This window comes from Pleurodeles waltl, chromosome 2_1 (genome assembly GCF_031143425.1).
Source record: "Pleurodeles waltl isolate 20211129_DDA chromosome 2_1, aPleWal1.hap1.20221129, whole genome shotgun sequence".
Taxonomy (NCBI): domain Eukaryota; kingdom Metazoa; phylum Chordata; class Amphibia; order Caudata; family Salamandridae; genus Pleurodeles; species Pleurodeles waltl.
Window position 1 is genome coordinate 266110585 of NC_090438.1, and position 144179 is coordinate 266254763.

The following is a 144179-nucleotide window of genomic DNA, read 5'->3' on the forward strand; positions in this document are numbered from 1 at the left end:
GGAGTACTGGGGAGTGTATAAGTCGCCAGGGGGGTTCCCTAGTCATCTCAACAGACAATGTCGAAGCTGAAGGAAACGCCATGAATAATGCTCAGGAAGATCAAATTCTTCCTTGAGCTCTGCAAACGACTTCCATTTATATCCCGATATGAGCTGATACACTTGTGTGAGACCTCCCAAGCACCACTCTCTCCAAAAGATAGTCTTCCCCTCAATTTGAAAACTTTTATTGCCCCATAATGGGGCTCTATCATGCAAATGGGGGTCCACTTTTAAGGATCGATGCGCTTGCCGCCATGCTTTCCGCATAGCTCCAATCATGGGATTGCTGGTTCGATGATATACTGGACCTGCGTCATAGAGCATCTGGAGGCCTGATGAGGTGCCCTTAAGTGTCCGTTCTACTTCCGCCCAGAGTGGCAGATCCCTTACTCCCGGGAGTAAAAAGATCAATTGTGAGAGATGCAATGCGGAGGCGTTGTGTTCGACTGAGGTAAGACTCAGACCTCCAAACTCACGCCGGGCTAGTAGTGCGGATCTAGGTAGCCGTGGATGTATGGACCCCCAGGTGAAAGCTTGGATGCAGCGGTATATCTCTCGGAGGAGAGGTAAGGGTATTTGCAAGGGGAGCATGCCCAAGACTTATAAAAATCTTGGTAAGGTCACCATTCGTATCGCCTGCACTCTGCATAGAGAGGCCTAAATGATTCCACTTCTCAAAATCCCATTTCATATTGCTGAGCAATGGGTCCAAATTGTCCGAAACCATTTTATCCAAACCTTTGTTAATGTCAATGCCCAGGTAACAAAGACGTGAGTGATTCCATTTGACCAGGAGTCCCTGCACTGAAGTGCTGACTGTTACAGGAGATAATGGTAGTGCTTCACTCTTATCCCAATTTATTCGATAGCCCGAAAGATGTTCAAATTCTGTTAGAATCTCTCTAAGGGCCAGGAGGGAATTGGGCAGGTTGGTGAGAGCAAGTAGAATATCATAGGCATATAGTTAAATGAAGGAACTTCCACCTGGGACCGAAATTCCAGATATAAGGTTGGAGCTGCGAATAACCGCTGCTAAGGGTTCCACGGCCAATAGGAACAATAATGGGGATAGCGGGCAGCCCTGTCGTGTCCATCTGTGGATCGAGAAGGTGTCCGAGAGGAATCCTCCACAGTTTACCTGGGCCGTCGGGGAGTCATATAATAAGCGCACTCTATTGATAAAACTAGTCCCTAGGCCAAAACGTTTTAGGATTTCAAAGAGGTACAACCACTCTATTCGATCAAATGCCATCTTGGCGTCCAGTGAGAGAGCAAGGGCTTCCTCTCGTGAGTCTCACGCTGTCCAAATAGCATGAAAGAGTGTGCAGAGGTGATTTCTTGATGAGCGGCCGGGCACGAAACCCAATTGTGTGTGCTGAACTAGGGAGGGAATGACCTTCTTGAGGCGAGATGCTAATATCTCTGCCAATATCTTTATATCCCCATTGAGGAGCGATATGGGGCGGTAGCTTCCACACAGAAGATGGTCCTTACCTGGCTTGGGTAAGACTGTGATGGAGGCTTTGTTGGAGAGAGGATGTAAGGAATCTGTCTGGTCAGCCCCTCGGAACGCCTCATATAAGACATCTACAGTGTCAGCTCCCGTCCACTTATAAAATTCGGACGTGATCCCATCCTCCCCAGGTGCCTTATGGTATGGTGAATTGGCTATAGAGCGCTCTGCCTTCAGCCGAGAGGCAGGGTATGTTTGCTCTCCCAAGGAAGGCGTCCAAGATGATTAGTGTCCTCGGTCATTTCTGGGGTGTACAGAGTTTGGTAATAACGGCCGAATTCATTCGCAATTGCCTGAGGGTGCGTAATAAATGTGTTGTCATGATTACGTATTGGTGGTATGGCCAGTGCTGCCTCCCTTTGACGGAGCTGCACAGCTAGTAGGTGGCCTGCCTTCTCCCCGTGTTCATAGTGGTGGCCTTTCATCTGTTGTAAAGCATATTCCGCCTGCGAGGTATAAAGGGAGTTGAGCTCCATTTTGGCTCGTTCTAGGTGGCGACGACTGGACGGGGTGGGTGTTTGGGTGTACTCCCGGGTGGCCTGGACAAAACAATCTTCTAGTTTGATCTGTTGGTCTCTCCTTTGGGCATTGGAAATGGCCGCCTCTCTCATGAGCTGTCCTCTAATCGTTGCCTTCGCTTCCGCCCAGAGAAACTGGGGTGAGGAAACTGAGCCCTTATTATCCTGAAGGTATGTGGCCACACGTGATTTAAGTTGTTCCTTTCCCTTCGGGGTTCGGTATCTGGGATTTGAAAGGCACCAGGGCTTACGGCTGGGTGAGACCAACCTGAGCTCTAGGGTTCATAAAACCGGGGAATGACTGCAATACCCAATGATTAATCCAAAAATAGTCTAGCCGTGATTGAGTCCCGTGGACCGAGGAAACAAAAGTGTATTCTCGGTCTGAGGGGTGAGAAAGGCGCCAGTAAACCAGCAGACCATGATCTGATAGGTTGTCATGTAGGAGGGCCCGGTTTGCGTTATTGCCCACATCAAGACCATCAAGAATGGCGTCCTGCACTTTGTTCCAAACCCTTCCTAGTATATATTGGAAGGCGCCAATCTGTGTTAGTAGCCGATTAAGAGAGAGGAAGAAGGAGCATTTGGAGCCTGAGGGAGCATATATGGAACCTATACAAATTGTAGAAGAGCCTCTGGTGAGCTTGGCGAGGACGTAGCGCCCTTCCGAGTCACACCATGTCTTAAGTAGCCAGAACTGTAAGGAACGACAAATAAGTATTGCCACTCTGCACCTCCTCCCTGAGCCCTGCATTCCACTGTGTATGGATGGTGTTCCTCTGAAAAGCACCCTGCCCACTCAATCTCTACGGAGTTTTTCCAACTCCGATGGGGAGAGGTGTGTTTCCTGTAGTAGGGCAATGTCAGTGTGTTTGGAGTGGAGATAAGATAGGACCTTCTGACGCTTGATGTAGTGGGTCATGCCGTGTACATTCCAAGAAATAACTGTGACTTGGGTCGTTGACCCCATCAGTGGACGTAGTGGGAGCCTAGTCAAAGGAAAGCAAAGGGTTCAGTGTTCGGTGATAGTGAAAAGGAAAAAAAGGTGTTAGTCATAAGAGCTGGGGTAAAACAAATAAAGACAATCTAATAAGCTCAGAAGGGAGGAAAGGAGTGTAAAGAGCTATGAAAAAGGAAAAGAAGTAAGTGAGTATAGGGAAAGAGGAGAGGGATGAAGACAGTAGCGGGTGTATGTTGCTACCGAGAGTCCTACTAAACTGGGGGCCAGAACCCGTAAGGCCCACGCGCCGGGAGGATGCCGATGGGGGGAGATGAGAGGAACTGATAGTTCACTTAGAATCCGGTAAGTCCGCTATGGAACCTCATTGTTAGGCAATTTTGAGTGGCAGGGGGCAGGGCGCGAAAGGCTAGGAGTATGAAGGATGAAGTTTGGGAAGGCGGGACATGATGAATCATGAGATGTGAAGTATTAATTAGGAGATAGGAAATGTGAAATATGGAGTGCAAAAGGATGTTGTACGAAGGGATGCGGCGGGAGGGGCTGTAATCAGATCGGTCACCCAAGTGGGTATTCGTAAGTTGGTGCCCCGCTGCAGACTAAGAAATGGTGAGGGCTGTGCAGCCTTCATCTCCATCTGGGGCTAACATCACCAAGGAAGCCTGCTTCAAAGGTTGGCAAATGTACCCCCGCTATTATCAGGGGCTAGGAGCAGGGGAGTAACCGTGTAACTCTGTCTAGGGGACATCTAGGGAGGGCGGGAAATCCCCCGGATAGCTCGATGTGAGTGCCAAAGTCCCGCTACGCATGTGCACTGAACATCCTCTAGTTTGGCAAGTGTGAGTAAGTAAGTTACTGGGGTAGGGTTAGCCTTTCCCTTAGCTGGGATTTGAAGAATGCTAAGGGGACATGGGGGAGACCCATCATGGGGGAAGGAGGGGACGTCCTATGACCACAGTTCTACAGGTAGCTAGATTAGAAAACTCAGATGGGGGAGTGCAGGAGAGAGGGAACTAATGATCTTTGTCAGCAGCGTTACAACTCACAACCAAAGATCAACCACTTGATTCACATAGGATGATCAATGCCATACATAATACAATAACATTAAATAAATGCCTTTTATAGCAACTGTATCAGAGAAAATATGCAACCGTGATTTAACAGGACGTTTGCCACCACTGTGGCTTCCACATGACCAATCGTAATTCTAACCCCAAAACAGCAAAGTGTTGGCACTAAAGCAGACGAAGGTCACCTCAAATCTATCACTGACGGTAAGACTGTGCATCGGGCCAAATCCCTCCCAAATCCCCTCCCACCAGAGAGGAAGGTATCGATTAGAACAGTTGAATTTGCCACTTAGCTGTCTGAAGGTGGGAGAACCTGGTGCCGGGTTCAAATCAAGAAGTCTTCCGGGCACTCAGAGGGTCGGTGTCATGGATGTTCGTCGATTGTTGGTTTCAAGGGAGAACGGGACTTGTCTGGTGTGGTCAATCACTGCTTGAAGGACATGGTCACGACTATTCTGAGATTTAGGTGATCTTTCGTACCTTCTGCCTCTCTTTTTCAAGGTTGGGCACTGAAGTTGAGACAACAGGGATGGGGCAGGGAAGGTGTCCCCGGTAGAGAGGGAGTCAGATTCCAGATGCGCGGAGGCAGTGTCCATGGGGTGTGAGTCAAGACTGTTCAGGAAGGAGTCGAGGTCTTCAGGTTCGGCAAAGTCTCTGGATTTGCCGTTATATATAATTCACATTCGGGCTGGTTCAAAAAGGCCATATCTTATATCCAGGTTCCTAAGTTGATGGCAGAAAGCTAAGAATGCCTTCCGTTTTTAATTTGTTTGTCTGGATAATTCCACCGCCACCCTTATCTAGTGACCCTCTAGGGAGAATGGGCCTTGTGTTTTGGCAGCTGAAATGATCTGGCGTGCCAGCTCATGGCGCAAAAAACATGCGATGATTGGACGTGGCTTGTCGGAGGTCGCTTTGTGTAAAGGGCCAATCCTGTGATCTCTTTGAAAATCCAATGGTGGCGAGAACTCCATACCGGTAATGCCGGACAGGAGGGTTTTGAGAAAAGTTTTGATATCAGATCCCTCCTTGTGTTCCGGGATACCAAAAAAGCGTACATTGTCCCTGCAACTCCTATCCTCCAAATTGGTAACCTTTGCCTGGAAGGACCGCAACTCCGCCTCCTGGTCGGGCAATGCTGCCACCTGGCCCTCCACAGCCGTGAGACGTTGGTCCAAGTCATTTGCTGTCTCCCGGAAGCCAGGGATGTCATCCCGAATGGAGGAGGAGGTCACTGTTAGGTCTGCTATTTTTTAATCCATCGCCTCCAGGCGGCGTCCCACCGTGGCAATCTCTTGCAATATGCGATCTGTCTCCTCCAAGGCAGGCAGGTCAGCTGGCGAGGGCATGGGGCAGGGAGGGGCCGTCTGCACCGCCATGGTTTTTGGCTGTGCAATGGCCTCGGAGAAGAGCAGATGGCGGAAGTTTTTACCTGAAGACTTCCCGTTTGGCATTTCCCCAAAGGTACGAAGGCCCCAGAAATAAAGTACCTGGCAGGAACGTGTGTGTTCTCGCAGCCCGTACCGTAGTCGGTCAGGCTACCCGAACTGCAGCCGTTGTAGAGGGTCAATCCAGCAGGTTGGGTCTGGAGGAGGGGTTTCACATAGGGTGAGTAGGCCGTTTAACTGCGCTTCCATTGGGTGGCATTCCCTCCTTTTTGTTTAGAAGGTCTGGGTGTTCATTAACCGTATCTCCAGGGCTGCTGGGAACAGCTCGTGCCAGGTCTAGGTCCACCTCAGACTGCCCACCTGATGCGGAAGTGGTGGGATAGGAGGTTGTAGTGAGGGATCCAGGGGGTGGCAGGTTAACTATGACATCAGTTGTAGAGCCACTGTAGACAGGCAAGAGACCCCTCCTTTTGTACTACTCTGTTGAAATAATCAGCCTCGTCGCCCTTACGAGGATCTCCGTGGCAGGTCTTCTGGAGATGGTGCCAGTTTCTGCCAAGAAGAAGACTCTGAATATAACTTTGCTGCCCTCTCCTGCTTACATGCCAGAGGTGTTCCCAGTGAGCCTCACGTTACACAGACAGAGTTGGGGTGCCAGGGTCAATGTTCCTTTGAGGAGGCCCACCATTCCTCATCAGATCAAGGGCCTTGTGTTGCAGGGCTCCATTTTGGCTCTGTTATCGAGCTGCGGTATTTGGCTGGGCGGGCTATGGATATGCTCCACGCGGGGGAGGGCAGACCCCCCCTACTCCTTACTTGCGTGCCCCGTATGTGGAGCGCGTCACGGGGCACTGGCAGGATTGTTCGCCCTTGGGAGATGCTCCCAGCCGCCGTTGCTGCTACGCACGCCCTCTGTCCTCTTCCAAACTCGAGGGCGCGGCGCACCTCGTCAGGACTCTCCCAGTCAGGTGTCGGAAACAGCAATTACAGCCGTTCCGAGTTGCGGGTCTTCGCGGTTCCTGGACTCGATGCCTCCTGCTGGTCCGTGAAGCTGCGGGGAAGGTCAAAGCGGAGAATGGCACCCCAGCCGAGGCCCCAATCCAGCCCAGCGCGCGGAGTCTCTCCGTCAGGCGGCCATTCACTCCGGTGGTCAGACCACGCCCCAAGTCAGACTTTTAATGGATCTAGACCGTTGATGGATCTTAGTCCACTTGCAGCGTTTCCAGATGCAGTAAATGGCCCGAATGTGAGTCAAGGTTTGAAACTTTTGACTCCACAAACTCCAGGTGCAGCAATGCAGGAGGTACCAGTGCCAAATGCAAGTAACATCTCATTACAGGGATTGACGGCTTAGCAATTGAGTGAATGGTTGGACAGTCTAAATACACCTCAAAATACATCCAAAGGTGAAGAGCAGATAAATCTTGTAAGGTTAGCTACAGAAGCAGCAGAGCTAATTGTGGGAACGATGGGAGTAAACAGGTTAGAATCCTACACTGAAGAAGAGCTGAGTTACTTGTGCCCAAGAATTACAAGGGAAGTGAGTAAGATACATCAGAAATTGGCAGAGCTGGCAGAAAAACATGATATTGAGAAAACAAAACACTTGAAACAAAGTTACAGGTTAGATTTCGAGGCAAAAGATTTTGAGCATATGAGGTCGGCAGGGATGAAGGCTCATTTAAAAGAAATATTGCAGAGTGCTCAGATTTGGGGAGCATTGGAGAAGTGGGAAGGTCGATGGGCAAAGAAGAAGGATAAGTGAAAATGAGATTCACAAGAAGGGTCAGAAGATGTTCAGAAAGAAACAGAATCAGTAAAGATGCTTCCGATGAGGGAAATTCCAGGAGGGCAGTTTGTTCATGTCCCATGGAACAGAAGTGATATATTGTCATTCACAAATGATTACCCAAAACTAAGAGAGAAACCAGTTGAATGGTATCAGTAGACAGACAGGTTTGTGAAACTTTCTAAATGTCTGTGGGAAGACTTAAACACATTGATGGAGAAAGTGGTTCCGGCTGATTTATGGGTCGAGTGTAAGAGAGCAGTGGATTGGCTGACAAGTGAACCGGAAAGGGATAGAGTTAGGGGTGCACCCTCATCGGAGGTGATGAAATATTATTACAAAGTGATTGAGTTCCTGAAAACGAGAACTTCACCTAAAAATATTGACTGGCAGAGAATTGACAGAACAGTGCAAGAGACTAAGGAGTCGATGCATACCTACTATGAGAGATTTCTGAAAGCATTTAAAGAGTACATTGGTAAGGAAGCAATTGAGCCAAAAGACATGTTGCATTTTGAAGTTCAATTCATCGAAGGGTTAAGACCAGAAGTAGGACAGATGATTAAGAGTCATTTGATTTGCTGCCAGGCAAAGCCGATTGATGAGGTGTTGCAGTATGCAAAATACTGTAGTGATGAGATTGAATTGAAGCAGAAAAAGTTGAAGGAAAAAGCAATGGTGATGCAAATAAAGGCAGCTCAGACAGGAGTGCAAGGAGCTTTAGAGCAACAGATGTTGCAGCAGCAGTGAACTGTCATGTTCCAGACTCAGATGAGAGGTAGAGGTCGTGGAGTCAACATAACTCGCGGTCTGGACTTGGGTACTGTGGTTGTTCAGAATGACATGCAGGGAATTAAAAAGATGTTACCGTGTCATTTGTGTGGAAATGTGGGACACTGGAAGCGGGAGTGCCCATTGGTGGTGCAGGACGGTGTTGTTCAGCAAGATGGTGAGGTCAGTACATTTCAAACTGTGAAAGTCCCAAGAATGAAAGGATTTATTCCAAATGTTCAGAACCGAGTGCAAAATTTCCAACCCATGCAGCAGATGCAAGTGCCTCGTGCACAACTAACACAGTTGCAACCGATACAGCAGCAGGTTGCTATGGTACCTAGAGAGTAAATGCAGATACCTTATGCCCCGATGGAGCAGCAACTGTTGATGCTTACTCAGCAGGTCTCAGGTCAGAAACAGGATAGAAGTAATGACACAGTACACCAATTCCCATTTTATAGTGAGGATGAAAGAAATGAAGAATGGATGAGTGACAGTTCGGATGAAGGACTGTGTAAGCTTGCAGCATCCCTAGAAGTAGATCAGAGACGACCTTTTGTGAAAGGAAAGGTGATGGGTTACAAGGTCTCATTCCTGGTGGACACAGGAGCTACACGCCCTACAGTGAGAAGTGCAGAAGTTCCAAATTTACCTCTTTCAGGCAGAACAGTTCAGGTCGTGGGAGTGGAGAACAGATTGATGACAAATCCAATCACAGATACAGTGTATGTTGAGATTGGTAACTTTCAGGGATTGCACAGGTTTGTGGTCTGTGACTCAAGTCCAGTATCTCTACTTGTGTGTAAGACAAAATGCTCCATTAATTGCTCAGATACTGGGATAGAAGTACAAACTAAAAGTGATGATGAAGAGGAAAAGGTGTCTGGGACAGTGGTTAATGATATTAATGAGGAATATCCATTGATCAAATGTTTTCCATTGTTTACTGTGAGAGAACTGCATGCAGATCTACAAGGAACAGCGGAGGAAGATGTGTGGGACCTGACAGGAAAGGAATTGGGTCTAATTAAAGGAGTGGAACCAATTAAGATCACTTTGAAGCCAAACTTAGTATTCCCGCAACTTCCACAAAAAACATGCCACAGAATGTCATGATGAAAGTGGCACAAATAATTTGAGATTTTCTAAAACAAGGGGTTTTGAAAGAAGTGTTGAGCAGTCCATGTAATTCACCGATGATGGGTTTGAAAAAGCTGTGTGGGAAAGTGCGCATTGTGCAAGATTTGTGAAAGGTGAATGACATGGTAGTCAAGTGTTGTCAAGTGGTGCCAAATCCAGCAGTGATACTGTTTCAGATTCCTTGCGATGCAGAGTGGTTCACAGTGGCTTACTTGTCACAAGCTTTCCTTTCTGTGCCTGTTCATGAGGATAGTCAGTTTCTTTTTAGTTTCAAATTCCTAGACAGAGTCTACATCTGGTGCCGACTTCCACAAGGGTATACAGAGTCACCATCACTGTTTAATCAGATCCTGAAAAAGAATTTGGAGTCATTGGAACTACCGTACCAATCAACTCTGGTGCAGTACATTGACGATTTACTGATCGCATCCAGGACAAGGGACGAGTGTAAGTATGACTTGATTAGCCTGTTGAATCACTTGGGAAAGTTGGGACATAAGGTGTCACCTGTAAAACTGCAGTAATGTCAGAAATCAGTGAAATATCTGGGTCACCAGATAGAGAAAGGGTTAAGGAGAATCTCCAGGGAGATAATTGCCATGATCTTGCAGAGAAGTCCCCTGACTTCACAGAGAGATGTCAGAATGTTTTCTGGGAATGGTAGGTTATTGTCGACAGTGGATCCTGAATTTTGCTGAGATTGCCAAACCATTGCAGCAGCTGACACACAAGGATGCCTCGGTCCTCCATTACCTCAGATGAGGATCAGATGAAAGCATTCACTGAACCGAGAGAGAGTTTGTGCAGAGCTCCAGTGTTGGGAATGCCTGATTACACAAAGCCATTCATATTGTTTGGTCATGAACGTGATGCTTGTCCTTGGACCCAGTCGCAGCAGCTTTACCAGGTTGTCTGCATGCAGTGGCCGCAGTTGGTCAAAGCCTTTCTCAATGTGTGGGGATACCCTTTGACGGGAATGGTACCACATTCTGTTGAAATCTTACTGACAAGGATGAAAACACAACATTTGACTGGTGCACGACTTACAAGGTATGAGACGAGCATATTAGGTGCTCCAAATGTCACATTGAAAAGATGCACAGTGTTAAATCCAGCTACATTGCATCCTAGTGATACTGTTGAAATTGAAAAAGAAGAAGATATTGAGCATGATTGTCTTGAGGTAACTGAACTGTGTACAAAACCAAGGCCTGATATTAGGGACACACGATTGGAAGAAAATGACCAAATTGTTTTTGTTGATGGTTCATGTCTCAGAGATGGGACAGGGACATTGAGAGCAGGATATGCAGTATGTACAATTACAGGCACATTAGAAGCTTCTTGGCTTCGAGGTGTATATTCTGCACAAGTGGCAGAATTGATGGCTCTTACTAGAGCATGCCATGTATCTGTGAGACTGAGAGTCACAATCTATACGGACAGTCAGTATGGATTTGGAATCGTTCATGATTTTGGTCATTTGTGGTCGCAAAGGGGTTTCCTGACCTCAACTGATGCACCAGTGAGAAATGGTGCCAAGATAAAAGAATGGTTGTGCGCAATACAGTTACCTGAAGAGATTGCAGTGGTAAATGCAGTGCACATCAAAAGACACAAGATTACATTTCATTGGGAAATGGATATGCGGATCAAGTCGCAAGGTTTTGCCCATTGAACTGTATATCATTCAAAGATAGGAATTGATGCCTGAAGAAGACGTTACGTGTACAAGTTTTGCACTAAAAGTGATTGATTCTCTAGAAGAATTGAAAACATTGCAGGAAAATGCAGACAAGGAGAAAAAGTGACTTTGGGTGAAATCAAAATGCATCCAAAGACCTGATGAAATATGGGTTTTTAAGGAAGGTCAAATGGTATTGCCTAATAGCTTATTGTCTCAAATGGCCCGTTATTATCATGGGCAGGCACATATTGGAAGGGATGCCATGGTCAGATTGTTTAACATTGATTAGTTCAATCCTAAATTCAGGCAAGCAGCAGAAAAGGTGTGTCATCGATTCATAGTTTGTCAGCAACAAAACTTGGGAAAAGGGACTGTGGTGAATTTGAGTCACATTGGAAGAGCAGGAGGTCCATTCATCAGAATGCCATTGGATTTCATTGAAATTCCTCCATGTGGTGGTCTGAAGTATGTGTTGGTGATTGTGTGTGTCTTTAGTCATTGGATTGAAACATACCCCACATGAAGGAATGACAGTAGCAAAGCTATTGCTCAGAGAGTTAATACCATGTTTCGGATTTCCGATCTCTTTAGAATCAGATAGGGGAACTCACTTCAATAATGAGGTGATTAAACTCTCATGTGCAGCACTAAACGTTGAGCAGAAGTTGAATTGTAGCTATCGACCAGAAGCATTAGGACTAGTGGAACAAATGAATGGTACTCTGAAATCAAGAATTGCCAAGATGTGTGCTGCAACCAATCTGAAATGGCCAGATGCATTACCTCTGGTGTTAATGTCAATGAGAAACATACCTGACAGAAAGAAGGGGCTGTCGCCCCATGAAATCCTCATGGGCAGAGCAATGAGAGTGCCATCAGTCCCAGCAAATGCACTTGTCAATATTGCAGATGATATGGTGTTGGGCTATTGCAAGGGTCTGGCTGACGTGGTTTGCTCTTTCTCTCAGCAGGTGCAGGCCACTACCCTGCCACCCATCCATGATCATGGGTCACAATCTGAGAGCCGGACACTGGGTCGTCATCAAAAAGCATGTTCGTAAGACCTGTTTGGAACCACGTTGGAAAGGTCCTTACCAGGTGGTACTAAAGACAACAACGGCTGTAAAGTGTGCGTGACTCCCTAACTGGATACACGAAAGTCATACAAAGAGAGTAGTGTGTCCGCAAGAACATGAAGAAGTGTTGTTGAGAGTACCAACAACAGCGAAACAGGTAGCTTCACCTGAACCAGAACAAGAGCCAATAGAACCTGAAGTTGAGTCTGAAATTGTGGAAGATGGGTCTATCACCCCTGTAAGAGACGAAGGTGAAGAATTACAGGCTAATGGGCAAGAACCTATCTCAACAGATACAGCAGGAGAACCGAGCACAGCAGAGGTTATCCCAGAAGCAGACAGTGCTGGAAAGCAAACAGAACGAGTGCCAGATCAAGAGCGTGAAAGAGTTGAGACGGATCAAAGCCAAAGTGATTCGACTCCCCCTGAACCCGTTGCAAATCCATCAAGAGAAAACAACATGAAGAAGGAAAAAGAAAAGAGTCCAATCTTGAGAAGAATACTGACAGAAGGAACAAGAAATGGAGATAATTGGCCTGAGTCACAGATTGGAAAGAAGAAAGAATTGGTCATAAATGAAACAATAGAAGAAGAAGTGGATACTACGAGAAAAGAAGAACTGAGTGAGGAAGAATTAGGTGGTGAACATAGGTTGAAGAGAAAGAGGATAGCAAGTCGAAGATACGCAGGTTCTGAGTGGGCATATGCAGCAACCAATGAATGGCAACACTAGTTTATGTCCTTTTGTTTTGATAGAGAAAGTCCGAGCCAGTACTTTAATGTAACCTGAAGGCGATCATAAGACTGAGTTGTTGAGCTGATCTAAAGAAAACATAGGAAAGACTGTTGAAATAAAACCTGGAAGAGACATTGATAACCTGATGTGACAAGCTGCTGATCGATTTTTGACAAAGAAAGAAGAGTCCTTAGTTGTGAAAATGGACAGTGAGAAAGTATTTTATTCATTTTTGATTTTGTGCTGTTATTTTCTAAGAGTTACTTCTGCTTTTTGATTCTTTACAGATTATGGCTGAGTTAAATAACCAAGTTAGTCATGTTAGGTTTTGTAGATATTTGAGTGTTGGAGTAGCAGTCATGTGTGGAATAATGTTCATAATAATGATTGTGGTAATGTCTGTTCATGATATGAAAGAGGCTACTATTGCTTCTGTTCCTGAAACTACTACACTAACAGCTTTAGAGAGGTTTAAGTTAGATGAGAAATATTTGCATTAGTATACTAATGCTCAAGGAGAGCTTTCTTCTAACGTATTCTATCACTTGTTCAGTGAGTATATCGAGGCGATCGATGCAAGGAATTGTCTTATGTGTACGCAATTTCCTTCCTCAGTGGAAGAAGGGGTTATGTATCATAGTCTGCTATTAACATATGGCATAAGCTGTAGTTTGCTACTAACATGATTCTATAATCAAGAGTATATAGAATACTTGTATTCCAATTATGATTTTGGGGGTGATTCTAACATTGGCGGGCGGCGGAGGCCGCCCGCCAATGTTCCCCCGACAAAATACCGCTCCGCGGTCACAAGACCGCTGAGGGTATTTTGAGATTTGCCCTGGGCTGGCGGGCGGCCGCCAAAAGGCCGCCCGCCAGCCCAGGGCAAATCTACCTTCCCACGAGGACGCCGGCTCCGAATGGAGCCGGCGTAGTGGGAAGGTGCGACGGGTGCAGTTGCACCCGTCGCGTATTTCAGTGTCTGCTTTGCAGACACTGAAATACTTTGCGGGGCCCTCTTACGGGGGCCCCTGCAGTGCCCATGCCATTGGCATGGGCACTGCAGGGGCCCCCAGGGGCCCCGCGGCACCCCCTACCGCCATCCTGTTCCTGGCGGGTCAGCTGGCGGTAGGGGGTGTCACAATCCCCATGGCGGCGGAGCGCGCTCCGCCGCCATGGAGGATTCCCCCGAGCAGCGGAAAGTCGGCAGGAGACCGCCGACTTTCCGTTTCTGACCACGGCTGAACCGCCACGGTCAGAATGCTCGAGGGAGCACCGCCAGCCTGTTGGCGGTGCTCCCGTGGTCGGTGACTCTGGCGGTCACCGGCCGCCAGGGTCAGAATGACCCCCTTAGTGTTTTCATGTGTTCCTATTATTAGATATTTGAGTAAAATAGCTAAAGAACATGATAGAGTATTAGTTAGAGGCTTCTTTTAACCAACATTAGCGTTTGGCACTGCGTACGCGCACAGGAGTAACTTAACATGCTTGCTTACACCTCTAGAGAAATGCTTTATAGAACATACTACGACAGGAGAAAAGCATTGAAAGAGAAGTTAGAAAAGGGACTACAGAAAAGAACTTATAAGAATGATTTTGCTTATACTGCTATAAAAAAAGGGAAGTTAGCTCTAGATGCATTACATATAGGGAAGCTTTGTATATATAGGCCAAAATCATGCACAGACACTTTATTTGTGGGAACAAGTGACTGTAGGCATGTGTTTTTGTTTCAGATTAAATGGACTTTTATGCTAAATGGTCAGGGCCCTGCGATTCCTGGGATTTACTATATTTGTGGACTTAATGCTTATTACCTTCTTCCTAGAGGATGGTATGGGACATGTTATTTGGGGATAGTTTCCCCTAAAATTTATCAGATAGATTATCTAATGAAATTTCTGAAAGTGACTGAATTACATCATAAACGACAGAGGATAGAAACTTCTTCTGCAATTTTGGGAGATATTTTTGGTGCAGTAATTCTTTCTCTAGGAGTTATTTTGAATGCAATTAAGATACGAAAGCTGTCTACTATTGTGGATAACATGCTGACAAATTTCACAGGGGCAATACTCCTGTTAGTTACTGAATTAGATGCGGATAGAGCTATCACGCTTCAAAATAGGCTTGCTTTAGACATATTATTAGCGAAAGACGGCAGAGTCTGTAGGATGATTAATTTTAGGCATTGTTGTTCATATATTCCCATTAATGATAAGAAGATAAGAGACTTACTAACTAACTTAACTAATTCAAGTAAGGATTTGAAAGAATTGAAGGAACCAAGGGTTTGGGAAAAGGTTGGAAAAGGATTTGCTTCAGTAGGTAATTGGTTTAGTCAAATTCGGAATGGGGTATTATTAAAAATTGTACAGGGAATGTTAATTGTGATTGCTTGTATATTAGGATTATGGGGCATATGAAAATTATGGCAAAAGATAAAATAAAAAATGTCCAAAAACAATGAGGGGTAGGAAGAACAACCCAGGGGAAGAATATATAGGGAAAATTTGAGATGAAGGCAGAATTGTAAAATGATGGTAAAGAAAGGTGTGATGACATATTTAGTCATCAGAGGAGAGACTGTTGACGCAGATATGCTAATTAAGAAATTATTAATGATGTTTATGTGTTTTATATAATGAAAAGCTGTAGAGAAATTAATTGTAGAAAAATAATGTGCACGTTTGAAAATGTTGTACTAAACTAACTGAAATAGTGTGGAATAACGAAAATATGTATGAATAATGTAGTAATATGTCATAATGAGATATATAACCTATGTTTTACATTAACTTGCAGTGCTAACTTAGCTGAAATAAAGGCCTAGTCCTCCTAGGCCTCGCAAACGAAGAGCTGAAATACTGAATGCTTTGCAAGAAACCGGATGCGTAACCTGTCCTTGACTCACCCGATGTTAAAGTTGCTTAGCTAGAATTTTCTCCAATGTACCGGCGAACAGGAGATGATGAAGGCAATTTGATACATTTATGTGCAGAGTAGGTTAAATGTACTTTCCCAGGACTTGAACATTAGAGGCACTCACTGAAGAGGAACATGCAACAATTTTGATACCTGAAGAGCCGGATGATGAGGACATCATATGGTGAACCAATCCATATCTTGTGAAAAAGACTAATATTGAAATTTGTAGATTTGGTAAACAAATACTATAGGTTAAAGTCATATCTGCTGACTGACTGACCAATTAGGAATTAGGAAGAAGGACTGGGAGACCCTAATAAAAAGTCATGACAAGGGGCTAAACCTTCAGATGCGAGAGATGCAAGAGGAGAACTGATGACGTCAGAAGACACTGTTCGAGATTCTGTCGTTGGGCTCATACTCTGAGAGCCTGATGCGTGGCTGACTAGTTGATGACCTGAAAACGAAGACTGACTTTGTTGCTAAACCATTCTGTGGATAGGTAGCTATGAAAATGTGACTGACCAACTTGTGCCTTTTCTTCTAGTTACCAACTGCGCTGTTTTATAGACTTTTACTTAGAAAGATGTTTTCTAAATTTATATTTTTCTCTAAATTGTTTTGCATGAAGCCCCACATGCTGATGCTAATCTTGGTTAGGTAGGCTTCCTAGGCGAGTCGTTGGCAGTGTCAAATGACTGACAAACTATTTGCTGAACTCTGCTATTAATGCTGGACTCTTTATTGGCTTTTATTCAGCATATGTTTTTCTTCAAAGTTCTTCAGTCGTGTTTCAATTAATAGATTGATAATTGAGTTGATTGAATAAAAATTAAGCTAACAGATGAATTAGTATTGTAATCAATAGGGAAATAAAACTTGATTAACTCCATTACCGAGTTGTGGTTCTTCATGAGTAGATGAACTAGAGTTGTTTTTCCATAGAATGTTTCTTGATTATTGATGTTGATTATTGATCCAGTATTCGCTGCATGGCTAGGATACTCTGTGCGATTCAAAAGGTTCATCGACCTATACGCGTCCCCTTGTAAGTTTCTTACTAAGAACCGGGCGTGCTAGCTTCTGTACTCAATTAAAACCTATTGTACTGTGCAGCTCAGTTGTTTGCTCTGGATACTTTAGGTTCTTTGAGAACCTACAAACCCTATATATACCCGGATTAAATGGTGTATTGCTTTTGTCAATCTGTCATCATGACAACAAGTTACAAATGAAAATGTTGCCACAAATGCCAGTTTTTTCTAATCCAATAGTTTTTTTTATTAGGAAAACTTTGAAGGATCTACACATATGACTCCTTGCTGAATTTTGAATGTTGCCTCATTTTCAGAAATGTATATCTTTTTGGAATCACCCATGGGTTTCACTCTGGTTTCCACCACAAACTAGAAATAGGTAGAGAGCACAACAAAAAAGGAAAATAGGCTACCTCTTAGAGAAATGCCACAACTGTGGTACAAAATTAGATTTTTTGATTCAGCTTTGCATATTCCTGAAAGCTGGAAGATGGTGACTTAGGTACAGTAAACGGTTCATGGATGCCATTTTTAGGAAAAGAACAGACACCTTTATCTGGAGCACTTTTTCCCTAAAAATTGTGCTATATATTAACTATTTTCTCTGTCGCCTCCAGGGGACTTTACTTAACCTGGGTATCTTTAAAATAGCCAATATGTTGGAAAAAAGAATGCAAATTTAGTGTGGCTACATTATCTAGAAAAAAAGTTATGGAGCCCTAAGTACGAACTACCACAAATAGCCAAAAAAAAAGGCTCAACATTGGGTGGGAGCTCAGAGGGAGGCCTAGCAGTGAAGGAGTTAAGAACATAGGCATGAGATGAATAGTATCTGTGCCACGACCAATGTTTGTCACAAATGCTTTCCACAATAAATGTGCCTCTTGTAGAATAGCCATCCCCACTCTGTATCTGTTTAGGTATGCTGATATATATCTTCATGGCTTTTTTCAAGTAGCTCAATACAGGTCAGCATTTTAATAAACAGCTCCTTCATACTTATAATCCCTTAACGCTAACTATAAGTAACAAAAATGACTACTTTCCCTCTCCATTTCTCAATCATTTATTTGTGTGCTGAAACAAAATGGCCTGCTGCTTTTTCTAATCTCGAGATGAATAATATCTCTGGAGAACAGTCTTTACAAGGTCATCTTCCCATAGGCATTGTGACTGATGAGCCCTGTGACCAAGAGCCCTAACAGTGAAGCTCACTGTAGTCTCTCCAATCAACTCACGATTGCCTGCCACATTCCACCGAAAGCCATCCATGTGATATGCTGGTGCTGGCAAGGCCAATAAAAGCCTTGAGAACCCCGATGCAGGAGCTGATCAGTGAAAGCCCAGAGGTATGAATGCCAGTAGTGTGCTGTTAAGGCAGGTGTAAAACAGAAGTCAGCGCCTGGTAGTGTCCATCTGCACAGGGCTCCAGCAACCATCCTGAATCTGTTGAGTGCAAGTTGATTATGATCTGCAAAGATGTGGGGCATCCTTCTTTCATCCAGCTTCGGTGACTGGAGATGTGCCACTTTGTTAGCATCACATTCTCAATCTACCCACATATTAAATGAAAGTAATGCTCATTGTATCCTCCTACACAAGACTCAAAGAGATTCCAAGAACCATTGAACTGGTGGTTTGTCCTGACACGGATAATAATCCTACATTGCAATGAGGGTTGCTTTTATTGTAATAGATAGTCATACTGTTAACCAGACCTATCCTGCGGAAACATTGATTATCACCTAGCACAGTTTTAGCCATCACATCCCAAGTGATCCAACTGCTCTCTATCATTCAACTGCCTTTACTAAGTCTATCTGAGGAACTATAGAATTAACTTGAACAAGACATTTCCAAAACTGAAATTGCAAAAGCCATTAAACGAATGTCTAAAAGGAAAACACCGAGAGAAAGCGACTCTCTGCTAAACTTCTATAAGATCAATGCAAACATGATTAGCCTGCTATAACTGATTTTCTGAGAAGCTGTAGAAACTTGAAGTCTATGTTCCGAGTTGGGAAATAGAGAAAGATCGTTTGTTATGTTCTAATTACAGACCTTTTTCCGTATTCAAATATGATGTTAAAATAGGAACCAAAAATATCAGCCACTTAGAAAGACATTAGGTCCAAAATATTCCCTTCCTGTTGAATGCCCGATTTATAGAAGAGAATTTGAGTGGGTACTCAAAAATCAAGGGATATGGTCCATATCCCCTTTTGTGAAATAGTTCAACACAAGTAGGAAAATGAGAACCCACATTCATCAACCACGCAGAAATTATACAACGTCTTTCTATCAGAGGATATGATACTCGAAATCTGAATAAAACCAAAAAACTTTACGCCAATTTTGATCGCAACATGATGCTCTACAAACCTAAGACTGATCAAAAGAATTCTGTAATTCGATTCATCATGAACTATCATAATGGCCATCATCGGATCTGTAAAATACTTCACAAACATTGGTTTCTCCTTCAAAGTAATCCTTCCATCAATCAGCATCTTTCTCCGTATCCTCAAATGGGCTTCAGAAGAGCCTCGAACCTTAAAGACAAAATTTGATCCCCTTTTTATTTGGACTGTCCTCGAACACAAAATATTTTACCAAAACCCAAGGGGTTCTATTGTTGTACGAAATGCTCCATCTGTAAAGATGGGCTCTCGAAATCCAAAACTGTCCTGATTAATTATCAAACTTTCGAGATCAGAGACTTTATTAACTGTGAAAGTAACAATATCGTCTATATCATTATTTGTTCCGGTAAAAAAGCTTATATTGGAAGCACGATTAGAGCACTTAAGATCAGGATTCAGGAACATTTATGCAACATACAAAAAAATGATACAAAACAGCCATTGGTGGAACACTATTTGCAATATCATCCTAATGATCGGACCTTTTCTTTTAGTGGCCTTAAACAGTTGAAATCTCATTGCAGAGGGGGTAATCTACAACTTCAATTATGTTAGTACGAAAGTTGCCTCATAATCCGCTACAATACCGTACAGGGAGGCCTTAACAAGGATCCAGAATGGCATTATTGGCTCTAACCATTATAAACTCTTAGGTATAAAGAAATGCAAATGTTTTGTTAACCTAGACCCGAACCTTTTCATTGTGCTAGCATAGTATCATCTTTACTTCCATGTTGAACTCAACTTTATATACTTCCTCTTTTTATTTCCTCTCATCTCTTTCTTATCTAATAATCTATTACTTATATTCCTCTTCTGTTCTCTTAATGTATATGCTACTAGTCATTTTGTCTCATTTCTCATCTCTCCTTCTTTTTCTCCTTTTCTATGTTTAGTGTATTAACTATTGTTGTTCCATTATGATTTCTATTATAGTCTCAATGTGTGTGGTTAGCTCGCATAAACATGCTTTGTTGTAAAGCTTGGGCATTGAAACCTTGCTTTTACCTCTCTCTATTTACTTTTTCTATTTATTTCCTCTAATTTCTTTTTAATCTAATAATCTATTCCTTATATTCCTCTTCTGTTCTCTTAATGTATATGCTACTAGTCATTTTGGCTCATTTTTCATCTTTCCCCCTTTCCCCCTTTAAATGTTTAGTGTATTATTTTTTGTTGTTCCATTATGATCTCTATCATGATTTCAAAGTGTGTGGTCAGCTCGCATAAACACGCTTTGTTGCAAAGTTCGGGCATTGGAACCCGTTTAAATATGGCAGACGTTCTGCTTCTATTCTCACGCTGCCTCTTCAACTATAAACATTGAAAACGGGCTAATTCATCCCAGGCGGACACTTGATGAAAACACGTACGCGCGGCGGCATCTGTATTCCAAAATGGTGCCTAAATAAGATGGGCTCCCGGCAGTGTCATGCCGTTCGATATAAAATTACTTGCTCTACTGGTATTTGGGTAAGCTTTTCAGTTCTTGACTGAAAACATTCTTTACTCTTTTTATTTGGCAATAGACATGTTCAGACTTTTTCCATGAAAACACCATATTGACTAGTGTCACCGGTAATGTCTAATAGAAAGATCTGGATACACTTGGAGTCTCTATGCATGTAACTGTTCTAGAAACTAAACATGTAACAAACGCATACTATTGATAATCGAGATATTTACTATTTCTATTTTGACTTGGGTACATGGTTATTTGTCTATTATATTTCTTTATATTTTACCTTTACATACCTAGATGCTTTTGACAATTATGATAGATCGGCTTTTTATTCACTCTTAAACACACTTATGTTACTGAGAGAGCACAATCTAAACTTTACATACTTCAGATGTGAAAAGCTTATACTTAACAATGCTGCATTAATAGTCATAAAATTTTATTCATTTGAATATATTCTAAACATGCTTATAAGAGTGAACTTATTATTGTACACATATACTAATGTCGACTTTAAGAAATATTTGCTTGCATTATGATTAATTGAATATGCTAACACCTATGAAGATTGCATTGCTAGAATCCATAAGTCTTAAGTTAGCGTGAGCCGAAAACTTAGCTGTGTAGCTCTCATATTAAAGCATATTTTTCTGTTTCTCCAGTGTGCTGATTCGCAAAGGGCCATGACCCAGCATGTGTTCTTTCTTCATTTTATGTTGCAAGTGAGGAATATTCTCACCCGCATGCTAGCTGTTTAGTATAAGTTTTATACGTTTTTTCAACACTTTTTGAAAAATCCAAGGACGATCGACCACGGAAAAGAGAACCTTTGACCTGAAGAACGTGCCAGAAAATGAAGTAACCCCGGATGTGCCACCTATGAAAAACGTCAATTATGAAGACCAATCAAAGTGTTACAAATTATCGTGGGGTGACAAATACATTACTTAATGTATAATTTGATAGGTTAAAGATAATGGGGTGTAGCGACTATCCAATAGAATTTTGGGGGAAGGTATTGCGAAAAAGGGATAAAAACCCATGACACAGAAGGGTGAAAGAATTAGGTAGGGAATGATATCGATTGCATCCAAAAACTTTGTCACTCTGTTTGGTGATTAAAGACTTAGACAAAACCATCTTCATCCATAGACTGCCCCTTTACACTTTTCCTCCCTATGAGGGAAGTGTCCCCTGTCCCTTAGATGAAATAAACTGCTGGCGATCTAACTGATGTCCTGAAGACGAAGACTGATCCTGTATGCTGACTTATTCAGAGGAGGGTAATTATGACAATACTATTGTAATTTGTCTGTTTGCTTTTCCTTTATAGGTACCAACTGCTGTATTTTTTAATAGAGACCTTAGTCAGATGTTTTCCAAATTTGTGTTCCAAATTATTTTGCATGAAGCCCAACATGCTGATGCTAATTAGTGATTAGGCTAGGTAATCACTTTGACTGACGCAAATAGACGTGACTGACATTGTGCTATGCTGAACTCAGATGTATATGATATTTTATGCACTATGACCTATGCAAATCTTACGTTGGCACCTTTATCTTTGAAATCCTTGCATTATTGAAGTCTTATCATAGCTGTTGTGTTATGATTTTGCTCATATGTTTCTTGGTTTTGAGACTGATACTCTTAAATATTAGATTGTAAACAATAGGGAATAAAATTCACAAAACTTCAATAAAGGTGTGGTTATTCATGGCTGAAAGGTCATGGTTGCGCTGATAGTTTAATAAATGTCTTCATCCAAATTAAGGTATATCGTGGTGATATATGTTGATAACATCATTGACATATTGCTTGACATATTGATTAGTTATCTCGTTCTACGGTGTCTCACCACTGGGTCAAAAGATTCATCGGCCTAAAGCGAGTCCTAATGTGTATAAAATAGACATAAAGGGACGCGTCATCAGTTTGGTAGCAGAGGATGGTTTGGCTCTTGGGGGCCCTAGGACGGATATTCATTGTTTAATTTGTTTTTCTGTGATAATGCAATTTGGAGGTATGATTCACAAGTTCAAAATGGCTTTCCCGGGATCTCGGAGCCTGCCTAAATGAGTTGGGAATGTTCTCGGCGCCATAGAGTGTGTGGTTAGGGTCTCTGCGCTTGCCTAAGCTTATGCATTTGCAGGTGATTGCGAAAATTTGTGTGTAATTAGGTCAAATTTAGAGTTGTTTAGCAGGAGTGGGCGTACTCCACAGTATGAGAGTAGGGAAGTCGGCGTACTTCATGTGAATGTAGCGCTTGTGGCTCAAAATTATCCACGTGGTTGGTTGTCGTGTACGGACCTGTCGAGGTCTAAGACTCCGGAGTATGAAGATAAATGTGATTTATGTTGTAATCTGTGCGGTTTAATAGGTCAATCGGGCGTGGTTGACAAGTCGAGTTTGAGTTATAATGTGTGTATGAAACCTTCAATGGAGATTTGACAAATTCTAAAGTGCACTAGAAGGAGTCGTTGACAAGTTGAAAGTAGGATTTGCGGGCCGAATTCTGCTTGCGTATGCGGGAACTGATAAGGAGAGAGTAGCGGCTGAGGCTTCAAGTGAAATCTCTGTAAAGTTCTGAAGCAAATGTGTTACCCTTCCTGTAGTAAACCGACAGATTTGTGTTGTCATTTTAAGGTGCTCGCAATAATTTGCATTAGTTTGTGTGAATTGTAGGGGCTCAGTGAGGAGCGGACAAGCCGCAAGACTTTGTCAGCTGTAGTGTGTGTGAGTGTGACGTCAGTGGTGCCGCGCTGAGATAGGTCAGATGTCGAGAGGGGTCGCGCACGGATTGGCTGCCGTTCGTGAGAGGCAATAGATTGAGAAGGCGGGTGAAGAGTGTCCTGGGAATCAAGCCATTTCTGATTAAAAACGAGATAAGAGAATCGCAAATATGAATTTGGTCAAAGCATTCAAGAGCGCTTTAAAGGGAGATGTATATATTGTTGCAACTGACGGGGAACCTACACCACCTGAGGGCACACCAGCTTATACGGTTATGGAAGAGAAAGGTGTTGCGCCTTGTTTATGGATGAAACAGTGGCGCAAATTAACCGAAAAAGAAGGGTGTCTAGCGTTCCCAGAGCATGGGACGTTTAATCCAAAGGTACTAGAATATCTGAGGTGGATGCTAAGTACTCAGAAACCACCTCCAAGACCGGCACAATATGAGGCTTTGGCGATTTGGGACTTTATGGCTCTTAAACATAGACAAGAAAGGTTTCAGAGAAGACTGAGAAGGGCAGAAAAATCATATGCAGAGGCTAGGTGGGACAATGAGAGCAAAATGTGGAGACGGGGTATTGTAGATGGGTTGAAGTTATTCCCAGTGATAACTCAGGGAGAAGAAATGCAGAGAAAGAAAGCCTCCTGTAAAACCGACAAAGACTCAGGCAAATCTAAAGAGAATAAAAGATCTTGGGAAGAGGAAGATGATTCAGATGATGAGGAATTTATGGAGAGATTGTTACATGATCGTCCGCCACCATATGCGGTGAGCGACAGTGCTCCAAGTACTAGCTTGGATCCTGGGAACCAGACGCAGGAAAAAGGAGTTACTGATACGGGACAGACTAGCGATACAGTTTTGACACAGAATGGTGTCAGTGTACCCACTGCACCAGACATGCCGATACAGTTGCAGCCTCCACCGCAGATAAAAAGAATCTACCCTGATGTCCCAGTGCTTGAGACTACTACGAATTTGATAGTGCCTCCGGATCCGATATACACAAAGCCGAAGCTAATACAGATTGAATCAACTCCGAAATTAATGTCTAAACCACAACCACAGTTGATACCAGGGTATAACCCTGTAGCGGGACCACCATTAGTACCTGTTCCGGGTACATTGGAACAGACCTCTGGTGTTGAGGCTCCAAGAGGTCTGGGTCCGGGTCAGACACCTGCCGCCATATCGTTACCCATTACTGTCGGTCCCCCAGTGCCATTATATGCACAAGGTAAAGCAGGGATGTATGATCAGGGAGTGATGACTCAGGAAGCGATAAGAGGAGGGCCTATGGGAGCTCCACAGATAATGGCTCCTGGAGAACAAGTAAATGTACCACCACAACCCTTAATGGACCTTAGTCCAGTAGGAGCACCTCTTGAAGCAATGCGTCAAGCAGGGTTGGGAGTTTTAACTCCGCAAACCATGAGTACGAATACTTCGCATTCACCAATGATACATCCAGGGAACATTTCACTGCAGGGTTTTACAGTACAGCAGTTAAATGAATAGTTAGAGAAAACTTATACTTCACAAAAGACTGCAGTGGCTACAGTTGAACCTGAGAAAGAGAGACAAGATGAATACCTGAACCTTGTACGACTAGGGGCGGAAGCTGCTGAGTTAGTGGAAGGAACCATGGGAGTAAATAGATTGGAATCATACACAGAGGCAGAACTAAGATACTTGTGCCCCAAGATTACCAAGGAGGTAGGCATAGTAGCGAACCTAGCAGACAAATACAATATCGGAAACACTAAGCATTTAAAAAGAAGTTACAGATTAGACTTTGATTCGAAAGATTTTGAACACATGAGATTTGCAGGCATGAAGGCACATCTGAGAGAACTGCTGCAAAGTGCACAGATTTGGGGTGCATTGGAGAAGTGGGAAGGCCGATGGGCAAAGAAAAGGGATAAGGGAAAGGGTGATAGCCCAGGGTCTATTCAAGTCAGGACATCACCTGATCTGGAATCGGTAAAAATATTGCCTATGAGAGAGACAGCTAGTGGTGTTTTAGTACATGTGCCATGGACTAGAATAGATATTTTATCTTTTACAAATGATTATCCCAGACTGAGAGAGAAGCCGATCGAGTGGTATCAACAAACGGACAGGTTTGTGAAACTTGCAAAGTGCCTCTGGGAGGACTTGAATACTTTGTTTGAGATTATTGATCCGCCTGATTTGTGGCTTGAGTGCAAGAAAGGGGTAGATTGGCCGACGCAGGAGCCGGCGAGAGATAAGGTAACCGGAGCACCTTCAGAAGAGGTGATGAAATATTATCATAAAGTGATTGAGTTTTTTAAACAAAAGGTGTCGCCGAAAGTTACTGACTGGCAGAAAATCGACCGGACTTCTCAAGAGGTTAAAGAGTCAATGCATGCCTATTACGAGAGATTGTTGAAAGCGTTCAAACATTACAGTGGTACTGAGACTATCGAACCGAAAGATATGAATCTCCTTGTGTTTAGATTCGTCGAAGGAATGAGACCGGAGGTCAGTCAAATGATTAAAAATCACTTGGGGCCATATTTATACTCTGGTTGCGCCGAATTTGCGTCGTTTTTTTCGACGCAAATTCGACGCAGAACTAACGCCAACTAACGCCATATTTATACTCTGGCGTTAGACGCTTCGGGCGCCAAAGTGCCCGGAGTGTGCGTCATTTTTTAGCGTGAACCCCTTCCTTGCGTTAATGATATGCAAGGGAGGCGTTCCCGTCTTAAAAAATGACTCCCAGGCCTTTACGTGGTATTTATACTCCCGGGCAAAAGAGACGCCCGGGAGTGGGCGTGGCCAAAAACGGCGCATTTGCGCCGCTTTTTAACGCCTGGGTCAGGGATGGCGTTAAGGGACAAGTGGGCTCAAAATGAGCCCAGAGTGCCCTCCCCTGCCCCCAGGGACCCCCCCTGCCACCCTTGCCCACTCCAGGAGGACACCCAAGGACGGAGGGACCCATCCCATGGACATTAAGGTAAGTTCAGGTAAGTATTTTTTTAAAAAAATTTTGTGGCATAGGGGGGCCTGATTTGTGCCCCCCTACATGCCACTATGCCCAATGACCATGCCCAGGGGACATAAGTCCCCTGGGCATGGCCATTGGGCAAGGGGGCATGACTCCTATCTTTACAATGATAGGAGTCATGTTGATGGGGGATGGGCGTCGAAAAAAAATGACGCAAGTCGGGTTAAGACGATTTTTTCGCGTCAACCGGACTTGCGCCATTTTAAGACTCCCTAACGTCATTTTTTCCCAACGCCGGCGCTGCCTGGTCTACGTGGTTTTTTTCCACGCACACCAGGCAGCGCCGGTCTGATTGCGCCGTCTAACGCCATTCCATAAATACGGCGCCCGCATGGCGCTTCAGAATGGCGTTAGACGGCGCAAAATATTTTGACGCTAAACTGCGTTAGCGCAGTTTAGCGTCAAAAAGTATAAATATGGGCCTTGATTTGTTGGCAAGCTAAACCGATTGATGAAGTGTTGCAGTATGCAAAGTACTCTAGTGATGAGATCGAGTTGAAGCAGAAAAAGCTGAAGGAAAAGGTGATGGTGATGGTGATGCAGATAAGGGCTGCACCGGCTGAAATACAGGGAAATGGAGTTCAGCAGATGATACAACAACAACCGAAAATGAATGGTGTGTTTCAGGCACAACCAAGAGGCAGAGGTCGAGGGTTTGTAAACCGCGATTTGGATATGAATAACGTTGTTGTCCAAAATGATGTTCAAGGAGCGAAAAGGATGTCACCATGTCACGCGTGCGGGGCGTGGGGCACTGGAAACGGGAATGCTCGAATATGGTGCAGGATGGTGTAGTTCAGCAGAGCACTAATGTTGGTACACTACAAAATTCACGAGGTCCGAAGGTGAGACATCAAAACCCGAATTTTCAGAATAATTTGGTACAAATGCAGGGGGTACAGCCCATGCAGCAGATGCAAATGCCGCGTTTACAGTCAATACAAATGCAACCAGTGCAACAGAAGATTCCTATGGTGCCTAGACAGCAAATGCAATTACCAATGGCTCCGATGGGACAGCAACAGGTGATGCTCCCTCAGCAGGTCACAGGCCAGGTAACAAATCAAAACAATACTGTGCAACAATTCCCATTACGAGGTGAAAATGGCATGAATGAGGAGTGGTCAGATGATAGCTCAGACAGTGAGGAGTGCATCCCTAGAGGTGGATCAGAGAGGCCCATATGTAGAGGGAAAGGTGATGGGCTATAAGGTTTCATTTTTGGTTGACACAGGAGCTACATGCTCCACAGTTAGAAGTGCAGAAGTTCCAAGATTACCTCTCTCAGGGCGTACTATACGAGTGGTTGGAGTAGCAAATCAGTACCTGACTATCCCGATTACAGATCCAGTACAAGTTGAAATTGACAACTTCCAAGGGCTACATAGATTTGCAGTATGTGATTCACGTCCAGTATCCCTTTTGGGGAGGGACTTACTCTGTAAGACAAAATGTTCAATTACCTGTTCCAACGATGGAATTGAGGTACAGACAAATAGTGATGATGAGGGAGATGAAAGTCAATTTATAGAGGAAGAAACAGGGACAAATGAAGACTACCCTTTAATTACTCTATTTCCGATGCATACTTTGATTGATCTACCTGTCGAATTGCAAGGAACAGTGACAGAAAAAGTGTGGGATTTGACCGGGAAAGAAGTAGGATTAATAAAGGGAGTGGAACCAGTCAAAGTACAGATAAAACCAAATGCAGTGTTCCCACAAGTGCCACAGTATCACATGACCCAAGACGTCCTAATTGAAGTGTCACAAATAATTGCAGACTTCCTCAGACAGGGAGTTCTGAAAGAGGTCTAGAGCAGTCCATGTAACTCTCCCATAATGGGTTTAAAGAAGCCCTGTGGAAAAGTTCGAATTTGTGCAAGACTTGACTTGAGAGAAAAATAAATGAAATTGTGATAAAATGTTGCCCTGTGGTACCTAACCCAGCAGTAATAATGTTCCAGGTTCCCTGTGACGCTGAGTGGTTTACCGTAGTAGACCTATCACAAGCCTTCTTTTCGATACCTCTTCATGAGGACAGCCAATTTTTGTTCAGTTTCAAATTCCTGGATAAGGTGTACAGTTGGTGCAGAATTCCTCAAGGATTCTCAGAGTCACCATCCATCTTCAATCAGATATTGAAAAAGGATTTGGAACCTCTTGTGCTGCCTTTCAATTCAACTCTTGTGCAGTACATCGATGATTTGCTAATTGCATCCAAAACAAGAGACAGTTGTAAATATGATACCGTTGCATTATTAAATCATCTGGGAAAGAACGGACATAAGGTGTCCCCCAGAAAGCTACAATATTGTCAGAAAGAAGTAAAATACTTGGGACATTTGATTGAGAAAGGGTCCAGAAGAATATCAAAAGAAAGAATAACAGCTGTTTTACAAATGAATCCCCCAATAACAAAAAGAGATGTCAGGATGTTTTTGGGAATGGTGGGCTACTGTCGCCAGTGGATACCCAACTTCTCAATCATCTCAAAGCCGTTAATAAAACTGACAGGAAAGGAAGTCAAGGATGAACCATATACTGTAACCCTATCAAAAGAGGAACTTGAATCATTTGTAGAATTAAAAGAATGCATACGCAGGGCACCAGCATTGGGGATGCCAGACTACGAGAGACCTTTTCTGTTGTTTTGTCATGAACGTGATGCTTGTTCTTTGTCTGTCTTAACACAGGTCCACGGAGATGCAAATCGCCCCGTAGCATATTTTTCAGCTACCTTGGACCCTGTCGCAGCAGCCTTACCGGGTTGTTTGCGTGCAGTTGCAGCAGTTGGTCAGAGCCTTTTACAATGTGAAGGCATAGTCATGGGATACCCTCTGACAGTAATGGTTCCACATTCAGTTGAAATTCTGTTGACACGAACTAAGACGCAACACATGACAAATGCACGTCTCACCAAGTACGAGACGATCATACTGGGGTCGCCTAATGTCACTCTTAAAAGATGCACTGTACTGAACCCGGCAACTTTGCCTTCAAATGAAAATATTGAAATCAAAGATGGGGAAGAATTTGAACATGATTGTCTTGAAGTGACTGAATTGTGTACCAAACCTCGCCCAGACATACAGGATACCCAGTTAAAAGAAAAGGATTGCATTATGTTTGTCGACGGATCCTGTCTAAGAGATTCTGCAGGAACATTGAGAGCTGGTTACGCGGTATGTACCATAACTGGCATCGTCGAAGCCTCCTGGCTCGAGAGAGTGTTTTCTGCACAAGTGGCAGAATTAATCGCCCTTACTAAAGCATGCCACGCAGCTGTAAATTTGAAAGTCACTATCTATACTGACAGCAGATATGGATTCGGAATTGTGCATGATTTTGCCCAACTCTGGTCACAGAGGGGGTTTATGACCTCCTCTGGTTCCCTTGTGAAAAACGTGAACAAATAAGAGATTTGTTGCACGCAATTCAGTTACCTCTTGAAATTGCCGTGGTAAAGTGCAGTGCTCACATCAGATCACAAGATTTTGTGTCCATGGGAAACGGCTATGCAGATCAAGATGCAAGATTTTGTGCATTGAACTGCATATTGTTTAAAGAGCAATGGGAATTGTTTCCACAAACTGAAAATGACACATGTTTAAATCTAGCATTACGGGTGGTTGACACTTTAGATGAACTAAAGACATTACAAAGTCGTGCGAGCAAGGAGGAAAAACGCTCCTGGCAAATAATGCAATGTGTACAAAGAGCTGATGATCTATGGGTTTCTGAAGAGGGAAAATTAGTATTGCCAAATAGCCTTTTGTCACAATTTGCCCGGCTCTATCATGGGCAGGCTCATCTGGGAAGAGATGCCATGATCAGATCTTTTAAGATGGATTGGTTCAATCCAAAATTTAGACATGCTGCAGAAATCACTTGCCACAGGTGCGTCATCTGTCAACAGATGAACGCTGGGAAAGGAACTGTAGTAACTTTGAGCCACATTGGGAGAGCTGGATGTCCATTCAACAAAATGCAAATGGATTTTATCGAAATGCCTGTTTGTGGAGGATTGAAGTACGTGTTGGTGATTGTGTGTGTTTTCAGTCATTGGATTGAGGCATATCCCACACGTAGAAATGACAGTCTTACAGTTGCTTAACTACTACTCAGGGAACTGATACCAAGATTCGGGTTTCCGGTTTCTATAGAATCAGATAGGGGTAGACACTTTGACAATGAAGTGATTAAACTTCTGTGTGCCGCACTCAACATTGAACAAAAGCTGCATTGTAGCTATCATTCTGAAGCATCAGGATTAGTAGAACAGATGAATGGTACTTTGAAATCAAGGATAGCAAAAATGTGCGCAGCAACAAATATAAAGTGGCCAGATGCCTTACCTCTAGTGCTGATGTCAATGAGAAACACCCCAGACAAGAAAACGGGACTGTCCCCCCATGAAATCCTCATGGGCAGAGCTATGAGATTACCAGCAGTACCTGCAAATGCACTAGTGAATATTACAGATGATACGGTGTTGGATTACTGCAAAGGTTTGGCTGACGTGATTCGCTCTTTTTCTCACCAGGTGGAAGCTAACACGTTGCCGCTGATTGGCGATCCAGGCCACTCTCTACAAGCCGGTGATTGGGTGGTTATCAAGAAGCACGTGAGAAAATCGTGTCTAGAACCACGTTGGAAAGGGCCATATCAAGTAATATTGACGACTACTACTGACGTAAAGTGTGCCGGAGTTCCCAACTGGATACATGCCAGTCACAAGAAAAAGGTAACGTGTCCTGTTGAAGAGGAACTTGAAGTTTCTGGCACAACAACTTTAGAAGAAGAGGTCTCAGGGGCAGAGAACAGTCAAGAAGGAATTGAGACTACCGGAGGGCTCACTGAGAACGGCCTTGTCCTTCGAACAACCAATGAGCTCGAAACGGGTGACAGAGTGCCTATCTCAGTAGAGGCAGCAGGAGAACTAAGTCAAGGAGAAGTTCTCCCAGAAGTTGACGGGTACGGGTTAGAGCATGAACCCAACATAGAACCAAAAGAAGAAGAAGGAGAAATTGCAGAGAGGAGTCAAAACTTATCAGAACCTCCTGAACCAGTTGCAGGTCCGTCAAGAGAAAACACCATATCACAAGAGGAGGGTGCTGTCCAACGTCCTGAAGGAAAACGCAGAGAAAAGACACATAGGGGCGATAATTGGCCAGACAAGCAACTCCTTAAAATAAGGGAAGTATCAAACGACACAATAATCGAAGAGAGTGATACTTCTCAAGCAGACGATTTGAGTGAAGGAGAACAACAAGGTGAATGAAGGTTAAAAAGAAAAAGAATCGCAAATAGAAGATATACAGGTCCTGAATGGGCATACGCTACAACCTCTGAATGGCAACAAGAATTCCTAGCATTCTGTTTTGATCGAGAAGTACCAGGCCAATATTACGGTACCTGAAAGAGTTCAAAGGAAAAATTGGCTAAAATTTGAACCTTTGAAAACTGAAAAGAGAGAGACTTTAGAAATTACTGTAAGTGACACTAAAACCGGATTGACTTTTGGAGAACCTGATTACGACAAGCTGCTAACCTGATTTGACAAAAGAGGTCCTGGAGTGAGTGAAGACGCTGTAATATACAGGGGGAAAAAAAAAGAGTTTTAACCTCAAATTGATTGTTGATCTGCTATACTGATTGTATACAAACATGGCTTACAATAGAAATAGTAGCAAAGGGGGTATGGTGTGTGGTTGGTTAGGTCTTATAATAGGTGTTGTATGTGCAGTGATGATTGTTGGAGTAATTGTGGGAATGCCATGGAGGGAGAAAGAAACTATTAACGCAACTTCAAAACCTGAAACTACTACTACACTAACACTGTGGGAGAGATTTGAGCAGGATGCAAGACATATGCATGAAGGGACTAATGCAAAAGGAGAACTATCTACTAATGTCTTTTATCGCTTACTAAACGAGTATGTGGAAACAATGGATACGAAAGATTGTTATGTATGTACTAAAATTCCTTTGTCTGTGCAGGGGGGAGTTACTTATCATAGTCTCCCTCTTACTTATGGAATTAGTTGCAGCTTGCTACTAACAAGATTCTATAATCAAGAGCATGTGCAATACTTTTATTCAAACCTGGATGTTGTGTTTTCATTTGTGCCTGTGATTGAATTCTTAAATAAATTAGCTAAAGAGCACAATATAAAAATAGATAGGGGGCTCTTTGAGCCAACACTTACATTTGGAACTGCTTATGCACATCGCAATAATTTGACTTGCTTATTGTCACCTGTAGAGAAAAGCTTTTTAGATCATACAGACGATAGACACAAAGCACTGAAAGAAAAGTTAGAAAAAGGATTAGAGAAACGTACATATGCAAATAATTATGCTTATACTGCAATCAAAACGCAAGGCAAATTAGCTATAGATGCAATACACGTAGGTAGGCTCTGTGTATATAGGCCAAAGTCTGATCAAGACAATTTGTTTGTGGGTACGAGTGAATGTAGACATGTGTTCTTGTTTCAGAGTAATTGGACCTTTATGTTGAATGGACAAGATCCAGCGATCCCTGGAATCTATTACATCTGTGGGCTAAATGCTTATTACCGTCTCCCTTAGGGATGGTATGGGACATGTTATTTGGGGATAGTATTCCCAAAGATATACCAGATTGATGACTTAAAGCAAATACCTAAAACGTCTGAATTACAACATCCTAGACAAAAACGAGAATCAGTGGCGGCTGTCATTGGTGATATATTTGGAGCAATAATCCCATCAGTAGGGGTTATCTTGAATTCCATGAAAATTCAAAAGTTGTCTACTATAGTGGATAACATGCTAACAAATTTTACAGGAGCCATACTCCTGATGGATACTGAACTTGCTGCAGAAAGAGCTATGACTCTTCGAAATCGGCTTGCTTTAGACATTCTTTTAGCAAAAAGTGGGGGGGTCTGCAAAATGCTTAAGGAGCGTCATTGTTGCTCATTTATCCCGGATAACAGTAAGAAAATTAGAAGCATGCTTAGTAACCTTACTAGAGATAGTACAGATTTGAAGGATCTGAAAGAACTTGGTGTTTGGGAGAAATTTGGAAAGGGAATTGCCCGAGTTGGAAGCTGGTTTACCAACATTTGGAATGTAAAATTAATGACAAAGTAAAAGGAAATTGGACCAAAAGAACCAGAAGAAATGAAGAAAGTGAAAGAGAGAAAATGTTCAATGAAATATGGGAAAGCTCACATAAAGGGCAAGATGTTGAAATGCGTATTATGCGCAAGGTGAAAAAAAAAAAAATGTAAAGATCAAAGAAAGATTTGTGTGATGACGAGCGTCATCAGAGGAGGGACTGAGAGAGCGCAATCTAAACTTTACATACTTTAGATGTGAAAAGCCTATACTTAACAATGCTGCATTAATAGTCATAAAATGTTATTCATTTGAATATATTGTAAACATGCTTGTAAGAGTGAAGTTATTATTGTAGACATATACTAATGTCGACTTTAAGAAATAATTGCTTGCATTATGATTAATTGAATATGCTAACACCTATGTAGATTGCATTGCTAGAATCCATAAGTCTTAAGTTAGCGTGTTATAAATTATCGTGGGGTGACAAACACATTACTTAATGTATAATTTGATAGGTTAAAGATAATGGGGTGTAGCGACTAGCCAATAGAATTTTGGGGGAAGGTATTGCGAAAAAGGGATAAAAACCCATGACACAGAAGGGTGAAAGAATTAGGTAGGGAATGATATCGATTGCATCCAGAAACTTTGTCACTCTGTTTGGTGATTAAAGACTTCGACAAAACCATCTTCATCCATAGACTGCCCCTTTACACTTTTCCTCCCTATGAGGGAAGTGTCCCCTGTCCCTTAGATGAAATAAACTGCTGGCGATCTAACTGATGTCCTGAAGACGAAGACTGAACCAGTATGCTGACTTATTCCGAGGAGGGTAATTATGACAATACTATTGTAATTTGTCTGTTTGCTTTTCCTTTCTAGGTACCAACTGCTGTATTTTTGAATAGAGACCTTAGTCAGAAGTTTTCCAAATTTCTGTTCCAAATTATTTTGCATGAAGCCCAACATACTGATGCTAATTAGTGATTAGGCTAGGTAATCACTTTGACTGACGCAAATAGACGTGACTGACATTGTGCTATGCTGAAATGAGATGTATATGATATTCTATGTACTATGACCTATGCAAATCTTACGTTGGCACCTTTATGTTTGAAATCCTTGCATTATTGAAGTCTTATCATAGCTGTTGTGTTATGATTTTGCTCATATGCTTCTTGGTTTTGAGATTGATACTCTTAAATATTAGATTGTAAACAATAGGGAATAAAATTCACAAAACTTCAATAAAGGTGTGGTTATTCATGGCTGAAAGGTCATGGTTGCGCTGATAGTTTAATAAATGTCTTCATCCAAATTAAGGTATATCGTGGTGATATATGTTGATAACATCATTGACATATTGCTTGACATATTGATTAGTTATCTCGTTCTACGGTGTCTCACCACTGGGTCAAAAGATTCATCGGCCTAAAGCGAGTCCTAATGTGTATAAAATAGACATAAAGGGACGCGTCATCAGTTTGGTAGCAGAGGATGGTTTGGCCCTTGGGGGCCCTAGGACGGATGTTCATTGTTTAATTTGTTTTTCTGTGATAATGCAATTTGGAGGTATGATTCACAAGTTCACAATGGCTTTCCCGGGATCTCGGAGCCTGCCTAAATGAGTTGGGAATGTTCTCGGTGCCATAGAGTGTGTGGTTAGGGTCTCTGCGCTTTCCTAAGCTTATGCATTTGCAGGTGATTGCGAAATTTTGTGTGTAATTAGGTCAAATTTAGAGTTGTTTAGCAGGAGTGGGCGTACTCCACAGTATGAGAGTAGGGAAGTCGGCGTACTTCATGTGAATGTAGCGCTTGTGGCTCAAAATTATCCACGTGGTTGGTTGTCATGTACGGACCTGTCGAGGTCTAAGACTCCGGAGTGTGAAGATAAATGTGATTTATGTTGTAATCTGTGCGGTTTAATAGGTCAATCGGGCGTGGTTGACAAGTCGAGTTTGAGTTATAATGTGTGTATGAAAACTTCAATGGAGATTTGACAAATTCTAAAGTGCACTAGAAGGAGTCGTTGACAAGTCGAAAGTAGGATTTGCGGGCCGAATTCTGCTTGCGTATGCGGGAACTGATAAGGAGAGAGTAGCGGCTGAGGCTACAAGTAAAATCTCTGTAAAGTTCTGAAGTGAATGTGTTACCCTTCCTGTAGTAAACCGACAAATTTGTGTTGTCATTTTAAGGTGCTCCCAATAATTTGCATTAGTTTGTGTGAATTGTAGGGGTTCAGTGAGGAGCGGACAAACCGCAAGACTTTGTCAGCTGTAGTGTGTGTGAGTGTGACATCAGTGGTGCCGCGCTGAGATAGGTCAGATGTCGAGAGGGGTCGCGCACGGATTGGCTGCCGTTCGTGAGAGGCAATAGATTGAGAAGGCGGGTGAAGAGTGTCCTGGGAATCAAGCCATTTCTGATTAAAAACGAGATAAGAGAATCGCGAATATGAATTTGGTCAAAGCATTCAAGAGCGCTTTAAAGGGAGATGTATATATTGTTGCAACTGACGGGGAACCTACACCACCTAAGGGCACACCAGCTTATACGGTTATGGAAGAGAAAGGTGTTGCACCTTGTTTATGGATGAAACAGTGGCGCAAATTAACAGAAAAAGAAGGGTGTCTAGCGTTCCCAGAGCATGGGACGTTTAATCCAAAGGTACTAGAAAATCTGAGGTGGATGCTAAGTACTCAGAAACCACCTCCAAGACCGGCACAATATGAGGCTTTGGCGATTTGGGACTTGATGGCTCTTAAACATAGACAAGAAAGGTTTCAGAGAAGACTGAGAAGGGCAGAAAAATCATATGCAGAGGCTAGGTGGGACAATGAGAGCAAAATGTGGAGACGGGGTATTGTAGATGGGTTGAAATTATTCCCAGCGATAACTCAGGGAGAAGAAATGCAGAGAAAGAAAGCCTCCTGTAAAACCGACAAAGACTCAGGCAAATCTAAAGAGAATAAAAGATCTTGGGAAGAGGAAGATGATTCAGATGATGAGGAATTTATAGAGAGATTGTTACATGATCGTCCGCCACCATATGCGGTGAGCGACAGTGCTCTAAGTACTAGCTTGGATCCTGGGAACCAGACGCAGGAAAAAGGAGTTACTGATACGGGACAGACTAGCGGTACAGTTTTGACACAGAATGGTGTCAGTGTACCCACTGCACCAGACATGCCGATACAGTTGCAGTCTCCACCGCAGATAAAAAGAATCTACCCTGATGTCCCAGTGCTTGAGACTACTACGAATTTGATAGGGAATAAAATTTGCAAAACTTCAATAAAGGTGTGGTTATTCATGGCTGAAAGGTCATGGTTGCGCCGATAGTTTAATAAATGTCTTCATCCAAATTAAGGTATATCGTGGTGATATATGTTGATAACATCATTGACATATTGCTTGACATATTGATTAGTTATCTCGTTCTATGGTGTCTCACCACTGGGTCAAAAGATTAATCGGCCTAAAGCGAGCCCTAATGTGTATAAAATAGACATAAAGGGACGCGTCATCATTACTTTCTGTTTGGATTGTTCAGAGATTTATTTAGGAGTAATTTCTAAAACAGGGTAATTTCTCCAATAGCTTCCTTAATCAGCCAATGGCTCTCTCTTTAGCTACAGACCAATGACTTTCTATTGAAGTGATGAATGAACAAGAATACAATATTGGTATGATCAATCTATATCTTCCTCTTTGGTGGTCTTCACGATAGAAACACTTACTAATCTTCAGTTTTATTGATAGTTTATTTAGTACAAAAATAATGGTACCTACTATCTGCCTGAATTTGGCACTTATTATCTGGTAGTCTTCATTTGCATCATTTCTCTCACTGGTGCTCTTTTGGATCAGCTACGTCATTTGAGAGATTTAACAACAAGAATCATTATGGACTGGCCTGGTATTGTCTTTCATCTCGTCTTACTCTTTGCAATGTATTCTCTTCTCTTTCTCTAGATTTTGGGGTAATGGAACCTTTTGTACTTTCTAACTCCTTTCCTGTAATTTCCCTCCTTTATCGGGAAATACAGGAATGATCACAGACTTGCATGATCCTTTTGCATGTTCACCAATCTAAACATTTTATGAGAGTCGATAGGTCTATTAGTGACCTCTATGTATTTTCTCTAAATTTTGTTTTCAGCCTTGAAAAAGCCCCAGGTGAAACTATCATAGGGGGGGAAACACGTGTCGGCTGTTGTTGTCTACCTAATGTTCTTTGGATTGATTGGATTTGTTTTTATCACATCTCTTGCCATTCGACGCATTTTATGTTTGTTTTCAACTGGACTTATGAAGCTCTAATTAAAGACGATCTTTGACACAGTTGATGAATGTGGGTTCTCTTTTACCTCCTTGTGTTGGACTTAGAAAGACATGTTTGCAGATAATACACTGAAACATGGTAAGCTTTGTACAAGGAATATCATAAATAAATCACAGACAAGACCAAACTGGAAATGGAAAAAAACTACAATTGTCTCATTACAAATAATTATCTAACTAGACTTGTGTTGGACCTTATGCATAAATGTGTTTTAGGAGTATTTGCTATCACGTTCCCCAGTTACTGAATATCAACCAAATCATCACGACCTATATGTGGGAAGTGAGAACTCAAAGATTCAAATTGTCCAAATTATTTGCCTCTACTACTACCTCATGCAGTTGATGCCTTTCTCACAGTGAAATTTACCATAAAGTTCAACAAATTTCACAGACGTATCACTTTGCCCCTAAGAGGGAACTAACGGATTGGGTGCTTCTTGAAAGACATATACAGAGCTCAACTTCAGCAATGACTTCCTACATCTAGTGCCACGCTGTAGAATAACGGGTATTAGACCTGACATTCTTGACCTAGTATTTCCCCAGAATTTTTGCCTTAATTGCCCTATTTTGCTAAACTCACTTTTAGTTGCGCATGGACTCTGTGCACTTTATCTCTGTTAACCAATGGTCAAGTGTTCATGCTCTTTCCCGTAAGCGTGGTAAAATTGGCCCTCCCCTAATTAGTACTTTGAATTTACTTATAAGGGTTGTGGGTTGTGTATTCTTCACAGACATTGGGATAAAAGAGACCTAAGTGTAAGGGGGGGGTCCTTGTAGGATGGCTAGGAAGGAGCTGTACCCTGCCCTGATTATGGGCAGGGTATGATCATGACATGCAATACAATATTATGACATATGATATTACAAAATAAGGGCCTGCCTACAGCCTACAGAAAGGAACATGACACCAGGCCTGCCCTTGCCTTTGTCACTTTGGTTGGTTTGGACCCAAACCCTGGGCCAAAAAATTATTAGAACCAGTTTTGGAGATGGGCCAGGGAGTTTCCCACACAAAGGTTGGTAACAGGTATAAAAGTAGCACCTTCAAAACGTCTGATCGGAACACTCCTGGACTGGTGGGAGATTCAGAAGAAGGACTGGCCTGCTGTCTTAAGAAGGAAGATCGGACCTGCTTCCCTTGAACCCAGGTTCCCAGAAATGACTTAAGGGTCATTTAGCGGACCCACTGTTTGAGCTACAGGGACACAACAAGCTTTCAAAGGATGCCCTACAAGTGCTCAGCTGACCAGCAGCGACTGGGCCTGCCTGAACCTGCCTAAGTCCTGCTGCTGGCCTCTGCTGGAGTGAGTCCTGATCCACAAGAAGAGATCCCAAGTCCTCGGCCCTTGACTAACATTAGAATGTACTCCTTCTCACTTCAAGGTGACAATACAGAAGTTTTGGACTTCTTGTGACCACAAAGTGACCTCTTTGTGGTAAGAAACAACCGCCCATGAAGAAAGCCAATGTGAAGTACCATTGCACTTTGTACTTTGAGCTCACAGCAACCGTTAGCAACAACTGCCAATGCAAGGCTCCAGCGAGATCTGCTCTTCGCACCATCAGGGACAGCCAGTGTTGACTTCCAACGTAAAGCTCCAGCGGCTATCTGGATTATGCAATACAACAGCGATTGTTTGCAATGCCCGACCTACTCCTTGTGCCCACAACAACTTCCTTGTGCCACCCACCTACATGCACAGCAGCTGCTCAAGAGGACTTGAGAAGATAAATCGTCAGCAAGAAAAACCTGGTCCTTCTAACTGGCCCATTCACCATTGCGGCCGGCCTGAACTTGTGATTTTACCCCAGAGTAACAGCGAGTGGCACTTTGTGCAGCCTGGTGCTTTTTTCAACTAAAAATATAAAAATGCATATTTCCAGCTCTATTTATTGGATTCTTTTGTTTGGTGTTGTTTTATTTATTACATGTTACTCTATTTAAATTAGTTTAAAAATGTTCTTGCATTGTGATTTCACTTTATCACTGTATGAGTGCTGCACTTTACACATTACCTCTAAGATAAACCTGACTGCTTTAGTGCCAAGTTACCGAAGGGTTAAGCACAGGTTCCTTTAGTGACTTTTGTGGATCTCCCTGACAAGAACTATGGTTCCAGGTTGAGTAGGGTTTTCATTCCTCTCACACAATAACCCAACTTCTTACAAAACCATCGCCAACTCATTCCACTTATGGAAAAGCTCAGAAAATCACAGATGGGCAGACATAAATCCCTTTCAGTGTAGGAATGGGAATCAAACACCCCCAAAGTGGTGGGGATTTAGAGGGAAGGAGAAGAAAAAAGTTGACAAATCAGTTTGCACTTTCTCTGTAGATATTGATGTGCAGAAATGCATGCTTAAATTATCTCTTATGAACATGATAATCATAGGAGCTTTCCAGGACCTTGCATGCATACTTTTTGTAACCTTTTGCGAATTCTTGAAAGTGGTTAATCTACACACATGCAAAGATAGTAGTCCATTGGATGCGATTGTAATATATATATTTTTTCAAATAGTCCCTACGAGCTGAGGGGCATATTTATAATGCCCTAGCACCACCTTGCACCACATTTACGTCATTATTTCTCACGTTAATGTAGCCCAACAAGGCTGAAATCCAAGCACAGTATTTACAGGGTGGAGCAATGCATGCATCGCGCCACTCTGTAACGCTTTGTGCTACATTATGCATGCGCCAGGCATAATGTATGCAAAGGGGACGTTTCCCCCTTAATCTATGAGATTTCCTTGTGCCATTTTTTACGGCACTTTTAAAGCCTGCTTAAGAGCAGGAGATAAAAGGGGGCTTCCGTTCTTTAGAATGGAGCCCTTTCTGCTCTGCGGGAGTAGCACCAATATTTTGGCGCTACTCCTGACGAGTACATTAATAGCGTCATGAGAAATTATGCCTGTTGCCCCCTACCCTGCGCCATGGTGTGCCATATTTTAAATCCAGTACACACATGGTGGCGGTAGGGGGGTGCTAAGGGGCGCAGGAAAAGTGGCGCTGCACTTGGTACAGCACCACTTTCCATAGATCTGCCCCTGAGTGTCACCCTCTATACTGTTGGTGCACATGGAAGTCTGGATCAACAATGTGTGTGCCAAGAAGTCATTGCTCCAAGCCTCATTAGGATTCCAACACTGCCACTGAAAAATAAAGCAAGCATGGCATCTGACGAATCCCTCAACGGGCGATATCCTTTCAGAATGAGTTGAGAAATTAAAATCCTTAGTTCAATGTGCAATATAAAAGGTACATAGGCAGCCCGACGAAGCAATGGATACATCAGGAGTGGCCTCTACAAATCCACAGTGTAATAACCTAAGTCAAAATGTAACGGAGTGTGCTGTATCATAACGCCATAAGTCCAGCAGGCAGGTATTGCATGTGTTTTTTTTGTCAATTAAAATGTCATAAAGCCTTCTCTTTAAACATGTTCACACCTTTCAATAAACCGATACAGCTACATTTCTAACTAATTGGTGAATTCAGATGTGTGGAACCCTGTTTTCACGAATACCGTCTGCCTCAGATTATATTTATGATGAACTATGGGCAGCATATATTAGTCAAATCAAAACTTCCATTATTTCAGCTTTTATGCATTGCTAAAGTGAGATGTTTTCAATAAAAATATTTGAACAGAAAATTTTACGTTAGAGCTCTTTCTTTCCAAACACAACTCGATGTTTTCAATGCGAAAGTTAACATGTTTTACGTTAGCTAAAGATTAATACAGTCAGCACAGCAATCAAAATTGCCTACAGAGGCAATCTTGTAGGAAAAGGGCGCATTCAAAGTGCAGATGATGGTGCAGATGCTCACAAATGCGCCCATTGACATCACCCACTCAAGCACTGTAAAATGCTCCAAATTCAATAAAGAAAGTTCTTGGGAAATCGCCGAATCATAGGACTATCCACATAGAAAAACATCTTCTGACATAAATGAGAAGACAATATTGTAATTAAATAAAGCTAAAAGGGTCTTCGAAGTCGTAGGATTCTACAAAGAGCTGCATGGAAAATTTGATTTTCAATATGAAAGAGCATGCAGGTTCCCGAAGAATAGTAAAGTAGTCGCTCAAATTGAACGAAAAAACGTAGATTTAATTTATGTAGTGTTTAACATGCTATTGAGACCAACTGTAAAAGCATTTTGTGCTTTTGGGTCAGCAGAGGCAGTTCCTTCACAATGGCAAAGGAACGTCGCCCCCTGCTAAGAGCCAGTAGCTGAAAAATAAAACGTTGTTTAACTATCCTTTTATGTTTCAGCTGCTGCCTCAGCCAGCAGGTGCAGGGAGGGGTGGTACTGGGCCATGGGATGGGGGAGGAGGGAGAGTGGAGGCAGTGCACCAAGGCCCATATTTAAGAGGACCTAGTGGCAACTATCGCCACATTAGCGTCATTATTTTTTATGCTTAAAAATGGCAAAAATGCAACACTATATTTACTAAAAGCAATGCATGCATTGCACCACTTTGTAAACCCTTGCGCTACATTATTCCTGCGCCAGGCATATTGTATGTAAGGGAGGCATTCCCCGATTAGATGGCCCGCAAAAATGGGACAGAGGAATCTATGAGAATCCACTGCGTCATTTTTAACAAAATTTTTAAACCATACACTGAGCAGACATTAAAAGGAGGCATATAATTATTTATAATGGGTCTCTATGTACTTTGTAGGATTAGCAGCAAAAGTTTTGGCGCCAATCCTGCAAAGTACAACCATAGCGTCAAAAATTATGACGCTATTGTACCTAATCTGCGCCATGGTGTGCCATATGTGAAATACGGCGCTAAGGGGGGGCACTAAGGGGTGCAAGAAAAGTAATTCTGCATATAATACAGTGCCACTTTTCTTAACTTTGGTCCTAAGTGTGCATGTCAGTTTGACTGATGGTCTCAGGTCAGCCAAACTGACATGTGCACCTAGGTCTTTCCAAACTGGCTCTGTTGCACAGCTGGCTTGAAGAAACTGCACAGACTCCAGTACACTGTCTGAGCAGCAGACCAAGCCACTCAGACCAATCCTGATGCTGTTTTTATGCTAGCTATAACATGAGAGCAGCACCAGAATTGTGTAGGGAGCCTGGCTGGTGTCCCAGGGACTGCTGCGACACCAACACTATAAGAAGAGGAGTGAGGCAGACGGCGGTGGCGGGAAAAGGTGATTTTTTTTTTTTTTTTTTAATATATTTGTTTATTTCCCCATCTCCCGAACACCCAACCCACCACCCCTCACTGTAGATTTGCAGCAGCCGCCAAGGTTCAATTGCCGAAATGATCATCTGCATCACTGCCAACCTGTCCTTTAATGAGCAAGGGCTTTACAATATGTATTTTAATGTTTTATTATTTAAATATATTTCTTATATGAGGAGAGCATGCGGTGGTCGGTGTGAGGAGGTGTGGTGGTCGGCTGTCGTTATTATGGGTGCGATTATCTCGGTTTCTGATCATGCATCTGCGTGAAAAGGTAACTGTTCAATCCTTTTGGGTAATGCCTTGGCTACATTCGGAGTTTCTAAGGGAGCTTAATATAGAGGACCCCTGTGCACATTTGGACATGGTTCACAAAGCCATTTCCAGCAATAAACATATACTTATAACCGAAAGTGGCTTGGTTGATACGTACTTGACATCCACAATAGGATACTGTCTGTGCATGTGTATCAGCACATACTCTTGTGTAATGGACTAACACGTATGCAAAAGGTGGGCTGATCAAGAGGGGCTTGGCCGAGTGATTTTGAGAAAGCCCATAAATCCCTGAGTTTGTAACCATTCATTAACTCGTTTCAGACCCTTTTTAGGGTCGAGTCTGCGTTGCATGCGCTCGCGCATGCGTATCGCAACGAGACGCTTTTGTATTTAGAAAAGGGCTTGGAGCCCTGTCAACTTCACGGCAGTGTTTTTTATTGGTTTGTGGGCTCGCCTAATAAAATTTGCTTGCTTTCATTAGTCGAAGGCACACATAAGTCATGCCGTTTCCAGTGGCTAGCCCTCCTCAAGCGCAGCGACCAAGTACAGAAAACATGCGAGGTTCGCTGTTTTCCATCGGGCTTGTGGACTTTTTCTCTAATTTATGAGCGCGATCTCGCTTGGCAGAAGTCGAGCGCTTTTCATAGCTGATTTCACTTTTTCGGGTTATGTACATAAATGCACTTTTGCCCGATAGGTGAAAAGTCGGGTTAGGAGTTTACAACGCGATCAGCTCTAACATGAGCAAACGCGAGACCCGTTCAATTGTAAATGCTTGTTTAACTTGGTTCTAGTTATAGATTTGCTTTTTCAGAGACCTGGAATGCATTTCATGAAAGGTGGGACGAGAAATAGAACACTCAAAAAGATTATAAAAGTTTCAGTTAATGCATTTTTCCAGCAGGTAAAATGCGTTTTTCTTCAAGAAAAATAGCAAAATAAAGTTCAGCTACATATAGACGTTGGCGTCCCTCAATGCAAGTTTGCACTATCTGTATTGTGGAATAACTTTTTTCAAAGAAATATATGACATTCCCTGAAGAATACCTTTAAAGCTGCGTCCTGCACAGCTCTGCATAGCACACTATGGAGAATGTGTATAAACTGGAAAAGGTAGCCAATCCATAGCTGTTTATATGAATACTAAAATGGGTTTTTCACAAAATCATGTAAAGGTATATAAAGTAGAACTCTGTGGTACTCTTTTATCTACTTTTACCTGCTTTTGTGAATTGACCGCAAAATATATTCTCATAAATGTATTCTCATACAATTACTACAAATAAGAGGGTGGTGCCCTCTTTGCACTTTTATTAATATGGAATTGGAAATGTCAGTGTTGATGCACAGAGGCATGTTAGAGTATACAAAGTAGTGCTTGTAGTACTCAAAAGCAGTTTGTGACTAGGCACCTTTCTGTGTGGAGTGACTACTTTTCTGTGAATATGGTTAAGCCATTTTTCTGGTATCAAACAATGTGGTAATAACTTCTTCCAGGACCCAAAAAGAAAGTAAACAGAGGTACTGTTTAAAGCATGAACCACATTTGTTCTAGGCCTTTATTTGGCTATTTGGTGCAGTTCGTGCTTAGGCCATCATAACGTTTTGTCCACACTTGCTACCCACCCCAAATGTGTGTCTTTTTTTTGCCAACATCCTAGGGATTCTAGAGGTACCAAGAATTTGTGGGTTCTCCTGATGGAGACCAAGAAATTAGCCAAAATACAGCAAACATTTTGTGTTTTTTTATAGGAAAAAAGGGCTGCAGAAGTGGCTTGCAGTTTTTTCCCTGAAAAAGTCATTAACAAAGGTTTATGGAGTTAAAATCACCATCTTCCCAGCTTTCAGGAACAGGCACACTTGAATCTTAAAACCACATTTTTCAACACAATTGTGGCATTTTACTGGGACATACCCCATTTTTACTATTTTTGTGCTTTTAGCCTCCTTCCATTAGTGACAGACATGAGTGTGAAACCAGTGCTGGATCCTGGACAGCTAAACATTTCTTAAAAGTAGACAAAATTCTGAATCTAGCAAGGGGTCATTTGTGTAGATACTACAAGGTTTTCCAATGGAAAATTACAGCTGATATAAAAAAATATTGAAATTGAGGTAAACAAAAGCAATTTTTCTACACATTTTACTCTGTAACTTTTTCTGCGATGTCAGATTTTCAAAAGTAATATACTGTTATGTCTGCTGGACTCTTCTGGTTGCAAGATATATAGGGCTTGTAGGTTAATCAGGAACCATAGGTACCCAGAGCCAGTAAATGAGCTCCACCGTGCAATGGGTTTTCATTGTATACCGGGTATACAGCAATTAATTTGGTGAAATATAAAGAGTTAAAAATAGGTATCAAGGAAACCTTTGTATTTCCAAAATGAGCATCATTTAAAGTATTGAGAAGCAGTGGTTATTTACACATTTCTGAATTCCGGGGTGCGCATACTAGCATGTAAATTACAGGGCATATCTCGAATAGAATTGTTTTTTATACACTGTCCTACATTTGGAAGGAAAAAATGTAGAGAACGGCAAGGGGCAATAACACTTATTATGCTATTCTGTGCTCCCCCAAGTATCCCGATAAAAATGGTAACTCACTTGCGAGGGTAGGCCTATTGCCCACGACAGGAAATGCAACATGGACACATTACATTTTTACATTGAAATCTGACGTGTTTTTGGGAAAGTGCCTAGCTGTGATTTTGGCCTCTAGGTCAGCCGGCACCTAGGGAAATGTTATACTTTTCATCCTTGGCTTGGTCTCCCTTAACTTTTGTTTCCCAGGTTGTTGATGTGTGCTGGACTCTGATTTTGCTGTTTTTGTTACTCTGGACACGTGTACCACGGCTAACCAGTGCTAAAGTGCAAGCGCTCCTTTACAAAATGGGTATGTAATTGGCTTATCCATGATTGGCATATTTGATTTATTAGTAAGTCCCTAGTACAGTGCACTAGAGGTGCCCAGGGCCTGTAAATCAAATGCTGCCAGCGGGCCTGCAGCACTGGTTGTGCCACCCACATAAGTAGCTCTGTAATCATGTCTCAGACCTGCCATTGCAGTGTCTGTGTGTGCAGTTTTAACAATAAATTCGACTTGGCAAGTGTAACCACTTGCCAGGCCTAAGCCTGTCCTTTTCTTACATGTCAGACACCCCTAAGGTAGGCCCTAGGTAGCCCCAAGGGCAGGGTGCAGTGTATTGTTATGGTAGGACATATAGGGGGTTATTCTAACTTTGGAGGAATGTTAATCCGTCCCAAAAGTGACGGTAAAGTGACGGATATACCACCAGCCGTATTACGAGTTCCATAGGATATAATGGACTCGTAATACGGCTGGTGGTAAATCCGTCACTTTTCCGTCACTTTTGGGACGGATTAACACTTCCTCCAAAGTTAGAATAACCCCCATAGTAATGTGTTTTATATGTCATGACAGTGAAATGTTGCTAAATTCGTTTTTCACTGTTGCAAGGCCTGTCCCTCTCATAGGTTAACATAGGGGCTACCTTTAAATATGATTAAAGTGTAGATTCCCTTTGGGAGCGGATGGACACATGGAGTTTGGGGTCTCTGAGCTCACAATTTTAAAATACATTTTTTAGTAAAGTTAATTTTGAGATTGTGTGTTTGAAAATGCCACTTTTAGAAAGTGAGCATTTTCTTGCTTATACTATTTCTATGACTCTGCCTGTTTGTGGATTCTCTGTCTGAGTCAGTTTGACAGTTGGGTTGGTTGCACCTCACACGAGACAGTGACACAAAGGGAGCTGGGGCGTAGCCTGCATTTCTTGATGAGCCATCTGTGCTAGGAGGGTGGGGAGAAGTGGTCATTCACACCTGAACGGGCTGTGCCTGCCCTCACACAATGCAGTCTCCACCCCCCTGGTGAGTGTCTGAGGCATGGCCTGGGCAAGGCAGGATTTCACATTCAAGAGAGACTTTGCTTTGAAGTAGGCCTACTTGAAAGGAGAAATTGAGTATAAGAAGGGCACCCAAAACCACAGACTTTAGATCACTTTTGGAAACCCAGAGGAACCTCTGCCTGGAGAAGACCTGAAGAGTTGAGGAAGAAGAGCTGCCCTGCCTGTGACTGCGCTTTATGGAGCTATCCTGCAGTTGCTGCTTCTGCCAGAGTAAGAGGGCAAAGACTGTACTTTGTGTGCCTTCCATCTTGTGAAGAACTCAGAGGGCTTGATTTAGAGCTTGCCTCCTATTGTTTGAAGTCTCAGGGACAGCAAATACCTCTCTCTGCCAGCACCTGGAGTCTCTGGAGAGACTCCTACTCTGTCTTGAGGTGCCCATCCAGTTCCTGGGACCCTGAAAAGAGAAGTTGGCAGTCTCAGAGGAAGAAATCCACGCACAGAATGCCGTAAGGGGAAATGATCGACGCAACTGTGATCTGTGGCTGAAAAATCGATGCGCTGCCAGCTTCGTGGCTGAAAATTGACCCTCGCCTGCAACGTGACCAAAGAATTGATGCACAGAGCTGGAGAAATGAGGCGCAGCATCGCTGATGGAGGCTGGTGAGATCTCAACCCGCGCTGCGTGGTTTTCGGATCATCATGCGGCTGGATTTCCGACGCAAGCATTTCTGGTCTTGTAAAAACAACGCAAGGCCTGCCTGGACCCGAGAGTGCTGACCGGCTCAACGCATCGCTCTCCTGCGGAGAGAAGAAATGAAGCGAACCAAGCGGACGAAAGGAGAAACAACGCAAGGTCTCGCTCGTGAGGGAAATTGACGCATCGCAAGCCCTTTTTGATGCACACTAGCCCGTGTGGGGTTATTTTTGACGCACCCAAGGTACGTTTTCACGCTAACAGTGTTAGTGTGTGTTTAAAACTACACGAAGACTCTTTTTGCTTTTTAATTGATAACTTGACTTGTGTATTGTGGATTTTTGGCATTTTGGTCTTGTTTTGTTTAGAGAAATATATCCTATTTTTCTAACATATGTTGTGTCATTTTGTAGTGTTTTCATTAAGTTACTGTGTGTGTTGGTACAGATACTTTACACCTAGCACTCTGAAGATAAGCCTACTGCTCCTGCCAAGCTACCAAGGGGGTAAGCAGGTGTTAGCTGAGGGTGATTCTCTTATACCCTGACTAGAGTGAGGGTCCTTGCTTGGACAGGGGTTAACCTGACTACCAACCAAAGACCCCTTTTCTAACAGGAATCCTACCAAACTGTACATTGTTTAAAGCTAGACACCTAGGGGAATCCAGGATGGGGTGACTTGTTGGGCTCTCACCAGGTTATGTTCCCCAGAATCCTTTGCAAACCATCAAATTTGGCAAAAAAACACTTTGTTCCCCATATTCCGGTGACAGAACGTCCTGGATTCTGAGAGGAGCCACAAATTTCCTTCCACCCAGTGTTCCCCCAAGTATTCCAATAAAAATGGTACCTCACTTGTGCGGGTAGGCCTAGTTCCCACGAAAGGAAATGCCCCAAAACACAATGTGGACACATCACTTTTTCCAAAGGAAAACAGCTGTTTTTTACAAAGTGCCTAGCATAGCCTCCAGCTCAGCCGGCACCTAAGGAAACCTACCAAACCTGTGCATTTTTGAAAACTAGACACCTTTTTGGAATCCAAGATGGGGTGACTTGTGGGGCTCTCACCAGGTTCTGTTACATACAATAGTTTGCAAACCTCAAAATTTGGCAAAAAAACACTTTTTCCACAGATTTCAGTGACAGAAAGTTCTGGAATCTAAGAGAAGCCACGAATTTCCTTCCACCCAGCAATCCCCCAAGTCTCCCAATAAAAATGGTACCTCACTTGTGTGGGTAGACCTAGTGCCTGCAAAAGGAAATGCCCCAAAACACAACAAGGACATATCACATTTTCCCAAAGAAAACAGACATGTTTTTTGCAAAGTGCCCAGCTGTGGATTTTGGCCTATAGCTCAGCCAGCACCTGAGGAGACCTACCAAACCTGTGCAGTTATGAAAACTAGATACCTTGGGAATCCAATATGGGGTGGCTTGTGGGGCTCTCACCAGGTTCTGTTACCCAGAATCCTTTGCAAACCTCAAAATCTGGGCAAAAAACACCTTTTCCTCACATTTTGGTGACAGAAAGTTCTAGAATCTGAGAGGAGCCACACATTTCCTTCCACTCAGCATTCCTCTGAGTCTCCCGTTAAAAATGGTACCTCATTTGTATGGGATACCTACGGCCCGCAAAAGGAAATGCCCCAAAATACAACGTGGACACATAAAAATGATCAAATACAAAACTACCAATTGTTGCGGGGGGCACCTGCGTTTTTGGTCGTGGGCTCAGAAGCCATATAAGGAAACCTACCAAACCCAAACATTTCTTAAAACTAGACACCCAAGGGAGTCTAGAGAGGTGTGACTTGTGTGTATCTCCCAGTGTTTTCTAACCCAGAATCCTCAGCAAACCACAAATTTAGCTAAAAAAAATCAAATTTTTCCCACATTTCTGTGTTAGATCACTGCACCAGCACAACTTTCTGACCACCCAACATTCCCCTCAGTCTCCCGGTAAAATGATACCTCACTTGTGTAGGTGGGCCAAGCGCCTGTGACAGTGAAGAGCCAAAAACATTTCAAAATATAGGGGTAATCAAAGCAGGTCCAAAAGGGCAGTTTAAAAAAAAAAATGTTTTTAGGCTGACAAGTGGGGCAGAAGTTTTATCGGAATAGATGCAACAATGTTAGGTGGCAGGAATTTTGTGGATTCCTGCAGATTCCAGAAGGTTCCATCACAAAAATGTCGGAAAATGTGTGATTTCCAGCAAAGTTGGAGGTTTGCAGAGCATTATGGGTAAGAAAATGGTGTGGGGTGCATGTGAAGCACACAACCCTGGACTCACCCAGCTGTTTAGTTTTCAGATGTGTCTAGGTTTCGTCGATTTTTCTATATGGCAGTGTCCCAATGTCCAAAAAGTGCAGCCCTCACCATTCCAAGTGGGACGATTTTGAGAGCTAGACATGTTCTTATGGCCCAAATGTAACACCAAAACCCAAAATAATCAAATGTCTTCTTGCTTACCATGGGATAAGATGTTTTAGTGTGTAGGGGGAGAGTTGAAAGACTGTTACCCCCTGCAGTTGGGGTGGGGGCATATCCATGCCCATACTGGTTGGTAGCCACTACCCTACTATTTTTTTATTTTATTTCCTGGCATCTAGTAGGCTTTCTGACCCCCCTCCCCCGGGAGTGGATTGGGGGTAACTGCCCATCTGCCCACCGGTGGGCAGAACAACTTTGTCATCATTTATTTGGGGTGGGGGTATGGCTATACCCCACTCTCTTTAAAAAAAAACAAATTCTTCCCTGGTCTCTGGTGGGCTTTCTGCCCCCCTGGGGGCATATGGGCCTTACAAAAATCAAATGCTACTAGTGGGCCTGCATCATTGATTGTGCCACCCATATGAGTAGTACTGCAAATATGGCTCAGGCCTTCCATCGCAGTGTCTGTGTGTGCAGCTTCAAACTGCCATATCGACCTGGCAAGTGCACCCACTTGCCAGGCCCAAACCATCGCTTTTATAACCTGTAAGTCACCCCTAAGGTAGGCATGTACTGGTGTGTTTTACATTTCCTGATAGTGAAATACTACTAATTCTGTTTTTCACTATTGCAAGACCTATCTCTCCCATTGGATAACTTTGGGATAACATTGAAATATCTTTTAATTGTAATTGCCCGTTCGGAGCAGATAGAGATCTGGAGTTTGGGGTCTCTGAACTCACAAGTTAAAACTACTGGAATATTTACAAGGAGCCTGTGCTGCCATTGCACCATTTTCCTTGGCGCAACTTTATCGATAACCCAGCGTCATATTCACAAAGTAGCACTAGCTATGTCTCGCGCCATTTTTCCTAGCTTTTTCAGCTGTGCCACCTCACCTACCATCGTTCACCTACAATGATATGCAAGGTAGCCATTCCCTCCTAAACAATTATGCTAGCCCACAAGCACCATATTCACAAGCGTGTTGAAAAAAGATGCACTAAGGAAAAATGACGCTAGCTCTCATTTGCGTCAAAATTTGAAATCCTGGTAAGACCAGGCGTTAAAATGCTGCATACGTATATAAGGCAAACTCACACAAAGCACTCTGGCAACCCACAGGATAACATGGACCTTCTACTTCTCCAACTAGGTACCTGCAGACAACACCAGCAACCACACAAAGCACCACCAGCACTAGCAGCACCACTGCATCAACCACCATCACCACAACAGCAACCACAAAGGCAGTGCCGGAGGAAGGAGTTCATCTATCACCAAAGAATATCAATTATTGGCATCAGAGAAGATGACATCATATGATATTATTGTTTGAAGTGGGAATCCATCAACCAACAACTTCGCACCAGTATCATGGCAAGAGCAGACAGGCAAGCCAACATACCACCCCTGACAAAGCTCCTGGCTGTGCTGCACATGCTGGCCTCTGGCTCTTTCCAAACAACTGCAGCATGAGTGGGTTGACTATCACATACCTCCTTCTCTGCATTTCTGCCACCTGTACTGGATGCTATCATCCCTCTAACTCCTCGGCACATCTTCTTCCTCAACACCCACAACTCCAGCAGGTTTCTACGCCATTGCTGAGTTTCGACACTTGATAGGTGCAATGGATTTCATGTAAGTGCAAATTGACCCTCTTGCTGCAACTGTACCCCTGTACCACAATAGGAAGCACACACATTCAATCAAGGTGCAGGTCATTGTGGACCATAAGGGGCCATTTACAAATGTCCTTGCCAAATATCCTGGCAGCATTCATGATGCCTTCATCTTCAGGCACTCAATCACCAATCAGTGTTTCTAGTATAGACAGTATGGAAATGGTCATAGTTAAGCTAGCAGACACTACATTACATATACAACAAATAAGACATAGGTGCCAAACAATGCACACACCACACTCTGCACACATGGATAATGACTCATGGTTGACTTCTCATCAACACATATGCAGCATGCATCACTCCACATTTCCAACGCACACCACCCTCACATAGGGTCGTATGTACAAGACCCTTGCACTACTAGAGCATCACTTTTACTGATGCTCTGTTGGAGCAATGCCCACTCCTCATTTACAAGGTGGCTTCATGCCACTTTCTGTGTCTCAATGTCATCTTGTAAATGCTGCACCTTCACACACATCACTAAGGGGCATATTTTCATGCCACATGGTGAAACCCGGAGAAATACTTGATGTCACCAAAGTAGTTTCCATTTTTCTATATGTGATGCGTTCTGCAGCGCACATTGAAATAGTAAATCACCATAATTGGGTTGTTTTGTGCAGCGGGAGACATCTTCCTGAACACTATGAATCAAAACAACAACACAGGCATCTGTACACCATGGTGCAACGGTTCCCATGTTGGAGCTTGGCAGTTGCCTCAGTGCCAGTGCAGGGACTTAGGACAGAAAGGAACTGTATCTAGTGTATATGACACATTGCTGGCCTTTCACGCAGGAACAGGGTGGCACAGCAACACATTTTCTGCCCTGTTGTGTGCCACAGGGGCTTGCAAATCAGCCACAGACAAGCCAATAGCTCTCAAGACATTATGCCACAATTTACATGATGTCTATACATATAGATGCATGCCTGCCAGGAAATATTGATAACAGGTCTGTGTGCAAGGGAGACGTACCATGTCCAGAGAGGGGCACATGCAACACACAAGACACAACACCCATTTTATGCCAACACACAACACAAACCAGAAGAAATCGCACACAAGATGTCTCTTTGGCAGGCCCCGTATTACTGGGCATGTGCAATAATCTGCAATATTACACACTTCCTGCATGGCTGAACTGTCATGCCAAACTAATCACACATTCACCGAGTCCCTAAGCCTGTACCTTTGACTGGAAGGTGCACCATCATACACAGCTACAATCATGCATGCAAACAGGAAACCACATGTCAGATGCTAGTCTGAATCTCTACTTCATAGATAAATACTATTCAAGGCCAGTTGGTAAGAAACACAATGGCAAGTATGGCACTGTCTTCCCTCTTCCATTGCAGCTTACAAGGATATGGCATCCAGCTGTGGGTGATGACACCCTACGTTAATCCACAGAGCAATGCTCAGAAGGTCTACAATGTGGCTCACATCTACACACAGAACGTAGTTGAGTGGGCAATTGTCATCCTGAAGTTACGATTCGGATACCTAGATCTATCAGAGGTAGACTGCTGTACTCACCTCCACTTGTATGTAAGATGATCATTAGGGGCCAGATGTAGCAAAATAGCAAATTGCGACTTGCAATTTGCGAGTCCGTGCGACTCGCAAATTGCAAGTCGCAATTTGCTATGCAGAAAGGTGTCTCAGACACCTTCTGCAACTCACAATGAGGTCGCAAAGACCCACCTCATTAATATTAATGAGGTGGGTCGCAGTTTGTGACCCCATTGCGAGTATGGGCACTCACGGGGATGGTGGCCTGCTGGAGTCAGCAGACCACCATGTCCGTGACTGCTTTTTAATAGAGCAGTTTTTTTTTTCATCTGCAGCCCGTTTTACTTAAAGGAAAACGAGCTGCACTTGGAGAAAAAAAAACGAAACCTTTACTTTTTTTTTTTCATGGCAGGCAGTGGTCCATTGGACCACTACCTGCTCTGAAAAAATATATTTTTTTCCATTCACAAAGGGGAAGGGGTCCCATGGGGACCCCTTCCCCTTTGCGACTGGGTTACCATCCACTTCAAGTGGATGGTAACTGCAATTTCATTTGCGACCGCTTTCGCGGTCTCAAATGAAATTGCATTGCATTGCATTGCGAGTCCCAAATAGGAAGGGGACACCCCTTCCTATTTGTGAGTCGGAAATGCATTTTGCGAGTCGGATCCAATTCGCAAAATGCATTTCTGCATAGCAGAGAGGCTTTTGCGCCTCGGAAACGGCGTTTTTCGCCGTTTGCGAGGCGCAAACCCTTTGCTACATCTGGCCCTAGGTGTGTACTTTTGCACAACATCTGTGTGCGTAACAATGTCCCCTGGGATGAACAGGTAGAGGACCCCAGTGAGGAGGACAAGCACTATGATGCCCCACCTCGGGATGTGGAAGGTCAAAATACCACTGCTCGGGCAGCAGATGTGCATGCATTGTTGACAATTACTTCATTTGAATATTGCGCTTAATATGTCACTCAGAATAAACTTGTAAATGAATCACTGAATCATACAAGTGTCTTTGAGTATCTGTCACATGCAAATGCAACAGCAACTCATGCCCATCTAGGAAAGCAAGACTAGGCCAAATCAGTGGTAAAACAAGTAGGAACATACTAAGGAACACCAAACAACTACACACAAAGGAATTAGAATTGAATGTGCAGGTGTAATGTTTGCATTTCCAGTTCAACATAAATGTTACATAGCAACACATATATCACACAGGTCTGTTGGGTTGAAATTTGACAGCAGACACACTGTTACTCCATGTGAAGAACATTATCCAGATGTAACCCCTTATTAGCACAAGAACAGTCAGTACCCACAACAGTAGGTCAGTGTCAACTATGTGACAAAGCGCTGTCTTCATGTCTGAATCACAGGTGAAAAAGTATAATATATCCCCCAGTGACACCCACTTGTATAACAAATATTGTGTGACATACAGAGGACACTGCACCAGTATGTCTAGGCCTGTCCCACTCAAATAAGTACTCATCTCCCAAGTATGTCAAACACATACAATCCATCCACACTCATTGTGTATCTGACAAAGGATGCTGGCAGCAGATGTGTGTGAGTGCCCACGTTAAACACATACATTATGATGGACAGCTGAGACACTCCTGTACTGAACTGGCACAGCCGCTTTGTAGAGGTGACTTACAGACTATACAAGTGCTGTGGCTGGAGTCCGGAAATGTATGGATGTCAGTCACTCATCCTGCATACAATGGATAGGTTATGGTAAATATTGTTTGCCCTGTAGCAAACTCAAGGTTCATTGGCATTTATCACATCGACAAAATACAGTGCTGTGCATAAAGGACTGGACAGTGATGATGATGAAGATGAGGAGCAAGTAACAATTGTCCAAACAGTGCCAGCAAGGTGGCAATTGAGGTCTACAGTATACTATCTGGCTTCTACAATTGGGACTGTCTGCATAATCTCAATGTATCAATCCACAGTACAACATTGTACATATGTAAGACCACACACATAAACACATACATTGTATAAGCTACTTAGCATCCTAGTCACATTGTCAGCAAGTCCACCTGTGTGTTTGCCCTGCACAAACACGTCTTACTGATGCATTTTAAAACTGACAATATCTGTACATGGTCTACAGACATGTCCATGTACCACTATCTACCATTGGAGTACCAATGCAATGAAGGATCATATACCTTTTCAAATTACAGACTCATAATTCTCAGTAAATGGCAGTCCAAGACTGACAGAAATCTCCTGTCCTGTAAGTCCCTAGTAGATAATAGGGGAAGGCTGACATCAACAACCTGTAAGTTCCAAGTAGAAAGATGGACAAGGCTGACATCAACAACCTGTAGGTCCCTAGTAGATAATAGGGCATGGCTGACATCAACAACCTGTAAGTCAATAGTAGATAATAGGGCAAGGCTGACATCAACAACCTGTAAATCTCTAATAGATATAGGGCAACACCGACATCAATAACCTGTTAGTCCCTAGAAGATAATAGGGCAACGCTGACATCAACAACCTGGACGTCCCTAAGAAATAATAAGACATGGCTAACACCAACAAGTTGTAATAGGGTGAGGGAGTGTAGACATACATTTGGAAACCTGCATTTTAGTGTGTACCTATGTGTAGAATGCTGTTTGATTGCAGCTCTGCCATGCACAGTGTGTGCTAGATGGGAATTCTGTGCAAAATTATGTGTTGAGGACTTGTACTGTCAAAGTCTTCCTTGCGAAAACATTGCCAAAACATGCAACCTTCATCTCTCCCCTAGGTGCTCCAGCCTCTGTGTGGCCCAACATTGTGAGCATGGACTAATGGTAAGACTCTTCATAGCCAATTGTTTTGTGGTAAAACACCTCCTAACACTTACAAACAGTTGTGATGTGAACATGTCAGCCACTGGCATGAACAAAGATATGACACTGAAAGTGTATTATGAGCCATGATTGGATCATGTACATTTTTGCACTGATATCCCAGACATACCACTGCAGTAGGCAGAAGGAACCACATACGAAATAAACAAACCAACCACATGCATGCCAACACTTGCCTGCATGGGGAATCACATGTTTTCCATGTTGCATAACAGCCTGAAGTCTGCTCCTTTGGACACACATTAGATTGTTACACAAATGCACTGTCATAGGGGTTGGTTAGCTGGCCACAATCTAGGGAAATTCAGAAGCATCCCAGTATATACTCCTAGCAAGGGTATCATCTGAATGAACATGTCAAGCACATTGGTCATCTATCTTAAGCTGTGTGGCTACAAAAACAGTGGAAATGTGCAATCTGTGTAGTCAGATCCCAATAATGCATGTACCCCCGCATTTGTAAACTTATAGTAAATATAGTTTACACATGGGAAGACAGGAAGGTAGTAAATAGTGAGATCACCACACTTTCTGGCACCATACATTTTAAACACCAGCACCCCTTGCATGATGGCCTGCTGTCTGTAGTTTGGGACATAGCACATATTGTCTGACATTTGCAGTCCAACATGTGGGTGTATGGGCAACATTCAATGGCTGATCAATTTACTGAGGTGACCACACATAGTGGACTAATCACAAGAAACCGATGCTTCATCTATGATGCACTAATTTCCTTGGATTGCCCTGCACCCCTAATGACACCATGGTAGTGTAGTATTCAGAATACAGTGCACCATGGCACTTGTTAGCATGACTGTGACAAAAATGTGGCTGCAGTTGTGATGCTTTGCTGGACTGGTGCCAAAAACTGTTGTGCTAGGCCAATAAAGCTTAGGAAGGCCCATAGGACATAGCACTAGCATCTAACGTCTAACTAACGCCTGCTGTGGGCAGCCATTGAAAAGATGATGCTAGAATGGTGCAATTATATCTCATAACTTCCCCAGTACAATTGCTCTTGGGCCTCCCTGCGGGCTAATGCCCACCTTGCACACATCATGCCCTGCACAGGTATGATGGGTTTCAATGGGTTTAGATGTTGGTGCAATGCTAGCATTGTGCTACTTTGTATATATGGCCCGTGGTGAGGGCTTGTTTAGTACCACGTAGTGTAAAAATGAATTAGGCCACGGAGGCGCAAAGTTGTGCAAGGGGCTTGTAAATGTGTCTCATTGTTGTCACATAAGGCCACCCTATGAACTTGCCATTGACATGACTCATGGGAAATGTGGCCTGTGCATTGACTGTTCCTACTAAGTCACGTACCATCACACATGTACCATCACACATGTAGACTTACACAACATACCTCGAACACATGGAAAGAGAGGGGTATGTTGATCTGAAATATCCACAAGAAACACAACACTACACATGACTGAATACATGTAAAAGTGTATTTTCCTCAGGACACCATATATTTTTTGACATATTACATGCGTTGTGTCCAAAAAATAGATACATTGCGTCTATGCCTGTTTTAGGAGAACATTGCACCTGCCAAAAAATGACGCATATTATGAAAAGCGTCAGAACTGGCTAATGTTGTGCTGCCAAAATCACACACAGGTGTGTAGCATTAAAAAAAAAACTATGCTTTGTCAAAAACGTGACACACCATCACAGTATTTGAGGTATGGGATTGTCCGTGCTGACCCCAGGAACTACTTAATTACTTTCTCTTACTGTCTCAGTCTTTATGTCTGTCTTGGTGAGAGGAGGTGTATTTGTCAGCTGTGTACATGAGTGGTGTTTGAGTTGTCTTTTGTAGTGTCTTCTGTCCAATTATTGTCCCTGACATCTGTATCGTCCTGTCCATTTTTCATTTGTTTTGTGTTTTAATTGTATTGACAGGTGTCTGTCTCTGGAGCAGTATTGAAGGTTGGGTCAGTTGAGGGTTGTTTGGGTGTATTTATTTTTTGCTTAAGGGTACGGGTGGTGTGTGTGATGTTATGTCAGGGAGGGGAAGGGCATGTCACCTCAGCGCTGAGGAATTAAGTGGATTCCTGTGGCTGGTACTCCATTACCTGCCCAACATGGTGTCCATGAGTGTCTGAGAAATTCAGAGGTACTGAACAGAGGCAAGGAAGATGTGGTGGGGGAAGGTCCTCTCCCAAATTACAAAGGATCTTTAAGATAGAATGGGCTGCCTGTCAATTCAAGCATTGTTGGACAGACATTGTGAGCAGAGAGCAGGACCTTCTAGACCACATTGGGATTGAGGTAGGGGAAACTGTGGGTGAGTGCACAAATCATGTGGTTGACTCCTGTTTAACAACTGCAGGTACAGGTTGGCTGGCCATAGGGCCTTGCTTACCAATTTGAGGCAAAGGGCAAGGTTGTGAGTATTGTGTTGGCGCAAAAAAAGCATCGATGATAATGGCAGCACTGCAACATTAAGGAGACAAAAGGCTTATTCCTGTCCTTGTCCACTGGGTTTGCAGCCAAATTCTGATGTACATCAATGCCAGCATAACTGAGTCATCATGGAAGGGTACATGGTTACCAGGACCACGTGTCCATGTCCACTTAGTGCCTAACTATTGTTGTATGTCCCATAGTCATTTACAATTGACTTACAAAATTACACCTGAGTAAAGGGAGTCATGGCTGAGTGTGTCCTATGAGTCATGTATGTGCAGAGTGACATTACATTTAGCAATGCTTGGAAAATGTTGCAGTAGTAAGACATCTGCAATAACGTAACAATGTAGGGGTGACATGTATGTCAGGTTCTAGCACATATGTGTACATGTCAGCATGGCCTACCTATGTACGTCACTAAGACATGTATAATGGCCTAATTGGGTATTCATCAACATAGGTATGCTAGGGTCTTTGGCAAATGATGTCTGATGTGCAATAGTTATCCATAGGGATCATTGCGCAACATTCACAGTGCCATGTCTCATGTTCCCTCTTACAGGTGGGCCCCAACCATGCACTATTGGAGAGATGGCAAGCTTCAACGACACCAATGCAACCAGTGAGTCGCAATCTGTATGAATAATGTGTTGTGCAAGTGTTGTGTGTGCTGTTGTACGTTGTATGCAATGCCATGTAGCAAGTGCATGTGTTCTATTACATACAAAGTAGGCGAAACATGGATGATTGTAGTTGTGTGTAGGGTGTGCATCCCATGAAATGAATGCACTTGTGGCAACATGGGTAGCAAGGGCCATGTAAATGTTGGACATGGTACATGGTACATGAGTCCAATTACAGTGATGACAGTATGGACATGTGGCCGAAGTTAAGGGTCCAACACATGTGTGCAGGATTGCAAGATGTTGTTCACTATATATGTCACTGATCTGTGTGCCAGGCATGGCACTAAGTAACTGGTGCAATGGTGTGATGCATAACCATGTGAATAGTTACCTAATATTAGCAGGATAGTGGTCGATATACCACACTTGATATGCCATACTTTGGACCTTCATTGTGGTGTGATGCCCCATTATCTGAGATATAGTTTGCAACATTTCTCACATATGTCATCCTCACATATCTTGTTATGTATTTTTAGCCAGTGTGATGTCCATACTACATTGACATTCAACGTGCCATAACCCACAGCATCATCTACTTGTGGTGATACAGATGATGTCCATGATGTAGTATAAAAAAAATACAAATAAACACAATATACAGCATTAGACAGTGCTTTTCAAAGATCAGTGTGTAGGTGAAGTGCAGGACATGCATGCACACACATATGAGATGGTGGTACTGACTGCTGTTATGCAACACACTGAGCATAGTTTAGGACACATATACAACCAATGGGCAGCCTAGTTTGAGGAAACACATTACTCTGTGACTATGCATCAAGTCAAGGCACAGCTCAACAGGGCCTGTCCTGTGTCAATATGAGAGTAGTGTCATCATCCTCTGTGTGACATGAGTGAGTGCACCACCCTACAGTTCCAGATATGGTACCTGTCACATCCAGATTTGCATACAGCAATGTGTCCTGACATATGTCCTTGCCATATGTGGCTCTGTAGTGAAACCACATTTTAATTGCAACCCTTGCTCTGATGAGTTTGTTAAATGCCAATGGATCTGGGGTCACTTGCGCAAGGATGAGGGACATTGATGAGCAATCCAGCATGATGACTATGACGTTGCATGCTCACATGGCTGATGTGTATGACAATTTTAGTCATTAGTGACATGGTCCTTTGATGATTTTCCAAGATGGTTCAATGGTATTGTGCAACATTAGCTAGTCTCACATGGGCGTTGTGAAGATGACATTTGGTGTGCAGATGTGTTTCCCCCCGCCATTCAGGATGCTGCGGTGATTAGTGCTGGCCTACATGTTAAAACTGCAAGTGGTGTATTCATTGCATGCTTGTTGTTCATTATCCACAAATACAAGTGCCTGACATGTCCAATTCATGTTGCAGCTGCGAACATGACTGCAACCCAGAGGTACCAATTGGAGAAGAGGGCAGAAAGGTACCTCCGCATTCTCCAGGTTGACGAGGGGTACCATAAGATGGAGTGCTGATATGACAGGGAGCATGCATCAGGGGCATGGAAAGTCTTCCCCCAAGGGTTCCAGCCAAAGAGCCCTCCACCAACACCACTCACGCAGCAGCAAGGCCCATGGCTACAGGCAGTGCCACTTCCTGTGGAGCAGGACCTTTTACCTCTTCACCTGCTAGAAGTACACAGACCGCTACTATGGCTGCACCATCTTACGTTGAACCCTGCATACATTCAGGAATTCCGAACAGAACTGGACAACCAAAAATATAGGATTGCCAGGTTCGAGCACCAAAATGGACAGATATTGTCATTGCTCAAAGAACTTAAGGAACACATTATCAAGCTCTGAGGGAATGCTTTTGTATTGACACTGCACGTTCATTCCCTTTGTAAATCTGAATGTATATGGTTGGGCTATTTAGTTAGTTAGGGTTTGTTAAGATAGCATAGTGTAGATTAGTAATACGACTTAGAAGTAACTTTTTCTTAGGGGTAAAGGTTTTAGGGTATCTGTTTTATTATTTTGATTGTGGGGAAGGGGATAATATTTAGTGTATGTGTTTATAGAATATATGTAATCCCCCCAAAAAAATTATATTACATATATATATATAAAACAGGGGTTGTCCTGAATGAAAGCTCAAGCGCAACAAGTTATGTATTAGGGAATATGGCAAAGCCAGAAACTTACAGTGAATTCTTTTGACATTTTCATTATTCCTGGCGTTATATTTTCATTCATATCTGGACACAATTGTTTCTGGGTTCATCTCTTCATCAGCAGAGAAATGTAGTCTGTAGTGTTTCACCTCAAAAGGTGCAGCCAGTGCTGAAAGCGTTCTCCTCCCTTGTTCAAAGACGAAGTGCATGGCTACTCAGCTGGTTTTCATTGCAGGTACCTGATTACTCTGTTAAATACCAGTTTGGCCCTGTTAGAAGTGGGGTTTCTGGTTGGTTAGGGTATGAACCTAAGCCAGGCAGAATCCATCCTCTCTCTACTGGTGTCCCTGGCCAGTCATCTTCTCCCTCAGTGTCTAACTCTCTGGGATCACTATCCCCCTGGGGTGTGAACTGGGGACCCTCTTTCACAGAGTCCTCACTACTCTCCCTCAGAACCATCCCCCCCGGGGCCTCCTTTACTCTTGGTATCCACTGTGCCTCCTCAAAATTAAAAAGGGCTCTCTTGAGGATCATCATATTGGTTTTTCCACACATAACTGGTATACCTCTCTCCCTGCGGAATCCCTTTGACTCTTCTAGATTGTAATACCACAACTCATCCATGTAAAAGGTAGACTCCATCTTGATGAGAGAACAACACTGGCTTAAAACAACAAGAGTCCAAAGTGCAAGTATACAACACAGGAGTGAATTAAAAATGACTAATTTGAGAGAACAGGTGAATAATTAAAAAAAGAGAATTAGAACATGAATGGTCTAAGTGCAATTTGTGGTGCAAAAATGAGTCACAATGGCATTGTGCAAGCGCAAGTCCTATCCTCACCGCTGACAACCAATGTTAGAAATGGGCTTTCTGGTTGGCTAGGGTATGCACCTAAGTCAGCCAGAACCTACTCACTCTAGTCAGGGCAAGGGAGTTACACGTCCAAGATAACCCCTGCTCACCACCTTGGTGGCTTGGCTCGAGCAGTCAGGCCTAACCCGGAGGCAATGTGTAAAGCATTAGCACAACACACGGGATGCAATCTGTACACCACAAAGTAAACATGACACTGAGTTATGTAAAAATAAACTGTATTGCGCAAAAGATAATTAGACAAAACATTACATGTCAAAATATCCGGCTACCTTAGCAGTTGTCAGAATGTTACATAGGTTACTAATATTCTGCAAGAATATGCAGTAGTCACATTAGAACACATAAGTACTCAGGATTCTGCGACATAAGCAGTAGTCAGGAATCACAGTAAAGAAATATATGTAATTGTCATAAACACATCATAAATATCCATAAAAGGAACATGAGAGAACATATGGCAAATCATAAACCACATATGTCTGTCGTGCGCTGGCTCTGGGGCCAATTCGCTGATTTGGGGGAGGAGGGGGGAGACCTGCACCCCCTCCGCCTTTATATCAGGCCCCTCCTGTGGCCCATGATCTCTGGAGGCCCCCCCCGGCCTTCACTGGCCCTTCCACAAAGGTGGGGGGCCCACAACAATGCCCAAAAAACAAAAATGGGACCAACAGCGCATGGAGTCTCCGATGAGGCTTCCACCCTGCACGTCCTAAGAGGTACTGGTATCAGGCCCCTCCTGGGGTCTGCGATTGCACATGGGCCAGAAGGAAAGGGTCCTAAGGGCAGGGAGAGCCTTCGATAAGGCTTCCGATCACCCCTTGCCTGTTCAACAGTACAGCAAGGGTGCAAGAGGGGCGAGGAACCTCAGATGATTTCCTTTCCTCGCCCGGCTTCCAGACAGGCCTATCCGGCCCACGGTGGTGTGCAGGCACCAAGGTAGGTGCCTGCTTGTGCCCCGGAGGGCACCTCTTCGAGTGCACTTCACCCCGGGGCATGATAGGAGCGTGCTCGTTCCTTTCCTTTCTCCTTGTGGCACTGACGATAGTGTGACTCTTGTGCTTTGCTGACGGAAGCCTGGGTCTCTGCGCTGATTATTTAAAGGTAACAACAACGAGCTTATGAGCGCAGGGGATTCCTAAACATCCCTAGTCATGGTGGTGATTCCAGACAGTGGTCACTGCTTACGAAGCGTGGTAGCATCAAGCAAGGTGCTTTCCAAGCGCTGGGTCAACCCTAGGCAGAACAACGTGCTTTCAGACCTCCAGATAACTCATCAGAAGAGAAGCGCGTTCCAGGCGTTTTTGAGTAGATGATGGCAGCAGTCAGAGGCCACAGCAGCCAGCCCCTGCGGGACACCAGCAGGATGGAGCACAGGGTGGCAGGGCCCAGCAGCAGGTCAGCACAAGGTGCATGCAGGCATTTTCCCTAAGTGACCAGGCAGGTCACAGGTCAGCAGCAGCAGTCCAAGGTGGTTCCTGGGGAATCCCTCCAGCATTCAGTGTTCAGTTACAGGTAAGTCCCAAAGTGTCTGCAACTTGTGGGGAAAATTCCACTGTACTTATACTCAGTTTACAGTGGGTTTGCAATGAGGAGGAGAGGGGGTTTCAACCAGCTACAACTGGTTCTAGGAGTTTTCCCTCCCTCCTCCAGCATAGGCTCCAAATATCAGTGGGGGGTAAATGACCCTATTGTGTGAGGCCAGCTCACAACCTTTACAAATGCAGGTGTGCCCCACCTCTCCCTTCTCTCAGCCCAGGAAGACTATTCATTATGTAGATGCACCTCTGTGACACCTCTACACTCCCTGTGTACAGGCTGTTTGAAAAGTATACACAAAGCCCAACTGTCACTCTGCCCAGACGTGGATTGGAGTCAAGCTGCAAAACACCAAAATCTTAAGCACAGAGAAATGCTCATTTTCTAGAAGTGGCATTTCTGTAATGATAATAAAAAATCCACCCACATCAGTAAGCAGCATTTCTCACTACCATTACAACCATACCAAACATGCCTTTGCTACCCATCATAAATAAGACAATACCCCTTAAACATAAGGTAGGGCATTTCTAATGTAATCCTATGAGAAGTCAGCACTCACAGCAGTGATACACCAAGTTAGGCTGTTTGTCACTACCAGGACAGGCCATGCTACCTGGCACATGTCCTGCCTTCTAAATACATAGCACCCTGCCATAGAGCTAGCTAGGGTGTACCTTAGGGGAGACTTACATGTAGTAAAAGGTGAGTTCTGGTCCTGGCAAGTAAATTTAGATGGCAGGTCCCTGTGGCAGAAAACTGCGCACACAGGCTCTTTGCTAGCAGGCATGAGACAGGTTTGAAAGGCTACTTCAGTGGGTGGCACAAGCAGCGATGCAGGTCCATTAGTAGAATTTAATTTACAGGCCCTGGGAATATGGATACTACTTTACAAGAAACTTATAGGTAAATTAAACATGCCAATTAGGTATAAGCCAATCATACCAAGTTTACAAGGGAGAGCACGTGCACTTTAGCACTGATTAGCAGTGAAAGAATGCTCAGAGTCATAACGTCAGCCAACATGGGTCAGAAAAATGAGGAGGAAAAGGGCAAAATGTTTGGGAAATGACCCTGTAGAAGGGCCAGGTCCAACAGGCCCCAGTGGGCCTCAAAGTGAGTTGAAAAGTGCATTCTGGTAAATATAGTTCTGCACATTTTTTTATATTTTCCCAAGTGGTTGCTGGAGTCAAGCGAAATAATAAAAACAAAGTTCAGTACCTAAATTAGGCAGATTTAGTGTAAAATCACCAGGTTTGCTGAAAGTGTCTGAACCTGCTGCTCAAAATGTGACAATCCATTAAGTCACACAGACCTGCTCCTATATGCAGAGGTGCTGCCTTCCCAGCTGAACAGGCAGGTAATTCAATTGTGGTTCTAAAAATTCTGGACCCATGTATCAAAAGACCGATAATGACTAGTACACTAAGCATGAGCATTTTCGCTCAATTCCAGCAGCGTTTTCACCTCGAAATCGCCATTTTCGTCCTGCACTCGTGGCTCCCATTTTATACACAGCAGCCATTTTTAAAAGTTGCCCTCACATAGGCTTATAATACAGTCAGATTTGATTCCAAGGACACGTACACCTTGATTGACTTCTCTCTGGCCTGGGCAAGCTGGAACCATTGCCTCAGGCCAAACCTGTTTGGTCAGTCCCTCTCCCAGTGGCCGAATCAGATAGCATCAAGGCACACCATGCCATAAAACCCTTATTATCGCTCACACACCCTGCCTAATCTTGCTCACACCTGCACCTGCTCTTTTCTTCTTCTTACTTTACGAGGGGGAGGTGCCCGTTTTTATTGGGGGTCCACACTTATCTGATGTAAAATACTAGGCCTTGCCGGGTATTTTATTATGGGTTGGATGACAGGAAATATAAGGTTTCATCATGACACTGTTTTTTCCTTTGTAGTAAAAACATGTGAATGACCAACCAAAATGTCAAGAATGTTTGCCTGAAGCTTAAAAAACTGTATATAAGGAAACCTGACTTTCTCTCCTGAGAACATACAAATCGTGCTGTTGTACTTCTAGGACACTTGTCAATTGGTTGCAGCCAATAAATTCGATCTTTGACTTCACCTAGAAGACTCTGAGTTTCTGTAGTCTGAATCAGGAAAGTACCCGAGGTCTTTGGGTGTACCCTGGCACTGCTGGGTTACCGGATCAGTACCGGTTCTGAAAAACCCAGTACCTCACAATGCAAACAAGGGGTGTGCTCTATGAAAGCGTACTCCCAACAGGTTATGTATTAGGGAATATGACAAAGCCAGCAACTTACAGTGAATTCTTTTGATATTTTCATTATTTCTGGACTTCTATTTTTATTCGTCTCCTGACACGTGTTTCTGGGTTCATCCCTTCATCAGCAGAGAAATGTAGGCCTATATTTCCATATTTATACTTTTTTAGCGCTGCATTTGCATAATTTTTTGACGCAAATGCGGTGCAAACTTACAAAATATAATTGTATTTTGTAAGTTTGCATTGCTTTTGCATCAAAAAATTACACAAATGTGGCGCTGAAAAAGTATAAATATGGGCCATAGTCTGTATTGTTTCACCTCAGTAGGTGCAGCCAGTGCTGAAAGCGTTCCAGACATCTCCTCCCTTGTTCAAAGACCAAGTGCATGCATGCTCAGAGACTATGGCCCTATTTACAACACTGGTGGTCATTGATAAAGTGGCGGTAATACCGCCAACAGGACGGCGGTAACAAAAATGGAATTATGACCACGGCAGAAACCGCTCAGACCGACAGCCACTTTAACACACCGACAGCCGCGGCAGTATCAACAAGCACCACGGCGGTAACCGCCAACTGCCAGGAGGAAGACAATGTACCACCCACTGTATTATAACATGTCTATCCACCACCTTTTCTGGGGCAGTACCAACTACATCAAAAGCATGGCGGAAACAGAACACAGAAGTCAAAGGACTGACCTCTGGAGACTCAGGGAACAACCACGACGCCATGGAAACTGAGTTGCACATATTTCCGATGCTCGTCTACTTTTTCCTGCATTTTGAGCAGCAACACCGGCGAAGACTACCACAGTGAGTACTGCTCCTAGCACACAAGGGAGGGGAGAGGAAAAAGAGAGTGAAACACACAGGCAACACACAACACCCCCAACACCATACACACAATCAGATGCACAAACATTACATATCCACCCCGTACTCCTCAGGAATAATACAAGGACAAAATGATTGGAAGAAAGTGAGTGTAATATGATAAAATAACGTGAATAAGTGTATCAAAATACAAACGTATATACATATTTACAAATGGAGGGACACTGCCCAGTCTTCAATGTCCGTGGGCCACAGGGCCACATTACATAGGCCAATGCCGCACCTCACTCCTGCAACAACACGGAGAGAACACTGCTGGGGCATTAGGTTGAAAAAACACAGGTACCTCAGGGTGCCAGGGAATGGGGGGGCATCTCAGCCGGAAGATGGTACAAGGCCACTGGTCCTGGATGGGGCTACATGCCCACTGCTTGGTCCTGGGGAGTGCAAGGCCAAAGTCTCTCAAGTGGGTGGTTTGCCCACTGCTTGGTCCTGGGGAGTGCAAGGCCACAGTCTCTCTAGTGGATGTCTTCTCCACTGCTTGGTCCTGGAGAGTGCAAGGACACAGTCTCTCTCGTGGATGGCTTCTCCACTGGTTCTGGAGGGGGCATTGTGCCCAGTGTGCTTCATCCTGGGAAGGATGGGATGAGTGGATGGCTTCTTCTATTGGTTCTGGAGGGGGCATTGTGCCCAGTGTGTTACATCCTGGGAAGGATGGGGTGAGTGGATGGCTTCTTCCACTGGTTCTGGAGGGGGCATTGTGCCCAGTATGCTTCATCCTGGGAAGGATGGGGTGAGTGGATGGCTTCTTCCACTGGTTCCTGAGGGGGTATTGTGCCCAGTGTGCTTCATCCTGGAAAGGATGGTGTGAGTGGATGGCTTCTCCACTGGTTCTGGAGGGGGCATTGTGCCTTGTGATGCAGATCTTGGGGAGTGGAAGGTCACAGTCTCTCAGTAGGGTGTCAGACCCACAGGATTTGCATGGGCCAGTACACACTGTCCACCAGCGATGATGGCTGCTCAGTGGTGGCAGTGGCGGTGCTGGTGTCGGGGCTGGCAGTGGTGGGGGAGGCTCCAGCCAATCCCCTGCAGCCTCGGATGGCTGCCCACTGGGGCTGCTGGCAGTAGTGCTGGTGGCAGTGCTGGCAGTAGTGCTGGTGGCGGTGCTGGAAGTTGTGCTGGTGGCGGTGCTGGCAGTGGTGGGGGAGGCTCCAGCCCTTCCCCTGCAGCCTCGGATGGCTGCCCACTGGGGCTGCTGCTGCTGGCACTGGTGCTGGTGGTGGTGCTGGCTGAACCACCATGGTTGGTGGTGGGGGCTCCGAATGAGTCCCAGCACAGGCCACCTGTCCTTCCTGCCTGCTGGTGCAGGCCCCTTGCCCTTCCTATCAGCAGCCGGGGATTGCCCCTTGCCCTTCCCTCCTGCAGCTGGTGGTGCCTCCTTGTCCTTCCTGATGCTTTTGGTGGGGCCTCCTTGCCCTTCCCTGTCGCAGCTGGTGGTGCCTCTTTGGCCTTTCTTGATGCACCTGGTGCAGGCACCCTGTCAGTGTTGCTGCCTGGTGCCCGAGATCCTCTCCCACCTGCAGTAGCTGTCAACACTACTGTGGCCATGGACTGGGTGGCTGAGGTGCTCGCCTGGGTTCTGACCAATCTGGACCGACGTGAAGGAGGGGGGTAGTGGTAGGGAAAAGGTAAAGGGTGGAGAAGAAAAGCTTCTCAGGGACATTGGGGTGGGAAAAGGGTGAATGTTTGGGAGTGAAGGAAGAGGAAGTGGTTGTAGGAGGTTCTGTCTGCTGTGTATGGGCGCAGGTGCATGGGCTGGATGCTGTTGTGAGGTGGATGGCTGTTGGGTGTCTGAGTGCTTGCATTTGTGTACTTTGGGAGGAGGGTGGAGAGACAGTGGAAGAGAGGACACAGGGGACGTGTGCATAGATATGGGGGTGGTGACTGCTAGTGAGGGGCGTGTAGTGATAGGCGTGATGGTGGTAGTGGATGAGCATGTAGTGCATGCAGGTGTGAGTGTAGACACTACTGGGAGGGAGGTGGACAATGAGGAGGAGGGGGACACAGTGGAGGCAGTGGATGTTGATATGTCTGCATCTGGATGGTGTTTGTGTGAGTGCCTGTGGAATGATGTGTGGTGCTTGTGTTTGTCTGTGCCACTCTTGTGTGTTGTCCTGGGTGCATGCTGGTCTGCCTGTGTGCTTGGGATAAGTTGGGGTTGAGGGAAATGGGACTGGGCAGAGGAAGTTGGAGGGGGGAGGCTAGAAACAGGGACAATGGTTGCCATCAGGGAGGATGCCAGAGCCTGGATTGATCTCTGTTGGGCCGCCATGCCAGAGTGAATGCTCTCCAGGAATGCATTTGTTTGTTGCAAATGGGCTGCCAGCCCCTGGATGGCATTCACAATGGTTGACTGCCCAACAGAGATGGATCTCAGGAGGTCAATAGCCTCCTCATTCAGGGCAGCAGGCCTAACTGCGCTTGGCCTGAGGTACCTGGGGCAAAGGAAATGCCAACCCTCACATTCATCCTGGACCCGCTCCTCACCATGACCAAACAAGTCAACGCCGTATCATCTTCCTGCTTCCTCACCCTCCGCATGCTCCGAAAGATCTTCCGCTGGATCCGTGCCGACACCAGAAAGACTGTGACCCACGCCCTCGTCACAAGCCGCCTGGACTACGGAAACACCCTATACGCAGGAACCACCGCTAAACTCCAGAAACGTCTGCAGTGAATACAAAACGCCTCCGCCCGCCTCTTCCTCGACATACCCCGCAACAGCCACATCTCCATCCACCTGAGACACCTGCACTGGCTTCCCGTCAACAAAAGGATCACCTTCCGGCTCCTCACCCACGCACACAAAGCCCTCCACAACAAGGGACCCGAATACCTCAACCGTCGCCTCAGTTTCTTCACGCCCACCCGTCAACTTCGCTACGCCAACCTCGCACTCGCTGCCGTCCCTCGCATCCGCCGCACCACGGCAGGTGGGAAATCCTTCTCCTACCTGGCGGCTAAGACATGGAATTCCCTCCCCACCAACCTCAGGACCACCCAGGACCACCGGAGGCAGCTCAAGACCTGGCTCTTCAAGCAGCAGTAACCCCCTCCCCCTAGCGCCTTGAGACCCTCACAGGTGAGTAGCGCGCTTTATAAATGTTTTTTGATGTTGATGATAATGCCAATTGCAGCATACCTGAGACCCACGGACACTTGCCCCGTAGTGGATGCCTACAAGCTTGGTTGGAGGAGGTGTACATCAGTCCCTGCCCAACATGAGCCCTAACCTGCAATGTCCGGCCTCGCCTAGGGGCACCCACAGGCCCACATCCCCAACCCGGATGCCACCCCACCACGTGCAAGTAGTATATTGGACGCACTGTACTAAGCCCCTTGTGGCTGCTGTGATGCCCCCAAACGCCCATCCAGCTCCAGATAGGCCACCACCAGTATGCGGGCCATCAGGTGGGTTAGGGTTCGACGGCCACCCCTTCCTCGTTGGAAGGCAATCTCCAGCTGGGCCTCCGCTGTCTTCTGTGCCCAGCGTCTCAGGTCCTTCCACCATTAGCGACAGTGGGTACTCCAACTGCCGTAGACCCCGAGGGTCCGCAAGTCCTTGGCAATGGCACGCAATATACCTTTTTTTGATGGGCGCTGACCTGCAGAGAAATACACAAAGGAAAAAGAATCAGTCAGACTGTCCTGCCTGTTCGTGGCCCACCATAGCCCTCACATCCCCTTACGCACAGACATTGCCCACCATACATGCAGCACGCTGCCTAGGGCCCTTCCACCAACCCCCCTACACGAGGCCCTCACACACAGTACTCCATGCATTCATGCCCCATGCATCGTGCTTACAGTGTACTCACCTGTTGGTCTGGAGGCCCATACAGCATTCGGTACTGGAGTAGGACCCCATCCACCAACTCTGCAGCGGTAAAGGCAGTGGGCCTTTCCCCCGTGACACGAGCCATGGTGTAGGAGGCTGGCCTGGTTTGTAGTGGGTACCTTGGGTACTTACACCTTATACCAGGTCCAGTTATCCCTTATTAGTGAGCAGCTTAGGCTAGCCTAGGAGACATGCAAAGCTCATGCAATGCCACTTATAATTACACAGTACTTATACACAATTAAAGCCAATACTCAGTGTTACCAAAAATAAAGGTAGTTTATTTGGGGGACACAATACCAAAAATATCTTAGAGACAATACTCCTTCTGGAGGTAAGTATTATACACAAAATATACACTAGACACCAACATTGGATGAGTAATTAGTCATAGGATAGTGCAAACAATAGGAAATGCTATAGAATGCAAGGGGAGAAAATAGGTCTAGGCAAAACAAAAACCATTTACTAAGAAAGTGGAAAGTAAATCATGAATTCCCCTCAGACAAGTGCAGTGTGTGCAGAATCACTGGGAGAGTAAGAATACAGTAAAGGTAAGTAAATTACCCCATCCCAGAGCCCAGAAAAAGACGAGTAAAGTAATGCAAGTTTCCTTAGGACACACTACACCTCGTGATATGGATTATTCCAGTACCCAACCAAGTCTGCAAACAACAACTACTGGATTCCCGGACCTGAAGACCTGCAAAAGAAGGGGACCAAGTCCAGAAGTCTAAAGAAGTTCCAGGAAGGACAGGCGCCCCTACCAACCCAGAAGAGGGTGCAAAAGAAGAGTCCCCAGTTAGTCGAAGACTGCAGAAATGCAACCTAGGAAGATGCCTGCGGGTTCCTGCATAATGCAAAAGATGTTCCACAACATGAAGATGGATGCAGATGTGATTTTGTGTTGGAATTTGCCAGGAAGCCTTGGTTATGACAAATATGTGATTTGCATCAAAATGGCACTGGCTGGACCCAGGAGGGACCTGGGGACCTCAACTCTATGTGAGGAGGAAGGGGGAGCTCTTAGCACTTTAGAGAGCCCTCATGATGCCAGACAGCAGCCATGGGAGTCCCAGGACATGGGGACAAAGGAGGTGCAAAATGTGGTTGGTGCAGCACAACAAACGAAGGTCCCACGCTGCCGGAGAACAACTCAGCGAGTTGAGCATTACAGGATGGAGTACTAGGGACCTGGGCCAGCCTGTGCATGAAGCAATTTTGCAAATAGCGCACAGAGGCCTCAGGAGGTGAAGAAGACGCAGAACACAGGGTACTGTTGCTCTCAGGGAAGGCAAGGTCTTACCTCCTCCAAATTGCGTCAGCAGGACCTCAAGACAGTCTATGTCTATGGGGTCCACTCTCTGTGTCCTTAGCAGCACACTCGTTGCTGTGAGAGAAGTCCAAGGATACCGGTCATCATCTTAGAAGGTGCCTGCGTGAGCAGGGGAGTGACTTTGTCACCCCACAGGAGATTTCTGCGGTCCTTCTGGTGCAGGATGAAGAAAGGGAGTCCTCAGAGTGTGCACACCATGGAAACTGTTGATGGCAGGAGCTGAAGTTGCAGAGGAAAAGTATCCCTATCCCTTTTAGATACTTTGTTGTTGTTACAGCGGTTCCTGGAGCAGCCTGCGGTTGATCCGAGGTCAGAGGATGAAGTAGTAGTTGCAGAGGATTCCTGAAGGAAACTTGCAAGCTGAATCTGAAGAGAACCCCAGGCGAGACCCTAAATAGCCCTGAGAGGGGGATTGCCTACCATATCAGTTAGGGGTCTCTGACGTCACCTGCATGCACTGGCCACTCAGAGCCCTCCAGAGTGCCCCCACACTTTGCAAAGCAAGATGGCTGAAGTCTGGGACACACTGGAGGAGCTGTGGGCACCACCCCTAGGGTGGTGATGGACAGTGTAGTGGTCACTCCACTTTCCTTGGTCCAGTTTCATGCCAGAGCAGGGGACAAGGTGTCTCTGAACTGGTGTAGGCTGGCTTATGCAAGGAGGGCACCATCTGTGCCCTTCAAAGCATTTCCAGAGGCTGGGAAAGGCTACCCATCTCCAGCTTATAACTCCTATTTCCAAAGGGAGGATGTAACACTCTGCTCTCAGATTAAATGCTTTGTTCTTCCCTCCTGTGACTGAGCTATTCAGACCCCAGGAGGGCAGAACCCTGTCTGTGAGTTGGCAGCAGCTGTAGCTGCAGTGCAAGCCTCAGAGAGCTGGTTTGGCAGTACTGGGGGTCTATGGTGGAGCCCCCAGGAGGCAAATAACTGGCTCCCCAATACCAGATTTGGAATGGGGGGACAATTCCATGATCTTAGACATGTTGCATGGCCATATTCGGAGTTACCATTGTGAAGCTACATATAGGTATTGACCTATATGTAGTGTAGACGTGTAATGGCATGCCCGCACTCACAAAGTCCTGGGAAATGGCCCTGAACTATGTTGAGGCACCTTTGCTAGTACAAGGGTGTCCTCACACTTAGTAACTTTGCACCTAACCTTCAGCAAGTGAAGGTAAGACATATAGGTGACTTATAAGTTACTTAAGTGCAGTGCAAGGGTTTGTCTGAGCTTCCTATGGGTGGCAAAAGAAATGCTGCAGCTGATATGGATCTCCTAGAACCCCAATGCCCTGGGTACCTAGGTACCATATACTAGGGACTTATAAGGGGGGTCCAGTGTGCCAATTGAAATTGTTAAATTAAGTCACTAGCCTACAGTGACAAATTTCAAAGCAGAGAGAGCATAAACACTGAGGTTCTGATTAGCGGAGCCTCAGTCACACAATCAAGCACTATACACACACACACACATTAGGCCATAAACTATGAGCATTGGGGTCCCAGTGAGACAGGCAAAAACATCCTGACATTCAGGTAAAAAATGGGGATAACATGCCAAGGAAGATGATACTTTACTACATATGATCAGTTCCAGACACAGGTCACAACAGCACTTGCAGTGTAGGTCCTCTCATGTTTAAGGTGAGTGAACAGATTGAAAATGGCAGTCACGTCTGCGGAGGTGCGTACCGTCACCGCCAGCGTACATAACCATTTGCCACTGTAACCCATAGGGCCCAATGGTATCCAATGAGGAGTTGCACAGCAGTTCTCGACCGCCTCCCGCAAAAGCGCACAACGTCAATGTAATTACCTCATTTCCTCATGTCCCTCCATACAGGACAGACGGACGCCATTTCGGGGGGAGGGGAGTGGCAGGCGATGGCACCTAACTGTGTCACAGTACCTGTAGGCACCATTCGGGCCTATCCAACGATATACTGTTACAGTCACAACATGCAATGCAGTGTAGTGTTTGGAAATTTAGAATACTGACCAGCTGCTCAACGTTTGCCCCCTAGATTGCAACCACTGCGGATGAATAGGAGGTGGAGGCAGCCCCCTGTGTACAGGACCCTGGTGGACTTAGCAAAAATGGAGGACAGGCACAATATCCTCACCTATAGACTGGACAGGGCCACAATCACAGAGCTGTGTGCCCAATTGGAACCTGGCCTGATATCTGCTATCCATCACCCCACCGGATCCCCCCTCTTCTGCAGTTGGTATCAGTGCTCTATTTTCTGGTGACTGGCTCCTTCCAAGTGACAGTGGGCTTGACAGCAGGAATGTCTCAACCAATGTTCTCAATAGTGCTGACCAGAGAGTTGTCTGCCCTGATTAAACACATGCGCAGCTACATTTTTTTCCCCCAGGTGGAGGATTTGTCCACAGTGAAAGCTGATTTCTATGCAATGGGACATATCCCCAACATATTTGGGGCAGTAGATGGAACACATATAGCCTTTGTCCTGAAATGAATAGGTGTTCAGATATCGAAAGAGCTTTCACTCTATGAATGTGCATATATTGTGCTTGGCGGACTAGTACATCTCCCATGTCAAAGCAAAGTATTCTCGGTCGGTGCATAATGCCTTTATCCTGAGTTATAGCATCACATCATATGTGATGGCTCAACTCCAGAGGCACCTGGTTCCCATCCAGTAGGTGTTGGTGTATGGGTATGGTGTGGGCACTAAGGGTTAGTGTGTCTAACAGTTGTCCCTTGATATTTGCAGGTGACTCTGGATACCCCAACCTCTCACGGCTAATGACCCCTGTGAGGAATCCCAGGACAAGGGCAGAGGAAAGTTACAATGAGGCACATGGGTGAACAAGAAGAATAATTGAAAGGACATTTGGCTGCCTGAAGGCCAGGTTTCGTTGCCTCCACCTAACAGGAGGATCCCTGTACTACTCACTCAAGAAGGTGTGTCAGATCATCGTGGCATGCTGTATGTTGCACAACCTTGCCTTATGTCACTAGGTGCCTTGCCTGCCGGAGGATGAGACTGGAGATGGGCCTGTGGCAGCAGTGGACCCTGTGAACAATGAAGATGAGGAGGCAGAGGATGAAGATGAGGACAACAGAAGTGTTTTAATACAACAATCCTTCCAGTGACACAGAGGTAAGACTCTGTAATTTCACTTTACGTTGACAGATTTGTGTTTGACATTGTCACTGGCAGGCTGATTTTCCCACTTCTAGGGCCACTTACTGTACCCTTTGGCATCTCTATTTGCAGATATTTGTGCCTCACTATCGCTCCTGGTGTGATGACTGCAGCCCACTACAGGTCATTCCTATGTATACATTATTGTACAGTTGAATTGCAGTGTTTAAAGCTTGTTAAATGAATACATATTTCAATCATTTTACAGACTCCATACTTGTATTTATTCAAATGGTGTTTTATCAAGTGCTAATAAGTACAGAGGGATGTGAAATGGGCTGGGGTGATGGTGGGGGAATGTCAAGGAAAGAGTCCAGTCTATTTGTATCACAGCTCCATTGTCCAAGGGGGCATAGGAAGTGGAGCAGTGGCAGTTCAGGGTGCACAGGGTGACAGAGTGGGACACAAGGGTGACAATCAGGAGAGTCTTATTTCCAGGCAGGGGTCTTGGCAATAGTCTCTTGATTCTGCCTGGATCACAGGGACCGTTTGCTTGGTGGTTCTCCTTCTGCAGGGGGTGGGGTGCTGGTGGCCTGTTGTTCCTGTGGAGGGGCCTCCTGTCCACTAGCGGCAGCGGAGGTAGAAGGCTGTTCATCGGTTTGGCTAGTGTCAGGGGCCCAGTGGTGTGCCACTGCCTCCCTCATGGTGTTTGCCATGTCTGCCAACACCCCTGCAATGGTGACCAGGGTGGTGTTGATGTCCTTCAAGTCCTCCCTGATCCCCAGGTACTGTCCTTCCTGCAGCCGCTGGGTCTCCTGCAGCTTGTCCAGTATCTGGCCCATCATCTCCTCTAAATGGTGGTATGCTCCCAGGATGTTGGTGAGTGCCTCCTGGAGAGTGGGTTTCCTGGGCCTCTCCTCCCCCGTCGCACAGCAGTCCTCCCAGCTTCCCTAATGTCCTGTGCCTCTATCCCATGAACCGTGTGCCCACTGACACTGACCCCAGGTCCCTGATCGTCCTGTGTTTGTGGGGTGGCCTGGGGCCCCTTTAGTGATGAACACACTGCTGATTGACTTGTCGTGGGGACAGAGGTATGGGCCTGGTGGGTAGGTACTGTGCTGGTGTTTCCTGACGGGGGAGGCTCTGTGGTGGTATGGGACTGTGCCTGGGATACCGGCTGTCCGGAGATCCCTGATGGGCCAGGTTGGTCATCCAGATCCAGGTGTCCAGAGCTGCTGTCATCACTGTGGGCCTCTTCTGGGGTGGACTGGATGTTGCTGGCACCTCCTCTCCGGTGACATTGGATGGGGGACCTGTGGGGATTTAAATGCAATGTTATTGGTTCAGTGTGTGTCATCTTGTGCATGGGTGTGTTGCCCTCTATGGTTGTTATTGCCCTGTCAGCTTTGCCTTGTGTGAGTAGTTATTTTGTGGGCTAGGTGATTCTCTATAGTGTAAATGCTTTAGTGATGGGTGTCCATGCAGGTCTGTAATGGGGGTCCATGCATTGGTGTTACATGCAGGGACATCATTGGGTTGTGATGGTGGGGTGTGTGTGAGGTGGTGGAGTGATAGTAGTGAGGGTACGGGTAGGGATTTGTGATGGCATGCAGGTGGGGGGGGGGTTTGATAGTAATAGACAGTTGACTTACCAGAGTCCATTCCTCCTCCTACTCCTGACAGGCCCTCAGGATGCATGATTTTCAAGACTTGCTCCTCCCATGTTGTTAGTTGTGGGGGAGGAGGTGGGGGTCCACCGCCAGTCCTCTGTATAGCTATTTGGTGTCTTGCTGCTGTGGAACGCACCTTCCCCTGTAGGTTGTTCCACCTCTTCCTGATGTCATCCCTTGTTCTGGGGTGTTGTCTCACGTCGTTGACCATGTCCACTATTCTCCACCATAGCTCCATCTACCTTGCAATGGATGTCTGTTGCACCTGTGATCCAAATAACTGTGGCTCTATCTGGATGATTTTCTCCACCATGACCATCAGCTCCTCCTCTAAGAACCTGGGTGTCACTGTGGTGCCATGGGTGTAGTGTGAGTGGTGTGGGTGAGGGTGTGTGGGGTGATGTGTTGTTGTGTGTGAGGTAAGGTGTGTGGATGGTGCATAGGTAATGGTGTTGTGTGGCTGTGGTCTTGTCTGTGTTCTTGCTATCTTCTTTGTGGCAATAGATTTTAGTTGTAAAGGGTTGCGGGTAATGTGGGTGTGTATTTTATAGTGGTGTGGGTGTGGTGTGTGTATGGGTGAGCTTTGGGCTGGCGGACTTGTGTGGTGGCTGTGTAGTGACGGATTGCTATGTGTGGGTCATAATATGGGTGGCGGTAATCCGCTGCGGCGGCGGTATGTTGGCGGCAGTCAGCATGGCGGTAAGCAGTACTTACCGCCTATGTCATAATGAGGGCCTATGTTTCTCTGCTATGGTAGGTTAGCTGCATTCTATAAATCTATGATTGATTGATTGAGCAATGTATATGCTATACACAATGAATAAAGTTCACACTGTCTCAGACACAGTTCAAGACAATTCATGTTCATGTTCATGTTCATGTTTGGAGAGGAGCGCATCAGTGAGGAAGTGATCACATTGACAATAGGTAGGTATTGGCCCTAATAACAGTTCACAGGTGCGAGTATTCAACAATGGGAGAGTGAAGAGGGGACATTGATAGTTTTTGTAACACTGGCATGATCTTAAGCACAGAGCAATAGAGAAACTGTCCATGTGCCAAAGACTGTTGCTACTAGAAGGTTTTTCAGGTGAATGATGATTACTACCACATCCTCATCCTCTGACGTGTGCAGCATCTCCTGTGCCATGGGTGGTGCTGGTGTTGAAGTTGAGGGACACACACACATCAGGGGCTGGAGATATGGATTCAAAGGTCCCGGCAGCTGTCATCTGTGGAAAGATGAAAGGCATGACTACAGCAAGGAGGTACTCATGGTTTCGCAACACAGCAGCAACATCACGGTGGTAGGCAGCTAGTTTGTCACTGAGGGAGCCCAGCATTGGCTGTATGGATTTCATGACATTTTGGATAGCCCCCAGCCTGTTGTCAATCACGCTGGTGCTACTTTGGGGGAGGATTTGTTAGAATCTCTGCTTGAGGATACCAGTGATGTCGGCCAAGGACTGCTGGGGTCCACGTAGCAGAGAGTGGGTGCTTTGCAGCTGGTCATCAGTGAAGTCTAGGACAGGCAGCTGGACATGAGGTATGGCATCATCCTCTGCAAGGTGATTGAGATATGTTAATGGTAAACTGTCCTAGCTGTTTATATGAGTTATTAGGTTGTCAATCATGGTGCCTAACTTACATGGAGCAGAGCCATGCATCAGGACCCTCATTTATGGGCCCCTAGCTGCACATTGTGCCATTTTTTCAATGCACTATTGGCATATTATGCCAGTCCACATTTCCAAGTCCAGTCTAAACCATTCTGTGCGCTTTAGTTGGGGCTACTGCATGTAGACCTTTTTCATGGATTATACTGCTTGGCATATGCATGGCATGGATGTTGCTTGGGGTGTTCCCAGGCAACACCCTGGAAACCTACAGAATCTATTGCATTGCCAGATCTGTACGCTTTGGTATGTATCACATTCTTTTGCCCCCCCCCATGTGTGTTGTAAGAGTGATGTAAGGGGAAAACTGCCCTAAAGTTCCCCCCTTGCATCACTGTTACCACACATGTAGGAGACGACACATTGTCAAACGCCAGTATGTGAATGAATCAGGTTGCTACACTGCCTCAGGTGTGACATTGTAGTAGTGCTACATATGACTGACATTATTGTGGGCCCATTTTTGTGCATCTTTCAATGTGTGTTGTAATTGGCAACTGGTATTGGAATTGTCAGACAGCATTCCTGATTGTTGATGTTCCAAGATGTGTCCCTTCCTGTACCTGGGCTAGCGGACCTGCAACACAGGCACCCTTAAACCATGCTCAATGTGTGACAGTGCTGGTGTTAGACAGCAGTTAGTGCCTCATTATTAAGGGTAGTTATGAATGCATAGCATGTTAGTGACAACTACACTTCCCAGCACATTCAAGATGATGCTACACAGCAGGCAGGGCTGCTGTACTGCACTGCAAAGTGTCATCATACACAGTTAACAATGGGCCACATTTCACAGACACTGACTGCACACTGCCATATCACAGCATACATTTTATCTTAAACTCCAGTGGGGCAGAGTGGCAGGCCATATGTCCTAGGCCAAGGAATGCAAATTGTGTATTGTGTGCCTTTTAATGAACTGGTATTATTTGTCTCTTTCAGAACTCTTATTGCCTGTAGGTGTCATTCCATGTGTGTTACAGGGTGTGTTCCAGCAGAACACACATGTAGTCCACCCAACATCTAAGGCCTTCTGTTAGAAATGGGGTCTCTGATTGTCAATCAGTTTGTACTCCGTCCAAGCAGAGACCCTCACTCTTGTCAATGTAAAGGAGATACACACCTGGATATCCCCTGCTCACATCCTTGGTAGGTTGGCACAAGCAGTCAGGCTTATCTCAAAGGCAATGTGTAAAGTATTTGTACCAACACACAGTATTACAGTGAAAACACTACAAAAGGGAACCCACACCAGGTTTGAAAAATAGCCAATATTTATCTAAATCAAACAAGACGAGAACGATAAAAATCCAACATACACAAGTAAAGCTATTAATTAAAAAATAGAGTCTTATTCCATACAAAACAATGGAGATATTGTTGTTACACAAAATACCCGGTTTGCATAAAAAGTAAAGCCGCACAGGCGAGCGTGTGTCATAAAAGTCAACGATGCATCGATTCCTTACTTGCAAGTGAGGTCGTGTGTCTTTTTTTCTCCAGTGGGGTAGGCGATGTGTCGTTTTTCTTCCTCCGCAAGAGAGCGATGCATTGATTTTCGGATCGGCACCTCGGATCTAGCAGCTTCACGCTGATTTTGATGCCCAGTGATGATGCATGCATAATCCAGCTGCACGATGATGAGAATGCGTGCTGTGTGGGGTTTGTGTCGTTTTCAGCAGCCGCAAGCGGGTGTCGTGTCGTTTCTCCAGCCGTGATGCAGGTGATGCATCGATTTTCCAGCCACAATGCAGGTGGTGCATTGATTTTTCAGCCATGATGCAGGTAGTGCATCGTTTTTACAGCCACATTGCAGGTGGTGTGTCAAAATGTTCCCTGCATAGCTCCTATGCCTGGATTTCAATCATGGTTCCACCAGCTTCACCTTTCAAGAGCCCAGGGACTAGATAGGGCACCACTTGGCAGGGTAGGACTCTGAGCAGAGAGTCTAGGTGCTGGCAGAGGAAGTCGTTGATGGCCCTGAGACTTCAAAACAGGAGGCAAGCTCAGACCAAGCCCTTGGAGAACCTTTGGAAGCAGAATGTAGAAAGCAAGTCCAGTCCTTTCACTCCAGGACAGAAGCAGGAAGCATCAGGCCAGCACAAGAAAGCAACAGGCAGAGTGACAGTCCCTCCTACAGCATCCAGCTCTTCTTCCTGGCAAACTTCCTGAGTCCTGAAGGATTCTAACTATGTGGTGTCAGAGGTCCAGTGCTTATACCATTTACTGTCTTTGAAGTAGGCAAACTTCAAAGAGAAGTCTTTGTGGTGTGCAAGACCCTGCCTTTCCCTGCTGTGGCCCATACACACTTCAAGGGGTTGGAGACTGCTTTGAGTGAGAACAGGCACAACCCTATTCAGGTAGAAGTGTCAGCTTCTCTCACCATTCTACTTCAGAAAGACCATGGTGATGGGCCATCAGGATATGCAGGGCACACCTGAACTCCCTTTGTGTGACTGTCTAGAGTGAATGCACAAATAGCCCAACTGTCATCCTGACCCACATATGTATTCAGCATCCATGCAGGGGCACAGAATGGTTAAGGAAGAAAATGTCTGCTTTTCTAAATAAACATACTTGAATATGGCTGCCATATGAGCCATATGGGAGATAGTCACCTCCTTGATGGTTAAGCCCGGAAACCTTTTTTGGATTTTCTCGTGGGCTTTGAAGGGAACTAGTCAGGTGTAAATAATTTTTGTTGATCGGGCCCCTTCACACCGGATTTTCTTATATGGTGGAGTAAGTCGCCCTCAATGTTTACACCCGAAAGTCTGTTTGGATTTTGTCGTGGGCTTTTTATGGAACTGGTAGCGTGCAAATAGCTTTCTGATCAGAGTCATGTAGGAGCAATTTGAAGGCTCTTGCAAGCAAGATTAATTTAGGCAGCACTTCCCTTGATTGCAGAGAAACAGCTAAGAGTAATATGGAGGCTTCCCCAGGCTGGATTTTGTTTCACATTTGAGCTAGCAGTTCAGGTAAGATAATATGAACCCTAACCGCTATAACTTGTATGATCTTGTTTTCTGTAAATATAAAATGTAATATGCATTATATACTGTTAGAAATGAGCTCCTTGGTTGGCAGTCAGGTTACCCCCTGTCCAAGCAAGGACCCTCACTCTAGTCAGTGTAAAGGAGAATCACCCTGAGCAAACCCCCGCTCAACCCCTTGGTAGCTTGGCACGAGCAGGCAGGCTTAACTTCAGAGTCTAGGTGTACAGTATTTGTACACACACAGTAACTTAGTGAAAACACTACAAAATGACACCACACAGGTTTAGAAAAATAGGAAATGTTTATCTAAACAAAACAAGACTGAAATTACAAAAATCCAACATACACAAGTCAAGTTATTAATTTTAAAAGCAAAAGAGTCTTAAATTCTTTTGTAAACAGTAAAAACACTGTTTGCATTGAAAAGTACCTGGGTAACATCACAATAACACCACTACATACATACACATCGTGGACCCTTTCTACTCCCTCCCAAAGGAGCACTGAATCAGGAAATGTGTGTGACATTTACTGGATATTTATGTATTTTATTTATTTATCTAAAAGTGAATGTCAAGGAGGAGCTATGGTTGTGCCATAGCCATTTATTAATTTGATGTCAGACATTCAAAAAGTGTATTCTTCATAAATTTAAAATAATATTTGACTAAGGTATTGAGGTTTAGTGCAAAAGTGTATTTATTGTACACGTGCTTAGTATCCTCACATTTTTATTATGAGAAGTAAGCAGGCTGATGTACTTCTCAGTGGCCACAATGCCAAGTAAACGTGACCACTGAATTGAAACAGTGTAGTAATAAATTGTTGTGATATATCATAGAAAATTAGAAACCTATAGGTGAACCAATCATTATCACTTTCTGCAGGGTACATCAGCAACATCAGACAAATTATAACATGTGCAAGTCCTAGGTGTGCTGGCATATTTCTCTCTTAAGGGAGAGATCTGGACAGGGTCCTCACAAGTGTGATAAAACCCCAGATAGTCAATTAAGTGACTGGTCCAGATGGCACAGATTTGCTGATTTCTGAATTTGCATGCTTCTGAAACGTGGACCATGCACATTCTCTCATGTGTACTGCAATACTTGTTGTGCATTTGCATTTGCATTTACATTTGCTTAGCACCCACCAGTATTGCATGAGGACAGAGTCACAAAAGAATATTCACTAAATGTTTACATCAAAGTGCTCCACTAGCACAAAAAGGCCATACATACCTGTTCTGAACCTATAAACATTCAATAAAAAAGGCTTACCCTATTTGTTTAGTGGTGAATTATAACATTGTGAGAATGGCCACTTTGACGTAAATCTCTGGGGAATTATCATAATTGCCTTGTTGTAACAGAGTCTAGCCTGTGAGTCCATTTCAAAGAATTATATTACTTAACCAGCATTCTAGAGTGCCTTAAAGCAAGAACTTGGTCTAGAAAGCATGCCTTTTGTAATTTGGTGTAATTCCATTCAGTAGTTTGTGAAAAATTCAGGCTCAATAACTTTGTATAGTTCATGCTCCAGAGGATCAGCTGAGCTGACAAATAAGATCTGATTGGTTCCACTGCATCAACAAACATGACCCTGGGTCTCAGATCCCTGTCCAGAAAAAAAGTTTAAAAAAACATATAAGGTGTCAGGGTATGGATACCTTGTTCCCTAGGACTCCCTGGTACCAGGCACATTTTTAAAAACATTTCCCTGGAAATTCATGGTGGATCCGTGCATCTGCAGTAATAAAAAAGCACTACATCCCACAATTAAATCTGTGCCTGGAGGGCACAGATTTTATAACTTTTTTAGGGAGGGGGGAGCCTTTTTCTCATGCCTGATCCTAACTCCTGGGGCCATCTATAAATAAAAGGAGAGTGGAGTGCATGGCCCATTCCTCCAAGCCTCTATAAGGTTGCAGAGAACCCAACCTGGGGCTATTTATTTTAAGAAGAAGAGAGTAGGGCATGCAGCCCTCCTCCCTGAGCATTTATCAGGGCACTGGACTCAACTCCTGGAGACACATTAAATTAAAATGGGAGGGGTCATGCAGAGCCCTTCCTTGAACCTCTATGAGGCTGCCTGGACCCCATCTCCTGGGCCATTTTGTTAATCAGTAGGCCCTTCTCCCTGGGCCATTATCAGCCCCCTCAGAACCCATCAACCATGGTCAGATTTAATTAAAAGGGAGGTGTCTGTGGCTCCCTTCCCTGAGCCATCTTGAGACCTTGGGGACCCCCCCAGGCTGTGTAGTAAATTGAGGGGAGGTGATGTCTAGGCCTCCTCCCCTAGCCGTACTATGGCACAAGGGACCCCATCCAGTAGGACACCTTAGTTTTCATGCCCAATTTCCTGTGGTTCTGTGGGGCCCAGCAGGACCATAAAATGCCCGCCTGCCTGAGCTCCTGGGGCTGCTCGCAGATGGCAGCCAGCCATAGGAGCCCTGTGGCTCCCCTGCTTGCCCCAACTAAATTTAATGAAGTGGGTGTCCTGGGTGGGCACCAGGGTACCCAGAAAAGTTTAAACAGTAATAAAAGAGTAGTAAACAAGCAGCTGGAGCCACGCATTTATTATCTGCTGCTCCAGCATGGAGCACCTCATAATGCCCTGCAACAGCATTTTACTTTTTTATGCAGTCTGGTGATGCTCCAAGAAGGGACAGGGGCAACACCAAGCATTTTTTTAATGTTGTGGGAGGCTGCAGGGAGTGCAGGAGCCCACCAGCTACAATAAAAAAAATGCAAAATGTAAGTCTCCTGGATCATTAAATCCATGACCCCAGAGAATGTACTATATTTTTATAGCACTCCTTGTTGGATATATTCAGCTGGAGTGCAGATTGCCCTTTGTGGTTGGTTCAATAGATGTATGTCATAGCCTGCAAAATGTTAAATAAGACTGAGAGTGCAGTGATGCCATCTTGAAACCGAAGTCGGTACAACATTTTTAGCCTCATTTATTATTTCCTATTTTGCACATTTTGGCAGTGACATTTTACACACTTTGCTTGCATGCTATTGTTCTAGGAGTAAAATGTATTAGTTGCTTCATTTTTGTCTCAAAACAGCACCTGATAGCAGGGATCTAAATGCGTTTTCCGTGCTTGGCTCTCAGCGTCATTTTTGGGAGCTCCCTTTAAGGTATAAGAATAGGGCTAGGTCTAGCACTGTTTGTAGCCCATGTAACATCAAAATTACAAAAAAGATCACATTGTTTTGAAATTTGCTGAACGTGGCTACAAATTCATTTTTAGGAAAACGAAAATTGCTATTATGAGTTTTCAAATGATGGAAAGAGTGTGGCACCACACAACCTAGAGAAGTGTGCCCAATTACAACCACCAAGTACTTTTACAAATCTACAATCCTTTTCGGGGTTTTCAATTTGGGCAGAACATGCATTCTAGATTATGCACAACCCACTGACCTGTCCAGGCTTCTTAAGTAAACATTGTCATATACTGCTGTTATAGTAACACACAGTGTGACAGCTGTCTGCCTAACCCTTCTGGCTAGCTAGCAGCACCTCATCAATATCAAAGGTAGAAGTGATTTGTGGTAGCCTATTGTGTGACACTTAGTGCCTGATTATGACCTTGGCAGAGGGGATTACTCCATCACAAATGTGACGGATATCCCATCTGTCATATAACAAGTGCCACAGGATATTATGGAACTCTGCCTCAGGTCTACAATTTCTCGGTTATCTGGGGCAGTGTCAAAAGCAATGGGTATTAAGTGGAAATGCCCAGAGCGACACTTATTGCAAGCCCCTCTACCCCAGAAAAACGCATCGGGCCATATTTACAAGGCAGTGTTAAGCCAAGCAAAGTGGCTTAGTGCCGCCTTGTAAATGGAAAAGAGCAACAGCGCCACCAGAGCATCGCTGAAAGTGACGCTCCGGTGGCGCTAGAGGCTTGTAAATGACCCCCGTAGTTTCTACATGAGAGCAAATAGCAGTGGTAGCCCTAATCCACCCTTCTAGTCCCCGGAAGGAAGCCCATACCCCTCACCCGTGCTAATTAATGTATAGGTCTGTTAGTTCTCCCACATGGACAAAGAGAAGAATGAGGTTTCAGCAGAAACTGCAAGGATGTGCAGCATGAGATGGCAAGCTGGTAGGAATATCCCCTCTATGTTGGCTGGGGCAGCATGGTGTTTTATAATAAAACATCTTGTTGTTCCGAGAACTGCCCTGATATAACAACACATATTATTCTGTGAAGTTTAGACATTGTACTCTCTGAACTGGCAATACCCGGTAAACTATCATGTGTAGCCTTGGAGTAAGCTCAGGATGAAATGTTGTGCAGAGAAATGAACAACAATTTTGTGCGTAAGGGCAATTGATATATAATTATAAAACATCACCACTAAAATTAAGCCTTACTAAAATAATAGCAGGAGTAAATTGACAAGTGAGTAGGTGGGAGGGCACAGGCATCAGACCCAAACTAAAATAAATGTGCCTACATAAGAGCTAATGACAACATTGGACACCAGAACATGCACAAATTCTCATATCACTAGAGAATGATGTGCTTGCAGCATAACACTTATATATGTGTCAATAAAAAAAAAAGAACTTGGTTAGAGGGATAATACCAGGTGCCATTGGCTTCACATATGTCACATTTAACTGTGTTGATTGCATATAAATCACATTAAATTCTAATGCAGAAATATGTTTTACATTAACTGAAACAGTTCAGATGCAACTGAAACTGCAGTTCAGATGGATGTCATTAAGGAAAGACAATTGCCTCAGGGTAGGGCATAAATGTCATTACTTCCATCCCAGTCTGTTACAAAAGCCAGTGCCCCACATGCAAAAGACTTGTCACATATACCAACAGTTCAGCTCAGCCTGCTATAGGCACCAAGTGCCAATATATAGCAGCTTGTACAGATGTATATGAAGTAATGAGGGATGGAGGGTTCCATCCTCAACAAAATTTCACACAGTCCATAGGGGATTGTACTGCACAATTGGTTCAAGTCAAAGCTTTGTTTCTGGCACTAAAGAACACAAATCCTGATTTCCCCATTGTTATAGTATGTGATTTGCATTACTGTGTCCAGTCTTTTAATAAAAACTCGCATTATTTGTGCCTAAATGGGTTCAGAGACTCAGATGGGAATATTATAAAGAATAAACAGTTTTAAGAAAAGGTGGCAGAACACAAAGACAGAGTGCCACAGGCTCATGTATATCAGAGACTGAGTCACCAATGTGTTTTAATACATGTTGTAGGAAATTCACTGGCTGATGAAGCAGCCGTATCTGCAGTTAAGACTGCTACAGTAGTCATGATTATTCATTCCCATACCAGTGTAGATGAAGAAATCAAGGATGCCATTAATGCTTTGGGCAACAGCTCCCCTTACCAAAAACATATCCAGCAAAATATTGCTACCACTTAAGTGCCCAAACTTCCTTTTGCTTCCATTCCGGGGGTGGGTGATCGAGTGATACCCAACCAAGAATGCAGTCTAGAATTAATTAAAGTAGCACATGAAGGTGTAGCATCTGCCCACTATAGAGTGGTGACCATAGTCTCTTTTTGTTATAAAAAAGCTATTGCTGGCATGGTCTCTACAAGCAGACAAAGAAGTATGTCCTTGGTTGTGACATTTGCCAACAAATTATAAGATCCACAATTGCACACCCACCTTAAATACATCTCTTAGTTTCAAACAGACCACTACAAAGCTTGTACCTAGACCATTGTGGCCCCTTAAGTTCAGATGATGCAATTGGATACATCCTACTTGTAGTAAATGCTTGCTTCAGATTCCTCTGGGTGTGGCCACAGTGATCAGCTGACATTCACACTGTTATTAAAGATTTGCAGATCTTTATCAGGACTATTAGACCTGGCATCCTTGGTGTGGTCTCTCCTGACATGTTTGTAGTCTTCATATTTGGTGGCTTTAAGAAAATCGGCACTTTACCACTGTTAGCCAGTGCTAAAGTGCATGTGGTCTCTATTTAAAACATGATAACATTGGCTTATCCACAATTGGCATATATTTCATTTACTCATTCATTCCTAGTGAAGTGTACTACCAGTGCCCATGGACTATAAATGAAATGCTACTGGTGGACCTGCAGCACTGATTGTGTCACCCACTTTAGTAGCCCTTTAAACATGAGTCAGGCCTGCCATTAGAGAACCTGTCGGTGGAGTTTTAAAATGTATATTAACCAGGCAAGTTAACTCTCTGACCAGGCCTAAACCTTCCTTATAAATACATATAAGTCACCCCTAAGGTCAGCCCTGGACAGCCCCAAGGGCAGGATGCAGGCCATTCAAAACTTTGGACATTTACTTTAGTTTTATATGTCCATGTAGTGAAACACTCTTAACTTAATTTTTCACTACTACAAGGCCCATCTCTCCCATAGGTTGACATTGGGATTACCTTATTGCATTCTGTAAGTCTAATTTCCAATTGGAAAGAGATGGGACCCCCAAGTATGGTGTCTCTAGGATCACAATTTAAAAATCAAAACTTACGGTGAAGTCAGATTTTAAATTGTAATTCTGAAAAAGCCACTTTTAGAAAGTTGGCATTTTCTTACTTTAATCATTCTGTGCCTTTGCGTATATCTGAATACGCAACAGAGGTGGGTGACAGCAGGACCTTGTGCATTCCTTTTAGACAGACACACACAAAGGGAGTTTAGGTGTGCCTGATGGACTATCCACATCCTGATGGGCCATGATCATCCTGACGGGTTATCCTAGATAGGATGGGAGGGAGAAGCTGACACTTGCACATGAACAGGCTGTGCCTGTCGCCACACAAAGAGCTGCATCCCCCCTGTAGTGAGCCTGGAGCCAGGACAGTAAGCACTGGGTCCTTGTCCACTTCAAAGACCTCTCTTTGAAGTCTTTCCCACTTCAAATGCACAACTAGGCATACATACTGGCCCCATGACATAACCAACCCACTATATGTCTAGACCTGAGGACATTCTGCCAGGAAGAAGAACTGCTGTGCAGCTGTAAGAACTGTCACTATGCTGGACCCTGCTGGACCTTGCTGTGCCTGTCCTGCTGCCTGCTACCCTCCTTGCCTGGGAGAGAGAAGGACTGGAGCTGTATCTTCACAACCCCAGAACCATGGCAATTGAAAGGGCTTGCTGGCTTGCTTCTTGTTCTGAGGTCTCAGGGACACCAAAAACTTCACCCCATTCTGCAACAGCACCTGGACTTTACTTGCTACACGTCTTGCCCTGCAAAGTGATGCCATTCCAGTTGTGGGCCCTTAGAAGTGGGTATAAAGTGCTGCAACTGTAAAATGCACATATCGCTGTTGTTGCATCGGTTGGAACCGATGCATCTCCTTCGAAGCCCAGGCATCACATATTCAAGACACATTGCATCACCGGTTGCATGGTTCAATGATGATGCTTTTCCTACACCTAAGGGGTTGGCAGTGACGCATTGCAGATTGCACAGTTCAGAACCGCTGTATCACCTACATCGCCAGAATCGACAATGATGCTTCAACTCAGTTGCTCTTCACATATCACCTCACATCCTCCCTCCACAGCAATGCAACCCCGAACCAATGTACTTATTTCAGCGAGACAAGGCTGGTCACTGTATTCGACCCGCATTCCATCACAGTCGGCCTGACTTCAGATTTTACCCACTCTACCATGATCAAATAGACCCATTGGTGCTTTATTCTTTGAAGCACAGTGGACCAGATCTACAATGCAGTTTGCAGTTACAAACAGTCCAAACCGGACATATGTGACCACAAAGATGCATTTTGGTATGTATGAATTCCAATTTGTGATTTGGTAACATGTTACCGAATCGGAACTTGGAATTGTGACTATATACTGTTTGTTATTAAGAAGGAGCATGTCAAGGGAATCCCTTCTTAATACTGAACCATGGCAGTATGCCACCTTCTTCAAGTAGAGGGTAACCCATCCACAAACAGGAAGGGGTCCCCAGGGGACCCCTTCTTCTTTATGTATGCATATGAAAACCTTTCCTGAGACCCCTGAGAGAAGTACAGACAGACGTTTAGGGACAGTCAGAATCTATCCCAACAGACCTGTGGTGTGTTGATTTCCTTTGAAAGGCACTGGATGGTTGGGTTAAGGGCAGTGAGGTAAAGTATTATCAGGGGTTTTATAATTTGGTTGCAAAAGAGCACATGTTCAGTCTTAGATTTCAAGATCTGTGCCAATACCTTGTTGACAGTAAGCTGTCTGACCCCAGGGAGATTGCTAAGGAGGCAGATCTCTGAGTCAGCACCAGGGTCTACAAGAATGTATCTGGGGGGGTCAGTTCAAGGGCAGGGTCCTCACCAGAAGAAAAGGGGAGAGCAATAAAAAGTAAGGAGTTCTCTAAGGTCCCTCAAATTAGTTCTGTAGATCAGGGCTCCCATCTCCGTACTGATAAGAAGAAGAAATGGCTCTGTGATAGTAGGGCTGCAGGGAAAGCACCCCTGAAATGCTTTGATTGTCAGTAGGAAGGGTACTTCAAGGAAGATACCAAGTGTCCCAAGAGGGCACAGCCCCCCACTGGTTGCAGTCATAGGGGTTAGCTAGTGTAGTTCTTGGGCACGAATAGTGTCCCACATAGTTTGTGAACAGCATGGATGTTACCCTAGTGTCCCCAGGTGACCGAGAGATATTGCAGCGAACCCACTTGCCTGACAATATTTGGAAGTACAGTCAGTGGGTCTCTCCACCCCTGTTCTCTTGTGACCTTTGTGTATATCAGCATCATCTGTTGAGGGAGCAGTGGCAAAGGCAAATAGTGATGCAGCAGCCCACAGTTCCAAGGAAGCAGAGTCAGCAGACGCCAAGGGGACCAGTGGGTTGGAGGGCAAGGAGAGTACCACGGGGGAGGCAACTACCACTGATGGTAGTGACTCTGATACCTCCTCTGATGAAGGCTCCCTGGTGGAGGCAGACCCTACTGGGCACACCCATTCTATGTCATCTTCTGCTACCTCAATGCCATCACTGCCCTCCCAGTTTCTCCCCACCCAGTTGCCTGTGCCTGCTCACCCAGGAGAGTGGGCGTCTCCTTCGCCCCAGGCACCTCATCCCCTGCCCCAGTCAGCCCTGCTGCCCTCACGGAGAAGGATATTGACTACCTGAGAACCATCTCTGTGGGGCAGACAACCATTGTGAATGTCATCCCAGATGCAGCAATGCAATGCATACCTGGAAGGCATTCGGGTGCCTTGTCTGGCCTACAGAGATCTTTTCAGGCTCTGGCCTCCTCTTTGATGGCAGCCAGTGTTTCTAGTTTTTCTGTCCCCCATCCCACCACAATTACCACCTGCAAGCACCCCACTTCCTTCACCCATCCCAAGCACATGTACAGACAGCCATGCACACACGTCAACGCACAAGAAGCACACAGAAAAAAACAAGCATCACACTTCTCACCACAGGCATGCACACACGCAACATACAAAAGCACACACAACAACATCTACTTCCCCCAGTGTGTCATCCTCCCCCTCCACCCTGTCTGTCATCTCACCATGCACACCCACATGCACTGCGCCCTCGTCACTGCTGCTGCCACCATTCATGCTGTCACCACGACATCTGACATCTGACATACAGACATGCACCCCAAACATCACACCTGCACTCACCACAACTACATTGACAGACACTTGCAGTACACTCACCAGACCTGCAGATACCCGGACAACTTCCATGTACACTGGCAGCCTGTCTTGTCCCTCTGTGTCCACCCCCTCCTCCCAAGACACTCAAACATTTACAGACATGCACACCACACTCATCCACTACACATCAGCATACTTTACAGGAACCTACATTCATGTCCGGCACATCTACACCTGGTACAAGCACTCCCTCAACCTCCACTTCCAGACCTGCCTCCAAATCCCCCCCCCAACAGCCCCTAAGAAGCATTTCCTTTCCCTCATTGACCTGTTCAAACCCACTTGGCCACCCATCTCATCCCTAAACCTGCCCATCTATTTGCCAAGTCCACTCCTTCCATGTCCAAGTCCTCCCAAGTCCGCCCTTTCCACTCCTGTGTCCTATGTTGGCCCAGGTCCCTTTGCCAACCCCCGGTCCAAGCCCACTCACCCTCCTTCCAAGGACATGCCCAAACCCCCTCCACCTCCCAAACCTAAGCCCAAGCCCCTCTCTTCCAGATGTAAGTCTCCACCCCCACCACTCTTTGCCCCTGTTCCCTGAGGTGCATGGCTGCCCCATTGATTCTCCTTTCAAGTGGAGTATCCTTTGCACATGCCAAGTTTGGCCTATGTTGGCCCTTCAAGGTTTTTAGAATGGACTAAATAATGGCCTTATTTGGACAATGCTATTTTTTGGTTCAAATAAGATTTGAGTGCCCAGTAGTGCTTTTGGCACAACATAGTGACGTTGTTCAGTGTTTCACTATGGGGGTGTGGTGTGCACATGTGTGTACATTGGTGAAGGTCTTTGTTGCCTTGTGTCTGCTAAGTACAACTTGTTATGGTATGTATGGCTTGGGATGGTGGAAGGGGTTGGGTTGTGGGTGGGGTGGGTGTGTAACGGTGCCCTTTCTTTCTTGTGTACTAGGTTGCTGTACTTACCGTCGTCGTCTTCGTCAGTGGTCACGGTCGTGGAGGTATGTGGCAAGGAGCAGCACTGGCATTATTTCCAACTCTCTCTCCATGTCTGCGTCGGCGTGTTATGTGTGCTTCCGGTGAGTGTTTCCTTTTACATTGTTAGTTTCTGCCACGCTTTTCCATGGCGTTGGTTCCCACCCGCGAACTGGCTGTCTTGTGTTTCATTATTTGGTGGGTGGGTAGGTCCTTTCTGCCATCCTGTGGGGGGCCCCCTCCATCCTTGTCTGAACTAGAAAGATGGCGGTTTGTGGACGGACCGCTACTTGTTTCTCATGTGCATCAATATTTGGCAGTCAGGACTGCCAGCATGGTGGCAGTAGTTACCGGCACCCTTGGCTGGGTGGTGTTTACCAAGATGTTCATAATGACGACCTCAGTCTTAAAGCAATTTTTAACAGCTAGAGTATTAGCTTCAGGTATTAGTTGGTTACATCAACTATGATGAGCACAAAAAATTCTGCCTATATTATCTTTGACTGTTCAGATCCCATGTGAAGTCCTTGCAGCATCCCTATGTATGTCCCAGATATTGACAGACCCGGTGTAGTGGACAACTTTTGACATAAATTAACATTTCTCTGTCTTACAGAACTTCCAAGATGCCTGAAATATGCGTTTGAACACATCTTCTACCACTGAAGGAGTGCAGAAGCATCCATCAACTTCTGGCTGGATTCCAAAGGTTGGGGACCTGCTTTGTGAAAAGCTTGCAGTGAAGAAAGCTTTTGGACCATTGTACTGCACACCAGTACCAGTCCTTGGCCTTCAAGGTACCTGAACTGTGATTTTACCCCCACCTGCTGGTTGCAAAGACAAATGCTTTGTCTCCATTGATCAAGTAAATTGAATTATGTGGCTGATCCTTCACAATATGCCATGAGGACTCCTGGGTAATTCCCTAAACCCTCTCACTATCCTACAGGCAATACATCTTCAAGTGTTAAATAACATCAACATTGTTTCCCCCAGGTTAGGGAGGGCAGAAAATGAACTTTTGTTCATTACTGTTTCTGCTGCAATTGAAAGAAATGCATCTGTCGTATGTCTACAGTTTTCTGTTACCATTCAAAGCAACAGAGTTGTTTATGATGAATCATCTTTGAAGGTGTCTACACTTCTGTTTCACCTGTTGAAGCTCCTGTCTTCATGCAGATAGCTCCTGATTTCTTTGTCAACATTGATGACTTCTCTTTGGATTCTTCTCACACTTCACTTCATGGTGTTTGTGATTTTCTTCTCTGATTGAAACACACTTATTTGATCCTTCTATGGTCCTATTTGTGGATTACACTTGCATCACTTGCTGTACTATAATGGATTGGATTTGTGACTGTTTTCTTTGTGCTTATAAATGGTCATTATCTCCCACAACGGTCTGCTGTAGAACTAATATGAATCTTTATCCATCTTCTCACAAAGTGTGAAAAGATCTGGCCCTTATGAACATTTCTGCCATTCCAGTTCCTGATGGAATTGCCTGGGATAAGGTCCCCTATATATTTTGGTCTTATAGAGACTATACAAATTCCTTATATTTTAAAAATTTCTGTGGATGATATGATAACCCCAGATGCAATGTCCGATTAATGGGTTGTTAAAACAGTTTCTTCAATGGTAAGCCTTAATATTATATTATATTTGAAAGTGAGGATATGTTTAAGGTTTTTTCACTGGCCTCCACCTTTGGCTTTGGTTGACGAATCTTCACAAAAATGTCCCCAAAACGTTTTATGTGCACTTCAGCTGCTGTCTAGAAAGTTAGGCAAGCGGGCCAAGAAAAAATGGGGCCCCAAAACACATTTTCCCCATTCATTTTTCTATAAGGATTTTGAACAGTGATGGCACCAAAACCACTGGACAGAATAACATCAGATTTGGCAGACAGGTAGCTCTTGGTTGAGAAAGAGGCCTTTTTGCTATTTGGTGTAAATCCATTCAGTAGTTTTAGAGAATAAACAGAAATACTAATTTCTACATATAGGGATGCAGAGGATTAATAACCCCTTCCAATCTCATGCTGAGATCTGTTTTGCTGCCAACACTTCAACAAGGAAGGTTTGGCAGCCATGTTGGGACTCAGCTTCATCCAAGTCCCAGAAAAAAGTGTAAAAAAAAAAAACAAAGGAAAAAGGGCCAGGGTAGAGTCATCTCCTTACCTCTGCCCCCACCCCCAGAGCAAAAAAGCATTTTAATTTTTTTTTTACACTATTCACGGTGGACCCGGCAAATCTTTTTTTATTGTCATTCACAAGCCCTGGGGTGGGCCAAGTCCCAGGAGGATTTTTCATTTTAATGCAGGGGCTGATTGCCCCCCACAATCCCGGATAACACCACCTCCCCGGGGCTAAAAACATTATGGTGCTCATTACAACTCTGGCGGTCGGTGTTAAAGCGGCGCTAAAACCGCCAAAACAGGCCGGCGGTAAAAAAAATGGAATCACGACCGTGGCGGAAACCACCAACGTAGACAGCCACTTTATCACTCAGACCACCACGGCGGTACAAACACCGCAGTGGTAACCGCCAACAGACAGGAGGAGAACAATGTACCGCCCACCCTATTACAACCCACCAATCCGCCACCTTTTCCGGGGCGGATTCACCCCAAACAAAAACACGGCGGAAACAGGCCTTAGAAGGGAAAACGCTCACCTCTACACACCCCATGAGGAACCAAGACGCCATGGAGCCGGAACTCCAAATTCTACCTGCCATTCTCTTCCTGTTCCTCTACCAGGAGCACGAACGCCAGCGGCAAAGACCACTGTGAGTACTGCACCTACAACACAGGGTAGGGAAAAAACAGTGGCACACACACGCAACACGCAACCCCCCACCCGCATCCTCACCCACTACAACACATACACTAATACATGTTGATACATTACAGTTACACCCCCAAGACCCCCCTGGAAAAATGCAAAGACAAAAGGAAATGAGTCGAATAATTGTTTTATATTCAATTACATAAATCTAAAATATTTACAAATATATACATTTATACTATATACAATTATATACACCAAGAACACAAGTCCAAGGGATTCCACCATCAAAGTCTGTGGATCACTGGGCCCAAAAGGCATGGGCGAGGCCCACACTCAACACCCGAACAAGATGGAGAGAACACTGCAGGGGCATCAGATAGAAATAAACAGGCACCTCAGGGGGAAGGGAAGGGGGGGCACCTCAGCCGGTTGAGTGCACGATGCCAGATCCACGAGGGGGCTCCATGCCCATTGATGTATCCTGGGGAGTGCAAAGCCACAGTCTCTCAAATCTCTACAGTGGGTGGTTTGCCCACTGTTCAATCCTGGGAAGTGCAAAGCCACAGTCTCACAAGTCTCTACAGTGGATGGTTTGCCCAGTGTTCAATCCTGGGGAGTGCAAAGCCACAGTCTCTCAAGTCTCTACAGTGGGTGGTTTGCCCACTGTTCAATCCTGGGGAGTGGAAAGCCACAGTCACTCAAGTGAATGCCTTTCTCCACTGGTTCTGGAGGGGGATTGGTGCCCAGAGTGCTTCATCCTGCCAAGGACAGAGGTAGTGTATGTAAATCTCCACTGGTTCTGGAGGGGGCTTGGTGCCTAGAGTGCTTCATCCTCCCAAGGACTGAGGTAGTGGATGTGAATCTCCACTGGTTCTGGAGGGGGCTTGGTGCCCAGATTGCTTCATCCTGCCAAGGACTGAGGTAGTGGATGTGAATCTCCACTGGTTCTGGAGGAGGCTTGGTGCCCAGAGTGCTTTATCCTGACCGTGGTGGCCTCAGTAGCATGGGAATCATTGGCACCCACTGGCCTGAGGTGCTGCTGGCGGCGGTGTCCTGGGTAGCGGTTCTGCTGGTGGCGGTCTTGTCCTGGCCTGCGGTGCTGTTGGCGGCGGTGTCCTGGGCAGCTGTTCTGCTGGTGGCGGTCTTGTCCTGGCCTGCGGTGCTGCTGGCGGCGGTGTCCTCAGCAGCGGTTCTGCTGAAGGCGGTCTTGTCCTGGCCTGCGGTGCTGCTGGTAGTGGTGCCCTGGGCAGCGGTTCAGCTGGTGGCGGTCTTTTCCTGGGCAGTAGGGCTGCTGGCGATTCTGTCTTGGGCAGCGGGGCTGCTGCTAGCGGTTCTGTCTTGGGCAGCGGGGCTGCTGCTGGCGGTCTTCTCCTGGGCAGCCGGGCTGCTGGCGGCCTTGTCCGCCGTGCTGATCTTCCCAGACCTGCAGGTTTTAATGTGCCCCTTCCCCACCTTGGATGGTGTCGCAGCTGTCTCCACACTCCCAACTGTACCCCTGGGAGCGGCTTTGGTGGCTGATTTCTTTCCCCTCTCCTGCCGGGCACTGTCGAACTTTTTATGCTTGACAGGTGGGGGACTGTCCGTGCTCTGGCTCCTTGCCACACTGGCTGCTCTGCTGCCTGGTACACTCCATAATCTGATGACTACTGGCACCACTGGTCCTGCCGATGTTGTGGCTGAGGTGCTAGGTTGGGACCTGGAGAGTCAGACCCTAGGAGACTGAAGGGGTGGGGGAGGTGTGGGAAAGAGGTCAAGGCTGGCCAGGAAAAGTTTCTTAGGAACACTGGGATGGGTAGCTGGAGGGGGTTTGGGAGTGGAGGAAGAGGTAGTGGTTGTAGGAGGTCTACGTTTGGTGACTTTAGGTGAAGGTACATGGGCTGGAGTCTGTCGTGAGGTGTATGGCTGTTGGGTAGGTGCGTGGCTGCGTTTGTGTACCTTGGGAGGTGGCCTCACAGACACACTGGGAGAGGACACAGGGGATGTGTGAATGGTAGTGGGGTTGGTGACTGCACGTGAGCGGGGTGTGGTGGTGGGTGTGCTAGTGATGGAGGTAGTGGCTGATGATGTAGTGCATGCAGGTGTGAGTGGAGACGAGACTGGGATGGAGGAGGGAGACAAGGATGAGGGGGACACAGTGGAGGCAGTGAATGTTGGTGTGTCTGCATGTGTGTGATGCTTGCGTGAGTGCCTGTGGGATGTGTGGTGCTTATGTTTGCCAGAGCTTCCCTTGTTTTTTGAGGTGTGTGCATGCTGATCTTATGGTGTGCTTGGGATAGGCTGAGGTACAGGGGTGTGGGTCTGGGTGGAAGAAGTTGGAGGGGGGAGGCTAGAGACAGGGACAATGGCTGCCATCAGTGCTGAGGCCAGAGTCTGAAAAGCTCGCTGAAGGGCTGCCTGACTAGAGTGAATGCCCTCCAGGTATGCATTGGTCTGTTGCAACTGCCTCTCTACACCCTGGATGGCATTCAAAATGGTAGACTGCCCAACAGTGAGGGACCTGAGGAGGTCAATGGCCTCCTCACTGAGGGCAGCAGGGGTGACTGGGGCAGGGGCTGAGGTGCCTGGGGCGGAGGTGATGCACACCCTCCTGGGTGAGCGGGCACAGGGCAAACGCTGAGGGGCTGCTGGGAGGATGGTGCTGGTAGGGGGGTTGGCGGCTGTACCTGTAGATGCAGGGGGCACAGATGGGTCCGCCACTGCAAGGGAGCTCCCATCAGAGGAGGAGTCCGTATCGCTGGTGTCAGCTCCTGTCCCTGCCGTGGAGCTCCCCTCGCCCTCCGTCCCACTGGTGACCTCAGACTCCATAGTGTCGCCCTCCAGGGCCATGTGGGATGCAGCTACCTCCTGCTCCGGTGCCACTGCTCCTCCGCCTGATGATGCTAATGCACTCAAGAACAGAGAGACCACAAAAAGGGGGGGGGAGACAGAAGAAAGACTTGTTGAGTGCATGCAATACCGCTACCATTGGCGGACACAACAGACACAGACGCCCCCTGCACTACGCCGCGCACTTGGAGTCCACTATTCAATCCCTGGGACATGGCTTACAAGGCTATGGCTGATCTCTGCACACATGGATGTCACAGGAGCCTGACTAGGTGTAGTTGGCACTGTACACAGGTGGGGTGGGGTGCCACAGGGCCTGCCTGAAGAAGGGACCTTAACTACTAAACTCGCCCTGGCCTAGTGGAACCCACAGCCCACCTGCCCAACCCAGACACCTCCAATGTGTGCAGAATCAGCAGAATGAGAGTGTACTCACCCCCTTGTTGCTGCTGTGATGCCCTCAAGCGCCCATCCAACTCCGGGTACGCCACCGCAGGGATCCTGAACATAAGGGGGGGTCATGGTGTGACGGACACCCCTCCCACGTGCCTTTTCTGGCAGTGGGTGCTTTGTCTGTGGTAGACCCCCAGGGTCCGGACTTCCTTGGCTATGGCACGCCAAATGTCCTTCTTCTGGTGGGCGCTGACCTACAGGAATTGTACAGGGGAAAAAGAGAAGTAATTACCAACTGCACCGTCACAGTCATTGGCCCGCATCCCTACCCTTGCCATGACCCACATGTACTCACCGTTGTTTCATGCACGCATCATTCTCACCCCCCCTATCTTTCATCCACACCACTCCACACAAGCATTGCCCATACAGCATGCTCACAGTGTACTTAACTGTTTGTCTGGAGGACCGTAGACTAGCGTGTACTGGGCGAGGACCCCATCCACAAGTTTCTCCAACTCCTCTGTGCTGAAGGCAGGGGCCTTTTCCACAGACACACGAGCCATTGTCTCTTCCAGACTGAGGTCACAGCGGCACTTGCAGTGTAGGTCCTTTCCTGTCGAAGATCAGGTATTGAGTGATTGAGCAGATAGAAAATGGTAGTAACATCCGCTGCGGTGCATACCGTCACCTCCGTCGTACATCGTCATTGGCTCCTGGGACCCATAGGGTCCAATGTTAACCAATGCAGAATTGCACCGCGGTCTTCGACCGCCTACCTCGGCGGTGTACAATGCCAGCGCAGTTACCTCATATCCCGTTGTCCCACCTTACAGGTCAGGAAGCGGCCATTTCAGGGGCCCACATGGCAGTATTTATGACTACGTCACACATACCTAGGCCTTGCCTAAACACACATACAGGCAAATGTCGAATTGCTAATATTTCCTGAGTAAGCTGTGTTTACGTACCTCGGAGTTGGTTGACTCTCTGCACCATCCGCTGGGGCATGTGAGGAGATGGCGGCATCGTCCGGTGTACAGAGCGGTGGTGGACCTGTCGACAATGGAGGAGTGACATGTGATCATCACCTACAGGCTTGATCGTACCACAATCCTAGAAATGTGTGCCCAGTTGGAGCCAGACCTGATATCAGCTATCCGCCATCCCACAGGAATCCCCCCTCAAGTGCAGGTGCTGTCGGTACTCCATTTCGAAGCAAATGGGTCTTTTCAAACTACAGTGTCCATAGCATCAGGGATGTCCCAGTCTATGTTTTCCAATGTGTTGTCCAGAGTGTCCGGCGCAAACACATGCAGAGCTACATCGTTTTCAATCAGGTTGAGGATTTGCCTACAGTGAAAGGTGATTTCTATGCCCTGGGACATATCCCCAACATCATAGGTGCCATTGATGGGACACATGTGGCCTTGGTACCCCCCGCAGGATTGAACAGGTGTACAGAAACCGGAAGAGTTACCATTTAATGAATGTGCAGATGGTATGTTTGGCTGACCAGTACATCTCCCATGTTAATGCCAAATTCCCTGGCTAAGTGCATGAAGCTTACATCCTGCAGAATAGCAGCATCCTTTATGTGATGGGGCAACTCCAGAGGCAGCGGGTGTGGCTATTAGGTGAGCACATGGACCCAATACAGTGGGAATAGTTGTCTGGGTCTGTGGATGTCCCTATGAGTTAGGGTGTGTCTAAGAGTTGTCCCTAGCCATTTGCAGGTGACTCTGGCTACCCCAACCTGTCATGGCTACTGACCCAGTGAGGAATCCCAGGACAAGGGCAGAGGAACACTACAATGAGGCCCCTGGGCGAACTAGGAGGATTATAGAGCGGACCTTCGGCCTCATGAAGGCCAGGTTCCGGTGCCTGCATATGACTGGTGGTTCCCTATTATACTCACCAAAGAAGGTATGCCAGATCATCGTGGACTGCTTAATGCTTCACAACTTGGCTTTGCGACAACAGGTGCCTTTTCTGCAGGAGGATGGTCCAGATGGAGGTGTTGTGGCAGCTGTGGAGCCTGTGGACAGTGAAGAAGAGGAAGCAGAAAAAGAGGACATTGACAACAGGAACACAGTGATCATGCAATACTTCCAGTGAGGCACAGGTAAGAAGACAACACTGCCTGCTACATCTAATTTAAATCTACTACCTCTCTACAGTCTGTCATGTTCACTCAGTGTATGGTCACTGAGTTGTCCATTTCCCTTACGATTTCACAGATTTGGGTCCCACTGTGTGACATCTGCTTTGTTTCCTCATGAACTTGAGCTGTGTGACATAGGTATGTTGACATTACATTTGAAAGAGCATTTAGCCACTGTAAATGCTAATACACTATTTCGAAATCACAGACAGAATCCTGATTGTTTTGTGCTTTAAGGGTGTTTATTTCAGTGCTCAATATTGAAGTGGGTTGTAAAATTGGTCAGGGGTCATGGTGGAGGAATGTCCATGGCAGAGTCCAGTCTATTAGTCTCACAGGTGCATTGTCCAAAGGGGCATAGGAAGTGGAGCTAGGGCAGTTTAAGGATGGACAGGGTGACAAAATGGGACAAATGGATGACTATCAGGGCGGTCTCATTTCTTGGCAGGGGTCTTGGCATCATTCTCTGTCTTTGTCCTGGATCTCAGGGACCGTTTGTGGGGTGGTTCTCCCTCTGCAGGGGGTGGGGTGCTGGTGTGGTGGTCCTGTGGCGGTGCCTCCTGTCCACTAGCGCCGGCGGAGGTGGTGGGCAGTTCATCATCCAGGCTAGTGTCAGGGGCCCCTTGTTGTGCCACAGTGTCCCTCCTGGTGTTGACGAGTTCCTTCAGCACCCCTACAATGGTGCCCAGAGTGGAATTGATGGATTTGAGTTCCTCCCTGAATCCCAAATACTGTTCCTCTTGCAGCCGCTGGGTCTCCTGAAACTTGGCCAATACCGTAACCATCGTCTCCTGGGAATGGTGGTATGCTCCCATGATGTTGGAGAGGGCCTCGTGGAGAGTGGGTTCCCTGGGCCTGTCCTCCCCCTGTCACACAGCGGCCAGTTCCCCTGTGTTCCTGTGCCTCAGCCCCTGAACCGTGTGCCCACTGCCAGTGCCCCCAGGTCCCTTTTGTTGTTGGGGTGGTGGTTAGCCTGGGATCCCTGTAGTGGTGGACACACTGCTGATTGACGTGTCCTGGGGACAGAGGTATGGGCCCGCGTGGTGGGTGCTGTGCTGGTGTTTCCAGAGGGGGGAGGCTCTGTAGTGGCTTGAGGCAGTGTGAGGGTAACCGACTGTCCAGAGGTCCTAGATGGGCCGGGCTGGTCGTCTAGATCCAGTTGGACAGAGATGCTGTCATCACTGTGGGCCTCTTCTGTGGGTGGAGTGGACATGTCAGGACCCTCCTGTCTGGTAACGTTGGGTAGGGGTCCTGCAGGGGTGTAGAGGCATGATTATTGCATCTGTGTGTGCCATGGTGTGCAATGGGTGGGTGACCCAGTGCTTGCATTCCTGTATAGGACCTTGTGTGATGATGGTTTGGGGGGGTGTATGGGTATGTGCAGTGGCCATGCATTGGTGATGGGTGTCCATGCTTTGGTGTTGCATGCAGGGCTTGGGTTTCGGATGTGTGGTTTGTGATATTGTGACATGTGTGAGGATTTGGAGTGATGGGGGTGAGGGCGAGGATAGTGGGTAAGTGATGGCATGCGGGTAGGGTAGGGGATGTAATAGTTAAGATTTGACTTACCAGAGTCCATTCCTCCAGCTCCTCCTGTGAGTCCCTGAGGATGCAGTATAGCCAAGACCTGCTCCTCCCATGTTGTTAGTTGTGGGTGAGAAGGTGGGGGTCCGCCACCAATCCTCTGTACCGCGATGTGGTGTCTTAAGCCCACAGAATGCACCTTCCCCCGTAGGTCATCCCACCTCTTCCTGATGTCATCCCGTGTTCTTGGGTGCTGTCCCACTGCGTTGACCCTGTCTACGATTCTTCACCATAGCTCCATCTTCCTAGCTGTGGAGGTGTGCTGCACCTGTGATCCGAATAGCTGTGGCTCTACCTGGATGATTTCCTCCACCATTACCCTGTGCTCCACCTCAGAGAACCTGGGTTGTCTTTGCGGGGCCATGGGGTGGTGTGGGTGATGTGTGGGGTGGTGTGTGTTGTGATGTGTGAGGTGATATTTAGAGGTGTGTTGTGTGAGGTGCGTGCATGTTATGTGAGTGATAATGTTGAGTGCCTGTGGATGCTAGTGTTGTTGATGGTGGTGTCTCTCTCTGGCCTTCTTTCTCAATTTTTTCGTAGGGGTTTGTGGGTGATGTGGGTGTGTGCTTTATATTGTATTGAGTGTGTGGGAGTGGTGTGTATATGAGTATCAGGTGTGTGTATTTCGAATTGTCCAATGTGGTAGTGTTTTGTAAATGTGTGTGTATTTTGAGCGTGGCGGTGTGTACCGCCAATGGAATACTGTGGTTGAAAGACCGCCGCGTGGATTCATGGGTCGTGATAGTGTGGGTGTATTCCTGTTGGTGTGACGGTCAAGGTTTTGTTATCGCCAGTTTATCACTGACCTTTGGTGTGGCGGACTTGTGTGGGTGTCTAAATTTTGGCGGATTCCGTCCTCTGGGTCATTATGACCGTAGAGGAATTCTGTGGCCGCGGCGGTGTGTTGGCGGTCTTCTGCACGGCGGTAAGCGGCTTTTACCACCAATGTTGTAATGACCAACCATGTGTGCAGGTGCCCTCCCCCAGCAGCCCCTGGGACTGCCACCTCCCAAGGGTCCCTAGCAGTCCCAGGAACCGCCACCTCCCCAGGGCTAATATTCAATGTAGGAGGGTGCACAGCCCCCCCACAGCCCTGGGGACTACCACCTCCACGGGGGCACTAATTCTAAACAGTGTAGGGCGGCATGGCCCCTGCAGCCCTGGGGACTGTCACCTCCCCAGGGCACTAAAAGCAAACTCTGCTAGGAGACACAGCCCCCTGCAGCTCCTGGGATCACCATCTCCTCAGGGCTACAATAAAAGAGAGAAGGGGTCTGTTACAAGCTCTGGGGACTTCCACCTCTGCAGGACCTTACTCGTAGGAGGGAGTCCACACAGTCCCCTCGAGGAGCCACTGATTGCCCTTTAGACCGACATCTTCCAGGGTGGGCTCCTGCTATATCCTGGCATACTCACCTCTGGAACATAGGTGTTTTCCTTTGCTTGTTGGGAGATGACGACTCCCACTAAGCAAAACCCTTCTTTCTGGAAGAGAAAGCTGTCAAACAACTCTCCCTTGCAGAAAGCAGAGTTTTAAACTGTCTTCCCTGCAAGAAAATATGCATGCAGGCAAGGCAGATAAAAACATTGCTCCTGCAAGCAGGAAGTTGCTATTGAAGTCAGCCCCCTGCTTGGGGGAGCAATACCTGCTCATACAGGAAGTGGGGATCCCACTAGGACCACGGGGGCTTTGAGACTCCCCCCGTGGTCCTGTCACTCTCTCTCTCCCATCCCAAAATAGGAGGGAAGAGAGAGAGAGATTGTTATTGAAAAGCTCTCTCCTTTTATTTATTTGCAATAATTTCAGAAAACAAGGCTTCACCTGTAGCATAATGGTTAAGGTCACACACTTTCACCCTGAAAGTGGACAGTTCTGGTCTAGTTGTGTTTGTGATAATTTTCCTACTTTAATTTGTTTTCAATCTTGAAAAGTTTAAGGTTCATAATGAAAGATGATCTCACTCTTTTTATTTGACAAATACATTTTTGCTTTCAATTTGTCAAGAAATATGTCATTCTAAGTATATCATTCACTAAAACTTAAAAAATTGTCTATCTCTCTCTCAATTTCTCTTTTTCAGTCTCTTTCACCCACTCACATACCCACTCACACTCTTACGCACTCACTCACTTACCCACTCAGAAACTCATGCACCCACTCACAAATCTACTCTGGCCCTTGTGCACTAACTCACAGCCCCACATAAAAGCTGACGCACCCACTAAGACACTGAGGCACTCACTCTCACACCCAGACAGACACTCTCACCGCCACTCTCACCCCCAGAGACACCCTCTCACACCTATTCTCACGCCCAGAGAGACAGGCTGCAGCCAACTTGCACAGCGCACAGCCAAAGGGCCGTGCACAGTGTGGAGATGGGTGGTTTGTGGGGTTGGCCGCTAGGTCTGGGATCAGGCCAGGCCCTCGGGCCCACTGGCGCTGCACACGGCCTTTGGTCATGCTCAGAAGCGGTTGGATTAATGTTTAATAATGAAAATTACAAAAAAAAACTGAAAACATCTCTGAAAAACCAAAGGTTACAGGGATGTCATAGTTAAGAAATAGAATTAAAAAAAACATTGAAAAATTCACCTAATAAAACAAAGGTTGCAGGGATATTATAGTTAGGATCACATTTTAAATGTACCAAACCAAAGAAATTCATCAGTGATAGTTATAGTCAGCTCAAGTAGCTATAACACCTCTGACCTAGTGAGTGCACTGCTGTGCCTCCCATGGCTCTACCTGGTAAGTAGAGCCCTGATCCCTCACTCCTCTGAACTCCTGACCCCTGTCATGAGTTTGAGGCCCTCCTCCACCTGCAGGTTACTGCCTGCGGCTCATCCCTGGTGTCTAGAGAGAGAGCTCTGCTTTCCTACTAGGCTGCCCTCTGCCTCTCTCCTCCTTTTATCTTCTTTGCTCTCTATTCTGCTTTCACTTCTCTGTCTGTCCCTTTTGTGCTCCTTTTGCTTTGTGTTACCCTTTCCTTGTTTGTCTCTCTCCTCACTACACTCTATCTCACTTTCAATTTCCCCCCTTCTCTCCCCTGCCTCTGCTGCACTTGCGGCCCTGCTCCCCTCCTCTCTCTCTTGTGTTGCACTCCCGCCACTGCTGCCCCCTTTTTCACGCCTTTTTTCACCCCCACTCCCGCCTCCCAGCTGTCTTCTCCTCCGCCCACCTCTCTACTTAATGGCAGCTGCTGCGTGGTAGGTCGAACAACACCACTGACCTGGTCAGTGAATTGGTCTGCCTCCTGTGGCTCCTCCTGGTAAGTAGAGCCCTCATCCCTCGCTCCTCTGAACTCCTGATGCCTGTCAGGAGGTCGAGGCCCTCCTCCACCCTCAGGCTTCTGCCTGCGCCTCATCCCTGGTGTCTAGTGGGAAAGCTCTGCTTTCCTACTAGGCTGCCCTCTGCCTCTCTCCTCCCTTTCTCTGCTTTGCTCTCTGTTTTGCTTTCACTTCTGTGTCTGTCCCTATTGTGCTCCTTTAGCTTTGCGTTATACTCTTCCTCGTTTTTCTCTCCCCTCACTCCGCTCTCTCTCTCAGTTACCCTCTCCCCCTTCTCTCTCTCCCACGCCACTGTTGCCCCTGCGGACCTGCCCTTCCTTTCTCTCTCTCTCGTGCTACACTCCTGCCGCTGCTGCCCCCTTGGCTTACCCCCTTTTTCGTGATGTTTTTCACCCCCACTCCTCCCTCCCAACTGTCCTCTCCTACCACATCCCCCTACTTAATGGTGGCTCCTGCGTGAAGGTTCAGCAACACCACTGACCTGGTCAGTGCACTGCTCTGCCTCCCGTGGCTCTACCTAGTAAGTAGAGCCCTCATCCCTTGCTCCTCTGAACTCCTGACCCCTGTCAGGAGTTCAAGGCCCTCCTCCACCCACAGGCTTTGCCAGCGCCTCATCCCTGGTATCTAGTGGGACAGCTCTGCTTTCCTACTAGGCTGCCCTCTGCCTCTCTCTTCCATTTCTCTGCTATGCTCTCTGTTCTGCTTTCACTTCTGTGTCCGTCCCTTTTGTGTTCCTTTTGCTTCATGTTACCCTCTTCCTTGTTTTTCTCTCCCCTCACTCTGCTCTCTCTCTCTCACTTTCGCTTTTCCCCTAGCTCGCTCTCCCACTGCTGCTGCCCCACTCCTCTCTCGTTCTCCCGCTGCACTCCGCCACTGCTGCCCCCTCGGTCCGCCCCCTTTTCGCACCATTTTTCACCCCCGCTCCCGCCTCCCAGCTGTCCTCTCCTCCCCCCTTCTCCCTACTTAATGGTGGCTGCTGCATGGTAGGTAGAGCAACACCACTGACCTGGTCAGTGCTCTGCTCTGCCTCCTGTGGCTCCACCTGGTAAGTAGAGCCCTCATCCCTCGCTCCTCTTAACTCTTGACCCCTGTCAGGAGTTCGAGGCCCTCCTCCACCCACAGGTTTCTGCCTGCACCTCATACCTGGTGTCTAATGGGAGAGCTCTGCTTTCCTACTAGGCTGCCCGCTGCCCTCTGCCTCTCTCCTCCTTTTTTCTGCTTTGCTCTCTGTTCTGCTTTCACTTCTGTGTCTGTCCTTTTTGTGCTCCTTTTGCTTTCCGTTACACTCTTCCTCATTTTTCTCTCTCCTCACTCCGCTCTCTCTCTCACTCTCCGCTGCTGCCCCTGTGGCTCCGCCCCCTCCTCACTCTCTCGCACTGCACTCCCGCCGCTGCTGCCCCCGCGGCCCGCCCCCTTTTTCATGCTGTTTTTCACTCCCAGCTGTCCTCTCCTCCCTCCCACCTCCCTACTCAATGGCGGCCGTAGGCGCGCCATAGGCAAGCCCGTGTGTGCCCATCCCCGCCTGGATTACACCCAGCGCCAGAGCACCTGGATCTCGTCCCTCTGCCACCACCTTGCACATCTTCACTATAACACACCAACCTCTGCGCCCTCAACACCGGCCGCTCTCCCACCTGCCTTCAAGCCTCCCACAGACCTCCCACGGACCCTTATCCTGCTGGAACTGCACCTTCACTAGCCTCCATGTCAACGACCCATCCACCAAGGCACGACACATTTTTCTCAGATGTATCCTTCTCAATACCCGCTCTGTCCACAAACATGCATTAGAGCTATGGAATCTACTCCACTCAGCCTCCCCAGACGTCGCCTTCCTGGCAGAGACCTGGATGAACCCCTCCTCAGAGCCTGACATCACCATAACCATCCCAGACAGCTGCAAGATCACCCGCAGGGACCGCTCCAACAAACCAGGAGGAGGCATCACCATTATCCACAAGAACACCCTCAGGATAACGATCAGCACCAAAGACACCCTCAGCATTGCCAAACACCTGCAATTCCAGATCCACACTGACCCAAAAACCACCCTCTGAGGGACCCTCGTCTACAGGCCCCTTTGCCCCCAACAGCAGTTCAACAACTCCATCACCAACATCATCAGCAAGCATGCTCACGCATCCTCTGACTACATACTCCTCTGGACTTAAACTTCCACCTTAAGAACACCAACGACAACAACACCAACACTCTGCTCGACAACCTCTCCAACCTCTGCCTCAAACAGCTTGTCACGACACTGACCCACTCCACAGGACATACACTTGACCCTATTTTCTCCACCAGCAAACACCACCGAACTCCACTAGACAGAGCACCGCTGCATCCACTTCTCCTTCAAGAAACCCACAACACACCACCAACCACAGCGAAACCCCCACCACAGTTGGAACAAGGTCCCCAAAGACCAACTTATCGCGACCCTCTCCCGGAACCCAACCATCAACACCACTGACACTGATGCAGCTGCCCACAACTTCAGGCTATGGATCGACACCTGTGCTAATAATGTGCCAATACTCTCACCCCAATCAAGAATACCTCCAACAGATGCACCGACAGAAAGGCCTTCTGGTTTACTGCCGACCTCCATGAATCTAAGCAAACCGGACGAAGACTCGAAAGAAAGTGCTGCCAAGATCAGACCCTGGACCACCACACAGCCTTCAAAAACGCCATCTAAAGACACCACCAACTCATCCGAACCACCAAGAGAACCACCTTCAAAGACCGAATCCACAACAACGCACACAGCCACAAGGAGCCACAAGGAACATAGTGAAGGAACTCTCCAAACCCAGCTCCAACGCCGTCCTGCCATCTCAAGACCTCTGTGATTCCCTAGCCTCCTATTTCCACTGCAAAAATACAGACATCCACAACAGCTTCAGCACCCAGACCCTCCGGCAACCACCAACACCACAGATTCACCTCCGACCAACCTCCTGCTCTCTTGGACCCCAGTCAACGACAACAACACCATCAAAATCATAAACACCATCCACTCCAGCTCTCCATCTGACCCCCGCCCTCACCACATCCTCAACAAAGCAAGCTCCGTCATTGCACCCCAACTATGGAAGATCATTAACAGCTCCTTTGAGTCCGCCACCTTCCCAGAGAGGTGGAAACACGCTGAGATCAATGCCCTCCCTCAAAAAACCCAAAGCGGACCCAAAGGACCTTAAGAACTTCTGGCCTATCTCTCTGCTCCTCTTCCCAGCAAAAGTCATCGAGAAAGCTGTCAACAGACAACTAACCTGCTTCCTTGAGGAGAACAGCACCAATCCAGATTCCGCAGCAACCACAGTACCGAAACTGCCCTCATTGTAGGAAAGTACCATCTTGCCTGTCATGTTACCCCCATTTTTTACTTGTATTTTAATTATCTTTTTGCCTGTCTCACTGGGATCCTGCTAGTCAGGACCCCAGTGCTCATAATTGTGGCCTGAATGTGTTCCCTGTGTGGTGCCTAACTGTGTCACTGATGCTCTGATAACCAGAACCTCAGTGCTTATGCTCTCTCTGCCTTTAAAATTGTCACTGCAGGGTAGGGACCATTTTTACCAATACTGGAACACCCTTATAACTTCCTAGTATATGGTACCTAGGTACCCAGGGTAATGGGGTTCCAGGATATCGCTATGGGCTGCAGCATTTATTTTGCCACCCATAGGGAGCTCAGACAATTGAGTGAAATAACGTCCATGTTATTTAACAGCAATTTTACACTGCACTTAAGTAGCTTATAAGTCACCTATATGTCTAACCCTCACTTGGTGAAGGTTAGGTGCAAGGTTACTAAGTGAGATGGCACCCTAGCACTAGCCAAGGTGCCCCCACATAGTTCAGGGCAATTTCCCCGGACTTTGTGAGTGCGGTGACACCATTATACGCGTGAACTACATATAGGTCAATACCTATATGTAGCTCCACAAAGGTAACTCCGAATATGGCCATGTAACATGTCTAAGATCATGGAATTGTCGCCCCATGCCAAATATGGTATTGGGGTGCCAATCCCATGCATCCCTGGGGCTCCAAAATGGTCCCCGGGTACTGCCAAACCAGCTCTCTGGGGTTTTCACTGCAGCTACCGCTGCTGCCAACCCACAGACAGGCTTCTGCTCTCCTGGGGTCTGGGCAGCCCAGTCCCAGGAAGACAGAACAACGGATTTTGTCTGAGAGAGGGTGTTACACACTCTCCCTTTGGAAATAGGTGTTAAGGACCTGAGAGTAGTAGCCTCTCCTGGCCTCTGGAAATGCTTTGAAGGGCACAGATGGTGCTCTCCTTGCATAAACCAGTCTACACCGGTCCAGGGATCCCCCAGCCCCTGCTCTGGTGCGAAACCGGACAAAGGAAAGGGGAGTGACCACTACCCTGTCCATCACCACACCAGGGGTGGTGCCCACAGCTCCTACAGTGTGTCCCAGACCTCTGCCATCTTGAATGCAGAGGTGTGAGGGCACAATGGAGGCCTCTGAGTGGCCAGTGCCAGCAGGTGATGTCAGAGACCCCTCCTGATAGGTGCTTACCCGACTAGGTGGCCAATCCTCCTCTGAGGGCTATTTAGGGTCCCTCCTGTGGGCTTCTCTTCAGATAATGAATGCAAGAGCTCACCAGAGTTCCTCTGCATCTCCCTCTTCGACTTCTGCCAAGCATCGACCACTGACTGCTCCAGGACGCCTGCAAAACTGCAACAAAGTAGCAAGAAGACTACCAGTGACATTGTAGCGCCTAATCCTGCAGGCTTTCTCGACTTTTTCCTGGTGGTGCATGTTCTGGGGGCCTGTCTGCCTTCACCCTCCACTGGAAGCCAAGAAGAAATCTCCAGTGGGTCGATGAAATCTTCCCCTGCTACCGCTGGCACCAAACGTCTGCTTCACCAGTCCTCTGGGTCCCCTCTCATTGTGACAAAAATGGTCCCTGGAACACAGGAGCTGGATCCAAGTGACCCCGACTGTCCAGTGGGCCATCTGTCCAAAATTGGTGGAGGTAAGTCCTTGCCTCCCCACGCCAAACAGTAATCCTGTGTACTGCGTGAACTGCAGCTGCTAGGGCTTCTGTGCACTTTTGCAAGGAATCTTTTGTGCACAGCACAGCCCAGATCCCCAGCACTCTGTCCTGCATTGCTCAACTTGCTGAGTTGACCACCGGCTTTTGTGGAACCCTCCTTTGTAGTGTTGAGACAACCACTGTGCTCAGTTTTCTTGAACCCGTGTTTAAGTTCTACTGCAGATGCTGCCTGCTTCTGCGTGAGCTCTTTGTATTGCTGAACGCTCCCTCTGTCTCCTCCTCCAAGGGGCAACCTTATGGTCCTTCCTGGGCCCGGGCAGCACCCATTTTCATCAAACACGACCTTTGCAGATAGAAAGGCTTGTTTGCAGTCTTTCTGCGTGGAAACAACTCTGCATCCTCCGGCACGCCGTGGGGCATCATCTGTGCAAAGGAGAAGTTCCTGGCATCTTCCGTTGTTGCAGAATCTTCAGCTTCTTCCACCCTGAGCAAGCCATTTTGCACCTTCATCTGGGGTTTCGTGACTCTTGGACTTGCTCTACTTCCTTTACAGGTCCTCAGGACCAGGAATCCGTCTTCAGTGCTTTGCAGTCAGTTGTGGTCTTTGCAGAATATCCTATCACGACTTTAGTCAGTTTCTGGAGAAGTAGGGTAACTTTACTCCTACTTTTGAGGGTCTTGGGTTGGGGTATCTTAGACACCCTTATTGTTTTCTTACACTCCCAGCGACCCTCTACACACTACACTAGTCCTGAGTTCCCTAAGTGGTTCCCATCCCACTTTCTTAGTATATGGTTTGTGTTGCCCCTAGGCCTATTGCATCCTATTGTATTCTACATTGTTTGCACTACTTTTCTAACTGTTTACCTACCTGATTTTGGTGTGTGTGCATATTTTGTGTATTTTACTTACCTCCTAAGTAAGTATATCCTCTGAGATATTTTTGGCACATTGTCACTTTTATTTTTAGTGACTCTGAGTATTGTGATTCTTATGATATAGTGCTATATATGATATAAGTGGTATGGTAGGAGCTGTGCATGTCTCCTAGTTCAGCCTAAGCTGCTCTGCTATAGCTACCTCTATCAGCCTAAGCTGCTAGAACACTACTAATTAATAAGAAGGGATAACTGGACCTGGCACAAGGTGTAAGTACCATCAGGTACCCACTATAAGCCAGGCCAGCCTCCTTCACTCATCGCCGCCACCAACGACATCAGAACCATACTGGACAATGGCGAAACCGCAACCCTCATCCTCCTGGACCTCTCAGCTGTGTTTGACACCATCTGCCACCACACCCTACACTCACGCCTCAGAAATGCAGGATACTGCAACAGAGCCCTTGACTGGGTCACCTCCTTTCTCACCAGCAGAATCCAGAGAGTCCGCCTCCCCCCATTCCGCTCGGGGGCCTCCAAAATTATCTGCAGCGTACCCCAGGGTTTGTCACTCAGCCCGACCCTCTTCAGCATCTGCATGGCCCTGCTCGCTAACATCGCCCGATCCCACAACCTCAACATCATCTCAAATGCTGATCCTCTCCCTCACCAAGGACTCCGCCAAGACCAACCTCCACGATGGAATGAAGGCCATCGCCGAATGGATGAAGAACAGCTGCCGCAAACTAAATTCCAACAAGACGGAAGTCCTCATCTTCGGCTCCACCCCCTCCGCATGGGATGACTCCTAGTGGCCTGCCACTCTCGGAGCCGCTCTGACTCCCACTCACCACACACGCAACCTAGGATTCATCTTGGATTCCTCATTAACCATGACCCAGCAAGTCAATTCCATCTCCTCCTCCTGCTTCAACACCCTCCGCATGCTCTGAAAGATCTACAAATGGATCCCCACCAAAACCAGAAGAACAATCACCCAAGCCCTCGTAAGCAAGAAACAGGACTACGGCAATGCCCTCTATGCAGGAACCATGGCCAATCTCCAGAAGAGGCTGCAACGCTTCCAGAACACCTCTGCTCGCCTCCTCCTGGACATCCCCTGCCACATCACAGGCAACCTGAGAGACTACACTTGCTCCCAGTCAACAAAAGAATCACCTCCAAACTCCTCACCCACAAAGCACTGCACAACACCAGACCAGAATACCTCAGCAGACGGCTCTCCTTCTACACCTTGACCCGGCATCTTCGCTACGCCGACCTCGCCCTCGCAACCATCCTACGCATCCACAGAACTACAACCGGCGACAGATCATTCTCGCCCCTCGCCGCCAAGTCCTGGAACACTCTTCCCACCCGCCTGCATCAGACCAAAGACCTCCTTACCTTCAGAAGACTTCTCAAGACATGGCTGTTCAAGCAGTAGCAGCACCTCCCCCCCTCCCCCCCACCTCAGCACCTTGAGACCCTCATTGGTGAATAGTGCGCTTTACAAATTCCTGATTGATTGATTGATAACTAGTGCCCTAAGGTAACTATTACTTGCACCCTCACCATGCACTGCTAATTCCCGCACAAATTACAGCACTCATTATATCTTTGATAATATTATTGATAATGTCACTGTAACATCTGCAGTAAAATTATTCATCAGAGAACTGTGCATGGTGGGGGTGTGAGTTATAGTTACCTTAGGGCATGAGTCATAGTTACTTGAGGAAGTTCTACCTATAACTGGTGAATTTATATGGTTTGGTACGTTTAAAATGTGAGTCTAACTATAAAGTCCCTGTAAACTACAGATTTTTAAGTGAATTTCTCTGTTTTTTTTATTCTATTTCCTAACTATAATGTCCCTATTACCTTTGTATTTATATGTGTGTGTGTGTGTTTGTGCGCGCGTGTGAGTGTGTGCGTGTGTAAATAAACACAAATATATATATATATTAATTAAAGCTATGATCCTCAAACTGGAGTGCTGGCTTTCTCTGTATTCGAGGAAGAAGTGTTTATGTAAGGGCGAAGGCGGAGCGCCATTCCGAGCACCACCAGCGATTTGGAAGCACACCGGCATCCGCAAGCAGGAGTGTTTGTCTAAAGGTCGGAGTGCCCCCGGGGGCCTGTTACAGACCTTCGGAGCTGGGCATCACGCAGATTTCTGCAACAGTGGTGGAGTGAGAGGAAATATGCTTTTCAAGCAACAAGAGATTTCATTTTGCAGCGCTTAGAAAAGGATGTTAAGTATGCACCAACAAAAGACGAATATCCCACTTGGGAACGATTGAACAATGAAGGTGATTTAATGACTTATTTATTTTAAAGAACTGCAAAACCACTTATGAAATGCCGGTCGAATTCTAATTATAGTTATAGTGCACATGAAATGGAGATCGTACCGATTTAAGGAAAAACAGACGGGAGTATTTCTACCAGTTTGGTTTTATCATCACATGTGCCAACTATTTAAATTGATTGTGCCACGGCGTTTCAAACAGTTGACAAAGGCTAACCACATAGCCGAAACGCGTCGCACATGAAATGGAGATCGTACCTATTTAAGGAAAAACAGACGGGCTGAAGTATTTCTACCATTTTGGTTTTATCATCACATGTGCCAACTATTTAAATTGATTGTGCCACGGCGTTTCAAACAGTTGACAAAGGCTAACCACATAGCCGAAACGCGTCCTGAAGTGAATTAATTGTAATTAATTAAAGCTATGATCCTCAAACTGGAGTGCTGGCTTTCTCTGTATTCGAGGAAGAAGTGTTTATATATAGATATATATATACATATGCATAGAATACATATAAATATATATATGTGTATGTGTATATATATATATATTTATTTATTTATATATATACAAACACACACACACACACACACATATATATATATGTATATATATATATATATATATATATATATAAATATGTATATACATATGTATATTTGTGAATATATATGTATGTATAAGAAAACTGGGCTGATTGCAGAAGCCCCCTAACTTTTTGCCCCTATTTGTTGCCTTTTGCTGGTGTTCTCCTGACTCTGAGGGTGCCCTGGACACTGCTAAACAGTTCCAAGGCCTGTGCTCTGATTAATATGAGTTTGCAAATTAGGCAAATTATAATTGGCAATGTCAACCTACCTATAAGTCCCTAGTATATGGTAGCATACGTTGTGTACCCGTAGGTGCACTGTTGAGGTACCAGTGTCATTTTAAAGGCAGGATTGCCTTGCTGGCTGCTCTTAAATTAAAGCTAACTTCAAATTCGACTTTGGAATTAAAAATACTTCCAAAGCCTTAAACTACCTTATTGTTACATATAACGTACCCCTAAGGTGTGCCCTGTGTGTCCCCAGGGTGGATGCCGTGTAACTGAAAACCGGGACCTTATAAAATATGTTTTATAAGCCCTGGTGAGAAGAAATTGCCAAATTCATTTTTCCCTCATTGTAGTGAATAGACTCCTTAGGCTAAAATTGGGAAACTTTATTTTAACTAATAAAGTCTCAAAAGCAGCTAAATATATCAAGTTGCTGGGGAAGTCATCTGCCGATGACAGAGAAGAAATTCCCTGTCACCGGTAGCCTTTCTTCAAGGGTTTTCATGGCAATGCTACTACCGCGGAAACCCTGGTTGAAAGCCGGCAGTTTTCTGTTGACTGCCTGGTCAGAGATGCTGGTATGAGTGGAGATGTGGTGAGTTGGCAGAAGACCGCCAGGGTCATTTTGAGGACATAAGTTTGAAGGTAAACTTTTAACCAAGGCATTCAGCTTGCTGTAGCCGAGCAGGGCACTATCGTGGTCGGCCCCAAATTTAGAATTTGCCCCAGTCGAGTTTGACCTGATTACTGGAATGGCACTTTTAGTTTCTATGCACAACAAAACAATAAGGCCCTCATTCTGACCTTGGCGGTCTTTTCGCAAGACCGCCGAGTTACCGCCGCGGTGAAGACCGCCGACCGCGGCGGTATGCTGCTGTGCGCATTCTGACCCCTGGGAGCGTTCCGCCGGAAAACCGCCAGCAGCCACACTGGCGGTCGGCGGGAAAGTGGAGACTGGTCAACCTCCACCGCCACGCCAGCAGAACACCGCCCACAGAATTACGACCCACATTTCTGTGTGGCGGTCTTCTGTTGGCGGTCTTCTGTTGGCGGTCACCTCCCCATGGCTCCTGTCACCTCCCGGAGGACCAACGCACAAGGTAAGTTGATCGTCCGTGAGGGGAGGGGGTGGGGGGGTGTTGTGTGATGTGTGCGTGCATGGGGGTGTGCGTGGGAGTGTGTAGAGGGGGTGTGTGAGTGCGTGCATGCGGGCGGGGAGTGCTGCTGTGCCTATGGGCAATGTGTGTAGTTCGGCGGGTGCGCATGTCGGCATGTATGTGTACGGGTATGTGTCCCCGTTGTGTATGTGTGTGTGTAGGGGGTGTGTATATGTGCATGTAGGGGGTGTGTGCATGTCGGGGTGCGTGTATGTGCATGTCGGGGTGGGGGTGGGGAGGGGGTTCGTACCACCTCTGGGGGGTGGCAGGGGGGTGGAGGGTGTGGGGGGAGGACTCGGGGGGGCAGTGGGGGGTGGGGGAGACCCCTATCAGTGCCAGGGAAGGAATTCCCTGGCCCCGATAGTGCCTACCGCCATGGTTCGCATGGCGGTTCCCGACCGCCAGAAACCGCGGCGGTAAGCAGGGTCATGATACCGTTGGCGGTCTTGGGTCGACCGCCGGACCGGAGTGCGCAGACTCCAGCCCGTCGGTCATGACCGCCGTGCCTGTCGGAGTGGGGAAGTGGCGGTCGGTCGCGGCGGTGACCGCTGCGGTCAGAATGCCATTTTTAATACCGCCGGTCTGTTCGCGGTCCGACCGCCGTCTCTCCGCCGACCGCCAAGGTCAGAATGAGGGCCTAAATCTTTAACAATTCATATCTCCGATTCCCGTTATCAATTCTAAGCATTTTGGTGTCATTTTAAAGATAAAAATCTAATATATTTTTCATAAATTGGTCTTGGATTTTTATTGTGCTTTGTGTTTTACTTATTTACTTTTTTTGTGATTTGTAAATGTTTTACTCACCTGTCGCCTAAGTTCAGCCTAACTGCTCGCTGCCAAGCTACGAAGGGTTGAGCTGGCATTACTTTATTGAGACCTAACAGGACCTAGTGGGGGTTAGAGGCCTATTGTTAAGGGTACCAATAATCCACTTTCCAACAGTATGGATGTATGCGTGTGTATATATATGTGTATTCATGTGTGTATGTATATATGTGTGTGTGTGTGTCTGTGTGAGTATATATATATATATATATATATATGTAAGGAAATGCCTCCTTGGCATGGTTACCCCCTGACTTTTTGCCTTTGCTGATGCCAAGTTATGATTTGAAAGTGTGCTGAGGCCTGCTAACCAAGTCAGAACACCAGTGTTCTTTCCCTAAACTGTACCTTTGTCTCCACAATTGGCACAACCCTGGCACCCAGGTAAGTCCCTTGAAACTGGTACCCCTGGTACCAAGGACCCTGATGCCAGGGAAGGTCAATAAGGGCTGCAGCATGTCTTATGCCACCCTGGGGACCCCTCAGTCAGCACATACACACTGCTTGCCAGCTTGTGCGTGCTGGTGGGGAGAAAATGACTAAGACGACATGGCACTCCCCTCAGAGTGCCATGCCAACCTCACACTGCCTATGGCATAGATAAGTCACCCGTCTAGCAGGCCTTACAGCCCTAAGGCAGGGTGCACTATACCACAGGTGAGGGCATAGGTCCATGAGCACTATGCCCCTAGAGTGTCTAAGCAAAACCTTAGACATTGTAAGTGCAGGGTAGCCATAAGAGTATATGGTCTGGGAGTCTGTCAAACACAAACTCCACAGCACCATAATGGCTACACTGAAAACTGTGAAGTTTGGTATCAAACATCTCAGCACAATAAATGTACACTGATGCCAGTGTGCACTTTATTGTACAAATACACCCAGAGGGCATCTTAGAGATGCCCCCTGAAAACATACCCGACTCCAGTGTGGGCTGACTAGTTTTTGCCAGCCTGCCACACACCAGACATGTTGCTGGCCACATGGGGAGAGTGCCATTGTCACTCTGTGGCCAGGAACAAAGCCTGTACTGGGTGGAGGTGTTTCTCACCTTCCCCTGCAGGAACTGTAACACCTGGCGGTGAGCCTCGAAGGCTCAACCCCTTTGTTACAGCGCCACAGGGCATTCCAACTAGTGGAGTTGCCTGCCCCTCTGGCCACTGCCCCCACTTTTGGAAGCAAGGCTGGAGGAGATAATGAGAAAAACAAGGAGGAGTCACTCCCCAGTCAGGACAGCCCCTAAGGTGTCCTGAGCTGAGGTGACTCTTACTTTTAGAAATCCTCCATCTTGCAGATGGAGGATTCCCCCAATAGGATTAGGGATGTGCCCCCGTCCCCACAGGGAGGAGGCACAAAGAGGGAGTAGCCACCCTCAGGGCCAGTAGCCATTGGCTACTGCCCTCCCAGACCTAAACACCCCCCTAAATTGAGTATTTAGGGGATCCCTGAACCGAGGAAGATAGATTCCTGCAGCGTAAAGAAGACAAAGGACTGCTGTCCTGAAGCCCTGCAGTGAAGACGGAGACGACAACTGACTGGGCCCCAGCCCCACCGGCCTGACTCCCTACTTCGAAGAAAACTGCAACAGCGACGCATCCCACAGGGTCTAGTGACCTCTGAAGCCCCAGAGGACTACCCTGCAACTAAAGGACCAAGAAGCTCCCGAGAACAGCGGCCCTGTTCAAGAAACTGCAACTCTTTGCAACAAAGAAGTCAACACTCAGCCCACTCGGTACCTCGAAGACAAGAACATCCTCAACCCCTCCCAGTCTGGCTTCAGACGCAACCACAGCACCAAAACCGCTCTCCTCCCCACCACAGATGACATCAGAAGCCACCTCGACAATGGGGAAACATCAGACCTTATCCTCCTAGACCTATCAGCCGCCTTTGACACCGTCTGTCCCCACACCCTAAAATCCCGCCTCCACGCAGCAGGAATCCAGGACCAGGCCCTCAAATGGACCGCATCCTTCCTCACTGGCAGAACCCAAAGAGTCCGCCTCCCCCGTACCAATCCAAAGCCTTCAACATTATCTGCGGCGTACCTCAGGGCTCATCCCTCAGCCCGACGCTGTTCAACATCTACATAGCACCCCTCGCACAAGTGGCCCATCAGCACAACCTCAACATCATCTCCTACACTGACGACACCCAACTCATCCTTTCCCTCACCAAGGACCCGCACACCGCCAAAACCAACCTCCACGAGGGACTAAAAGCCATCGCCGACTGGATGAGAGACAGTCGGCTAAAACTGAACTCGGACAAAACAGATGTCCTCCTCCTTGGGCGCACCCCCTCCGCCTGGGACAACTCATGGTGGCCGACCATGCTGGGTCCCCCACCGACACCCACCGACAACGCACAAAACCTCGGCTTCACTCTCGACTCCTCACTCTCCATGTCAAAGCAGGTCAGCGCCATCTCCTCCTCCTGCTACAACACCCTCCACATGCTTCACAGAGTTTACAAATGGATCCCAACAGAAACAAGAAAAACAGTAACCCAGGCCCTCGTCAACAGCAGACTCAACTACGGCAACGCCCTCTACACCGGTATCTCATCCAAACTCCTCCACCGCCTCCAACGCATCCAAAATGCCTCTGCCCAACTCATCCTTAACATCCCTCACCACTGCCACATCACCCCCCACCTAAGAGACCTTCACTGGCTCCCCGTCAACAAGTGGATCACCTTCAAGCTTCTCACCCACGCATACAAGGTACTCCACAACACTGGAGCAACATACCTGAACAACAGACTCAACTTCTACACCCCCACCCGGCATCTCCGCTCCTCTAACCTCACCCTCGCCTCCATCCCCCGCATCCGACGCAAATCTTCTGGCAGCAGATCATTCTTGTACCTCGCAGCCAAGACCTGGAACACCCTCCCCCCTTTTTCCATTGAAGCCTATTTGTTTTGGGCACCACTTTGATCTCTGCACCTGACCGGCCCTGAGCTGCTGGTGTGGTAACTTTGGGGTTGGCTTGAACCCCCAACGGTGGGCTACCTTGGACCCAACTTTGAACCCTGTAAGTGTTTTACTTACCTGTGAACTTAACATTTACTTACCTCCCCCAGGAACTGTTGGTTTTTGCACTGTGTCCACTTTTAAAATAGCTTATTGCCATTTTTGCCAAAACTGTACATGCTAATGTGATAATTCAAAGTTCCTAGAATACCTGAGTGAAATAACTTTCATTTAAAGTATTGTTTGTAGATCTTGAACCTGTGGTTCTTAAAATAAACTAAGAAAATATATTTTTCTTTATAAAAACCTATTGGTCTGGAATTGTCTTTGAGTGTGTGTTCCTCATTTATTGCCCGTGTGTGTACAACAAATGATTAACACTACCCTCTGATAAGCCTACTGCTCGACCACACTACCACAAAATAGAGCATTATAATTATCTCTTTTTGCCACTACCTTACCTCTGAGGGGAAGCCCTGGACTCTGTGCACACTATTTCTTACTTTGAAATAGTATATACAGAGCCAACTTCCTATAATGTACATGTAGATATATATATATATATTGTTAGAAATGGGGTCTTTGGTTGGCAGTCAGGGTACCCCCTGTCCAAGCAAGGACCCTCACTCTAGTCGGGTTAAGACACACACAATCCAAATTATCCTGTGCCCACCATCTGGTAGCTTGGCACTGAGCAGTCAGGCTTAACTCAGAAGGCAATGTGTAAAGGATTTGTGCAATAAATCATGCAATAACACAGTATAGCACCACAAAAATTGACCACACATTGTTTAGAAAAATATATAATATTTATCTGTTTAAATGCAAGTCAAAACGATCAGGATTCAGTAAGTACACACTGAAATATCACATAGAAAATTATATAAAGAGTCTTTTAGTTCTTAAAAAGCAACAGATGTCTCTTACAAGCTCAAACTACCTGGTTTGTATTGAAATTCTCCACAAGGGACCGCAGAGGAGGAGATGCGTGGAAAACGGGGAGGTGTGTTTTCGGTGCATACAGACGATGCATCATTGAGTTTTCAGACAGGGCAGGCTTTGCATCGATTTCTGGCAAAATGACTGTGATCTCTTCAGGTTGTGGGGTTTCAGGACTCCCCTGAGATGAAGCATTGAAATCCTAGGACGAAGTCACAGCAGCTGCATCGATCCTGTGGGCGATGAGTCAAAATTTCTACTGCACGGCATGCGCTGCGTCGATTCCTCTCAGGAAGTCAGGCTGCGTCGTTCCGGCTCAGCTTTGCATCAATCTAGTGGGCCGTGCATCGCATTTACGGTCGCTACGCTGGTGCTGCATTGATCTTCTCCTTGTGAAGTTGGGCTGCATCTTTCCGGATCAGCGTGCGGTGATTTTCTCACAGCAATGCAGGCTGTGCGTTGTTTCTTGCAGGCTGTGCGATGATTTTCACCGCACAGGGAGTTCTCTTGCAGGAAGGAAGTCTTTTTGGTCCTGAGACTTTAGGGAACAGGAGACAAGCTCTATCCAAGCCCTTGGAGAGCACTCCTCAGCACAGCCAGAGAGCAGTAAGCCAGCAGGGCAACAGCAAGGCAGCAGTCCTTCTCAGAAAAGCAGTCACGTGAGTCCTTTGGGCAGCCAGGCAGTTCTTCTTGGCAGGTTGCACGTTCTGGTTCAGGTTCTTCTCCAGGAAGTGTATGAGTTTGTAGGGTCAGAGGCCCTGTTTAAATACCCAAATGTGCCTTTGAAGTAGGGGAGACTTCAAAGAGTGGTTTAGAAGTGCACAAAGTCCCCTTTCAGTCCCATCCTCTCTGCCAGGGTCCACGTAGGGGGTGTGGCAGTCCTTTGTTGCAGTCCTTTGCGTGAGGTCAGGCTACTGTCCTTTGACACATAACTGTCAGGCCCTCCACCCTCCCAACCCAGGAAGACCCATTCAATATGCAGATATATGCAAGCTTGGCTGACCATCCTGTGTTTGAGGGTTGTCTGAGTGAATGCACAAGGGAGCTGTCAACTAAACCTAGCCAGGCGTGGATTGTAAGGCACAGAAGCTTTTAAGTGCAGAGAAATGCTCACTTTCTAAAAGTGGCATTTCTAAAATAGTAATATTAAACCCAACTTCACCATTCAGCAGAATTTTGTATTACCATTATGGCCATACTAAATATGGCCTTGTTACTCCTTTCAGATCAGAAGCTACCACTCAAACAGTATAAGAGGGTAGCCCTAATGTTAGTCTATGAAAGTAGCAGGCCTCACAGCAGTGCAAAACTAATTTAGGAGTTTTACACTACCAGGACATGTAAACTACACAGATATAAACTACACAGATACATGTCCTGCCTTTTGTCTACACAGCACCCTGCCCTATGAGTTACCTAACTCCTACCTTAAGGGTGACTTATATGTAGAAAAAGGGGTGTTTTAGGCTTGGCAAGTACGTTTAAATGCCAAGTCGAATTGGCAGTGAAACTGCTCACACAGGCCTTGCAATGGCAGGCCTGAGACATGGTTAAGGGGCTACTTTAGTGGGTGGCACAATCAGTGCTGCAGGCCCACTAGTAGCATTTAATCTACAGGCCCTGCGCACATATAGTGCACTTTACTAGGGACTTATAAGTAAATGAAATAAGCCAATAAGGTATGATCCAATGTCATCATATTTTAAGGGAGAGAGCATATGCACTTTAGCACTGGTTAGCAGTGGTAAAGTGCGAAGAGTCCTACACTCAGCAAAAACAGTGTCCAAAAAGTGGAGGGAGGCAGGTAAAAAGTTGGGGTTGACCACCCTAAGGCTGTCAGCACTAACATATATGTATTGCAAATCTTCACTTTTGCCATTTGTTCAGCCAATAGCACTGAAATTTATACAGTGGCCCTCCACTGTGCCCAATCGATCAGTACCAAGCATGATAAACTCTGGTCTCAGTGGTTGCAAATACTGTTTGAAAGTGCTCCAATGTGCGGCCCAATCGGAATGTATCTAAACCAGTCAAACTCTTCGCTGATAATGTAAATTTCAACCCTTCAATGTTTCCACAGCGATCATGTTGAATTTCAAATTTTTCCTGTCTGCTGTCCTGTTGAATGCCCTACTATCAAGGGCTAAACAGGCCCTCTACATGCAGATTGTGGTAGTAGCCATCACCCTCCATTTCCTCAGGCAATATGTCGCTAACTTTTTAAAGAGGTTGTGCAGTACCAAACGGCTTCAGGCCTAATCGTACTGCATTGCAAATCTTCGCTTTTGCTCTAGAGAAGTAAAGTTGCACTTGACTGCAGACTCCAATATTGCTTTATTGAAGCTAAAACATGAAACGGTGTGTGCCTCCTCAACGTATTTCGGTCTCCTGACCTTAATCAAGGTTCGCAGTCCAATCTTGTTCAACGAATGACAATGAAATTTATACTAGTGGCCCTCAAGTGTGCTTAGCTAAAAAGGACCAAGTGTGATCTACTCTGCTCTCAGTAGTTGCTAATAACATCTCAAATCACTCCAGTGAGCGGCCGAATTAGAATGTATTTAAACTGGTCAAATTATAGAGAAAATGGGTCTTTACTTCTGTAGGGCAAAAGAGAAGTTTTGATATTTATATATATACATATATATATATATATATATATATATATATATATATATATATATATATATATAGGGTCTTTGGTTGCTAGTCAGGTTACCCCCTGTCCAAGCAAGGACCCTCACTCTAATCAGTGTAAAGGAGAATCACCCTCAGCTAACCCCCGCTCACCCCCTTGATAACTTGGCATGAGCAGTGGGCTTAATTTCAGAGTGCTAGGTGTAAGGTATTTGTGCCAACACACACAGTAGCTTAATGAAAACACTACAAAATAACACAACACAGGTTTAGAAAAATAAAAAATATTTATCTAAACAAAACAAGACCAAAACAACAAAAATCCACAATACACAAGTCAAGTTATCATTTAAAAAACAAAAAGAGTCTTCATGTAATTTTAAACACACACACTAACACTGCTAGCGTGAAAATTTAGCTTGGGTATGTCAAAAATCATTCCGCACGGGCGAGTGTACTTTAAAAAGGGCTTGCGATGCATCGATTTCACTCATGTGCAAGACCTTGTGTTGTTTCTCCTCTCGTCAGATCAGGTGCGTTGTTTCTTCTCTCCGCAGGAGAGTGATGCGTCGATCCAGTCAGCACAATCGGGTCCTTGCAGGCCTTGTGTTGTTTTTACATGCCCAGCGGTACTTGTGTCGGAAATTCAGCCGAACGATGATCCAAAAACCATGCAGCGCGGGTTGCGATCTCACCAGCCTTCATCAGTGATGCTGTGCATTGTTTACCCAGCCCAGAGTGTCAATCTTTGGATCGCATTGCAGACGAGCATCGATTTTCAGCTGCAAAACTGGCAGCGCATCGATTTTTCAGCCGCGTCGATCTCTTCATGGCGGTCAGTGCATGGATTTCTTCCTCTTAGGCTGCTAGCTTCTCCTTTCAGGGCCCCAGAAACTGGATGGGCACCACTTGGCAGGGTGGGAGTCTCTCCAGAGACTCAAGGTGCTGGCAGAAAGGTCTTTCCTGTCCCAGAGACCTCAAACAACAGGAGGCAAGCTCTAATTCAAGCTTTTAGAGATCCTCACAAGATGGAAGGCACACAAAGTCCAGTCTTTGCCCTCTTGCTCTGGCAGAAGCAGCAACTGTGGGATAGCTCCACAAAGCACAGTCACAGGCAGGGCAGCTCTTCTTCTTCAGCTCTTCTCCAGGCAGAGGTTCCTCTTGGTTTCCAGAAGTGTTCTAAAGTCTGTGGTTTTGTTTGCCCTTCTTTTACCCATTTTCTCCTTTGAAGTAGGCCTACTTCAAAGCAAAGTCTCTCTTGATTGTGAAATCCTGCCTTGCCCAGGCCAGGTCCCTGACACACACCAGGGGGTTGGAGACTGCATTGTGTGAGGGCAGGCACAGCCCTTTCAGTTGTGAGTGACCACTCCTCCCTTCCCTCCTAGCACAGATGGCTCATCAGGAAATGCAGCCTATACCCCAGCTCCTTTTGTGTCACTGTCTAGTGAGAGGTGCACCCAGCCCAACTGTCAAACTGATCCAGACAGGGAATCTACAAACAGGCAGAGTCACAGAAATGTTTTAAGCAAGAAAATGCTCACTTTCTAAAAGTGGCATTTTCAAACACAATCTTAGAATCAACTTTACTAAAAGATGTATTTTTAAATTGTGAGTTCAGAAACTCCAAACTCCACATGTCCATCCGCTCCCAAGGGGAATCTACACTTTAATCATATTTAATGGCAGCCCCCATGTTAACCTATGAGAGGGACAGGCCTTGCAACAGTGAAAAATATATATATATGTCCTCCATTAACCATACATTGCACTCTGCCCTTGGGGCTACCTTGGGCCTACCTTAGGGGTGTCTTACATGTAAGAAAAGGGAAGGTCTAGGCCTGGCAAGTGGGAACACTTGCCAAGTCGAATTTACAGTTAAAACTGCACACACAGACACTGCAGTGGCAGGTCTGAGACATGATTGCAGAGCTACTTATGTGGGTGGCACAACCTGTGCTGCAGGCCCACTAGTGGTATTTGATTTACAGGCCCCGGGGCACCTCTAGTGCACGTTACTAGGGACATACTAGTAAATCAAATATGACAATCATGGACAAACCAATTACATATATATTTTGTACAGGAGCACTTGCACTTTAACACTGGTTAGCAGTGGTAAAGTGCCCAGAGTAACAAACACAGCAAAAACAGAGTCCAGCACACATCAACAACCTGGGAAACAGAGGAAAAAAGTTAAGGGAGACCATGCCAAGGATGAAAAGCCCAACAATATATGTATGTATATACATATATATATATATATATATATATACATTTATTGGAGGTCACCATGAGGTAGTTACTGTTAGAACCTGTTTCTATGGAACAAGCTATTATTTGCTTACCCATATCCTTGGTGCTGCTTGATGAATATTCACAAAAATTTCAAACCAAATTTTGACAGTCATGTGAGGTGCTGTCTTGAAAATGTTGGAGTAAGCCGAGAAGCAGGGGCAAAGATAATGGGAGGTGGGGGTGAAATTTAACCCCTTCGCTGCCAGTCCTTTTCCCCCTCAGGTGCCAGGCCTTTTTTTGGTTATTTGGGGCAGGGCGCGCTTAGGCCCTCATAACTTTTTGTCCACATAAGCTACCCATGCCAAATTTGCATCCTTTTTTTCCAACATCCTAGGGATTCTAGAGGTACCCACACTTTGTGGGTTCCCCTGAGGGAGACCAAGAAATTAGCCAAAATACAGTGGAAATGTCATTTTCTTAAAAATAATTGGAAAAAAAGGGCTGCAGAAGAAGGCTTGTGTTTTTTTTTTCTTCTGAAATTGGCATCAACAAAGGGTTTGCAGTGCTAAAAGTACCAGCTTCCCAGCTTTCAGGAACAGGCAGAATTGAATCAGAAAACCCAATTTTTCAACACAATTTTGGCATTTTACTGGGACATACCCCATCTTTACGGTTTTTTGTGCTTTCAACCTCCTTCCAGTCAGTGACAGAAATGGGTGTGAAACCAATGCAAAATTCTGAATTCAGCAATGCGTAATTTGTGTAGATTCTACAAGGGTTTCCTGCAGAAAATAACAACTGAACTAAAAAAAATATTGAAATTGAGGTGAAAGAAACAGCTATTGTTCTCTATGTTTTGCTCTGTAACGTTTTCCTGCAATGTCAGATTTTTGAAAGCAATATACTGTTACGTCTGCTGGACTCTTCTGGTTGTGGGAATATATAGAGCTTGTAGGTTCATCAAGAACCCCAGGTACCCAGAGCCAATAAATGAGCTGCACCTTGCAGTGGGTTTTCATTCTATCATGGGTATACAGCAATTCATTTGATGAAATACAAAGAGTCAAAAATAGGTATCAAGAAAACCTTTGTATTTCCAAAATGGGCCCAAGATAAGGTGTTGAGAAGCAGGGGTTATTTGCACATCTCTGAATTCTGGGGTGCCCATACTAGCATGTAAATTACAGGGCATTTCTCAAATAGACGTCTTTTTTACACACTGTCTTATATTTGGAAGGAAAAAATGTAGAGAAGACAATGGGCAATAACACTTGTTTTCGTATTCTATGTTCCCCCAAGTCTCCCGATAAAAATGGTACCTCAGTTGTGTGGGTAAGCCTAGTGCCTGCAACAGGAAATTCTCAAAGAAAACAGAGGTGTTTTTTGCAAAGTGCCTACCTGTGGATTTTTACCTCTAGCTCAGCCACCACCTAGGGAAACCTACCAAACCTCTGCATTTGTGAAAACTAGAGACCTAGGGGAATCCAAGACAGGGTGACTTGTGGGGCTCTCACTAGGTTCTGTTACCCAGAATCCTTTGCAAACCTCAAAATGTGGCTAAGAAACACTTTTTCCTCACATTTCGGTGACAGAAAGTTCTGGAATCTGAGAGAAGCCACGAATGTCCTTCCACTCAGCATTCCCCCAAGTCTCCTGATAAAAAAGGTACCTCACTTTTGTGGTTAGGCCTAGTGCCCACAACAGGAAATGCTCCAAAACACAAAGTGGACACATCACATTTTCTCAAAGAAAACAGATGGTGTTTTTTACAAAGTGCCTACCTGTGGATTTTGGCCTCTATGCTCAGCCGCCACCTAGGGAAACCTACCAAACCTGTGCATTTTTTTAAACTAGACACTTAGGGGAATCCAAGACGGTGTGACTTGTGGGGCTTTCACAAGGTTCTGTTACCTAGAATCCTCCGCAAACCTCAAAATGTGGCTAAAAAAACACTTTTTCCTCAAATTCCGGTGACAGAAAGTTCTGGAATCTGAGAGGAGCCACAAATTTCCTTCCACGCAGCGTTCCCCCAAGTCTCCTGATTAAATTGGTACCTCACTTGTGTGGGTAGGCCTAGTACCCGCAACAGGAAAAGCCCCACAACACAAAGTGGACACATCACATTTTCTCAAAGAAAACAGAGGTGTTTTTTGCAAAGTACCTACTTGTGGATTTTGGCCTCTAGCTCAGCCTCCACCTAGGGAAACCTACCAAACCTGTGCATTTTTGAAAACTAGAGAACTAGGGAAATGCAAGATGGGGTGACTTGTTGGGCTCTCACCAGGTTCTGTTACCCAGAACCCTTTGCAAACCTCAAAATGTGGCTAAAAAAACACTTTTTCCTCACATTTCGGTGACAGAAAGTTCTGGAATCTGAGAAGAGCCACAAATTTCCTTCCACCCAGCGTTCCCCCAAGTCTCCTGATAAAAATGGTACATCACTTGTGTGGGTAGGCCTAGCGCCCGCAAAAGAAAATGCCCCAAAACACAACGTCGACACATCACATTTTTCCACAGAAAATAGAGGTGTTTTTTACAAACTGCCTGCATGTGGATTTTGGCCTCTAGCTCAGCCGGCACCTGGGGCAACCTAGCAAACCAGCACATTTTTGAAAACTAGAGACCTAGGGGAATCCAAGATGGGGTGACTTGTGGGGCTCTGACCAGGTTCTGTTACCCAGAATCCTTTGGAAAACTCAAAATTTGGCCAAAAAAACACTTTTTCCACTCATTTCGGTGACATAAAGTTCTGGAATCTGAGAGGAGCCACAAATTCCCTTCCACCCAGCATTACGCCAAGTATCCCAGTAAAAATGGTACCTCACTTGTGGGGGTAGGCCTAGCGCCCACGACAGGAAAAGCCCCAAAACACAACATGGACACATCACATTTTCACAAACAAAACAGAGGTGTTTTCTGCAAAGTGCCTGTCTGTGGATTTTGGCCTCTAGCTCAGCCGCCACCTATGGAAACCTATCAAACCTGTATATTTTTGAAAACTAGAGACCTAGGGGAATTCAAGACGGGGTGACTTGTGGGGCTCTCACCAGGTTCTGTTACCCAGAATCCTTTGCAAACCTCAAAATGTGGCTAAAAAAACCTTTTTCCTCACATTTTGGTGACAGAAAGTTCTGGGATCTGAGAGGAGCCACAAATTTCCTTCCACCCAGTGTTCCCCCAAGTCTCCCGATAGAAATGGTACCTCACTTGTGTGGGTGAGCCAAGTGTTTGTGACAGGGAAGAGACAAAAACACGTCGAAATTGAGGGGGATCCAAAGTGGGTCCAAAAGGGCAGTTTAAAAAAAGCATTTTTAGGCTGACAAGTGCAGCAGGAATTTTCTCGGTATAGATGAGACAATGCTGGGTGGTAGAAATGTTGTGGATTCCTGCAGATTCCGGAAGGTTCCATCACAAAAATGTGGGGAAAATGTGTGCTTTCCAGCAAAGTTGCAGGTTTGCAGGGCATTGTGGGTAAGGAAATGGTGCGGGTGCATGTTAAGCACACCACCCTGGAATCAACTAGATGTTTAGTTTTAAGATGTGTCTAGGTCTTGTTCTTTTTTTCTACATGGCAGCTTCCCAAAGTAAACAAAAAGTGAAGCCCTCACCATTCCAAGTGGGACGATTTTGAGAGTTACCAAGCTCTCATGGCCCAAATGTAAAACAAAAAACAAAAAACTAAAATAATCAAATGTCTTCTTGCTTGCCATGGGATAAGATGTTTTAGTGTGCGGGGGAGAGCTTAATGACTGTTAGCCCCTTCAGTTCGGGTGGGGGCATAACCAGGCCCATACTGGTTGGTAGCCACCACCCCACTATTTTCTCTTATTGTTTTTATTCCCTGGCATCTAGTAGACTTTCTGACCCCCGGGGTGTGGATCGGGGGTAATTGCCCAATCTGCCCACTGAACAACTTTGGCCCCATTTATTTGGGGTGGGGGTATGGCCATACCCCCAACCTCTTATTTTGAAAAAAAATCTTCCCTGGTCTCTGGTGGGCTTTCTGCCCCCCTTGGGGGCAGATGGGCCTTCCAAAAATAGGCCAACAGTAATGTGCCCTCATGGGGAATGACCCTTGCCCAAGAGGCTGCCCCCCAAAGCAAAACACACACACACCAACCCATGGTGTCTAGAGGTTTCTGCCCCCTTTGGGGGCAGATTGGCCTAACAAAAATAGGCCGATCTACCCCCAGGGGGGGCAGAAATGGCCCCCCCCGGGAGCGACCCTTACTCAAGGGGTCGCTCCCCAAACATAAAAAATAAAAATAAACAAAAAAACAATTATCCCTGGTGTCTGGTGGTTTTCTGTCCCCCCCTGGGGGCAAATCGGCCTAAAAGTAATTTGCCCCCCTGGGGAGTGGCCCTTGCCAAAGAGGACACTCCCCATATGCACAAGTACAAAAAAAAAAAAAAAAACTGGTGTCTAGTGGTTTCTGCCCCCCCTGGGGACAGATCGCAAGGCCAATCAGCCCCCGGGGTGGGACAGAAATGGCCTAATAATAATTTGTCCCCCCGGGAGCTACCCTTGCCGAAGGGGTTGCTCCCCAAACACTAAAAAAAAAAAAAAAAAAATCATCCCTGGTGTCTAGTGGATTTCTGCCCTAATAATATTAGGCCGATCTGCCCCCGGGGGGGTAGGGGGCAGAAATGGCCTAAAAGTCATTTGCCCCCTGGGGAGTGGCCCTTGCCCAAGGGGCCAATCCCCTTATGCGCAAGTAGAAAAAAAAATCCCTGGTGTCTAGTGGTTTCTGCCCCCACTGGGGGCAGAGCGTAAGGCTGATCTGCCCCCGGGGGGGGCAGAAATGGCCTAATAATAATTTGTCCCCCCGGGAGCTACCCTTGCCGAAGGGGTTGCTCCCCAAACATTAAAAAAAATAATAATAAATGATCCCTGGTGTCTAGTGGATTTCTGCTCTAATAATATTAGGCCGATCTGCCCCCAGGGGGTAGGGGGCAGAAATGGCCTAAAAGTCATTTGCCCCCTGGGGAGTGGCCCTTGCCCAAGGGGCCACTCCCCTTATGCACAAGTAGAAAAAAATAATCCCTGGTGTCTAGTGGTTTCTGCCCCCACTGGGGGCAGAGCGTAAGGCTGATCTGCCCCCGGGGGGGCAGAAATGGCCTAATAATTATTTGCCCCCCGCAGCGACCCTTGCCCAAGGTGTCGCTCCCCAAACATAAAAAAAACAAAAAAACAAGAAATAAAGGGGCATATTTATACTCCGTTTGCGCCGAATTAGCGTCGTTTTTTTCGACGCAAATTCGGCGCAAAACTAACGCCATATTTATACTTTGGCGCTAGACGCATCTAGCGCCAAAGTATGAGTAAAGAGCGTAATTTTTTAGCGTGAACGCCTTCCTTGCGTTAATGAGATGCAAGGTAGGCGTTCCCGTCCAAAAAATTGACTGCGACGCAAATGCGTCGTATTTATACTCCCGGGCAAAAATCACGCCCGGGAGTTGGCGGGGCAGAAAACCCCGCATTTGCGCCACTTTTTAACGCCTGGGTCAGGGCAGGCGTTAAGGGACCTGTGGGCTCAAAATGAGCCCACAGCTGCCCTCCCATGCCCCCAGAGACCCCCCCTGCCACCCTTGCCCACCCCAGGAGGACACCCAAGGATGGAGGGACCCACCCCAGGGACATTCAGGTAAGTTCAGGTAAGTATAAATATTTTTTTTTTTTTTTTTTTTGGCATAGGGGGGCCTGATTTGTGCCCCCCTACATGCCTCAATGCCCAATGACCATGCCCAGGGGACATAAGTCCCCTGGGCATGGCCATTGGGCAAGGGGGCATGACTCCTGTCTTTACTGAGACAGGAGTCATGTAAATGGCGTCTGGGCGTCGTTAAAAATGGCGCAAATCGGGTGGAGGCGATTTTTTGCGTCAACCTGACTTGCACCATTTTTAAGACGCCCTAGCGCCATTTTTCCCTACGCCGGCGCTGCCTGGTGTACGTGTTTTTTTTCCACGCACACCAGGCAGCGCCGGTCTGCTTGCGCCGGCTAACACCATTCAATAAATACGGCGCCCGCATGGTGCTTCAGAATGGCGTAAGCCGGCGCAAAATTTTTTGACGCTAAACTGCGTTAGCGCAGTTTAGCGTCAAAAAGTATAAATACGGGCCAAAATTTTCAACGGTATCTAGTGGATTTGGGGCAGAAATAGCCAAGAAACAAATTGCCCCCCAAGGAGAGGCCCTTGTCCAAGGGGCGCTACCCTTATTGGAAATAACAAAAAAAAAATCCCTGGTGTCTAGCAGCAGAAATGCTCAGAGAGACATGAAAGGAGAGGAAAGGAATTTCCTCTCCTTTCATGCCTCTCTGCCCCCTCCAAGTGATCGGAGGAGAAATGGTTTTGCATTTCTCCTTCGATCGGCGCTGGAAGCTGAGCTTCCAGCGCCGGGGGGAAGGCCTCTGATAATGTCAGCGTGCGAAATCATGCTAACGTCATCAGATGCCACGGGGGGTGACAGGGGGCGGGGGTGGAAGGGGAACCAATTCCCCTTCCATTTCTGCCCAGGGGAGGGGGGTGCTCAGCCATCGGGGGGCACTAGGGCTCCCCCCGGGGGCCCATAGCCGGACAAGGTGGTCTCGTCCCGGTGCCGAGGACGAGATCGCCTCGTCCAGGGTACACAAGCGGTTAAAGCCTTTCCAATGTTAATTCCCATAGGAAAAATTTAACATTGATAGCACCAAAACCACTGGACAGAATTACACCAAATTTAGCAGAAAGGTAGCTCTTGATCCAGAAAGAGCTCTTTTGTTGTTTGGTGTAAATCTGTTGAGGTCTTTTGAGAAATTAAATAAAATCCATATTTTTATATGTAGGGACGAGAAGGATTCACTTCCTGTTGGGTTTCGGCTTGACTGAGTCCCAGAAACAAAATGTAAAAAAAAAAGAAAAAGGGCCAGGGTATAGATACCCTTTCTCCTTAGCTTTGGTGGTAGGGTTCTAAATGGACCCCCAGGGCTAAAGAAGCATTTTTTCTTTTAAAAATTATCACCTAGATTCACAGTTGATCCATGAATCTGGCAAAAATGAACTGCGGGCTCCTGTGCTTGGTGTTATTTAAGCCCCTGGATGGGCCAAGTCCCAGGGGCATTCTTAATATGAGTAAGGGAGGCTGTCTGCCCCCCTAAACACCAGGGACCACCACCTCCCCTGGGGCGAATATCCACTTGCTTGCAAGGGGTTGCGAGGCCCCCCTGCACCCGGGGCACCTCCACCTTCCCAGGTTAAAAGTAATTTTTAGTGTGGGAGAAGCTCGTCAGCCTCCCCACACCCCCAGGGTACAACACATACCCAAGGCTTTCATTAATCTCGATGCGGGAGGCCACTATCCCGGGGAATGCCACCTCCCAGGGGTTTTATGCATTAAATGGGGGGCTCCCGATCCCACCCAAGTCCCAGGGACGGCCATCTCCCTGGGGCAAGTAGTAAAAAAAAGATGGGGGTCTGTTTTGGACCCCTGTAGCACCTGGTACCACCACCTCCTCAAGGCTCTATCATGTTGGAGGGGACCACATGGCCACCTCAAGGAGTCTCTGATGGCCCTGGGGATGGCCACCCCCCAGGGCCTTCCCCTGGTATGTCCCAGGGTGCCGACCCCTGAGACATAGATGTTTGCTGGGGCTTGGCTGCAACTTTGAAGCTGCAGCCAAGCCACAGCAAACAAATTCCGGTTTCAGACTGCAGGACCTGTCAAGCAGGTCCTGCTGCCTCAAACCAGAGCTTTCATCTCTGTTCCCTGCATCCATGTAGGGAACAGAGATGAAATGCTTCAACAAGCAGGGAGCTGCTGTTAAAAGCAGCTCCTTACTTGCTGCTCATCTCCTCACTCAAACTGTCACACACCAACTCACAGACCCACTGACACCCTCATGTACCCACTCACAGATCCACCCACACACTGACACATCGACTAAAACACTGATGTACGCACTCTCACACCCAGACAGCCACTGTGACAGCCACTCTGACCCCCAGATACACCCCCAGAGAGGCTGCAGCCAACTTCCACTGTGCACGGCTAAAGGGCTATGCACAGCATGCGGTTGGGTGGTTAGGGGGATAGGCTGCAGGGTCTAGATGCACATCAGGACTAGTGGGCAACCTCTGCGGTGCACGGGTGAAGGCCCTGACAGTGCAAGATAGGGTGCTTATAGGGGGTTGGTCTCAGGACCTGTCTGCAGGTCAACCCCTGTGGCTAACCTTTGCCATGCACGGCCAAAGGCCATGTGTAGCAGTGGTTGGATTAACGTATAGTAATAAACATTATTACACGTTAAAAAAAAACAGAAAATCACTGAAAAAAAACAAAGGTTACAGGGACTTTATAGTTGTGCCCAAGGGTAAGTATAACTTGCGCCCTTGCCATGCATTGCTAGTTACTCCACAAATTGCACTACTCATGACATCTTTGATAACATCATTGATAATATCAATAAAATATTTGCAGTTGAAAAAGCTGTGCATGGTGGGGTTGCGAGTTATAGTTACCTTAGGGCACGAGTTAGAGTTTCTTGAGGTAACTCTAAATATAACTGGTACATTTCTGTGGTTTTGTACATTTAAAATGTGAGCCTAACTATAACGTCCCTGTAACCTTTGTTTCTTGAGTGAAAAAAGAAAAAGAAATAAATATATATATAATATTTTCTTTTTTACATATATACATTTATTTAGTGCACAAAAACCAAACACCATGCAACCTTTTGCTATGCTACCAGATTGATATATTGCAAACACACTCATCACATCCTGCTCTCCTCACGTCTCGCTTATGGGAGAAAATAATGAGAGAATTCAGTTTTAGCAAAGTTAAAAAACCATGACATTCCACACTATCCATGAGATGAAGAAAATATCATGACTGTTCTTCAATGTAGATAAGAAACACTTACCTAAATACATTTATTTAGTACACAAAACCAAACACCATGCAAACTGTTGCTATGCTACCAGATTCATAGAATGTAAACACACTCATCACATCCTGCCCTCTTCACTTCTCACTCATGGGAGAAAATTATGAGAGAATTCAGTTTGGGTAAAGTTGAAAAGCCATGCCACTCCACGCTATCCATGAGAGGCAGAATATATAATTATGACTGTTCTTCAATGAAGTTAAGAAACACTTTCAATTATTACTCCACCACAGCATCTTATTCAGCAGTTAGTTTGAAAAGGCCCTTCCACCAACAGCCCTGAAGAGACCTGCAAACTGCAAGCTGTTTGTGTGTGCCAGGTGTGCCCAGGATCAATACAGAGTGGTCTGCAACTAGCACATGTGGAGTCATAGCCCTGCTCCAGCCTGTACACAGCCCTAGATGAGATAGAAGGCCCTGCCAAGGAGAACATTCACAAATGCCCCCCCAAAACTGCTGAGGGGGTGATCAACAAAGATGTTGCACCATGTATCAAATACAGAAAGATCATTCAAATGAAGTAAGAATTAACAATAACATCAGCAAGATATGAAAGACTGAAAAAGAATTCACCATCAAGGGTGACTGAAGCACATGGTTACACACACTCCACCTGTGACCTCTGCTTGTAAAAGTTGTCAGTGCTACCCTGCACGGCAAAAGCTGTTTTAACAGCATGCGCTCTCATGGCAGCAGAAAGGAGCAAAAAGTATAATGTGACAGTGTTCCTTAAGCCACCACTGCCTTCCGATGCTTCTAAGAAGCATAACATCGGTGCCAAGTGGGCCGAATGAATTGAAACATTTAATGACTTCATTGCTGCTTTAGGAAGAAGACGACAAGAAGGTCATCAAATATTTGAAAAACCTTGCAGGTGATGGAGTGAAAGAAGTACTAAAGAAGATTTCACAGACTGATGCAAAAGTGTACCAAAAGGTAAAAGAAACATTAGAGGACAGGTTCAATCCAATGCTGAATATCGACTATAGAAGGTGTATCTTCAACCAGGCATGTTGGTGAAACAATAGATGAGTTTGTTTAAAGACTTCAGACACTACAAGGTGCATGGTAAGAGAAACACACAGTCTAGACAAATCCTGATGGCTGCTAAGGCAGCAAAGCGAGCAGGTCAACAGGCCGCTGATATGGAAAGGTCGATAACTACCAACAAAGCCATGCTTCCTGTCTGGATTTTCTGTTCCTCATGAAGGTAAATCTGCTTCCATAGGATGGGTTCGCAAAAGTTGTGGAAAAGAGAACCACTTCATAACCCTGTACTGAGACAAAGAAAACTCAAGCAACATCAGCTAGGAAAAGTAAAAACCAGGAAAAAACAATCATCAGCAAGCTCATCCTGCAAAGGTTCTTCAATGTCACTATCAAGTACCAGAGAAGCAGATGAATGTGCACTGATATCCACCAAAAGACAGTATGCACATCTGGGGTAAGCTATCTACATCGAGGGTGATAATTCACTTAAATTCACCAAACAGGGCTACAAAAGTAATTTTGATACTGCCCCAAAATCACGTAAAAAAATAACATTCATCTAATAACATTCACCACAGACGGTGGTGCATCATTTAAAATCTTGTCACTAGAAAAGTGTAACAGCCTATTCCCTGTGCTTCACCTCATTACATCAGGCACAAAGGTGTATACTTGGGCTGCTTCTGAACCATTGGAAGCAAAGGGTTGTTAATGGAGACAATGCAACACAAAAAGACATCAGTACAACCACCATTCATGCTCTACAATGGACTTCACCAAGTGCCTCTTTGCTTTTTTGCCACTGCTGACATGGGACTGGTATGCCTCAGCTACAACCTCTATGTGCAATTGGAGATTACAACCAGATTCCTGTTGTTGGTCCATGGCCTGGGAAAACTCAAGAAAATGGAAGTACAGCTTCATATGAATGAAGACATGTGCCTTGCTGTGCGCCAGACACCGTAGAGTTGCTTCCATCTACAAGAAGTTGCAGAAAAAGAGTTGGAAGCTCTTTTAAAACATGACATTATTAAACGCTCCACAGGCCCCACACTATGGCTTTCACCTATAGAAGTAGTATCTAAAATGGACAGTAGCAGAGCAGTGTGTAATTGCGTTGAAATGAGCCACGCAAACAAAGCGATTGAGAGGGAGAGACATCCTGGTCCACACATAGCAGACATGATCATGTAATTGAAAGGACCCAAAGTGTTTTCCTATTCTGACCATAACAAAGGGTACCGTCAACTCGAGAAAGAGGAGAACTGCAACTTCATTACTAACCTTTTCTGGCATGCTGGTTTCTTTGGATATAAGAGAGTGAGGGCAAGATTTACAAGGAAGTGGTGAATTGGTTCCAATGTGACACTTTTCTTGCATGCCTCTACCGCCCCATAACAACACCATGGTTGCATGGTATTTACAATACGGTGCACCGTGGCATACATTAGAACAATAACATCAACATTTTTTATGCTATTGTGGCGCTTTGCTCCACTTGCATCAAAAAGTTTGACGTCTAGTGCAGCAAAGTGCAAGGAGGCATTAAAAATGATTCTAAAAATGGCACAGGGACATTGTCGCAAAGTGATCTAATGATTGCATTGCACCACTTTGTTATTATGGCATGGCGAAAATTGCCTCCTTGAGCCACATTAGCGTAAAAAAATGACACTAATGAGACACAAGGAGGCGCTAGGGTCTTGTATTTATGGCCCTGAATTTTGAAGTATCGTCAGCTGATGAAATATTTCAGGATGCTGTTTGCCAAGTGATCCAGCCTGTTATACATGCTTTCAATTATAGTGATGACATACTGGTTTTTGGACAATCATAAAATGAAAATGATAAAGCCCTGATCTAAGTGTGTCAGCTACTTGGTAGGTGCATATTCTCTAAAGGGGAATGACTCCAAATCCAGAAAAGGTTCAAGCACTGTCATCCACTTGCCCCCCTCAAGAATTCATAATTCTGTGATCCTTACTAGACATGGCCAGTTTTTGCTCAAGATACATCTGCAATTTTGCTACAGTGAGTGTCCCACTGAGAAACTTGACACAGAGAAATGTACCATTCCAGTGGTCTCCTGAATGGGACGGGACCAGAGTTTCAAGGACATTAACCATGCAATTTAGAATGCAGTAGAAATGGCCTACCTTGACATCAAGTTACATACTGAAATAATGGTTGATATGAGACCGGCAGGGTTAAGGGTAATCCTTTCTCAACACAATAGCCATCCAGATACTCCGAGACACCTCGTGGCCTATGCCAGTCAATGGCTGTTTAATACAGAACATGCTTACGCTCAGCCAGAGAAAGAGAGTCTGGCTCTGGTGGGGGCCTGCAAACACTTTCATGTATTCCTCTACAAAAATGTATTCACCATCATCACAGACCATCAGGCAGTGCATGCAATTGTTGGGAAGCTGAAGGCTAAGATGCCCCCTCACATAGTGAGGTGGGGCTTAAGACTACAAGAATATGACTATGACCATGCACAAACCGGGAGAGGATCATACCCTAGCAGATTACTTTTCAGGAGAGCCAATGCATTGTCACAGTTTGGCATCCAACATAGCTAAAGCATATTTCAACTTTATTGTGAACTTCAGAACACCTGCAGCTCTGTCTGTGGAACAAATTATTAATAGCACTAATGCAGACAAAGGCAAGAACATAATCATAGAACTGATTACCACTCAATCATAGATGAGAATGACCTGGCTCCTTGGTGATGATATTGAATTCCAAAAATTTAAGAATGTACAGCATGAGTTAGCAGTCACCCATGAAAGTGTGATACTACGAGGCTCGAGAATTGTCATACCTGGAAGTCTCAGGGAGCGGATCATCAAGTTGGCCCATGAAGGATACTGTGGTGTTGTAGTCACTAAAAGAGCACTATGAGATTGAGTGTGGCTCCCTCAGCTAGATGAGAGAGTTGAGAAAGAGCTGAGGTATGCCACATTTGCAATTGTCTGTCCCCCAAAGTGACGCAACACCCAGTAACAACGTCTGATCTTCCTGCCCATTCCTCTGAGAATTTTGCAGTTTACGTTTTTTGGGCCTTTAGGAAATGGACACCATCTCATGGTAGTCATAGATAAATATTCATGTTTCCCTTTGGTGGATGACCTATCCTCAACAACCCATGACAAAGTCTTAGAATGGCTTGATGAGATCTTAGCAATGTGGAGCAAGCCGAAATCCGCAAATCTGATAATGGCCCTCCCTTTAACAGCAAAGAGTTCAAAGAGTTCCTCGAATGACTCAATGTCAAACACCAAAAGAGTACGCCTCTCTAGTCCTAAGCCAATGGCGTAATCAAACCATTCATCGGCAACCTCAAGAGGGTCATTCAATGAGCACCCATGGAAGGAACCGAGTTAAACCAAGCCATGTGTCATGCCCACTAGGCCTATTGACTGGCCCCTCACTCCACAATTGGTGAATCCAGCCATCTGGCTATTTGGGAGAGCCATCAGAGCATAACTGCCTCAATGGACTCCAGACCAATTAGTGAATACTGAAGATATTCGAGACACTGACACAGAAAAATAAAATGAAAACACATGCAGATAAGTGCTGCCATGCCCAGGAGACCCTTTATTAACCAAGGAGACATGGCATTATTTAAGCAGAAACACAGGTGGGAAACAGACACTCCTTTTGCTGCTGATCCTTTGCAGGTTGTGACGTGCACAGGACATATAGTGACAACACCTTATCGTAGATAATCCATTACTTGGGACACATCACATTTCAAACACCTACTGAGACACTTGTTGAGTACTAAAACTGTACCAGACTTTACCCAAACAGCCAGTCCGGCTGAAGAACATGAGCCTATGGCATTGCTGTTCCATTAGGTTGTACCTCAATCATTTCGAATCATCGGAGCTGGCAAACAAGTGAGAGCGCTTCGCTGATTTATCAAGGATGTGTTTTTGTTGATGTCTGCCCCTTTTAATTAACAAAGGGGGAGATGTAGCTGTAGCATATTGATGTTATGTGCACTAGAATTCTTATGGTTCTGGGTGAACTCTGAACAGGAAGTACATAATGGATGGGGAAGTGTCAAGGTGTGGTTAACAGAAAGTATGATGTAATGTACAGTATATTAGTCTATGCTGAGGAACAAAGCAATGTTTGATGGCAGCTCCAGTGTGGCATAATTCATATGCACGTCTCAGGGTTGGGAAGATATATATTTAGAAGGTATTACATCAGAGAAGTCACAAAGACCCAAAGGTGTTTCAAAACGGAGAATTTCTTTGATTGGGAGACTAAGTGAAACAAAAACTTAGGCAGCAAGTATGAGCTCTGGATATTACTGGATGCAATAAATGGCACCATTTTCGACATTCACCTTAAAAATGGGGAATTGCATGTGTATGTTGATGCTTTCTGCACCAAAACTCCATGTGTTGTTAATTAATGGCCTTTTTACCATCATTTATAATGTCAAATTTTACTTGCCAAGTTGGATTTGGGGCAAACTTCAGAGACACAGGGCCCTATATATGACCCGGTTTGCATCGCTTTTGCACCACACAACGTGGTGTAAGGGCAATGCAAACCTTAAGTGCGATTTATGTAACCATGCAAGGCCACCTTGCATGGCCTTGTGTGACCTTCTTAAATTTCTAATAATATAACACAGTATTAGTATAGGGAGGTATGAGTCAATTTGAGTAGAGGACACGTGAGTCTCTTAGTTGGCCTGAGTCGAATAATGAAAGGATAGAGAAGTGTTAATTGGAAGATCCTAGTAGTATGATGAGGTCTGGGATGAGTAAACGATTGGTGGAGGATGGAGGATGGAAGAGCCTGTAGAATGTGATTAGGGATATCATAGTAGTAAAATGGGGGGTTGGGGTGAGTCAAAGGAGGGATAAATGTAGGAGTTTTTAGTAGGGTTGTTTGGGAGATTATAGTAGCAAACTGAGGGTTGTGGTGAGCCAGGAGGGGTATAGGAGGAAAACGTCTAGGAGGGATATTTTGGAGATAGCAGTAGTAGAATGGGTTTGGGATAAGTCAGATGGTGGAGATATAGGATAGAATGATAGATGTGTAAGGTGATGGTGAGACAGAGTAGAGCTTTCAAGAAAGTACATTTTCTATTTATTATTTTTATTTTATTTTTTGTAATTAGGTTTTTTCCTGTTGTAGAGCAGGACTAAAGTAGTAAAATTATAGATATATGATTACACAGTAAGTGAATAAATGTGTAATGAATATTGCATATTGATATTTAAAGTTGTATCATATAAACTCAGACTTTCGAGAGTTGCAGTATTTGAAGGTCATAGTAATAGTTAAGATAATATTTACCTATTGAGATAGATAAAATAAAATCAGAGGGCCTGATATAAGAAAAGTGGCGCTGCACACAGTGCAGCACCACTTTTCTAGTGCCCCTTAGCGCCCCTCTAAAGCCACCATCTGTGCGCCGTATCTAAGACATGGTGCACCATGGCGGTAGTTAGGGGAACTAGCGCCAACATTTGTAATGCTTGTTCGGAGCTGTGCAGGATTAGCGTCAAAAACGCTAATACTGCAAAGTTCATTGAGGCCCATTGTAAACAATGGTGTGCCCCCTTTCAACGCCTGCTCTGAGCAGGAATTAAACATGCTGAAAAAAATGATGAAAAGAAATCTCTTAGATTTCTTTGCTTCATTTTTTCAGCTCAACTAATGGGGGGACGCAACCTTTGCAATCATTATGCTTGGCGCAGGCATAATGTAGTGCAAAGGGTTATAAATGGGTGTAATGCATGCGTTGCCCCACTTTATAAATTTGGCATAGCGATTTTGACTTTTTTGGGCCACATAAGCATAAAAAAAATCTTGTTAATGTGGCACAAGGAAGCGCTAGGGGCTCTTAAATCTGCCCCTTCTTTTCATCATTTATTTCAGCATTTTTAACGCCTGCTCAGAGCAGGCGTTAAAGGAGGAATGACATTGTTTTAAATGGGCCTCAGTGGGCTTTGCAGGATTAGCGTCAACATTTTTTATGCTAATCCTGCAGAGGTCCGAACTACTGTAAAAAATGTTGACGATAGTTCCGCAAACTGCCGCCACAGTGAACCATATCTTAGATACAGCACACACATGGTGGCATTAGGGGAGTGATAAGGGGTGCAAGAAAAGTGGTGCTGCACTAGATACAGCACCACTTTACTTAAATCAGGGCTTAGTGGAATTTGTAATGTGCAAAGCTCAGTTACTGCTGTGTTTTTGTGGCTAAGTACGTATATATGATTACATGCTTTGCATTCTATGTTTGGATCAGGAAGTGCGTCTGTAAATGTGTGTTCTCCAGTATCAGATGTCAGAAAGACAGGACATACTGCAGCTGTTCTTCTGAGTAATAGGGTCACCTCTCTGTAAATGGAAGCTCCATTAACGCATATCGTCGCCTTCACTGACATTTGAAGGTCATTCCTTGCATGTGAAGTTCATCTCCAGCATCCCTAACAAGTAGTGGCCATCCTTTGCAAGCAATGGTGGTGTGAGGATGAGCCTAGACTTTTGCAAGAGGTTAAACCTCTGCAAATGATGAAGGTGAATAGGAATATAAGGCAGTATCAGTCTATGGCTCTCAGTGATGTAATAGGGTACTTGATCAAGAAGATGTAATAGAATTTGTGCCAGAAATTTGTATATTTCCGTATTTAGGCCCATATTTATACTTTTTGACGCTAAACTGCGCTAACGCAGTTTAGCGTCAAAAAATTTAGCGCTGTCTAACGCCATTCTGAAGCGCCATGCGGGCGCCGTATTTATGGAATGGCGTTAGCCGGCGCAAGCAGACCGGCGCTGCCTGGTTTGCGTGGAAAAAAACCACGTACACCAGACAGCGCCGGCGTAGGGGGAAAATGGCGTATGGGCGTCTTAAAATGGGGCAAGTCAGGTTACGTCGAAAAAATCGTCGTAACCCGACTTGCGCCATTTTTTTTCGACGCCCATCCCCCATCAACATGACTCCTATCATTGTAAAGATAGGAGTCATGCCCCCTTGCCCAATGGCCATGCCCAGGGGACTTCTGTCCCCTGGGCATGGTCATTGGGCATAGTGGCATGTAGGGGGGCACAAATCAGGCCCCCCTATGCCACAAAAAATTAAAAAACAAATACTTACCTGAACTTACCTTAATGTCCATGGGATGGGTCCCTCCGTCCTTGGGTGTCCTCCTGGGGTGGGCAAGGGTGGCAGGGGGGGTCCCTGGGGGCAGGGGAGGGCACTCTGGGCTCATTTTGAGCCCACTTGTCCCTTAACGCCATCCCTGACCCAGGCGTTAAAAAGCGGCGCAAATGCGCCGTTTTTGGCCACGCCCACTCCCGGGCGTCTCTTTTGCCCGGGAGTATAAATACCACGTAAAGGCCTGGGAGTCATTTTTTAAGACGGGAACGCCTCCCTTGCATATCATTAACGCAAGGAAGGGGTTCACGCTAAAAAATTACGCACACTCCGGGCACTTTGGCGCCCGAAGCGTCTAACGCCAGAGTATAAATATGGCGTTAGTTGGCGTTAGTTCTGCGTTGAATTTGCGTCGAAAAAAATGACGCAAATTCGGCGCAACCAGAGTATAAATATGGCCCTTAATGTATTTCCATCAGTGTCACGCAGATGCAGCATTCTCTACCCTGGCCTAGTTTTCTGACCAAAACAAGACAGACAGGAACTTGACTTTGTTGGTTAAGTTAGTAGCTACAACAGAGCGCCTATCTTATTTGAAATCCAAAAAAGGCAATAACTTCAGAGTCCATTGAGGCTGACAACTAGGCAAAGTGGCAGTGAGGGGGCAGGGGGAATAAAACAAAAATATATAAAAATAAAAATAAAAAAAACTTACCTGAACCTTACCACCGCTCTCCGCCACACTCCAGGCACAGGCTCCCAGCCTGCCCTAGTGCCAATCATGACCCTGCTCAGAGCAGCATTATGACTGGCTGGAGCGCACTGGCTGTGTGCCTCAACACAGACTAGGAGCCTGGCCCTGCTCTCTCCAACCCGGCAACACAATGCCAGGTTGGAATGAGCCCTGTGCGCATGTGTGTTCGGCCGAGATGGCCGATCAAATATAAATGCGCACAGAGGGGAGTACTCTTTGCAGTCCCCTCGGTGATCGTCACCCCATGCCCCCCCCTTAAAAATAAAACGATAATAAACGTTGTTTATTATCGTTTCATTTTTTAAAGGTGTGCAGCTCTTGCTGCTGGCGTGGGGTGGAGAGAGGAAAAGATCTTCCCTCTTCAGAGTGTAAGATCTGATTTTAGTCAAAATAATAAAAAAAGACATGGGTTTATAAATATACTTCTTACTAGCAAAACAATGATACAGAACGAAGTTAATCTTTTTCAAGGAAAGCGAACGTATGCATGTACCCAAATATAAAAAGTCAAGCTGAAATTCGAATGAAAGCTAGCTGATTTTAATATAGCACGTTTTAATCGTTTGCTTCCAGATAGAAACAAAAGGCTGGATTTCTTAAGCTCCAAAAACCAAAGCAAGACTGCCACCTCGAGTTCATCAATGGAAAGACAGTGAATTGAATCGAAACGTTCGGAACAAGGGAAGTAATTTGACTTTTTCAATAACCCAGCGTTTTTTTTTTTTTACTATTCAAAAGGGAAAGTTAAGGTAAACTTTATTACCAAAATACGTTTTGATTTGCGATATACTTTGAATCAATTATGCATCTAAATGTGTAGCATTTTCGCCATATTCATAACTCGTGCAGGTGACCAATCAGTGGGTATAGAGGCCCGCTCTAATAAATGTTTATAATGAACCACAAGACTAGATCTAATTTTCACGCTAGTGTTCGAGAACAAAAGGTGATAAGAACATTGTAGTGTTCTGCTGGACACGTTCTAGTGTTTTCACCAGCCACTCTGCTGAGGGCTGGTGCAAACACTCACCTGACACCCATCCATCACAGGCATCACCAATCAGGTGACCCT